The sequence below is a fragment of the Rutilus rutilus genome (genome assembly GCF_951802725.1).
Source record: "Rutilus rutilus genome assembly, chromosome: 19".
Lineage (NCBI taxonomy): Eukaryota > Metazoa > Chordata > Actinopteri > Cypriniformes > Leuciscidae > Rutilus > Rutilus rutilus.
The window spans coordinates 30,483,560-30,599,017 of NC_140232.1; the positions used below are offsets into that span (position 1 = coordinate 30,483,560).

At 37.0% G+C, this 115,458-nt stretch overlaps 4 protein-coding genes across 9 annotated transcripts in view; 2 read left to right on the forward strand and 2 right to left on the reverse strand.

Moving 5' to 3' along the window:
• Positions 1-378: 378 nt before the first annotated feature.
• grm6a (glutamate receptor, metabotropic 6a) lies at positions 379-57,349 on the reverse strand. Its single transcript, XM_084390487.1, has 12 exons — positions 57,008-57,349; positions 47,889-48,488; positions 28,257-28,473; positions 27,846-27,981; positions 17,866-18,020; positions 17,155-17,295; positions 16,772-16,972; positions 14,273-14,412; positions 12,840-13,463; positions 9,248-9,559; positions 5,673-5,918; positions 379-1,647 (listed from the first exon to the last, which is right to left on the reverse strand). The coding sequence occupies exons 2-11, from the start codon at positions 48,444-48,446 to the stop codon at positions 5,676-5,678; spliced, it is 2,727 nt and encodes a 908-aa protein (XP_084246613.1). The 5' UTR covers positions 48,447-48,488; positions 57,008-57,349; the 3' UTR covers positions 379-1,647; positions 5,673-5,675.
• Positions 57,350-70,430: 13,081 nt separating this feature from the next.
• On the forward strand, positions 70,431-74,465 carry abt1 (activator of basal transcription 1). 2 transcript variants are annotated; one of them, XM_084390494.1, is made up of 4 exons: positions 70,431-70,575; positions 70,735-71,090; positions 71,662-71,837; positions 73,740-74,465. In XM_084390494.1, exons 2-4 carry the CDS (start codon positions 70,760-70,762, stop codon positions 74,118-74,120), a joined length of 888 nt encoding a protein of 295 aa, XP_084246620.1. In that variant the 5' UTR covers positions 70,431-70,575; positions 70,735-70,759; the 3' UTR covers positions 74,121-74,465. The 2 variants fall into 2 exon arrangements, with proteins under 2 accessions (XP_084246620.1, XP_084246621.1); XM_084390495.1 differs by having other exon boundaries at positions 70,446-70,611.
• A 112-nt stretch (positions 74,466-74,577) lies between these two features.
• On the reverse strand, positions 74,578-83,166 carry comta (catechol-O-methyltransferase a). 4 transcript variants are annotated; one of them, XM_084390498.1, is made up of 7 exons: positions 83,030-83,148; positions 82,166-82,291; positions 79,820-79,991; positions 78,647-78,764; positions 77,103-77,296; positions 75,915-76,046; positions 74,578-75,210 (listed from the first exon to the last, which is right to left on the reverse strand). In XM_084390498.1, exons 3-7 carry the CDS (start codon positions 79,988-79,990, stop codon positions 75,031-75,033), a joined length of 795 nt encoding a protein of 264 aa, XP_084246624.1. In that variant the 5' UTR covers position 79,991; positions 82,166-82,291; positions 83,030-83,148; the 3' UTR covers positions 74,578-75,030. The 4 variants fall into 4 exon arrangements, with proteins under 4 accessions (XP_084246624.1, XP_084246623.1, XP_084246625.1 ...); XM_084390497.1 differs by lacking the exon at positions 83,030-83,148 and adding an exon at positions 82,659-83,015; XM_084390499.1 differs by lacking the exon at positions 82,166-82,291 and having other exon boundaries at positions 83,030-83,166.
• Positions 83,167-86,345: 3,179 nt separating this feature from the next.
• Positions 86,346-115,458, forward strand: part of cdk16 (cyclin dependent kinase 16) — a 30,323-nt gene continuing 1,210 nt past the window's right edge. Inside the window, exons 1-17 of one of the 2 annotated variants that reach the window (XM_084390491.1) lie at positions 86,346-86,811; positions 93,399-93,579; positions 96,778-96,942; positions 98,860-98,993; positions 99,347-99,472; positions 100,603-100,659; positions 101,750-101,864; positions 102,431-102,525; positions 103,669-103,731; positions 103,845-103,968; positions 104,270-104,390; positions 104,810-104,907; positions 105,030-105,135; positions 105,248-105,290; positions 106,172-106,262; positions 106,629-106,706; positions 112,524-115,458. The exon at positions 112,524-115,458 is cut by the window's right edge and continues 1,210 nt beyond it. In XM_084390491.1, coding sequence (XP_084246617.1) covers positions 93,459-93,579; positions 96,778-96,942; positions 98,860-98,993; positions 99,347-99,472; positions 100,603-100,659; positions 101,750-101,864; positions 102,431-102,525; positions 103,669-103,731; positions 103,845-103,968; positions 104,270-104,390; positions 104,810-104,907; positions 105,030-105,135; positions 105,248-105,290; positions 106,172-106,262; positions 106,629-106,706; positions 112,524-112,561 — 1,575 coding nt within the window. In that variant the 5' untranslated portion in view covers positions 86,346-86,811; positions 93,399-93,458 and the 3' untranslated portion in view covers positions 112,562-115,458. The remainder of the gene's footprint in view (positions 86,812-93,398; positions 93,580-96,777; positions 96,943-98,859; positions 98,994-99,346; positions 99,473-100,602; positions 100,660-101,749; positions 101,865-102,430; positions 102,526-103,668; positions 103,732-103,844; positions 103,969-104,269; positions 104,391-104,809; positions 104,908-105,029; positions 105,136-105,247; positions 105,291-106,171; positions 106,263-106,628; positions 106,707-112,523) is intronic. The other variant, XM_084390492.1, reaches the window with a different exon arrangement.

A 115,458-nucleotide genomic window follows, 5' to 3' on the forward strand; every position in this document is an offset into this window, starting at 1 on the left:
CATAAAGGAAGTTTATATGATTTGTGCACTAAGTCTTCTGAGCGGCATGGTTTGTGAACGGGATTGTTTTGTGTAAGGATTCTCCTGTTGTTTTCCATGAAAAAGTAACAGCATATTGGTTTGGAATAACGTGAGGGCGAGTAGATAATGACAGTGTTCATTTTGGATGAAATATCTCTAAGTCAAACAGCTTTTGCAAAATATAATTTATAGAAAGTGTACAAATGTGGATGCTGCATGCACTGAAATAAACAGAAAAACACACCTAGAGATCCTTAAAACAATGATATGAGCAAAGAAAACAATATTAAAACATTTCTTATGTTCTCAGTCATGCGTGGAAAGAACACACCGAACATATTTTCCATGTATCAAACATCTTGCTGTAGGGCTTTTATTGATGGATTTTTGAGAACAGAAACACTGAACTAAGATTCTCAGCAGCGAACCACTGTTGTTATTTCATAAAGGAATTCTTGTGGCTTTCTGACACCAGCATTCATTTTAATTACAATTGATTGTTTTGCTCTTTCTGTTATGGATTGTTCCATTCAACATCTATACTGCTTCAAATATGACATATTCATATAGACACTGTCACTGTTGTAGTGTTGCATGTCCTCAAGCAATGCAGAGCATAATGAACCCAGCCGAATATATGTACATCCCCATGTAAAAAAACTGAAAGACGTTAACTGACATTTAATTAATGTGACGTGGGCAAAACACACAGCAGTCATGTTTACTCATGTAACACAATAAGACTGTTCAGATACAGTTTCCCATGCATGTTGTCAGTCAAACACAAAACAACCGCTTCAGAACACACAAAATAATATTTACATCCATTAAAACTCCAGAGTCCTCTATTTACAAGGTTTAACAAGTTGAACTGTACATTATTCTTTAATATGGTGCATTCTGGATTGATATTCAGTTCTGAAATCTTCTTGTTCTTTTTTTTTTTTTACATCTCTTTATAAAAGCACCAACATGTCTTTGGCCGAGGAGATCAATCGTTAAATAAATATATGAAAATAAATAAAATTAATAACATCTACTTAGAATCGTTTAAATAAATATGAGATATATAAGATGCACAAAGCTATCAAATGCACAACTGCCTCAAATAGTGTCTAATTCATTCTTTGAGCTTACAACCTAAAATTAAAATTGTGTATTATGACACAGTCGGAGATGATAAAACAGTGACTTTGCTGTACGGTTAAAGGTGAGGAGAGTTTTTCTTCGGTTTCTTCTGAGAGGTTTTTACTCGGACACCGTGTGCACGTCCAAAGTCGCACCGCTGTAAACATCTCATGCTAAAACCTTAACGCAATGACCACACGATAAGCACGTTCTGAGGTAAAAATGGGATTTTTCCAAATCGCCTTGTGCTATCCGCAAAAATCTTCTAGACGAGAAAGGCTTTTGGACACATTCTATCTATGAAGCATTTCAAGTGTTGGACAAAGATGCTCAATAAAGTATTTTCTGTTCGCAGTGTTAGCAGTTTGCTCTTCACAGTCAGTAACATCGGCTTTATTAACTTCCTCACCTGGCATCACAAAATACAACACAGCAAAACTCTCCCTTTGACCCTGTTCCTCGGTGATTTGAGATCCACACAGCTGTTCCAAGGGTCATCTGTAAGTACAAAGACAGATCTGTGAATATATGAGAAACTCAGCAACACTCAGCAGAAAAGTAGGTTGGCACTTTATGTGCGTTTGTGCTTTTTAAAGGGTTGCTACAGAGACTGCACATCAAAGCAGAGACAAACTGTCTGCAAAAAATATAAAATAGCCTCAAACCAAGCAGCAAGGATTTCCTGGTTAGCATGACATTGGCAAAAAAAAAGGGAAAAAAAGCATCTTTCTTTATTGATGGCCATATATTGATATATGTATGCTAATACTGATCAATTTATTGTGTTTTTTTTAAATAATATGTCTCTCGTGCTCTCCAAGGCTGCATTTATTTGATAAAAAAACACAGTAAAAACAGTAATATTGTGAAATATTATTATTATCATTTAAAATGTTTACTATTTGAATATTTTTAAAAGGTAATTCCTGTGATGGTAAAGCTAAATTTTCATCAGTTAAATTAACGTCTTCAGTGTCAAATTATCCTTTTATTATTTATTTTACACACTTAAAGCAATATCGTATCGAATATTGCATTATTTAACGTTATCGCATATTTCTTCAATATCGTGCAGCCCTAATATATATACATACTGTGTGTATATATATATATATATATATATATATATACATACTGTATATCTATACTGTATATCTATATCTATCTACATACATACTGTGTATATAGGCTATATATACTGTAGTATGTGTGGACAGACAGACAGACAGACAGATAGATAGATAGATAGATAGATAGATAGATAGATAGATAGATAGATAGATAGATAGATAGATAGATAGATAGATACACTCTAAAAAATGCTGGGTTGGTTTAACCCAATGATGGGTCAAATATGGACTAACCCAACGTTGGGTTAAAAAAACAATTTAAAAATTGACAAACCCAGCCGTTGGGTTACATTTTTAATGTAACCAATGCAATTTGTCCATTTTTTTATTGCATTTTTTAACCCAATGTTGGGTTAGTCCATATTTGACCCAACATTGGGTTAAAACAACCCAGCATTTTTTAGAGTGTAGATAGATAGATAGATAGATAGATAGATAGATAGATAGATAGATAGATAGATAGATAGATAGATAGAGGTAAAGCAACAACCATGGACATGAAAAGTGTGAATTGCTGACATGTTGTTTATCTCTCTTAACAACTTCCTCTCGTTGTAAGCAACACCCACGAATGACAGATCGGGAGAGAAAGCAAGATGTGCCATCACATCTAGTGTTTCTGCTCTGAATAGATCTGTGCTGGGTTTTTTAACATCATGCTGCTGAATGCTCCTTTGACAAAATACCACACACACACACACACACACACACGAACGCTTCTTGTGGTATATGTGGGTGTTTTTCCTTTATTACTCAGGTCCTGGAGGGTTTCGGTCACATTTCCCATGAATGCAGTATGGCAGTTATGATATGCCTTTTTGATAGCAGTGAGGGAATACACTCAAAATTGTGCCTCAGGCAGAAGAAATAGAGATGACGTCCGTTACGTGCGATTCATTTTTATACCATCATTTGCAATCGTAGTAGGATAACAATGGCAAATCTGAATATTACATTTTGCCCATGCATAACTCACCGACACTTTTTGGTGTGAAAGGGCCTTTAAATTAGCCAAAAACAGAATTAAAAACATTTATTAAGGTATTGAAAAACAAACAAGCAAGCCCAGGTGAGAAAAAAGTAACACAAAAGTAACATAACACGTCACTTTCCATAAAAAGTGACTACGTTTTTAAAAGACTTACTTTTAAAAGTAACTTTCCCCAACACTGACCTTCAGTATGAATAATAGTAACAGTTTATAAAAAATTATTTATCAAACAACAGAAGATGCAAGAGCCTGTAAATGTATATACAATGAGGGCAGTTACTTTAGCACTGACACGAGAAACTGTCTGTCTGTAGTAGCCGGGGGGGGGGGGGGGGGGGGATCTCTTGTTTGACGGCGCAGGAGCGATAGGGCAAGTGTGAGACAATGCTAACTCTCCTCTTCAGGGATCACTGCAGCTAACAGCACACACATCACTGTTTATGACTGTCAATCAACTGTCCAGCTGATGATTTGCACTAGCATTTGTTTCTGCAATGACTGAACCACAGTTCAGAGCTAGAACTGGTGTCTCCTTTTAACCAGCTTTAAAAATGCAAATACTGATACTAGCACTTTTATTCAGCAAGGACACATTCAATTGATCAAAAGTGACAGTAAAGACATTTATAATGTAACAAAAGATTTCTGATTTCTGATTTCTTTCGAACTTTCCATCGAAATATTAGCACTTTTCAACATTGATAATAAAGAAATGTTTTCTGAGCAGCAAATCAGCATATCAGAATGATTTCTGAAGGATCATGTGACACTGAAGACTGGAGTAATGATGCTGAAAATTCAGCTTTTCATCATAGGAATAAATTACATTTTAAAATATATTCAATAATATTTCATAATATTTCCCTGTATTTTTGATCAAATAATTGCAGCCTTGGTGAGCAGAAGATTTTTTTTACATCTAACCGACCCCAAACAATTAAACTATTGTCCACATAATTAAACAAAGGCAAAAAAGGAAAAGAGAAAGGAAAAGTGACACTGGGACTAATTGTCACATGGCAAAATTATATAAGGTCAGTAAGGGGAGAGAGGAGAAAAAGAGCACTCATAATATATAATTCAGCATTTGTTTTATTAATAAATGCAATCATTAAGTCCATAAATGAATCATATTCAATAGTTCTATCCACATGCTTTTTATAATTCATTTTCTACTTCCAGTTTTTTCGCTTGCGCACCCAAATATTGTTGCAATGCCGAGAAATATCCATTTCAACAAGCATCATTTCAAGAATTTCGTGCAGGCTTAGTGAATTTTTTGCTTCCGAAAGCTCAGTAATATGAAAGTAATGAGATGTGCTGCTTCAAACTGCATGTGTTGAGGAAGCAAATGTGTGCTTGCAGAGATAGAGAACAAGTGGAAAATAAACCCAAAAGCTTTTCACCGCAATTTAAAAGAGGGAGAGAGAGAGAGAGGGAGATTTTATGGATATAAAAATGTGAGGGGGCACTCATTTAAACTCACGTAAAAAGATTCAGGGTACCTTAAAATATTGGATTTAAAGCATCGAGTTCCCTAACAATCCAATCCTGGAAGCTTAGAGGATAGTTTATTACAATGAAATATATTACGGAGCAGTATTTCTCAGCAGATCTCCTGGTATAAGTCATTCAAAGGCCATAACAAATCCATTTTCACTTTTCAGCAAATATGAATTCACAGCAGAACCTAAACACAGTATAAAAACACGACGCTAAAGGGTTGTCGGCAGGGCTTTATGATTACAGTGTTCTGAATGTTTTTAGTGCATTGCTATGCAGTTGATTGGTGGTTATGGAGTTGCTAGACGGTTCCTAGAATGATCAGACTATAATATTCTAGTCTCTAGAAATGACTCGGTTCTCTCCGTCAATAAACGCCAGGTTAGAATTAACCTGGAACTTCAGAAGTTTACAGCAGGGCTCAGACTACAAGAGTTTCAGGCCGACAGCCAACCTCGCCCACATCCAAGTGGCCATTTACTAATCTTAGTATTGTTAATCTCAACATTTACTAATACGTTATTAAAATCAAATGTTGCATTTGTTAGCATTAGTTAATGCACTGTGAACTAACACGAACAATCAATGAACAGCTGGATTTTTATTAACTAACATCATCAAAGATTTACTGTAACAAATGTATTGCTCATTGTTAGTTCATGTAAGTTAATACATTAACTAATGTTGACAAATGAGACCTTATTGTAAAGCGTTACCATAAAAGCCCAGCTCTGAAGGCATCTTTTGGCTCTAATTGGAGCCTTTATTTTTAAAAGAGTGATTTTATGTCATTTAGACAGGGTGATTTATTTGTGTTATTCTTCCAGGCTTTAATGGCATCCCGTGAGATTCAGAACAGACTCCATGCACTTTTCCAAGGGTCTGAGAGAGGCTGTTACCTGCTACTGTGACCTGTCTGGCTCGATCTTGGTCTCTCCGTTCTGCTTGTCATTGATGGATTTCTGCGAGAGGCGCGAGGACATGGTGGCGGCTTGCACCACGGCCTTGAAGCTGCGCTTGCGCTTCTGCACGTTCTGCTCCGGGTGGAAGATGATGACGTAGACTTTCGGTATGTAGAGCATCCCCAGAGACACGGAGGCGCTCAGACTCATGGACACGGTCAGCGTCGTCGTCTGGATGAACATCTGGATCAAACACGGGAAATGAAACGCCAAGAGTTATAGATCACAGGATACATCACTTTTGATAGACCCTATTATAAAAGAAAGACAAGATCTCAACTGAGATTACTTTAAATGAATAGTTCGCTGAAAAAATTCAAATTCTCTCATTTACTCATCCTCATATGACTTTCTTTCTTCAGATAAACACAAACGACTCATTCACACAGACATTAATTCATCCACTGGGGTCGTATGGATTACTGTCAGGATCGGTGTGTTCAAGCGTCAACCGAGTGGCAGCCATTATATGGACTCACAGAGATGGATTATTTTCATAAAACAGATATTGTTTCTGAAGAAAAATATACATATTGGGGATGGCATGAGGGTGAGTAAATGATGAGAGAACTAAATGGAGAAGACTAAATGGAGAAGAAATGGAGAGTTTTGTCTGATGTTTTTCTGACAAACAGATTCTAGTAATCTCAGAGCTACAGAAGAGATCTCAACAATGCTAAGACTAAGCTAATTTGCAAAACTCAAAAGTCATTTCAATATTGTCACGCTTGGTTGCACAAATCGCACAACGCAGGAGAATTACTAGAATAAGCCTTTAATCGCTATTCAAGGAACGCAGGAGAACACAGGAAAGCTATAAACAACAACCAAGTAAAACTAAGACGAAACGGAACAATGAACAGAGGAAAGGGTGTAAATACAAAGAGGAAACTAAATGAACAACAGGTGAACGTAATCCAATAAGAAACCATAAAAAACGAACTAGCAAACAGAACTCAGGAAAAGCAGCACCGGTAACCAAAAACCAAACCAAAACAGACCGAGACCATGACAAATATGAACTCAAACCTTTCTCATCAGCTTCTTCCAAGATAATATATAAATATATATATTGTAATTTAAAAAAACATTTTTTTTTTACACATTTTAAAGACAAAGAAATAATTATTAATTCAAATTAACATAATTATAAAAATAAAACCAGAAACAAATGACTTAATTAATATAATTATTAATTAAAACATTTATTATACACTACCATTCAAAAGTTTGTTTTTTAAAGAAGTCTGCACTTATTTGATCAAAAATACAGTAAAAACATTAATACCGTAAAATATTATTACATCTGTTTTCTATTTTAATATATGTAATTTATTACTTAAACAAAGTTGAATTTGGTGCTCGAGAAACATTTCTTATTATCAATGTTAAAAACAGTTGAGCTACTACTTTTTCCCCCAGAATTCTTTGATGAATAGAAAGTTCAAAAGAACAGAATTTATTTGAAATATAATACATTACACTGTCACTTTTGATCAATTTCACCATCCTAGCTGAATAAAAGTATTAACATTTTTTTAAAATCTTGTAGACCCCAAACTTGTGTATTAATGGTATACACATTAATTGCATCGCTCTATATACTCTGTCATTTGTTTTTCTAAAATGAACAGAAGAAACATCAAATGTGATGCTTAAATAAAACATCTAACGCCTCCTGAGCTATGAAAACGCTACCTTTGAGTAATAAAATCCTCCCTTGGACAGGCCATGGCAATGCATCAATATAAACATTCACAATGTTCATCACATGTGGCTGCCAAAGGCAAATAAAAGAGCACCTGCCCACCCAAGAGTGCTCACCAGGAAATGACACGTATGGTATTAGCGCGGCGCATTAAACGACATGTCAGTGGAAAGCTACCTGGGTCGTTTAATCTATGCAGCAATAACTAATGCTCTAATTCCTAATTCCCGCTGACGAGGCTTCTGGCTTTATTAGGATGGGTAGACATTGTCTTTCAGGCTCCCGTTATCAACCTCCTCCCACAGTCAAACCCCCGGAACCTCATTGGTGGGCGGAAGAGTCTTTGTCTCTGTGTCATGGTGTGTCTTTGGCAGATAAAGGGGAGAAATGAAATGTTGTTTTTTCTCATCTCATCCCTTTCCGTGTCTGCCATATCAAAGGCCTCTTCAAAAGAGAAACTGTGAGCAATTCAACTTGGACTTGTTATCGTGAGCCTGGCAGGTTGTTGCTTACTTCAATGCCTTCATACTGAAATGACTTCATTTCACATAATTTTCTACTTAAGGACTTAAATGGTAACTAAGCTCAGCTCTTTTGTTGCTGGATTGGAGCAGAACTGTGCTGTAAATACTGGAAGTTGTTTCAAAGAGAGATGGTGTTGCATTTCTATATATTGTGTTTTCAAGATGGAAATGGCGACATCCGAATATTTCACGTGTAGCATTCGCTCTCCGTCCCATTGCATATGTATAAGAAAAGCCTTACGGTTTACGATGGAACGGTCACAAAAAAGCAACTAGCAACACCACCAGGTAATGACGAAAAACACTTCCATATAAAACAGCATTTGCAAAAGAATTTGATTTCATGATATGACAAATTCATGCATAAAATGGTATATTCAACAAGAAAAAAAGAGTGGGAAACACTCCTCAAACACCACTGGAATCCACTTCTGAGGAGGCTTTTTCATCAGGACATGGAGAATGAGGTCAAAGTCGACCTCAAACCACCCCAAAGGTCTCATTTCCACTTCTCCACGTTCAAACTTGCCGTATCGTGTTCGGTTACACGTCAGTGACATTTGAATATGTGCATATGCTAATGAGATTTGAGCATCGTGGTGAAGAAGCACCATTTAAACAACAAACTATTTCAGTTTTTGTTCCTCAAAAAAAGATTTCATATGATTTCAGAAGATGTGGAATATAAAGTACAAGTCAGTCGAACCACTTTTATAGTGCATTTTGTCACTTTATACACTACCATTCAAAAGTTTGGGATCGGTACGATTTTTTAAAGCTTCTAATGCTTTAATGCTTATGCAAAAATACAGTAAAATCAGTAATTTTGTGAAACATTACTACAATTTAAAATGTTTTCTATTTGAATATACTATCCAGTGATGCAAAGCTGAATTCTCAGCATTATTACTCCAGTCTTCAGTGTCACATGAAACATGTTGAGTTTCTTGCTCAAGAAACATTTCGTATTATTAACGTTGAAATGTTGATTCATATTTTTGAGGAAACAGTGATATATATATTTTAAAAATGTTTTTACTGTTACTTTTAATCAATTTAATGCATCCTTGCTGAATAAAAGTATTAATTTCTTTCAACAACAACAACAACAAAAAAACGGACCCCAAACTTTTGAACAGTAGCGTACTTGGGATGAACAGTCATCATACAAAATCATACAGGATTGGTGCGACATGATGTTGAGTAAATGATTCGCATTTTTGGGTGAACCATTTGTTTAACAACATTAATAATCAATCACATTATAACGCACGTCTCACCTTCTCAGTGGACTGTGCTGTGCCAAAGAAAATAGGCACAAACGCCAGCCAGACGATGCAGGTGGTATACATGGTGAAGCCGATGGGTTTGGCTTCGTTGAAAGTCTCAGGCACGCCTCTGCTCTTGACCGCATAGACAGTGCATGTGACCATCAGCACGATGCTGTAGCTCAGGCAGCAGATGAGCGACAAATCAGACATGTCACACTTCAGGACGCCACGTGCCAACTCTGGATTGGGCGGCCGCTGCTCCTCGTAGTCCACGGTGGTGTGTGGCGGCATCACGCCAAACCAGACGAAAACACCCACAACCTGCAAGAGACGGCAGGAAGTAAAAGCTTATCATTAACGGCGAGACGGAGTCAGTCAGAAGGTCAGACTCATTTGTCAAGAGCTGCAGTTAGATTGATGCATGTAGAATATAGTGTAAAAAGGGATGCGTTTTAGCCAGTCTTCAGCAGACACGACTTCGCACAAGATTACTGGTTAAAATAGGCCACCTATCAGCCTGATTGCTCTTAATGATGGGTTTTAAAGTGCTTTTTTACAGACACAAAAGAAACTATAAGATCCTCTCCTCGCTTAATAATAACGTGCCTAGATTTCTGAAACGAAAAAAAGGGGCTATGTCTAGTTCAGCTGAAATGTAGCATTTAAAATGTAATGTTTTTAATTCTGAATTAAAAAGGGGAACAATTCAAGTTTTTGTGTATTTTGACAAAACTGTGTAGAAACAACTACACATTGCACTACTGTTCAAAAGTTTGGGGTCAGACATTAATCATTTAATTTAGCAAAGATTTATATATATATATAAATCAGTTTCTAATAAATGCATTTTTTTTTTTTTTTACTTTCTATTGATCATAGAATCCTGAAAAATTGTCATGGTTTTATTAAGAATATTAAGCAGCACAGCTGTTTTCAGCATTGATAATAATAATAAATATTTCTTGAGCCTCAAATCATCATATTAGAATGATTTCTGAAGGATCGTGTGACACTGAAGACTGGACTAATGATGCTGAAAATTACATTTTTAAAAATATTCAAAAAGAAAACAGTCACTTTAAATTGTAATAATATTTCACTGCTCATTTTACTGTAGTTTTGATCAAACAAATGCAGAGACTTCTTTCAAAAACGTTTAAAAAATCGTAAACTTTTGAATGCTAGTGTACATTTTTTATTTATGTACTAGCACCCAATGTGAGTAAATTACTTCAGTAAATTATGAAAAATAATTAACTTTATTTCCATGTCGTATTGAGTGCAATGTAGTATAAATATAAATATATATTAGCAAACATGTTCATGGGTCAACAACATCCCTATTATTTCAGGTTAGGACTGCCCATAGAAAAGAAAAAAAAATCACAATAAAACTTTTCTTGACTCAAGTGAGATTAAATAGACAGCAAATGGAGACTTGAACACTCATGTGTCTTTAAGTCTCTAAAACTCCACCAATTTGCCGTCTGGCAAGTCTGCAATCAAAAGTGAGATCTCACTAAGAACTTGAATATTTCTCATCATATTCAGACAGACAGCTTCAATGAACTTGAGACATGGAACTACGGTCTTGATTGTCTTAAATGTCTTCTCTCCTGTGAGTTTCTTATTCCTTTAGATAGAACATCCTGTTTTAGCATTCTTCAGACATAGTAGGAATGTTCCTTTTGAATGTTCTAAAGTCATAACATTTCTAAACTAAAAATTTCTGCAACAAAAAAACGAAAAGTACCATGAACAATGTTTGAGAACATTATTAAAGACCAGATAATTTTCTATATACGTTACTGGAAGAACGTTGGTGCATAACTTTGAGAACCTTTCCACAACATCAGCTAAAGTGTTGAGAAGGTTCCCTTTCAGCTGGGAAGTTGCTCTTTTACATTTTGCAAATATAAAAAAAGGACTTTTCTAAGGATGGCTAAAGGGGACATATGATTACCATAAATCATAATGTAGCAAAGTCATTCACCATGTAAGTGCGGAGGGTCACCGGATGAGAGCAGCTGTTAGAGGCGTGATTTAGAGAGCGTCCTCTGCACCTGTTCTCAACTAGAACATTCCGACTAGGAAGTGACTGATCCTGAGTGAGGGTGCTCATCAGGTAAGTCTCAAACTTTTCCCAGAAACTTCTACGGCTGGGAGGAGAACAGAACAGCAGCCGGGCAGCCGGCGTGTTGTCGCGGAGACAGATGTTGCTGTCAGAATCGCTCGGCGGAGTTCCGTTCTCAAACTCAGCATCGGTGACACATCTGCCAACATGTGCTGGAGGAGGTGCTGAGAAACGTCCTGCTGTCAATCATTCTCCCGCTAACGTCCTGTTAATCTCGTCTCCCCCACACAGTTGCCAGTGAGTCATGCGCATAATTCTGGGGCTAAGCTTGAACTACAAAAGCGTTTAAAATATTCTTTTGTAAAAGTTCCAATCAGCAGTTTTTAATCGGAGGAGAGGTGTTTATCAGCAGACACAATGTGTATCGACAGCGGAGGAGCTTTCTTGTCACCTGTAAATCACTCAAGCATTTTTTTTTTCCACCTTTACTGATGTTGAATCTGTTGCTTTCGCACATTAGCGTGGCTGGCACGTTTGCTAGCACAAGCAGAATGAAGCCAGAGCACTCAACATGATGAGGTCTGCAGGCAGCTTATCAGCTTCGGCAGAGTGTCCAAACACAGGAGAATCTGCTTGGCTGGGAAACTGCTATTGACTAAACCTCAAACAGGGACATACTGAGAGTGGGACAACAGTATAGGGGCTTTAGTTACCATAACCAGTGGCTCTGTCGCTCATGAACCCATGTTTGGCTAGTGTGACACAGAGAGGTTCATGTATGTTTCAGTAAGATCTCTCGACAGAATTCTGGATAAAGTGAAGAAGAAGAATTTTCTTTACTAATTAAATGAATCATTTGTCCTCACCGAAGCTACAGATTTGAATAAATGCATGCAGTTAAAAGTTAAAGGTGATGTGTGTTATTTTGTGTTAAATACTTCTTCTGTGCAAACTTAATATGCAAGGTCTATTAAAAGGTTCACAGGACAGAAAATATGTACGCCAACATTCAAAAGTTTGGGGTCATTTTTTGTGAAGAAATGAATACTTTCTGCAAGGATGCATTAAATTAATCAAAAGTTACAGAGAAGACATTTATAATGTAAAAAAAAAAAAAAAAAATTCAAAGGATCAATAAGAAAAAAAAGTCCAGAGCAACCAATTAGAATGATTTCTGAAGGATCATGTGACACTGAAGACTGGAGTAATGATGCTGAAAATTCAGCTTTGCATCACAAGAATAAATCACATTTTAAAATATATTCAAATAAAAAACAGATGAATAATATTTCAGGATAAAACTGTTTTCCTGTATTTTTGATTAAATAAAAACTTTTTTTTTAAATCTTACTGACCCCAAACTTTTGAACAGTAGTGTAAATACTGTAGCGATTTAAAAACAGCCCAACACAGTAACCAATTCCATGAGATTTGGGACTTAAAGAACATGGGTTGCACCCCTGCAGGAAGCAAAACAATAAAACAGTTATCACCAAATTGCTTCAAGCTCTGATTTACCACGTTTACCTGTACTGAGATCAGAATGAAGGTTATTATAACTTGTGAAGTGGGGCTGATGAACTTTGGAGGCGTGACGGACTTCTTGCCCTGCTCGAAGATCCGGTAGATCCGGTTGGTCTTTGTGAGCATGGCAGAGTATGTAATGCTCATGCCCAGACCCAGCAGAAGCCTGCGGAAAGCACACACCACCGTTCCCGGCTCAGCGATCATGAGGAAGGTGATGAAGTAGATGAGGAAGATCCCGGTCAGGAGCACGTAGCTGAGCTCGCGGCCCGCGGCCCTCACGATGGGGGTGTCGTTGAAGCGGATGAAGGTGATGATGACGGACAGGGTGGCCAGGATGCCAAGAATGGCCAGGAACAGAGGGATAACGGCCCAGGGGGAATGCCACTCCAGCTTGATGATGGGAGTTGGCCGGCAGGCCGTGCGGTTGAGGGTCGGCCGCATGTCGAAAGGACACATCTCGCAGTTGAACTCGTCAGCTTGGAAGTGATACCCGTCGCAGAGCTCACAGTGCCAACAGCACGGGACACCCTTCACCATCTTCTTCCTCTCACCTGGCTGGCACGGAAAACTGCAAACAGAGTCCGGAATTTGACGGTCTCCACCAGTCCACTGCATCTCTTCTACCTGATGAAATACAGAGAACATTTACTGAGAATTAAACTAGAAAGAAAATGTTAAAGGGTTAGTTCACCCAAAAATGTAAATTCTGTCATCATTTACTCATCCTCGTGTCGTTCCAAACCTATAAGACTTTCATTCATCTTCGGAACACAAATGAAGATATTTTTAATGAAATCTGAGAGCTTTCTGTCCCTCCATTGACGGCTATGCAACTACCACTTTGACGCTTCAAAAAAGTTCATAAAGAGATCGTAAAACTAATCCATATTAATTGAGCAGTTTAGTCCAAATTTGCTAAAGGGACACGTTCACTTTATATGATGAACAGTATTATTTAAGCTTTTATTTACATATAAACATTCAGCAACTCAAACATCAGTTGTGGTAATCGGAAGCTCAAGCACGTTCACTCGATGTGTAAGAATCAATGAGGTTTATTCTAGTGTTACGCAGCACGTTTGAGCTTCTGCAAGAACCAATGAGGTTCATTCTTGTGCGTCAAACATGTACGGTTGAGCTTCTGTTTATGTTCACTGATCAATGTTTATATGTGAATAAACGGCTAAATTCAATCTCTTCATCATATAAAGCGATCAAGTCTCTTCAGAAAAAACGCTCAATTCATGTGGATTAGTTTTATGATGTTTTTCATTAAAAATATATATTGATTTGTGTTACAAAGATGAATGAAAGTCTTACAGGTTTGGAACATCGTGAGGATGAGTAAATGACAGAATTTTCATTTTTGGGTGAACTGACTATTTGTCAATATGATTAATCTGTATGCTAATGAGCAATTGGAGTCAATTTACGTTGAGTCGCAGGTTATTGGTCCACTGGCCGATGACTCTGTATCCTGGACTAGAAGTGTTGGTCATCTGGTACTGAAAGATGTCGTAGCGTCCAGGAGCATCACCGTTTTCATTAAACAGAACGGCAGTGCCGGCGCTACCTGATAATCAAAAAAGAAACATTCATATAATGTTATCATACAACAAGAAACATCATAAACGTCATTATTTTCCAAAAATAAATTCAACTTATTTAATTTGATTGTTTTGCTTTCATTTTGTCTTTCACATCTTCATTAAATTTAGCAAGATGGGGAATGACAATGTCAATTTTATTATGCAAGCTGATAATCTTGATCTGTTTCCTAAAAGAGAAATATTGCCCATTTTAAACACATATTGTTACTTCTGTCAGCCTTGAAGAAGATGATCTCAAAGCTATAAACATTGACTAAAAGCCGAAAAAACTATTCTGATTTCATTGGGTCTTTAAAGAAATACATTACAGAGGTGATAGTAAATTATAGCTGAGAGGATGAGCGTGATCACAGCTAAATATATAATAAAGAGACGTTCTAGCTATAGCTCCTCTTCCTGTCACTCCTTATCCACTGAGACTCTAAACATCTTCACTTCGCTCTACAACCATCTGTCATATACTGTAGATGCTCCATTCATGCATCCTTTATCCTCCTGCATAATACATGCAGCAATATCTGTTTTAAGTCCACGATTATATTTGAAATGGTAAACTCTGAATGCACTATGGACAAACATTCAGCTCTGATTGTGAGTGCTTTGAGTCCATCTTTGTCAACCTGAATATGTGTATTTAGTTCAGTCATTAGATCCCTTCCTCCAGCTATGCAAGAACACATCATTAAACCACTCATAACCTGCTTCAGTTAGCCCTGGATGGATAAGGATTTGTCTTTTGCTTGTTTGTCCTTTCCTGTATAGGCGGAAGACAGCTTCATTTTGAAATTCTGGCGTAGAGTGATTTTCTCCTTCACAATAATGCATATTGCTTGTTCAGCCAATACCCTCCAGGCGAGCTCCCAACCAAATGTTTGCAAGATGACAGTCACTCTTGAGAAAGTGATTTAATGGGAATTCTTTCATGGACAGCTTCACAACACCAGAACGAAGTTAGATTTACTTGGCAGAACTTTGCCATTTTTAAAGAGACTGTCCTTCTGTTTTTGAACTATAATGAGCTACGAGACCACACTGGTGAAGCATAAGCACATTCTGTATTTCATCGCAACACATTTAACTTCAATATTGTGACATATTGCAAAATTAAACTGAATATTCTGCATGTAATAATGTAGGGGGCGGGGTTTGATCTCATCTTTCAGGATTTGATTGGATCGTGAAAAGTATATTAGTAAATATTATTTGCCTTATTGACTGCACTGCCTTGGTTACATCAATAGAAAATAAATGTCATTTTAGAAGTGGAAATATCAATTAAGAAAAAAATATTTCTTTGGAATAACATGCACCCATTAATTGTAGACAATATGCTTTCTTTTTATTATGAAATAATTAAAAGAGTTGATATTTGTATGTTATATGTATGGATATACACTATACCATTCAAAGGTTTGGGGTCAGTAAGATTTTTTTTTTTTAAGAAATGAATACTTTTATTCAGCATAAAATTAGACAATAAATGTATCAAAAGTGACAGTAAATGCATAATGTTGCAAAATATTTCTATTTCAAATAAACTTTGTTCTTTTGGGCTCTCTAAAAATAATGAATAATGTACCACGGGTACCTTTTTTTTAGCATTGATGATAAAAAATGTTTCATTAGAAGTAATTCGGCATATTAGAATGATTTCTGAAGACACTGAAGACTCCAGTAATGATGCTGAAAATTCAGCTTAGCCATCACTGGAATGAATTACATTTCAAAATATATTAAAATAGAAGACTTTTTAGAGTTAAATTATTATAGAAATATTATAGAATTGTAATAATATTTCCCAATATTACTGTTTTTACTGTATTTTTGATCAAATATCTGAATGTTTGCGACCACAACCTCTCTGTGATTTTTTGCAAATAGCAGTTTAAACTTCTTATACAGCACAATACATTTTTGAGCTTGAAAGTGCTCTTACACTGTGATTATATAGAAAATAAAACTTTTGCATTAACATTTATTAATTTAGCAGACATTTTTAAACAAAATGACTTACAAATGAGGCATACAACAAAGAAATGTTCTCCACAATAACTAAAGTCACTGTATACAGGTTTGATACAGCATAGCAATGAGAACATAACAGAATTTTAATTTGTGGGTAAAGTTTTTAAATATCCCAGGGCAGACCCATGTCAACATGCATGACACTTGTGCTCAATCCAGATGAGCCTGCGAGGCAAAACTAAAGCTCTCTATGGGGTTTAGTTTGGACCTTTGAACATCTTTTGGCATTGTCTAATGGCATTTCTGATGCCAGTCAGGTCTCGTCTTCAGTGATTCTGATCAAGTGTGTCAACTCACCATTGAAGTTGACGGCGCGGATGTAGCTAAGCAGCAAACGTCCCTCCACTGGGTCCATTTTATCACAAACACCTGTGGCTCCCAGACACAGATCCTGGTGCATGTTGTGCAAAGCGTGAGCCATGGCATACACCGCATCAATTACAAACTGAACCTTGCCTTCTTGCTCGTAATGAGAATCACGATTGATCCGTTCTTCTCCTGAAAGTCAGAGAGAGAGAGAGAAAAGTTGAAATGAACACAGTGAGACAGCAAAGTGTTGAATGAAAAGAGCAGGTGAACGATAAGCAAGACAGAAGACCTTTAAATAAGTAAGACCAAGACATTTTAAGGTAACCTGTCATTGCTCCAAACATCAGTTAACGGCTATCAGGAGCTCTCACCTGTGCATTTCTTCTTTTCTGGGTCGATCTTGATACCTGGACGTGTCAGTTTGCACCTAAAGTCGTCCTCCCAGAATTCAGCGAACCAGATATTCCTGCGATTGTTCTCCAGGGATCGAGTGATGAAGTACTGGTCAAACCCTGATCGAAAAGCAGAAAAATGACCAATTTTATGTTTATAGTAGAATTAAAATTAAGTACAATTGTAAGATACACTACTGTTCAAAAGTTTGGGGATGATTTTTTTTTATATTTTGAAAGAAGTCTCTCTTATTAACAGAATTGATCTGAAATAGAAAACTTTGGTAACATTATAAATGTCTGTACTGTCACCTTTGATCAAGTTAATGCATCCTTACTGAATAAAAGTATTCATTTCTTTAAAAAAAGCCCATACTTTTGAACGGTATAGTGTACATGGCAGAAATAGAAGTTGCAACCAACTTTACTACCATATGGTGACAATTCTGAGTGAAATAGCTATTAAACTAGAAATAATTGTATACTTTATCAGTATCTAATTCGATTGTGAAAAGTGAGCAATGCATATTGCATTGAATACATCGCAGACATCAAGTGAGCATATCACAGGAAGAGCAATTTTCTTTAAAAAAAAGTAATAATAGAAGCACAAATTATCGTTTTAAGTAACATGCGACTTTTTTTATGACATTTTACGGCGACTTAAAATATGCATATAATATTTCAAACCATCAATGGATGCTCTCTTGGGCAGAATGGTGACGGCACCCTCAGCCACTTCCTCCTGGTCCAGGATCGGAGAGCTCTTGGCACCCCAGCTGTCTGATCCCACAAATTTAAAATGACCAGTCAAATTGGACTTCCTCGCAGCCTCCAGGACCTGCCTGGACAAGCAACAGCACAATTTCACTGTTTATACTGAAAATTATTTACAAATTATAGTGAAAATGTGGAGACCCATTGCACTTCTGTTATGTACATGAGTGTTCTTTTGTGTTTTGTCTTTTCAATATGTGTTGTCAAATTAGACTTTTTAAACCTGTCTATGTCTAACATTACTCAGATTTACCTGTGTATTTTCAAAAAAAGTTTGAACATGCACTAATGAATTTGTTGCCATTGCTTGCTTAGTTGGGGATATTCAATTTAACATTTAATTTAATATTCAACATTAATATTAAATGATCTGTCTGCATTGACACTATTATACAAGAACTGAGCTGGACAATGACTTCACGGTTTACTCCAGAGAAGCTATATATATATATATATATATATATATATATATATAAATTAACTAAATTAATAACTTTTTTTTAAACAAAAATGAAACATCACTGAACTTTCTTAAGCTTTTCTACTGGAAACAAACTTTTTTGCATTATTTTCGTGTTATCACTGTAAAGCTGCTATGAAACATCTGAAAAATCTGTATTGTAAAAAGTGCTATATAAATAAATGTGATGATGTGACTTGAATATTCTGAATTATGTGTTTATATAACACAAAATTAAAATGTAACAAATTAAAAAAATATGAAAATTAATTAATTAATTGCATAATCTATATATTTTTTTATTAATATTTTGTAATTTATTCAGATTTATTTATTTATGTTTATGTATGTGTGTTTTCTTTTTCAATTCAAATCAAGTTTATTTGTATAGCACATTTAACAATACACATGGCTTCAAAGCAGCTTCACAGAAGATTTTTGTATTAGTAATACATGATATGTGGTTAGTTAATGCCAACTATTCAGTTAAGCAGTTCATATTTAGCAGTTTATGTTGATCCAAAGTTGCCATCATTTGGAGCCTTTGCAAGTGTTGGTGCCATATTAAATCTTTACAACTGGAGCTGACACCTTTTGTTTTTTTTAGGCGACACTTACATAACCGGAACATGCATACCTGACAACACTCCCGTTTTTCCTGGGTTTCTCCCGTTTTTTAGCCCTATCTCCCAGACCCCTCCCGGTTTGTTATTTCTCCTGGTAAACTCCCGTAATTTGCATGGCCCAAACTCCTTTATGAATAATAGGACCAATATGTTTGTCTAATATTGACCAGTTGTCAGATCTTTTATTAAATGGATTATATTCATCACACAATCCACACACCATATACAATTTCAACCCGTTTGTCACCCTTAACCTGGCAACCTATAACCCAGTTGTGCAGTCGCAGAAAGTTTAACCCGAAAGCGAGCCGATAGACATGGCAGGTGAAGGCAGTGTCCCCACAAAGAAGCCTACCTCTTGCTATTCTCAAACACACACCCCCCAACCACCCCCAACCCTCCCGGATTTTGAAAACCAAATGTTGACAGGTATGAACATGACCAAATTCAGATCAACTCAAATCTGAATATTTTTTGTCAGTGAGATTGACAGCATCCCTTAAACATCTCAACTGCCATTGGCCAATTCTTAAATTATTACATTTGCACACAAATTTGTAATTTGTCCGTAAATGTGGAATAAATTTAGGGAGAAAATAGACTGTGGACGTTCTCCTGTATTGTATTAAAGTACACCTACATGCATAAGCAAATATTAATATAACATATAAATATGTAAAAGTCTCTCTAAATCAAAAGACCTTCATGAAATTCAAATATCTCAAATTGTTAGTTAGAGTGGAATCAAGTTATTATGAATTAAGCTATTCAGTTATGCATTTGAAGACGTGGTTGACAATTCACGCAGTGCGAGCGACAGCTCGTGTTCACAGGAGTGCTTTAATGAGGGGGAACTTCATCTGCATAGATGTTCTCTACCTCATAACCCTGTCAAAAAGCATCAGCAACAAGCCATATAGATTAGAGACTGAGAAACCCAAACACAGGTTGGCAAACCGTCACTTGAGAGTGCTGACGATAATAGCAAAGTATCGTCTCTTCTGGGTGAGTTTGTTTGCCACTTCTGAATTTGCAAGTTCAAACATATGGAAAAAGCTAAATGACATTATGCCAGGAGGAGTGAAATGTATCCACTCTTATCATATATGAAAAGGTCATCTAAGCTCCGAGATAAAATGATACAGACGGCTTATTTTGGATTTGACACTGTAGCACCTTCTAAGATGACATTTCCCCCTGCAGCTTTAGCACTTCATGGGTGGAGGGTGACACTCCTGAGATGCCCAAAGAGCTACATAAAATCACAGCGGATACACGTCACACTTCAGATTTCCAATCATCATTTAAAATGAAGACATATTCTGTCTTCCCTTGTTATTTGAGAACCAGTATAAAAACAGAATATATGTAGGCTACTAATGGTGAGTCGTTCATGAATAATCCGTTCACTGCGTCTGTCATGTGACAAATGAACGAAAGACTCGGAAGGTAAAGTAATTATTTATGTTGACTGATTATAATGATTTCTTAATTCAGAATATGATCAAGATTGCGTAGGTGGATGTGTTCGGGGAATTTGCCTGTTAAAAGTATAACATCTAAAGCCTCTTAAATGAACAAAATGACTCGATTAACAAGTGATTAACAAGATCTTTGATTAAAAGATGTCAGTAAATTGATCCAAACTTCCCATCACTAATAAGTACATTAACACAGTAGAGATGTTGAATGTAAAAAAATAAAAAGTTCTTCAATGATGTTGTCACGTTTTGAGTTCTCTTCATTTGAATCTTTTCTAATCTGTTAATTACTTCAGTTCTCCTTCGTTCTCTCTCTGTTTGTTTCTATGGTTACTGACTGTGTTCAGGTGTGTCTTATTAATCAGTCTCGTTAGTTCCTCTTGTTTGCCTGTGTATTTAAGCCTGAGTTTAATCCTGTCTAGTTGTCTGTCGACGTCACTGTAAGCGTGGTTGTCCTGTTCTGTGTTACATAATTCTAAGTGTCCTGAGTATTTCTGTTAGTTTGATTTTGCTAGAAATAAAGACTGCTGCTCATAAATCCTGTTTCATCTCTGCTGCAACCAGGACCCGTGACAGATGTTCTGAAGCATTAATCAAGAACCTTTTTTGTCTAGAAGTCCGAAAGGGATAGTCGACCCAAAAATGAGAGTTCTCTCATCGTTTACTTCCAGACCTTTATGACTTTCTTTCTGAACATAAAAGAAAATGCTTTGAAGAATGTCGATAACCAAACTGTTTTGGTTCCTATTGGCTTCCATTGTATTTATTTGACCACACAACAGAAGTCAATGGGAACCGAAACAGTTTGGTTACCAACATTCTTCAAAATATATTTTACGTTCCACAGAAAAAAAGAAAGTCATACAGGTTTAAGGTGATAATATGGTTCTTTGTAAATTAACAAGATGTTAATTGATGTTTCATTATTGGTATTGGTGTCTGGGTTCTTTAAAGAACCAATAAATAGATTATTTCTCAAAGGAACTAAAGAATAACAAGAAGAATAAGAGGTTAAAAGAATAGGAATAGAATAAACATTCTTTGAGGAAATTAAAAAGGTTCTATAATGACATCATTCTATAGAACCTTTACTGGTTTTAATTAGATTCTTTATTTTTAAGAACTTCAATATATTTGTATAGACCTTACACACCAGATAAACAAGCTCACAGACAATTTTTTTGTTTGAACTTCTGTTTTTGCGGTAGCTCTGTATATTTCTATGGTATCGCCGTCGAAGATTAATTACATGGTGAAGTGGATTTACTTATTGTAGAGTTAACGAAAGTTATACTGATCATTGTAATGTTTGAAGCGGATGTCAAGACAAATGTCATGACAAACAAGCGGTTCATTCATAAATCTGTGCGATTTTAACTTAACGCTATGGAAATACAAACCGGAAGACAGAACACAACGAGTGCAGCGAGCTACATAATGTCGTTATGAATGCAATTTTGGTTTCACATTAGCATGCATTTCAGAAAAGTGTCAGAACGCAATTCATAACACAATGCAAATACACATTGCATTTGCAGTGTTAAAGCGGGCAATACAAGGCTGTCTTCTACAGTATTTTTTCAGGTGAACTGTTGCCATTACAGTCTCAACAATTTAAAGATAATCACGCTGAGCAGCTATGTTTAGTTAAACTGTTGACATGTAGCAAGCTATATGAATAAAAACACATTTAATGGCACAGACATTTGAAGGGAACTCTATCACCCCCTATTGAGATTTGTTACTGTACAGTAACATGTATCAGGACCATGCACTTGCAATGCGTTGGCTAATCATGCATGTTTCTGGGCTAAAACTGTGGCTATTGTTCCCTTTTCTGGTTCGTTGGTCAGCAGCCAACTCCATTTACATGCATACAGGAGCATGTGTGATGCATTGCATATCAAAAGCAAAGTCTCATATTGTCTTATCAGTACATCAAAGGGCGTTTTCTCTCATTGCAAACACGTTGCATTTAGTATTTGGTTTATTTGACAAATCTCCCCTAAATGTCACAAATACTAAAAGTTAGTTCAATCATATCAAATAATCCACATATGCCCTTGTTACCAGTCAACCATTAACAATTCTGTGACAACGTTAGTCTGCTGCACAGCGACAGATGGAACGAACAGTTTGTTCCAGACAGAATCATTAAATGGGTGATATAATTCTATTTTCACAAGATGTAAAATAAGTCTTTGATGTCCCCAGAGTGTATATTTTTGCTCAAAATACCTCACAGATATTTTATATAGCATGTTAAAATGGTCACTTTTTGAGGGTAAGCAAAAACGCACAGTTTTTGTGTCTGTCCCTTTAAAATGCAAATTAGCTGCTGCTCCTGGCACAGGGGGCGGAGCTTCAAGAGCTCCTTAGCAGCTTCGATTACCTCACACAGACATGCACTGAATTCATTTTTTTTTTTGCCTTTTATGTTCAGACCAGAGTCAGAAAGATGGAGAGACTCAAGAAGAAGTGCCAACATGTAGACAACATTTCTGAATGGTTAGTTGATGAATTTATGTAACTTGTGTGTAGTTATCTTCTAGTCATTGGTTAGCATATTCTGTCATGATACTCTATAAATCACATTCCCGGGGGCGGGTTTATGTAAATTCTAGGGTTAGTGATGTCACTAACCCTAGAATTTACATAAACCCGCCCCCAGGAATGTGATGTCACTAACCCAGGAGGAGTGTCGTGTAATTCCTACCAGCCGTTTGTTGTAGTCATTAAAAAGCTATTTCTTTAAAAGAAAATTTCTCCCTTTGCTTTGAACTTTGAGCGTTGTAACTTTGCAGATGTTGTTTATGCTCAAACAGCAACATTACACACTAACTAAAGTTAGAAAAGTGAAATCATAATCAACCACCCCTTTAAAAAAAAATTATGGAAAAAGCCCCTGTTAGACTTATACATTATGCACCTGTTAAAGACAAAATATCCAGATTCTAAAGATAAATGTGTGACAATGCTTGTAAACAATAATAAAATATTCATTCAGTCCACATAAAATTCAAAATTAGCCCTTTTTACTTTCTTATCACTCCTTCCTGGTCATCAGTGCACGACACGGTATTGTGGTGAAATCAAAATGTGCCTCTCAAACAACTTTTTATTTTCCAGCTGACATCAACAAGTTCTCTTATTTGTTCACGCCTTCCCACCAACATCCTGTCAAACAGTGAAAACATACATTAAAGAACTGCAATGGGTTGTTAACGTTGCTTCACGCTGATGTTCCTATACGTTGACGTTTATAAAAACAATATCTAGCACGCAAACTCTCTTAATGGTAAGTTTAAAAGTAGAAACTTAAAGCACTTGAAATCTTCCTTTTGAGATGGATGTATGTTTGTTTGTAAAATGCTTTGGCAAATTTCATAATACTTATTTTATTGTTTACATAAGTTTAAATTGTTGATTTACTTTAAAACATTTTTTTTTTTTTTTTTTTTTATCACGGTGTCCACTAAACTTCCATTGTAAGTGCATTAGATGTTTTCCTTTCCTATATTTTTATATAATGTTTTGTTACAGGTAGGTAGCTGAAGCTTTTCTCATGGCAAGAGCTCTGTTGAGCTCTGAGCTCTGTTGTTTTTCCACCTTTATTGCCACTGTCTTGGTTTGCGTAGTTGGGGACATTAAATTTAACATTTAATTTAATATTCAACAATAATATTGATCTGCCTGCATTGACACTATACAAGAACTGAACTGAGCTGGGCTGCGTTTCCCAAAAGCATCGTAAGCCTATAAGTAGATCGTAAAAACGATCGTACGACTGATCTTAATATTACGGTCTGTTTCCCAAAAACATTGTAACTTAAGTAGCACTTGAAAATCATCGTAGATCTACGAGTGCTCTGGAGTAATCGTAAATCCCTAAGTGCGTCGTAAGAAGACAGAGTTATGAGGTCACCTGCAGGACAACCGGCAGATTACACCTTTAACTTTATTCAAATGCAATGTGATTATAATACAAGGTTTTGATTGTACTTTGTTGTACACTTTATTATTTTTTTTTATTTTATTTTTTTTAAATTAATGTAAAATAATTAAAAAGGTCAGAAAACAAAACAAAAAATTGAAATAATTTTATCTAATAATCTTAATAAAAATTAAACGAAATGAAAAAAAAAGAAAAAAAAATGTGATATGCTTCAAAGACTGGGAAAAATAGGAAAAAATCTGACAATGACTTGCTGATATGCACGAAAACCAGCCATGTATTGGGCATTTCTTGGTTGGCCATCATGTGGTCCCATGCCATCTTTGTCCTCCTAGTCCTCCACCACCTCTTCATCTTATTCCTCCCTGTTAAGTAAGGACACTCTCATATGCCCTGACAACAACTACAAACGTTCTCAAACTGCTGAGGTGTTGTGGCTGCAGTCTGGACAACAGAAGATGGAGGCTGAGGCCTGGGAGGGTTGTTTGGAGGACTAGGAGATGGCAGATGAAACTGATGAAGGACCTGACTCAGGCTCAAGCTCTGTTACCCCTACTCCTCCATGGATGTCAATACCACCACAAATGCCATCTGAAGCACTTGTGCCAAGCATTGACAAGGCCTTTTCTTCCTCTGCTGTGAGAAGGGAGGACTCATTGGTCCCACCACCTGTTTTATTAAATGTTGTCCTCTGCAGTGCCCTTTTCCTTTTAGCAAGGCTGGCAAAGTCCTGCCACTTCTTCCTGACCTCCTTCCCTGATCTTCTAATGCCACAAGTTGCAGTCAGTTTTTTAGCAAAATCCCAGATTTTCAGTTTTTGTTTATTTGTATGACTTCCCTTAAACCTGCTGAAAATAATGTTTGTATAGCTCTAAAATGACAATAATCTCCTCTTAAAAAAAAAAAATGTTCTTTGATTTTTTTGGTTCAGCCATTTTACTGGTGTTTGCTGGTAAACACTTGTAGGTTTGTGCTTTTGTAGATTACTGGCCTCGTAGAAAATGCACATCAGTTGAAAACAATTAGTTTAAACATTTCAAAATACAAGCGTGTGCTACAATTACGAGCCATTCTACAAGGTGACATTTCAGCACTTGACAAATGGACAGCGACTCTTAAGTAGCACGTAGAATGTGTTCTCGCGCGTTCATGTTAAGTGCATTTTTGGGAAACGCGCGTGGAATTGCGGCGAGCGTTCGTAACCTTGCACGTAGAGAGCGCTCTTAAGAGCTAAGATACATCGTTATCGGGAAACTCAGCCCTGGACGATGACATCACGGTTTACTCCAGAGCGGCTATATATATATATATATATATATATATATATATATATATATATATATAAATGAACTAAATTAATAACCTTTTTAAAACAAAAATCAAACATCACTGAACTTACTTAAGCTGGACTGTGACCACTGATCTATATAATGATTCTATAGTTATTCTATATAGATCAGTGACTGTGATGCTATTTTCTTCTGGAAACAAACTTTTTTGCATTATTTTCCTGCTAGCTCTGTAAAGCTGCTTTGAAACAATCTGTATTGTAAAAATGACTTGACTTGACAGAGTTAAAAGGTAGGTCACCCGAAAATGAACGTCTCTGTCATAATTTACTGACCCTCATGTCGTTCCAAACCCATAAAACTTTCGTTCATCTTCGGAACACAAATTATGATATTTTTAATGAAATCTGAGAGCCTTCTGTCCCTCCATTGACAGCTGCACAACTACCACTTTGACACTTCAAAAGTTCAAAAAGTTCAAGAGATTGTGAAACTAATCCACATGAATTGAGCGGTTTAGTCCAAATTTGCTGAACAGAAACGTTTGCTTTATATGATGAACAGATTTAATTTAGTCTTTCTAAATTCACATATAAACATTGATCAGTGAACATAAACAGAAGCCCAACCGAACCTCAATGAACCTCATTGGTTCTCACACACTGAGCGAACATGCTTGAGCCGTTTACCACAAGTGATGTGTGCATTGATGAATGTTTATATAAAAGCCTACTGAATAAAAGCCGAAAAACAATCTGTTCATCATATAAAGCGATCGTGTCTCTTCAGAAAATTTTGACAAAACCTCTCAATTCATATGGAATAGTTTTACGATCTCATTATGAACTTTTTGAAGTGTCAGAGTGGTAGTTGCATAGCTGTCAATGGAGAGACAGAAACCACTCGGATATTATTAAAAATTATCTTCATTTGTCTTCCGAAAAAATGAGTGAAAGTCTTACAGGTTTGGAACGACATGAGGGTGAGTAAATGATGACAGGATATTACATTTTGGGTGACCTTACCCTTTAATTTTCATTACATTACATTACACTGGTGGTGGTTGAGGAGAGATTCCCTGATACTCTGAGGTTCTATCTCCACTTATGGCCAAAACTGAGTTTTTGACATAATCTGATCCATTAGGTGTTTATTAATGCCTGTGTGGTGTTATTTTTGTAAAAAAAAAAATATTTTGTTAGTAGTTATTAATAATTAATAAAATAAAAAGGTTCCATCTCACAAAAACATAAACCGAGTTGGGATTATAAGGTTCTATCTCCAGTAGATTCAATATCCAATCAAAACCCTGAATGCTTCCTAAATGTTTTTACAGTACAGAGGAGTGGGGTGTAGTATGTGAAGAAAACATTTTTTGTTTAGCTGTAATTTTTCCATGTCCATGTTCTTTGAAAATAAAAATAACATTTTTTCTTACAAACTTGCTTGGCTTTGATTGTATACTATACTATTATATATTATATTATATACTACAAGCTGTGTGCTTGTATTATAAATATATAAATTGATTAAAATCGATGGTTATATACATTTATTCTTTGAAATGTGGGGTTTTATTTGTAAAAGTGGAGATAGAACCTTATAATTCCAAACAGAATCAGAGCTCTCAGAATTATAAGGTTCTCTCTCCATTTGGGCCATCTTAAAAAATCCCATTTCCAAATGTGCCAGGATTTTGATATTCTATCCTCAAAGTACCTGTAGGGTGATGGTCTTGTTGAGCTATAATAGTAGATTATACTACATAACAGTTTTGCCAGGTGGGATGTAAAAACTTTGATGCTCAATATCTCAGAACTACCCTAAACGGAGATAGAACCTTATAATTCTAAGCTCACGAATCGTAAAGCGCTTTGGGTGTACAGTAGTACATATGAAAGCGCTATATAAATGCCTCATTCATTCATTCACTCATTCATTACATAAAATAAAATGTAAAAATTAGGTGTATTTTTGATGAAGCATACCACAGATGCAGCTAATGGAATTCAAGCTGTTAACCCAGAATATTCCCATAAGGTCTTGCTGATCAAACATACATTAAGCATATCAATCACTTACTTGATGTCGTCCTCATGGGCAAAGATGATGACTCCTCGAGCATTGGGGGTCTCCATTAGTCTCTTAATGATCTTGTCAAACTCTCCTGGTTTGGGCTCTCGTGGGATCTTCATGGACTGAGCGATGCAGAGACCTCCTTTGTCAGAGAGAGAGAGAGAGATGGACACCGATGCTGAAATTTTTCTCGACTAAAATGTGACTCACTTTCTATTTATATTAATGACCGGCATAAATATCTGGCAGCAGATGGGTACAAATGCATGCAGCTGTCCTAGACTTTGGAACTTTTTGAAAGATAGCATATTAATGGAAAGTCCAATCTGGATCATATATGCTGCAGTGTGTTTTACATCGACAGACTCTCAAGCACACCAGAAGCTTCAAAGCTTGATGACTGTACAGATACTGTACCTGCCTCTCGAGAGATCTGAATGAAGGCATCTACTCCACTTTCACCATAATTCCCCTCTGATGCTAAAGTGGACACATAGTTCCAGCCCAGTGCCTTCACGATGTCCACCATAGCTTGGGCCTGGTAGGAGTCTGGTGGTACCACACGAGAGAAGAAGTCATAGCGGTTATTGTCGCTCAGCTCTGGTGCTGTGGAGGCGTAACTGATCTGGGGGATCTGGAAGACAAAAAGAGAGGAGATTTAAATTCCTTTTTAAAAGCAAGTATCTTGCTAACTCCCCTAGGTGGGAGGAAAAAGTAAAAAAAAGTCTGTAGTCTGTGTGTTTGTCCTGGTTTCCAGTAGAAATATCTAAATATCCTTAAAACAAGATAAATAGCTATGACATGATTATAAGACTTACTTTCAAAGAGCATTTCTTTAAGTCAGTTTTTTTTTTTAACCCTTCTGGCAAATATTTCTTGTTTTAAAGCTGCAGTCCGTAGTTTTTCCTCTTTGCATTAAAGAGGTTATTGTGTGATTGTAAAAAAACATCTCTGTTCGAAATCTGCAATTGCAGTTATTCGCGGAATTATCAACTTTACGTGGATTGTACCTCGGCACAGCACAGCGCGGATGAATCCAATCTTTTGAGGAGAATGTGCGGCTGTCAGTCACAGGTGTGGATACTGTCATTCGCAATCACAGATTCTACTTTTTGGAAGTATGACCAACATAAAAATTTTCACCGGAAAATGTAATCTGAACAAGTAAGTAACATCCACTTTTGTTCTGACCAACTAAGGGTAAAAAAAGCATTGCAGTAAATCGCGCTGATTAAATCTAACGATTGCTTATCATATCACGTCAAGCCGTGCAAATTATACTTTGTTCTCAAAATGTTAATGTTAACAACATCAGCAATGCGTGACTACATTTAATACCCTTCCGATATTGTCCTTGTTTTTGCATGGGCCAATTGCAGTCTCTTTTTTTCGGTAGCCACTCCGAAGTCTGAAGTCTTTGGCATTTTACACCGGGTGAATCTCCAGTTGTCACTGGTGATTGTTGTTTGAACCTTTCTGGATCCGCCATCAAATTTATAAGTTTAATTATATCAAGTGCTGTGAGAAAAAGGCTATAAATCTCCACCTCCAACATCCTCACACGCAATATAGCCTATACTAGCCGGGATTCCTTCTTTATGTGGACAGATGTGACGTAATGATGCAAAGACATGCTCGAATTTCCCACGGAAATCCACCAGTGCCACTGGAATTAAAAACATTATTACAAGCTTACCGTTTTGAGTCGAGCTAAGGCAAGCAGATAGTTTGAACACTGGCTGGTTATGTACTTGCTCCAAAAAATTTTTTTTATAATTTTTAACCCAAAAAAGTTACATACTGCAGCTTTAAGCATAAACCTCACTAAATATTGTATGCTTAAAACAAGAAAATGGTTAAAAAAAATTTGAATAAGAAAAATAAAAAAATTTACTGTTCAAAAGTTGGTGAGACTTCTTGCACAAACATTAACACTTATGAAGGCTGCATTTATTTGATCGAAAATACAGTAAAAACAGTGATATTGTAAAATATTATTATGATTAAAAATAACTGTTTTTTATTTGAATATATTTGAAAATGTAATTTATTCCTGTGATCAAAGCTGAATTTTCAGCATCATTACTCCAGACATCAGTGTCACATGATCCTTCAGAAATCATTCTAATATGCTGGTTTGCTGCTCAAGAAACATTTCTTATCATCAGTGTTGAAAAGCGTTGTGTTGCTTAATATATTTGTGGAAACCATGATACATTTATATTCAGAATTCTTTGATAAATAGAAATATCAATATAACAGTATTTATTTAAAATAGAACATTATAAATGTCTTTAATGATCAATTTAATGCATCGTTGCTGAAAACAAATGAAATCCCCAATAAAATGTGACAAAAAAGTTGTTGCTTTGGCCCAAATGAGTGTTAGCATGGTACTTCATACTTTCATAGGCCACTCAAGCTTTGACAACAAAATGTTGTAGTGAATTATCAGCACTATTACATCATTTGTCTGGAGCAAACGCAGATGCCCGCTGTTGGTGTCATCGTGATTGGTCGCTCGGTTCACCCAGTGACTGATAAACCTAGATCGACTCCCTCTTTTTATAGCAGTGAAAGTGGAGCAACGATTGTGTCTCGTCAGCTAATGCACTGAAGGTAAGCGAGGTCTCGGCATGTGGGTGAGCCGTATGGGGCAGACTTACAACAGGTAGATGGATGAATCAACGATCCATTTGACAGATTATCTGTGAGGATAAGAGGGGTTTTAGTTAAATTAAGTTAAGCACAGGAGGAGAGATACAGAGATCAGGAGGGGGGGAAGGAGAAGAATTCATTTAACACTGATTAAGTCCGGCGGCCCCCGCGAATGAGACTTTAACCTAGCGTTTCACAATCCTGCACATTACAAGTGTCTAAAAAATCTGACACACCCAATTCAGGTCATGGAGCACTCCACTAATGAACTGATGAAATGAATCAGATAACAGGCCTTTACAAAAAAAGTACCGTGGTGGTACCATGTTACGCGGACTGGGCGATTACGCAGATTTCACAATCTAATTCACAAGCCCTTTTTTTAGATTCCCATCTCGATTCGATTCATTTGAAAATATTTTAGGTGCATGTCAATGACGTCTAGTGATTAATGCTGTAAACATGAGACCCTCTCGCTTCGTACATTTACTATAATATTACAGGTTAAAATTGAGAACAGAGCCCAAACAATTATTAAATTTAATCGCTATGTATTTTTAAATATAATAATTTACATTAAATTTAAAACAGAGCTGTTTACAAACATTTAAATTTCACATTACCCAGTTTTTATTTCAACTTTCTGATATTACTGTTTCTATCCAATTTGTTGTTGAAATGTAATAATTTAAACGGTGTCTGTCATAAAAACTTGTTTCATGACAGATTTGCTCAAATGTACATAAAAAATTACTGTAAGACAGTGAAAATATAAATAATATAGCAGATATTGATTGATTGATTGATCAGACAGAATCGCTGCATGGTGTTTCTGACGTCACAAACTACCTTGTAACCAATCACGTCAACGTGTGATCGTCAACGATCTCTGAGCTGATGCGAGTGAGTGGAGGCGGGGCTAATTTGTATATTCATAGAACCACGTATACTAAATGATGCAAAGGTGTAGAGTTGTATTCAAGCTATTTTAAGGCATGAATAATTTTTTTAAAGGAAAATACACTTAAATATGTCATTTTGGTGATCAGAGATGAGTTTTAAGGGATAAAATGATTGACTACAGGGGGAGTTTAACTAATGGACGGTAGCTGTAGCTGCTCGCATCTCAGCTCACCTGACAGACATTTCTGGCTGGATGAAGGACCATCACCTTCAACTAAACCTTGCGAATACAGAGTTGCTTGTGGTCCCGGCCAACCCAACACTACACCACAACTTCTCCATTCAGCTAGGCTCGTCATCCATAACTCCATCAAGGTCAGCCAGGAAACCTTGGAGTTGTAATTGATGATCAATTGAACTTTACAGACCACATTGCTAGAACTGCCCAGTCCTGCAGATTTGCCTTACACAACATCAGGAGGATCAGGCCCTTTCTATCAGAGCATGCTACGCAACTCCTCGCACACAAAATTGCACTGGTTGCCAGTTGCTGCTCGCGTCAAAACTCAATAGGCTAAATTTTCCTGCACCCCATTTTGGGGGTATGATTCCCCACTAGTCTGATTCCCCAGCTGGACAGGTCTCTGGCTCAGACAGAAGTATTTAATATTTTGCACTAGTGACTCCATAACAGCAACGTTCACTACCTCTCATCAGAGCCGTCACGATCCAAATCCAACCTTTTAATCACAGTAATGGCTGCTGTCTGCCCCTGATCTGTGTCCACGCACCCAACAAAAGCCCTAATTTCAATGATGTATGTAGTATTTTTGTACGTTTGTATTTATGTGTCAATGCTTGTCAATCTGTTCGCCATTAGCAAGAAAATTCACAAAAGAAATCAAAATGAAAGCTCCTCGATATGTCCTGTACAGTACCTAATTTCGGTTTCAATAGGAAATATATCAGCACAGGACAGAAAGCCAGACTCCTAAAGTAATTCCATGTGGTCTTTAACAACCCAGTTCCCAGCGAGCAGTTCTGTGTTTAAAAGACGTCTAATAGCCGTCCAAACACAGCCTTGACGTCTAGGCTAAAACAATATTGGGTTATCAGTGAAAATGTAATAGACATCTAACCATAGCATAGCCCAAGAATAGATGCACAGGCTACGCATATAAAACATGTCAAAGAAATGAAACAAAACACCTTGTAATCACTGTTGACTTTGCAAGTTATTTTGGCAAAAACGACATGTAACCAAATTAAAGGTTATTTTGTCTAGAAGTGGGTTACTCATAGCCGGACTACATCGGGTCTATAGCTAACCGAGACAATGAAATGACGGCTATTGCTTGCTGGGTTGTTCATCAAATTAAATGGAATTCAAATGGAGACTTCTGATTAAGTGATCTACTTTTCTACGATTCTATTGAGGAAAAAGATCTCACGTGATCCCATGTATCTCCTCTAAAAGATATCGCAAACCTTGCTCAGGTTTGACAAGACAACAAGTCAGACATATCACTAATTTCGTATCAAATTCTTCCAACACCACATGATCTGAATTCCTATCCACATTTATTTTATAGCTCTTGCTGTAGGTCAACGATTGTCTGCTAACAAAGGACTTTTAGGAGAAACATCTGAGACATTACATTTATTCATTTAGCAGATGGTTTTATCCAAAATGACAAGCAATTGAGGAACATCACAAGCTATTTGTCATAAAATTCAACCAATATTCGTTCATAGTCGAGAGTGCCATAACTGAAGTAGAAAGGAAGGAAGAAAAAGGAAGAGACAAAGAAACAAAGTGGATTCTTCAATGGAAGAATGCTAATAAGTTTCCAGATCTATGAAAGAGCAGCAGTACAACCATCCTCAAGGAGTTGATCTGTTGTCTGTCTTTTTCTACAACAACAAATCAATCCATCATGATGTCGCCACTGGTCTTCCTCAAATGACCCGAACACAGTTCGGATGAAGTTTGAGACGACTCTTAAATACCCTTTGCTGAAAGCGCATTCATGAATCATTGGCAGTAGCCTAGAGCAATTTTCTTGATTAATTAGACACGGCAGTTAATTAGAAGCTTTGATCCAAGACTTCTGCTCTCCAAACAAACATATGATAAAGAAAATGCTCAGCATGTTATTCAAAAACGTCACTTTTCAAGCTTTTCAACTTTACCAGCACTACATAAGATATTTAAAATGTAGAAGTTTCATGACTACATTCATTGCTATAAATAATCTTTAAACAAATTATCGTCACAAATAACTGTAAACATCCAAACAGTGTTTATTATGATATTTACCCCCTGGATATGCCTTATTAGAGGTTTTTGCAAACTAATGCTCATCCTCAAGGTTAGAGATCTAAACAATAAATACAGACATGAATGATTCCTCAAATTTCCAAGTGATTAGATGAATTTTAGCTTAGCAGATGTTAAAACAAGTCGAAAAAAATCATTAGTCCTACACTAAAAGAGGGATTCATACTATTTCAACCTTAAGTTTTCAATACGCAAGTAAGCTATTTACTGTGAATGTGTAAGACTTCTGATTTCATGAGCCACTTTAGGTAGATAACTAGAAGATTGCATGGTCATGTTATGTTTTATTGTATTTTTGTTCATGTTCCTGTGTTTCCTTTCAGTTTAGTTCCCGTTTCCATGATTACTGAAGGTGCATTCAAGCCATGTTGTAATTACCGTAACGATTCAGAACTGTAAAAAGCCTTCATGGGCTTGTAGAACTTGTGTGTTCGATTTGAAGCGGCGCAGTGCAGACCGATCGGTGCATGACATCAAAGTACCGCGAGAGCAATTCGAAAGCATACAGAGCATTATTTACGGTAATTACGACATGGCGTGAACGCAGAATATGTTCTCCCTGTTTGTTACCTATGAATCCCACATGTTAAATTCTCCTGTTTTGTTCAATCCTCTGTCGGTTCACGTCATGATTAAGGGTATGTTTACACGACAACGGTGTACTAAAAAGGTTTTTTTTGCATAAACGACAACATTGTCAAAACAATCCTCTTTCACAAGGATCCGCAAAAACGACTAAAAACACTGTATTATTCATGCCAGGCCAGTAGTTGGCAATGTCACTTTGTAAAGAAACATTACGCGCCTATAAACTGAACACATAATACGCATGCGCATGACGTCACTGTTTTCACAAATTTGCGTTTTTGTTGTTTATACGGAGATGATAACGCTATAGTTTACAGTAACTTGCACTTTGAAACCTGATTTCAAAAGCTTGCTTTTCAGGCTGCCAAAACGTTGTTGTCATGTAAATGTACGGCAAAAACACATAAAAAGTTTTCTGTGTTTAGTTGATAACAGTGTCGTGTAAACGTACCCTTAGTGTGGTTAGTGTGATTATTATTCATGTATTTTCCTGTTTATTAAAGTATCTTTGTTAGATATCTGCGTTATGCATCTCGTCAACCACCACACTTGACAGAAGAGTAACAAAATGCAGTAAATGGTAAAACTTGCACTACAACCCAGTGTGTTTATGATAATAAATTGAAAAAAAATATGAAAACAAATACCAGGTTTTTAATTCCAAATACCAAATTGCCATTTCAAATGGCTAACACCAGAAAACGTGCACATTTAAGTTAAAAATGGCAGCGCATGTTTTTACCTAAAAAAGAGTGATACAAAAAAAAACAATATCGTAGAGACTTGTGAGCAGACCAACAAGCAACCACACAAAAAACACACATTAACACACTGCACACAATAACAGACCCATAGACCAACACAGTGACCATTGTAGTACAATTCATAAACAAATTCAAATTCAAATCTTTTGAAGCTTTTTAGTGAATCAAAAACAAATCATACAACCAGTGTAGTCTGATTCATGACCAAATCAATCTTTTGAGTCACTCCTTTTAATTACTTACTAACTTTCTCTGATAATGTTTGATGATTTAGTCTGATGAATCCTTTATTGAATTAACTGAATTCATCATAGGCCTATATAAGGTGATACATCGCTCGTTTCATAAAAACACAACTGCTGTTGTCTTGCGACTCTTGTATTAAAGATAACCTGAGAGGAGAAGTAATTTCTTGAACTAATCAGTTGTTATAAATAAAACCCAAAAAGTATTGTTACAAAGCACATTTAAATCTTGTATATTCAAAGTCATCTCAATATTTGAACAATGTTTACCATGATATCGTACAGCGATGTCTTTCTGTCCCCTGGATAAGACCATGTTTTGAAGGTCTTGCTCTAGGGTGACTCAATACTGATGGATATAAATCTCTCGCTTGACGGAGGGAGAGACATATTTACCATAGGTTCACCAAATCCGACACACTATTCTTGAACATCTGAGCAAATGCTTTCCGCTGGCATGAAATGAAGTGAGCTTTTAGCCTATTTCCTTAAAGGAATGTTCCAGGTTCAGTACAAGTTCAGCTCTTTCAACAGCATCTGTGCAGTGCCGTCCTTTTCCACAGAAATAGTTCAACTCATCCCTCGGTTTGTAAAAACAAGCAAAACAAAAAAAAAACATTTATTATAAATGAACATTCAATGGAAGTTTTAAAAAGCACAAACGTGCAGCTTTTTGTTGAAGCACAGCACTTATATTAATTCTTCCATACAAAATATGTTTTTTGAGCTGCAAAGTTGTAATAATCCTTTAAGCGGTGGGACTGTTCAGCGGATGAACTTCTGGCATAATGCCTTTGTTTGGATTTTCCTCTATGTAAACAGAGAAGGTTTACATGTTTACTGGCTTCACATGCTCATAACAGGCATGGATATAACTTTACATGAACTTCTATGGTAAATGCATTATATTTATTTATTTGTATTTGAACAGATCGATACAAGTTAAAACTAACAGCATTTCACCGAATCCAGAATCTTCCTTAAGTGTATTGTGCATGCTGTGCAACTATAAGCAACTAATAGGCCTATAAGGGTGATTTCACACAAATACATCGTTCAATAATGAGAGACCGAAGGACTTCACACTGGCAAGTGAAAATTGTATTGCTGACAGCCTGATAATTCAGTGTCTCGATGCATAATAATAGCAAATGACACGAAAAAGTTCACATAAAAGCATTCCCTAAAGTTCACCAAAAAATAGCCACAATTTTCTCACTTGAATTAACTACCAGAGACGACAGTGCAATTACTGACCATTTAACTCACAATAACGGCAATTAGAGGAAACTCTGACAGCTAAGGTGCCTGTAGACACTTAGATTCTTTAGATCAACTAATGCAATGATTATTTATTCACAAAGAAACATGTAGCAATCTTAGATCAAAATATAATCTCTCCATTGACCCATTGCATGCAATTTCTAAATGACTAATGCTCACACATGCACCTCGCAAAGTGATTTCAGTCCTCAAAAAAACTCTTACTGTCAAACATTTGCCCTGGTGATTTGCTTTCACTTTCTCTTACAAACTCAATTTGAGTTTTATGAACGGAAGCCAGCAGCTTATTGTACCAAAAGGTCCTCTAATTTTGCAGCTACTGTAAGAGCCTGATGTGTTTCTAGACCCCCAGACTCGGTTTAACGGCTTCTAATTAAGGCCAGAAACACGCTTACGCAAGTACGTGAACACAAACACTTCTAAATACACAAGCTCAGTTTAATGCGTCAGAAGACAACTCATGGCACGATGCAAGAACGAATTGCCACAAGGGGTGCAAAAACATGCATCAACTGGTGGGTTGCAGGTCTGTTCTGACAGCAGAAGGGGAAAAAACATATGCTAAATTGTGCATATTAGGTGTCATGTTTGGTTTTTAGTTCATGTTTATGTTTTCATGTCTTTTATTTTGTAGTTTTCATAGTCATGTGATTCCAATATCCCGTCATGTGACCCTGTCATGTGCTTCTGTTAGCACTAGGATAGCGCATTAGGATAGCAAAATAAACAAGCTTTTTTAAATGGAGGATAAAATGCTTACAGTAAATGTTGTTCTTCAACCTCTGCTGTATTTGTCACAGATTCATTCGTCACTTCTATATGTTAGTAATAATGTCAACATGGACAGGTTGTGATGCAAGGTAAAAGAAAAGCTTTACATTAAATCTGGGATACTGAAGCAAAGCCAACTGAGAACCACAAATTGTCGGTAACACTTTAGAATACTGTTCCTTCATCAATGAATAATTACACAGGAACAAACGAGTAACGCATTATTAACATTCTAGTAACTACTATTAACTAACAAGAAACTCTGATTAACAAATTAGTAAGTAATAGCGCTCAGATGAATGTAGTAGTTCATTATTAGCTAATCAATAACTACTATTTTTGTCATACCTCCCAGAGAACTACTATCTACAGGTTCATAATTAACATGAATAATGCATAATTTATAATAAAAGGTAATGGTAACCCACTACTAATGACTCAAGTATTACTACATCATTCTAAAGGAACTACTAATTATTTGGATCAGTATTCTAACGTGAAAAACATGATAATTACCTAATATTGACTGAAGTCATTGTAAGCTTTTGAGATTTTTGTAAGATTTTGAATAGTAATTCCTTCCAATGGATTTGGTAACACTTTAGTCATTACTAGTGTGTTCCCATGATCTTCACTTTAGAATACTGATCCAAATTATTAGTAGTTCCTTTAGAAAGATGTAGTAACACTTGAGTCATTACTATCCAAAACCTTACAAAAGCCTTAAACTTCAGTCAATATTAGGTATTTATCATGTTTTTCACTTTAGAATACTGATCCAAATTATTAGTAGTTCCTTTAGAAGGATGTAGTAACACTTGATTAATTACTAATGAGTTACCATTACCTTATTATATATTATGCATTATTAATATTAATTATGAACCTGTAGTAGTTCTTATAGTCTTCAGTGAGGTATGAAAAATAGTAGTTACTGATTAGCTAATAGTGAACTACCACATTCGACTGAACGCTATGACTTACTCATTCGTTAATCAGAGTTTCTTGTTAGTTAATAGTAGTTACTACAATGTTAATAGTGCATTACTCATTTGTTCCTGTGTAGTTATTCATTAATGAAGGAACAGTATTCTAAAGTGTTCAGCAGAACTGTAATAGTTTGAAGAAAATCATGCTGAGCAAGTTTGTAAAGTTTTGTATTTGGTATTAAGTTTGTAAAGATAAACTTTTGACATGTTTCTAGCAGCTTCTGTACCCCAATAATAAAACACTATAAAATAAAAAGGTTTAATGTCACGTGCATTTAATTTGATAGGCACATGCAGGTTGAGTAGATTCTAGATTAAGTAGATTCAGTTCAAATCTTGACTTAAAAACACATCTCTTTGACCTAGCATACACATAACACATTATAGACTTCTATAATTCAATGTTAGGCTGCATAGATTAGGTCAGCCGGAACCCGGGAACACTTCCCATAAATCCTGATGTACTTGTTACGTATGGCGTTTACGCTAATATTAGTCTTTCTGTTTATCCCGAGGTTTACCGCAGTCCGCCGGATCCAGGCCGTATCCAGATCAGATGAAGGACCTGCGCCTGGACCCGATGACAACGCAGTGCTGAAGTGTCAACCAGTCCATCCCCTGTGAAGGCCTCCTTCCCTTCCCTTTACCTCTGTACAGATAATACGCGGAAGAGATAAAAAATTATTTATTATAAATGTTTAAGGCCAGACAAGTAGTTTGTTGAGGGATGGTTTGTAAAGAAGGACTACACGCCTGCGCACATATATATTCAAACACGCATTCCTATAGACTAAACACGTGATGTGCATGAGCACGCCGTCTGTGTTTTCGCGGGTTTGCGCCGAGATAACTTTTTTTTTTCTTTTTTTTTTTACATTTTATACCTAATGATCTTTGCAACAGAAGTGAATCAATCAATCAAAAATAACTTTAGCTGGACAATAACTTTATTCTATAGAGCTGCTGTAAAGCCAAACCAATCTCTGTTACTGTAATGTCCTATTATCACTGTAAAGCTGCTTTGAAACAATCTACATTGTTAAAAAGCGCTATATAAATGATGGTGACTATACAAAAAGTATGTGTCTGCGTAGGGGAGGTTTTTGGCCAAAGCTTATTCATGGAATAAGGCCTGAAATGCACTTTATGCAAGTATGCAAATGCAGACGCCCCTATTTTGCTATTTTAAAGGTGCCTAATTTTGTTTTTGAAGGTCTCCTAGAATATATTTCCATAACACTAAATAATTTGCAAAGAGTTTTATGCATCTCAATGGAGTTCACCAAAAAAACTAACAAAAACAAATCTGAAATATTAATTCTATTCGAATTTCCCACATTTTGTTTGCTTGGTTCACCTAATTAGGCGCGAGGTTTAAAGAAACGCATTTGTTGTCAAAAAACAACAACATACTCATACTGAGTTCAAAAAAGGTCCCCCGTCCCACATACCGTGAATTTCACCGTTCTATTGTTTTATAATCTCATCTGATGCGTTTGGCAAGAGGCAATCAAACTCCTCTGTTCTATAAACATCTGGGTCTCTGGCCCATAAAACTAAGAGTCAGCAAGGGATCTCTGCAGAGTTGTATGCCACATAAAGATGAGCCGTTAAAAATTGAGTACCTGGAGCTGTTTCATGAGCCAGAGCACTAAGTCTTATCATTAAAAAAACATGCGGTTTGCTGCCGTGTCCCATCCAGCTAGAACGGCCACAGAAACGCCATTCACAATTATGCAACTGCGGCACAGCCGAAGTGCTGATTTTTACTGCAGTTCGCGCGGTCTGTCGGGGCTTATGTGGCTCTTCCATTGGAAGGTCTGTGACCGCTTTGTAATCCAAATGAGAGTGTGTATGTGTGTGCGTCTGAGAAAAAGATGTCCGAGCCACTCGGAGAAAGACGTGAGAGTTGTGTATGTGTGTGCATGTATGACTCCCAGCATGCTTTCTGGAGCACTGCATTGCATTAAAGGTCTGTGCATGCTCATAAGATGTGTCATCTCTGTCTGTTAAGCGGGAAGGACGTGCCGTCTTTAAAGTGAGCGTCTGACAGGGAGAGTCATAACCGTGGGGTGAAGTAAAAGCTCATTTAACTCGGCTGTGATCGCGTTTGCCCTGACCGTGGAAAGCACGAGATATGGCCCCTCTTGCGTCAAGACACAGTGCTAAAAAACGAGAAATGATAACACACGCTGCATCCCAATTCACATACTATCTGTCCTAAACAGTATGTGAGATTAGAATTAGTGCATCCCAAATTATAGTTCGTAGAGCAGTGAGCCAAAGGTGCCAGGATGGATTTCGAAGTGTGCATTCGTGCATGCTTTGTTTGGATGACAAAAGCCACAGCCCCTTGAGGATGAGAAGAAGAGTTTGTGACTGTGCTATTTTTAATTTTTCCAGCTGTAGAAAAATGGTGTCGAATACACAGATGATACTGTCACTACAGTTTTTAACTGTACAGTAATTAATAATATATGTTAAGGTTTCAAGTTACTATGGAAGCTTGTTTCCGCCACAAAATAAAACATTTTAAAAGATAATTGCGACTTTTTATCTCACAATTGCGAGTTTACATCTCGCAATTCTGACTTTATTTCCCAGAATTGCGAGATATAAAGTCAGAATTGCATGAAATAAAGTCGCAATTGCGTGTTATAAAGTCAGAATTGCGAGATATAAAGTCAGAATTGCGTGAAATAAAGTCGCAATTACATGTTATAAAGTCAGAATTGCGAGATATAAACTCGCAATTGCGTGTTATAAAGTCAGAATTCTGACTTTTTTTCTCGCAATTGCGACTTTATATCACGCAATTCTGACTTTATAACACATAATTGCGAGTTTATATCTCGCAATTCTGACATCTTTTCTCAGAATTCTGAGAAATAAAGTCGCAATTGTGAGATATAAAGTCCAATTCTAAGGGAAAAAAAGACCAGACTTTTTTTTTTTTTTACCTCAGAATAGTTTGTATCTCACAATTCTGACTTTATAACACGCAATTGCGACTTTATATCATGCAATTCTGACTTTATATCTCGCAATTGCGACTTTATTTCTCAGAATTGCGACTTTATATCTCCCAATTGCGACTTTATTTCTCAGAATTGCGACTTTATATCTCGCAATTGCGACTTTATATCTCAGAATTGCTACTTTATATCTCGCAATTGCGACTTTATATCTCAGAATTGCTACTTTATATCTCGCAATTGCGACTTTATTTCTCAGAATTGCTACTTTATATCTCGCAATTGCGACTTTATATCTCAGAATTGCTACTTTATATCTCGCAATTGCGACTTTATATCTCAGAATTGCTACTTTATATCTCGCAATTGCGACTTTATTTCTCAGAATTGCGACTTTATATCTCGCAATTGCGACTTTGTTTCTCAGAATTGCGACTTTATATCTCGCAATTGCGACTTTATATCTCACAATTGCTACTTTATTTCTCAGAATTGCGACTTTATTTCTCACAATTCTGACTTCATATCTCACAATTGTGAGAAAAAAAGTCACAATTCTGACTTGACATATCGCAATTGTGAGAAAAAAAGTCCGAATTGTGAGATAAAAAGTCGCAATTATTTTTATTTATTTATTATTCAGTGGCGGAAACAAGCTTCCATAAGTTACTGACTTTAAAGTGATGATGAAAAATTCTGTCTCAATTTTTGTTGAGTCTACTCAATGAGAGTCAATGGGGTCCAACATTGTTCGCTTCAAAATATCTTCTTTTGCAGAAGAGAGAAAGTCATGCAGTTTTGGAACGACCTAAGGTTTGATTTAAGAAAATCTAACCCTTAAAGGTAATGAAAAATACCATACTAAAAATACTGTGCAACATACATTGTGTTTTTAAAGTCACTGTGAAATCAAAATGGACCATTCTTGTTTTTTCATAATGGTATATTGCCATATTTATTTTAAATGTTTTATCCATGCACATCATTATTTTCTTTAAAATTCATGCCCTCTCGTAATCTTTAATCAAAATTCCCCACCCTCTTGCAGCAACATCTCTTCTCTTCTCTGATGATGTGTTTATAGGTGTGAGGGGCGGGACAACCTGTCACTCACATGAAATCGACCAATAGCAAACCATAACCATCCAATCAATTCCTGGTTGACAAAATCAAGTCCCTCCCTACATTCTTATTCAAGAAGCTGTTTCACTCAAATATACCACACTTTAAATGGTTAGGGTTAGTGAAACACATTGTTGTCAAATGATCTCAAATGAAAACAATATTGCATAATACAAGTTTGTGTAAAAAATATCTTGAAATTTGTCAAAAAATTCATTTGTTTGAGCACATTTTGATAAATAGACAGGTTATTTACGCATGCAAAAATAGATATTCTATAGTATGAATGCAGTACATTCTAAAAATGTTTTGTAATGTAAATGTAATTTACAATCATAAGCAAAGTACATACTTTCAGTGCGTAGCAGAAGTATGCGAATTGAGACACATTCATTCCTGACATGAAGACGTGAATAAACAAAGACTTTCCACAAACGACAGGTGTTTGGCGTCACAGACATCAAAGAAATGTCCAGAACTCAAGCATTGTGCTCGCAATCTGTCTCATGATATTTTCATGATGTTCTGACACATCAAACACATTTTAATGATCGACCGTGTAAAAATATCAGTGAGACAACAGGCTTTTCGTATGCAAAACATGGGCTAAATGGCTGTTTGAAACTGTCCCAAGCATATTTAAACAACAAAAACATGATAAATGGAAAGAGGTGGCTGTCGAGCCTTTGTCCACGCTTCAGCGAGCAATCCGTAGACTGGAATAATCACTCGCCGTGGTGCTGTGCCCCTCATCATACAGACGCAAAAAGGTCCGTTTAATGAAGATCCACTGTACCTCTGCTTTTGTTCCACATTCGTTTCAGACTTTATTCCACATGTGTTTAATTAGAGGGTTGGCTACAGACAGCTGTCCCCACAGACTCAGCCTATTGTCTAACACCTTTCTGTCATTCACAACAGCACAATGGGATAACTTCCTGTGAAATTAAAATGCACTCGATGGTTTTTGTATATTTTAACTGAAATTTGAATTTCAGTCTGTTTGGAAAATATTCAATAGAGAAACATTTTGAATATAGACACCGTGACCTGATTTTTCAATGTTTAATTAAGATTAATTAAGATTCTATTTCGGTCTTTCTACTTCAAAATGTCATGCTTAATTCAATTCATTACTTGTAGGTTTTTTTTGTAATCATTTGAGAAATTTCAGAGAGTGAAAATAGTTTAGTAAATCTTACACCATTTTTAGTGTATGCTTACCATAATGTACTAAGCTGGAATCAGATTGTGAAACCATAATACTTTAATATACTGTAGTACTAGATTCATGTACCCTTAGGTATTAGAAAGAATATCATGGTATTATCATCAGGTTATGTCAATATCATAACTACACTATTATTATAGCAAAAAGCCTGTTTTACCATGCAGTGCCTGATTTATTTTATGTTTAAGGCATTTCTGACTTTCATGTTCATGTTTCGTATACCATACACAGTTAAATATGAGAATATACAAATATGACTTTGACATCTTATCATAACCAGCTTATGGGATCCCCTAAAAAAATTAAATATGCATTTGACAAGGGCAGAAATCAACTTAGGGGCTTAGCAATGGCGCTGTTAATGAGATTACAGAATTTCCATGACAACTGTGAACTGGAAATGCTGGATTTAGGAACAATAAAGCTGTATTTTTTCTTTGATCAATTACAAATAAACACGTAAGGCCTTGGTATTCATGCGATCACTTTAATCTGACATCCAAACGCAAACTCAACTTCATCTCAGATGCTTCCCCTAAAATTCATTTGGAGAAATAAAATCTTTTTAGATATGGGGCCATTCTACAGAATTGGTGCAAACTGCTGTCTCAGAACCAAAAAACACATTTAAAAAGCATTTAACTAATCAAATCTTAGATGTTTACTAAGATCCTTCTATTATCTATTGAATCCCACAATAATATTGAAAATATCAGTAAGCTTAATATACAATAAAACCATAATTTATTAGGTACTTTCAATTGGGAGGTGGCTGCCCCGAACCCCAACCCCTAAATTTAAACTTGTGAGAATTATATTGAAATAATTTTTGCAATATTTAGTTAACACTTTCTTAGTAAATCATGAAACTTTATATTTAAAAAATGTGTCCCGCATTTTCACGTGACTACCGAAACAGTGTTTTAGTCCACTGGCTGAGACTGATTTTAACCACACCCCTACATTTTTGATCAGGAAATATTCCTGTGTCCCTCTCTCTCATAGCTTCTCTTTCATAGTAGATAGGTACCATCATTTTGAGGTGAATGTGTTTAAAAGTCTGAAAATCGATGTGTAACTTTAAGAAACGTCACTACCAAACACCTTTTTTCTACAATTAAGCAAACTTTTTTTGGATGTAATTCGATAAAAAAAAAAAATTGTGTGTTTTATTATGTGAGTTTTTCTCTTAAGGTGTGTGTTTCCTTCTGTAAAATTCTGTAATGTGATGTGGTCGCTACCAAACATTACTGTCACTACCGAAAATGTGCTTAATTACTAAAAATGTGTACCTTGGATATTCACTTCTCTGTGGTTATGTAATTATTGTGTTATATGTTGGGACCCCTCGAAAACGAGATGATACATCTCAAGGGGTTTATCCTAATAATAAACTAATTTGCATACATAAAAAAAATGGTAAAAATTTTTTTAAAAAATAATTCAAGATGTTTCCAACTCTGACTTTGAACCAGTTCTGTAGAATGGCCCATATACAAAGATGGTGCAGTCATATTACTATGAATGATAGAAAGTGCAACGCACAATATGGCGCAATAAGTTCAGACTTCTAAATAAAAGAGGTCCATACAGTCCGGCCTAAAAAAATCAGCTTTTGGTAATGATTTGAGCATTTAGAAACCAAATGAAGGAGATTTCATTGGTGATTTCAAATATGAAATTTAATCGTAAGCTTGGTGAACAGCTTAGGATAATTGTACTTGCATGACTGAAATAGCTGCCTGAGAGGCGTTTTAAAGATCGCCACCAACTGAAATGACTTGGCTTAAAGGGACTTTGATAAAAATAGACACAAAGGAGTCCATTTTTAAGTATAGCAAGTGTATAGAGTCGTAAACTGAATGTAGAGAGCAGCTCAGATCATGTGGAGAAAGGGTTCAGTTCATATCTATGATTAGAAGCAAAGCAGAAATGTTCTTACTGCCTACAAGAATCAGATGAGATTAAAGAGATCTCATTTGTGGTTTTATTTCCCAATGGTCTCTCTTGAAGGTTTTTTGTTTTACCAAAGCAGGTCGATTAAGATCAATCGCCGATCATTACGAGCTTTGTTCACAAATGAAGTGCGGGCTCTTTATAGCTCAATAATGCACCACAGATGGGCTAAGGGAGCACAAATTGTAATATGACATTCAAAACAGCTTCTCTTGGGGTCTCAACCAGAGTACACTGAACCGTAGAAGGCATATAGAATCCCTCTGACTATGTTGTCTTGTTCCATTAGGGACGAGCTAAAAAAAAAATGCTTTATTAGTCTGTCACTCGGTCGACTCTCATAAAATCAATTTCCCATTTCACCTTACAAAAGAGAAAAAAAGCCTCTACATGCACTGAGAACAATATGTCCGATTTTCATTTCGCTTCAAACATAAGAACCATGTAGGAAGGGATTTGAGTCTTGTGGAACCCGAGGATATAGGGAGCAAGATAGCCCTCTCAAAAAAGCTTACACCAGGGGAGCAAATCACACCATTCGTCACAGAGATTCTCTCATTCTCGGGCAGGGTGTTCAATGCCAGGAAGCCATGTGTACTCAGACGAGGCTAATATTGCACTATGAGGGAGCCACCAAGAATGACCCTCTTGGGAGGAAGTTGGAGCCGTTTCAGGACGAAAAAAGAATAGTTGTTCGCACTTGTTTCAACCTCCTCCAGCATTTGTTTGCTAAAGGAAAAACGCGCACGGGTTTTGTGCTTTGTTGTGGGAACAATTCTGATCATAAATGCTTGTGGTTGCCAATTATGCCCAATCACAACCTTGTCCCTGCCAAGCTATTCAGTTCTCGCTGTAGTTGTTTCTCCATGCTTTTGTTGTAGCAAACACACTAAAAAAAACTCTGATTACACAAATGTGCTCTCTAATCTTCGTCCAAATTGAGCTTGATCCAACAACAATGCACTCACCAGTTTTTCAGACAAGCAAATTGGTCACTCTGAGTCACAAGTTCACTCATGCGATTGCAAGATTTATTTCCAGGAAATGTTATTGGGCTGAGATGATAAGAGGTCATATGATGCACGAACAATGTGGGGTTTAAATCGAACTGTAAAATTTTAAACATAATAAGCAGCTGCCACAATAATGACAGAGTAAAGTTAGTTCAACGATGCAAAGTAAAGTATCACAGGGTTTTAAAGCTCTGCGTGTTTGGATGAGGATCACTAAATATGATTGCTTATCAAAGTGAATATGATATGCAATGATAGTTTCCCCCACCATGGCAAGCATCACGGGAGGTTGGCATTTCGAGATGCGGATGAAACATTTGTCGCCACAACACATGGAGCTTTGTAATGTCAGCCCAGTGTTATTGCGGTCCAGACGCGAATTCTCCAAACCTTCCCATTAAAATTCAACAAGCGCAGAACGCAGAATTAATGACTGCTGCACCAAACAGCACAAACTACCACTGCAACATCTTTTGAGAATTTAAAGTTTGGTACGGCATAGAATCAGAATCTAGAGCTGTTGAGAATAAAAATTAGCCTAAATGCTTGCTGGATTGAAGACAAAGCCGAACTTATTCAAAAGCCTGCGGGACACCAAAGAGATAGAGGCTGAATCCATGATCAGTTGGTCTATCTAATCCTCCTCATCAATTAACGTGTTGATGCCTGTAGGCATCGAGATCCAGTCAACCATCCATTTTGAAGCAGATTGACAGGTATAATGGGTATGGGAGTACAAAGTGATAAAAATAATAGGGTCTATGTGAAAATCAGACAATCAGACTATCAAACTAAAACTACCCCTAAAAGCAAAGGGAAATTAAAGGTTGATGTAAACCTAAAATTATTTGTAAAAATCTGAATTTCTGATTTGCTGTCGTTCTAGGAATTCCAGATTGTAGCTCCAGGACCAACAAAGAAATTGATCCAGGAACATGTCGGAATCACTGCAAGCTGAAGAAAATACACATATATACCAAAGTTGTGTTTCATTCAGAACATTCCTGAATTTTAATTGGTTATGACTTGAGGTAGCAAACATTATGCAAAATTGCAAATCAAATTCAATGTTAACTTAAATTTATATTCAAGAAATTCATATAAATAATTATGATCATACAATTATATTTTTTAGTTTAATTTGTTTCATCGCTCTCATGGACGGAGAGAATGATAGATATGGATGGATGGATGCAGATGGGTTCTCACCTCAAACAAACGCAGGACATTGGCCACCATGATGGACACCGAGCTGCCTGACGCCCCTATCACGCCCACCACACGCTCAGGCTTGCGTATGATTGGTTGTTCGCCATTGGAGCAGCGGATGTCAGACGTGTCTTTCTGAATGAGAGCCTGGACAAATGTCAGAGACTGCTCTAGAGCGTAAGTGTCCCTGGAACATGTATCAAGAATCCGGGCCCCTAGTGTGATGTTGGGCAGTAGTTCTGGGTCACTGTTGATCTGGTCCAGTGCGTACAGCATGGCCTCCATCCGGTGGATTCCTTTCTCTTTCTTTATTTCTCCACACGGGACCCCTGCGGGACCCCTGGAATGGACTGGGAAAAGGCCTCCTAAGGTGATGTCTCCGGGGATTTTGATGGAATGTGGGTGCGAGTGGTGGTGAACCGATGAACACGGGCTTAGCCACACCCACAGAATCCACAAGAGGAGTGGCCATGTGGTAGATTGACAGCTGCTCCAGCTTAAAACCCGGAACATCCCGACCTGATGGTTCAGTAAGAATGGAGGAGGGTGTGACGTCATAATGAATCAAACACGTTAGTGTTCATCCACTATCTGAGGAACCTGTAGGAGATAAACAAAAATATGATGAAGAATAGGGGAGCACGTATTAGTGATGCTTTCTTTGACTAAACTAGGGCTAAACGATTGGGGGGGGGTTACATTAAAACAATTAGAACTACAAAAAAAACTATATAATTAATAAAATTAATAATATTTCTGGCAGTCTTCATTTCTTTATTGCAATTTCCATATAAAAATGTCGGTTTTATTTTTGATTAATCATGCAGCCATAACTCTAACATATTAAACTCATGCAAGTGAGTAACCACTTAGCAACCCAGACCACAAATTCATCCAAATTGTAACACACAAAAAAAAAAAAAAACATAATGAATCAAATTGGCAACCACCTCACATCAGTGAGCTAGAGCTAAACTTGAGACTTTTAACTCTACATTCTTACAATGTGTCCCATTGAAATCAATGGATTCACAACATGCTCTTATGACAATGATTCTACAATAGTGTTTTATGGCAAAAAATAAGAGTAATTTGAATTTCTAGTACTCTCTAACTATTCATGCACAATGTATAACACATCATAAACAAGACCAGATGCAATATGCTTTAAAGAACGTAGGTTTCATTCTGAAAGCATCCACTGGGAAAGGCACTGCATTGAAACCCTGTGAATGGAGAGTGATATAGGCTGGCGTGTGGTGAAGCTCCAGGGAATGGATCCCAACTGCTCTGATGTGTACTGATTGTTAGACCAGCTGTGGTAAGAGTGCCTCTCCAAAGGGTTCAAAGTTCAATGGAAGATTGAATTTGCTCAGAAAGCAGCAAGAGAAAAGACAGAATTCAGCTAAGAATGAGAGAGACATAGCCATTAGCTAAATCTTCAATACAAGAAAAGTTAACTTTGAGGTTGAGAGTGTGTAGAATATTGCTCTTCTCTATAGGATGATCATGCCGTTACTCAGAGATGCAAGAAAGAGAAATCCATCGGGAAAAGATGAACATACCTGTATATTAATGAAAAGACAAGATGAATCACCATGAGAATCAATATGGTGCTTCTTCAATGATTTTGACTATAAACTAACAAGTTTATTTATAGATGCAACACAGGAGAATTCTGTCACATTTGTCATTTTCCTGAATCAACAAATGTCATCCTCAGCATGTGTCTAATGATTTTGTTTCACATTTCCGGCAGTCTTCATTTCTTTATTGCAATTTCCATATAAAAATGTCGGTTTTATTTTGATTAATCACGCAGCCATAACTCTAACATATTAGACATCTACATTTTTTCCATCACTGGAAAAATTTGTCTTTGCTGAGACTAATTTCATACCAAGCATTTTATGCATCCTAAATAGAAACGATAAAAACAATTTATAAATAATATTTTCTTATTAAATAATAATATTTGACTTTAAAACAGTATCTATTACAGCTTGACTTGAATGGAAATGAAAATAAAATATTAAATTCACAAGTGATATTTACTTTCTTTTTTCTTTACACATATACATATGGCATTGTTTGATTATTCTTTTGTTGTATCATTGGTAAAGTCAAATCACTTTTATTTTTATAGCGCTTCATACAATAAAAGGTGTCTGAAAGCAGCTTCAGAGTAATAAACAGGTAACAAAGTAACAGAATTAATTATGCAAACTTCATCAAATATGCATAGACAAATTCAAGTTCTGCTGTAAAGCAGCTGTAGTCGTGTCGTTATTCAGCTCATGTCAGTTCAGTGTTGATTCAGTTCAGTTCAATAACTGTGAAAAGTTGATTCATTATGAAACAAGCTCAATTTGACAGCTCTACAGAAGACAATAGTGTAATTATTCAGCTTCTACTGATAGTGTCAGTGCAGTCAAATCAATAATATTACTGAATATTAAGTTGGCAATTTCATCATTTCTTTTTTTTTTTTTTTTTTTTTTTTTTTTTTTAGGGAAAACTAAAAATATAAAAGACATTAAAATTTTATAATAAACTTATAATAATAATAAATATACCATTGGTGCTCGGGCCCTAAAAAGGCATTTGAGAAGTAGCAAGAAAATTATGAAGGTAAAACGCTTTTTTAAAGGTACAATATGCAGGGCACTACATTCCAAACAACAACAACGGCGTAGCTTGATGACGATGTGAAGGAGCGTGGAATGATGGGAACTGTCGGTTTAAACTCCACCGTGGATGTAAATCAGTCAGACGGGAATCAAAAAATCATGTTCATGGATGAGGTTAAGTTTTATTTTTATAATGACATGCTTTTTGTGGCGAGGGGGGCGTGGTTCAGCGCGGTCTGTAATGGGAGAGAGAAGAGACTAACGGGAGGCAAGTAGGTCAAGTGCAAATGACGAACACCTGTGTCTTACTGCAGTGATCGGCGTGGAGAGACCGCTTATAAGCCGCACGCTGGAACGAGAGAGAGACTGGAGAGAAAATTGGACGAGGAGAAAGAAAACCGGTGAATCCGAGCTCTCATTTTTGAACTGTGTGCCGTCGCGGTTGCCACGGTGAATGCGCGTTGTGTACGACTTTTGTTTGTTTTGTTTTTTTTAATAAAGTACGAGTCCCAGTCACGCCGACCCCTGTCTTCTTCCTTCCTGACTCTTGAACCTCATCACACTTTTATTTCATTAAAATGAATTAACCGCAAGAAAAGTAAGGTTTAATACTAAATTGGTTATCATAGATGTTACTGTATGTCGAATTCATTGTTGTGATAACGCGACGCAGTTTTACGTGTTCTAAACAATTGTTGTAAAAGTACATTCGAACCATAAACACCAGACGTGATAAACAATGTCAATAAACTAAAAACTAAACACAAATCTAAAGCAATAATACTTCCCTTACATAAACATAACTATTACCGAATGCTACATTTGGAAAATATAAAATTAAGCATGCTTTGTCGACAGAACCAGCTGCAATCGGTAAAGAATAATTGTGTTCCATAATGACTGCAAGAAACAAGCTAACGTTTGTTGCTTGATAGACGCTACAACTACAACTTCCGCATTTGTCCAGGACGCGATATTTTATTCCCCAGGATGGTAGGGGAAGACTCATGAATATTCATTAGGGAAGTCATCCCTGATTGGTCTGATGACCTACCCCTAACCCCACCCCTAAACCTACCCACCTCTGATGACCTACCCCTAACCCCGCCCTAAACCTACCCGTCACTGGGGTTAAGACCAATCAGGGATGTCTTCCCTAATGAATATTCATGAGTCTTCCCCTACCATCCTGGGAAAAAAAATATCGCGTCCACAGGACTCCACGCAGTACGAGCGGAAACCGAGGGTAACGCGGATGTGACGCCATTGACTGGCGACTCCCAGCTCCCCCCTGCTATAACGCCCCATTTCCTTGGTTAAAATCGCAATTTTATAGTTTTATAGTTTATAGTTGGAAACATTTGGGATATTGTAAGTAATCAACTTAACAAAATATATAACACTGGCCTTGAGATTATGGGATATTTTAATGCAAAATTCTTACATATTGTACCTTTAACATCACCTTCCATACTAATTATTGAATCAGACAGCCAAAGTCAAACTCGTTTTTTTTTGTTGTTTTTTTTTGTTTTTTTAGCACGCAGTCAACAGTACACAATAATTCCATTCCGAACATAAGCCATGGTTTATGTACGAGAGTGGAAGGATAAATCATTGGGGCTGCATCTGACAGCTTTCAGAACCTCTTAGTAGAGGAACCTCATTACACTTTGATGAAAATTTTACATTACACTACTCCAGAGCACATCGCTGTAGCGAATGCATCTGCCTTTTGCTGCAGTTGCTTTGCGTTAGCTCAAAACTGCAACATCTACTCAGTGACAGGTGTTCAGCAGGAAACTTCAGATATCGAACGCTGGTGTTTCAGGTCTTTATGAGCCTTGATTGCATTTACAGTAGGAACTGGATATTGCATTTGCTTGGAGTAGCCTAATCAAATCCTAAACCCTTGTGCTCTAAACGCCAGCTTCTCGTCCTGCCTGCCAAAGGCTTTTTCTCTTGCCTTCTCTTTAAATTCATTCAGCTAACACAAATCAGATTGAATATCTAGAGCAAAGAAATAATTTGATACTGTACTGTTATCAAACATTTTTTCCCCCTTTCATGGGCTGAAAATGTGTGTGTAAAGTGCCAGAGCACCACATTGCTACTTCTGAAATTAAAAGACATATTTAATATTGCAAACTAATTGTTTTGAAAGTGGGTTCATTTCCTTTTGATTCCAGGCTGACACTAAAGTGGCAGAGGCACAACGTCAGGCGGTAATCGAAGGAGACAAGCTTTTCCCTGCGCTCTCTCTGGTAAATATCATTTTCACGGTGATAAAACATCATTTGAAGCTGTTAAACATAATGGGCTGTTTTAATAATCCATGGTGGCATCATCTAATCACAGTAATCACTGTTTGTGAAGGACCTCGCATGGTTGGCGCACACAGCACAGGGGCCGCATGCTGTAATGTGGCATCAAAATAAACTCAAGAACGCTTTGTGCATTGAGACAGGGCGAACGGTTTTCACAGGACGCCTCCCAATGCTGATCCCATCCAAAGAAAGAGACAAACCTGTAAACAAGCAATAAGAGCCACCAATGAAAAAGCAGCATGTTTATGAGGCATTTGAAAAGGGAGAGGAAAACGCTTTCTAAATCATTTGCACATCAGAGGCAGCTAATATGACTAGCTGTAGCACTCAATAATAGAAGACTATTATAATAGATTTCTGAGTTTCTTTGCTTTTCCTTCAATATATGCAATTAACTTAAGTATTATATCACTATACTTGAATTAAAGTAGAAACCTAATTATTAGGAATGGCCTCTGCAAAGGAAAATCATTAATTTCTTAACACAATTTCTTTAATCCCTCAGCCAAAAAAAAAAAAAAAAAAAAACATTTCTGGTATTTTCATGTTCAACCAAAATCCCAATTTCATTTCGTAGTCTGTGAACAGAGGGCCCAGTTAATGCTTTTTAAAATTCATCAGCTGAAACTATTAATGCCCATTCGGGTGTCTGGGCTGGTGACAAATGGTGAGGTCATTCCCAGCGTGACATACTTACTCAAGATAATGTGATCACTCTTCAGAAATGAAGGGCTGGAATAATGGATAATACAACAAATCATCGGGGGCTTTTTTCCATCGTATTAGACCTAAATCGTGCAGCTGATATCCATTAGGAGCCGTTGGAGAGAAGTTTGAGAGAACTCGTTCTGAAATGATAGACTAGACGAAGTCAAAGTGACCTGCCACAAAAGAGGGTGTCGCATACAGGAACCGTACCTGGATTAAGATGGACCATTCTGCAATAATGAGGTCAGCAGTTCGGATATAAGCTGAGGGTCTTTGCAATAGACTGTCCATGATAGTTGTAACCGACACTGGGGGTATTTTGAAAACCCATTCATCTTCTTGTTACCTGGATATGAGGGTTCATTCAGGATATAATGGACAAAAGAAACTTTGGCAAATCCTACACTGCGCAGAAAACAAGCTAGAGCCACAGCAAAATGTGGTCCAGTCTCAAATGCCGCCCAACATGAGCATACTTTGGTGATGTAATGATGCATAAAGGACAGGTAATAGTCCGCATCAGCCAAAAGGGCGAATCGAGGGTGCAAAAAGATCCCTTCAGAATCATAAAATGACAAATGAGACGTGCTACGGTCTTGTTGGATTCACTGACACGTACAACATTTGACCATCACAAGAAATGCACGTCAAGTGTCTGATTTGGGACAAGGCCAATGTCATGCAACCAATGCTACACATACACAGCTTTTTGGTTACGGAAAAATTTCAGAATTTGTGAACAACTAAAACCATGATAAACTTGTAATGTCATATCTGGGCATTTCTGATTGCTACCAGGAAAACTTAAATATTACAACCAAGGTTAGGTTGGTTAGCCCCTGCTGGTAGACGCTAATACTACAGCGTTGGACACAAAAACATCTTCCTTCACTGACGAATTCAAAAGTAGCTGTATCAAGGAGTTTTATTTCTGTATTAAGTAGTTTTTCTGTTTGTCTGCCTTGCTTTATTACAGAAGACTGCCAGTCATGTGTGTAATGATTGCAGTCAGCTTAAATGGCATTTGTTTTATAATATTGGGTTGACTAAAATGGGAAGAAAAAACTAAATAAATGTCAAGGTTTACATTTAATTCAGTAAGATTTTAAACTGTCTACTGCAGTCAAGTAGGAAAAGTAACGCAAAACAGTAACCTAGAATCAAATCTACGCATATATCGAATGTGATTCAAAATCGAGAATTGATTTTTAATCGAATTGTGACCTCAAAAATCGATTTGAATCGAATTGCGAGGTACCAAAAGAGTCCCACCCCTATTTGTTTGTACTCCATGCTTTGAATATGTTAAAAACTTGAAATAAAATATATACAAAACATCATCCTGACATCATGGCAGACGTCAAAAGCCACTACTGAAGATTTTCAGTCCATCAGTCCTGTGCTGCCATCAGCCAATCAGAGTTATCATTACATAATTTTCTTGCTTCTCAACAATAATTAGTCTCACTATTTATGGCTTTTATGGCTCAGGTGGTTGGCAAAAAAAAAAATCTCCTGCATATGGAACTAAGTGCCCATGAGTAAAAAAAAAAAAATCACTTCTGTCGTGAGGGATTTCACATGAACTCTTGCTGATTTTTCTTGGGCCATCTCACAGATCACACGCGTTAACAAACATAGATCACACACTGTGAATTCTTGACATTATGCGAGAGGGCACAGGGAGCAGCTACAACACTTTTTGCAAACATCCCTGACGACACATGACATTGTGTTCACACAAACGGAAGACTTTTAAATGCTGACCTCTCATGCACATACGCATGACACAGCCAACAGGGGGTTCACTGTTGCAATGATAATTCAAAGAGACTCAACAGACCTCATAGCATGGATTAAGAAACTAGCAATTCATCCTACAGGACATGGAAAGCAAAAGGAGCTTCAGACAACTGCACAAAAGAGCACAAAAGTCATCTATATTGCTATGGTTGTCAAAGCCTTACAAGAGCTACTTAACTCCTCTTTTGTGTAATCATGATGGACACGTCAAGGCCTATATGAATATCTACATTATGAAATAATGCATCCAATACTGTTAATGCAGACCTATGTCCTTTCCAATGCTTATACACATCATGTGCTCACTACACTAAATTTGCATAATAGAGGCACATCAAGTAAACAAAATCCATACAGGATTAAAGATGGCATTGATAAAATGATCAGAATGGCTTTTCCCAACAGAGAAAAAAAAATTTAATCCCAGCCCATTTCTTTCCATTATGTTTGCCCAAAATCTTGAGATTGCTCTGTTTACTAAATGCAAACATTGTGGAATATCTGCAATTTCAGCAGCATTTGAATGCCAGTATCGTTTACAGTCACTATTGAGTTTGAGAAAGGCGTATCACATTCTAACATAAAATGCCTATAAAACATGATGGGAATGCCAGAAGTTAGAACAGTTGAATAAAGGGTAACACTTTATAATAATGTCCATCAATCACATTAGCAAACATTATTTCATTATATAATGCTCAATATCTTTAATGTCGAATTAAAAATGTAATACATTTTTTTATTCATATACTAATCTGTCCAGTAAGGCTTATTTACCTTTACAAAAAAGTACCATGACACAGTGAAGTTATTAGATAATGGTAAATAATACAAATGATACTGAATGCATGATTACTTACCATATGCATTTACCATATACAAGGCACAGTATGTACATTGTATTCCAAGGTACTTCAAGGAATACCATAATATAACCATAATAATAGTTTCCTAAAAGATGTTCTTATGGTTCTTTGTCCCAAAAACCTATTTCCATGGTGCAATGCATAAAATCCTAAGCATATTCAGTTACACTTTATTTTCAGGTGTCATTGTTACATTGTAATTATATATTTATGTACTGAGTAATATTAACATGAAGGCTACTTACTATAGGTTAGGGTTTGGTTTTGGGTTAGTTGCATATAGCCTAATTATGCATAATTTACTGTTATTACTATGGTAAGTACATGTAGCCTAACATATGTAACAAGAACATGTAAAATAAAGTGTTACCGCATATTCAAATAGGATGGAATTTACATTGTACTTCAAAGCACTTCAAGGAATGCTATAATATCATCATAGCAGTGTCCAAAAGCATAATACCATGGTCCCTTGACGTGGTACTGTATGATTGATATTTAATTCATTTGCTTGGCTACTCCATTTAGCCTACATAGTTTCTTGGAGTAGCTACCGTGTTGCATGAATAAAAAAAAGGAAAGGAAAAAGGTAATAAAAACATGATAATACCATGGTACTTTCTGTCCATCAATTATTGTATCATGTTTTCATGACTTAAAAAAAAAACCGGACTGAAAACCGAATAAACTTTGTGGGCGCGCGCGACAAACGACATGTGTTAAAGATTTACAACACGACAAAAACTTAGATTTACAACATAAACATCAATGTCCGATTATTTTACCTGTTCATCCTGATGTTGAACTTTCTCCAAGTCTGTCGAGACATCCACGACTTCTCCTCAAACCCTCGAATACATTACGACTCACTCAAACCACCTGCAGATTTGGGCATTTGTTTAGTTCTCCTATGACCTATTGAGATCACCTATGACCTGTTTAAAGAAAGCCGGAGCTCTTCTCCATTGTTTCATTCATTCAGTGTTGCGTTCCTCAGTTCTGTCCGCGTTCTCGCCTCGCTCTGCGTTTTCACCATGAAATGATATTCATATCGAACATGCAGTATTTCTCAACACTGTGCCGCTTCTAATCTCTATCAAATCTCCTAAAAGCTCGATTCCCCTCCCCTCCTCTCGCTCTGTCGCTCTCGAAATGTGTGTGTCTCTCCCTCTCTCTTCACTCCACGTATGCTGTCATGCTGGTCTCTCTCCCCTCATGTTCAGTTTGGGGAGTGTTGCTGTTTATTTTCATCTCTTTTATTGTCATTTTCTGCAATATATTTAGCTAGGGACCTCAAGCACAACTCGTTATTAGAATGGAGTTACATATCTGCAAAATGCATGAGTAGGCTATAGTGGTGGGAAAAAAAGCTTCAATACTAATATTTGTTTACTGGGTTTTGATTAGCTCAGACAGATCTATTGAAATCAGATGATTTAGATGGTAAAAAGTCTAGATTAAAACATGTGCTAAGGTATTAGAAATGTACTTTTACATTTCTGCATATAACTTTCTTAAATAATAATGTAACCCAGCAAAACGTACTTAAAAAATACACATGTACATACAGCTTAATTATTTATAAAAAAAAAATTATAAAAAAAACCGTTTTTAAGTCATGAATATTATTACGTTTTTTTGAGGGTTACTCCATTTGACCCAAACAAAATATGCCTTTTCAGAAAAAGGTGACCAAATAATTTTCGCTCCTTTGTGTCCTCTCTCTGTTTTATGGTTTTCTTGTCAATTTACAACAAAATGGCTTACAGCATCTTGGTTATGCCATACATTTTAATGCATTTTAATAGATTTATAGATGCAGACAAAAAAAATTATAATGTCATTGATCCATACATCACTGTGACTGCAAGCATAAAAACATTAAATGGTAAAAGTCAATCTCCACAGAACTTAACAGAGCATGTTATGTGCAGTACATTTGTAATATTTATTCATTGCAAGAAACAGATTTTTTAAAAATCCACATTTAGGGTTCAAATCTTTGTGAAAAAACTCACATTTATAAATCAAGAATCATTAATAAATCAGATAAGATCCTGCTGTATATAACATTATTATTATTCATTAATTTATTCAATAAGCATCTGCTAGTATATCTGCTATTGCACATTATGCAAGTAGATAATATTTGGCACATGTGCATTTACATATGTGCCAGTCAGTAGAGAATGAGTCTTATTGAGATTTTTCTTTGCCACTTTCACCTTTGACTTGTTCACTGGGGGCATTAGAGGCTCTGTAAGGCTGCTTTAAAAAAAAAACAAAGTATTGTGAAAAGGATTATAATAAACCTGAATGTCAAATTATGCTAAAAAATAAATACAAAATCAATTAGTATTCCCTTGGGATTTTCTTTTTGTGATTCAGTACCTTTAACAACACCGTCTGTTCACTTCAGCCTAACCGGTGTGACATCCTGTCAAAAGCAGAAAAAATCTCTCACCTATAGTGGCTCCAGGTTGAGCAAATACACAAAACTGAATAAAAAGCATCTGTTTTCTGTGTAAACGCTGAATTGATGACTTTAAACCAACTGCACTGCATCATCAGCCAGAAAGCCTGACTTTGTCATCCAAAAGCTAAAATGAGGTCTAAATGCTGATTAGCAGGAATTATTGAATTAAATCTGCATATAGAGATACAAACCAGAAGCCAGGCTTAACTCTAGACCGTATTTCGCTTCATGGAATATTTGCAGGTCAAAACTGACATGGGATATAATTTGATGCATATTGTCTGTAAAAAAGTTTGTCAGTAAAATATATAGGCCTATTTAAGATCATTTAGAGATTTTGGATGTACTTAGTTTGGTAAATTCTATAAGGGACATTTAGAGACGCCCTTATTTGGAAAAAACATGATTAATAATTAAAGAATACTCTTTTAGACTTTAAAAATGCACAAGGTTCTCTTTTCGAATATAATTGAGGTTTGGTTAAGTCAATGACATGCCTTTATTTAGTTTTTGTAACCTAGGGCTGTTCCAGGGAGGTTGTCACTAATAAGTTCACTGTAAATCCATTTAGAAAAAAAACATCTGCTAAATGGCATCTAGCCATTTTTTTCCTACCAAATTACATTTGAACATGGGCATTGTAGTTTACATTGTCTGTCATGACATTTAGAGACAACAGATGGGGAATTAACTTAAAAACATATTTTTTTTATTACAGAGTATTGAGAAAAAAAGGGTATTACAGTTTTTCTGAATAAAACACTAAACCCCATTCTTTGAACCAAATTCTCAATAGCCTAAACAAATTTGTCGAAATAAATCTCTTTTTGACCTCTTCTAAACACATTCTCACTCACTAAAACACATATCGCACTGTGACGTACTTGTGTTGCAAAAGGCTAAAACAGGTAGGCAAACATTAAACACAACTATAGCACAGTTGTCATTGTTTACACACAACGACACAAAATTGTTCACTCTTATCATGCACATCATGCACAGGTGGCACAGGTGCACTGAATGTTGAGACCAACAAAAGATGAAAACAATCTGAAAAGAGAGTACGTGTAAGAGGTGGTGGACGAGACGAGGAGGAAGAGGATGAGGACGAGAGAGAGCAAGATGTGGACAGTGTGGTCAAGGCTGGATCCGGCACACAAGGGTTTTTCCCTTTGCCTGGCAAGAGACGACATTGCCTGTGATGTGGACAAAGTCCTCAGGCTGGACCCAGAACAAAGACGTGATGCTGAGGCAGAAAGAATCTCTCACTGACTTTGATTTTGCAGTCGCACAACTCTTTTGAGTGTACTGTAACACTTTCATGTTTTAACCTTTTGGGATTTTGCAGTTGGACTACTGTATTTTTACAGTATGCAATGCTGAATGCACAGACATTCCGTAGTATTCAGTACAATACTATATTTGCAGTGCACTGAGTATACAATAAATTCTCCTTTTACTTTTCACCAAGTTACTTTTTTTATGTAATTGCAAAATTTGTTTACTGACACAATATTTTTTTTCTGTAACTGCATGCTTTGGATGCCGTGTTCTCCATTTTTTGATGTAGTGTCTAATGAAAGATCTGTAGTGTTTATATTTTGACTGGCTGTGTACGGAAGCGTATTGCATTCACTTGAGGAAAAATAATCTACTCTGTTTTTCTGAATTAACGAGTTAATTATCTCAGAATTACGAGATAATTTTTCATGAAAAAAAGTTTTTGCTCTGTTTTTCTGAATTAATGACTTAATTATCTAAAAATTATGAGATAATTTTTCTTGAAATAAAATGTATTTTATAATTATCTCAGAATTATGAGATCATTTTTCATAAAAAAAATATTTTGTTCTGTTTTTCTGAATTAACGAGTTAATTATCTCAGAATTACGAGATAATTTTTAATGAATAAAAGTTTTTGCTGTTTTTCTGAATTATTGAGTAAATTATCTCAGAATTCTGAGATAATTAAGTCATTAATTCAGAAAAACAGAGCAAATATTTTTTATGAAAAATCATCTCAGAATTCTGAGATAATTAACTCAATAATTCAGAAAAACAGAGCAAATACATTTTATTTCAAGAAAAATGTATCTCATAATTTTTAGATAATTAAGTCATTAATTAAAAAAAACTGAGCAAAAACTTTTTATTCATGAAAAATGATCTCGTAATTCTGAGATAATTAACTCGTTAATTCAGAAAAACAGAGTAGATTATTTTTCCTCAAGTGAATGCAATACGCTTCCGTAGCTGTGTGTATATGATCTGAAAGCATTCTTTGATTTTGAGCACAGATAAAATGCCCAAAGAGTCAGATGTTCTCTGAATGTAGTTTGAAGATTTGGTTTTGTGTTTAAGGTTTCGAGAAATGTGTTTTAGCAATTCAGAAAAACTGTAATACCAATGTCTGGGGTGACGCTGTTACGAATACTGCTCGGAGATGTGACTGTGAGATGCAAACACAAGCTTTATCAAGTGTAATCCATAAAACAGGCATAATGTAAACACCACAGAGCAAACCATCCAGATAATAACAAAAGTCCAAGGTACAGGCAAACAGGGAAATCCAGGGAGACAGAAGAACAAGTCCATGGCACGCTCAGAAATGCAGTCTAACACCAACAAGATTTCGCAAAGTGTGAGTGGAAACACAGAGCTTATAAAGGCCAACATTTACCAGCCAATGACACACAGGTAGAAGTGATCAAACAATAAATGAGTCCAGGAAATGGGTTATGGGAATTGTTCATGATGGGAAAGCAAAGGAGATCATGGGCACTTCAGCTGGTGGATGTAACAAACGCATTACAAGAAACATGAGTAATCAGATTACTTTTTTTCAAGTATCTAAAGTAATGCATTCATTTGAAATTTACACTAACATATCTGAGATACTTTTTCAAATAAGTAATGCAAGTTACTTTTTCACATTTATTGACTGACTTTGCATTTTCTTCAGCCTGAAGCTTATTCATTTTACTTTAGGAGCCTTTACATTTGCTAGAAAATTTAACTTTTGTTTTTTGGTTATTAAAAACAAGCAAGCAAGCCCAGCCAAGGTGAGAAAAAGTTACGGAAAAGTAACGTAATGCATTACTTTCTATACAAAAATATCGAAATAATGGTATATTGTGACGCATTACTTTTAAAAGTAACTTTCCCAAACACTGGTTAATCCAAATTTTCCCTTTTAATATAAAATAGCAAACCAAATTTTAAAACAATTATTTAATATGACCAAAGACACCTTAATGGTGGAAATAACACTTACTTCATGCAAGAATATAGCAAAAAAGGCAGATACATTTTAAGGTTAAAGTAGAGATCAGCATTCTTCTGTGAGTCCATGCATAAGTAATTCAAGTGTTGTATTTTTAGTGCAATAAGGAAAATGTGCAGGGTCTGAAGACATTAAAGTTGCATAAACTCAAGGGGGATGTTCCAAGACCTGGAACCACCCGCTTAACACGGAAGCAGCGGATCATGGTTTTCCATGGATAAAAATCTGTTGGAGAAATATAGCACAAAAACGCGTTTCAAACTAAACATTTCACCAAATAATAATTAATTGGATAATGAAACAACTGATATAAGATTTAAAATAAAGTGTTTGATAAAGTGATGAACAATGTGGTTGCTCTGCTTGAAAAAGTGTGTGAACTTGAGGAGAACTGACTTCATACATCCACCAAGTTAATACAAAAGAAGAAGAAAGTCAGTTCTTCTGAGAAAAGCTCTAGCAGCATTTATTTGCAGATGCCACTTCAATTTTTACACTTTACACAAGTACTTTTTGGGGCTGCTGTACATCTGATCTACTGAATGAGCACATTAATGCGTTTTAAGACACATGTCCTGACTCTGAAATGTGGCTCTTCCAGAAAATAGCCAGTGAGTAACTGATGGTGGGCTCAAGACCTATACCTTTATCTCTCCAAACATGCCAGCAAAGAGTGTCTGAATTATTCAGTGGCAATTAGAGCACCAAACCAGCAACAGAAAGGATCCAGATCAGTTCACACTCTTTATTTTCATTGATAACCAGTGCTTGAAATGGAAAAAATAGCTTCTGGTGCTCCCCTTATTTGTATAGCCTATTCTATCAAATGCCATTCTACCAAAATCTTTGAGGCCAGCAAGCAAAATATTATACCCTAATCATAGCTTCACATGCTATGACGTTTCTGGCCTATATAATTATAATAAACACTAATGATGTTAAAAAAAATGTTTGAGTCTCTGCCCACTAGCGTTTCCCAGAGATACCAAGGCTACTTTTCTTTTTTACACACATTACTAAAATTAGCATAATAAGGGCCAGATTTACTAAACAGGGCAAATTAGCGTGTGAACGCAATCCCATAAAAGCACCGGTGGGAGAGAAAAGTTCTGCGCGTAATCTACTGACGACGAGCAAATTAAAGAACAGATGCAGCCGGATCATTTCCATAATGACCAACACAATCTACCAAGAGCAGCGCAAATTAGCATCTGGTTTAAGACAAAATAATAGCGCAAATACCAGTAAATTGACTAGCGCAAACCTTAGTAAATCACCTTGATGATTCATTTAAATACTCTCCTCCCATTAATTTTGCGTCTGAAAGGGAAATAAGGTCAGCCGCAAAATTAACCCTGTCCATACCTTTTCAGCGCAAATTTTTCACTGCGTGTCTTTAGTAAATCCTGACAGTAGTTTTTAAAGGCAAAAGAGGGTTTGCGCTGGCGCAAGCTGTTAGTAAATCTGGCCCTAAGTGCACAAACTTTTCGCTGCGACTGGCTTGACCGGGATTCGGCACTCAGTGTCCAGTTTTAATACGTCATGTCAAGTTAAAAATAGCAAAATTCACTTTTACATGGTATTTGAACATAAATGTGTGTCGGCAGTGTGTGTAGCCTACACAACAACCCAATAATGGTAAAAATCCACCCACTCCTTTTTTAATCCCCATAAATCATAAGCAGTGTTTCAGAATAAGTCGTTTCCCCTCTTTTTTAATATATATAATATATATATATATATATATAATAATTTTTTGCAGGGTTTTTTTTTTTTTTTTTTTTTTTTTTTTGCATTTAAATAAGAACAAAACAAAATTTACATACAGGAGTACATATAACCATACATATAAGGGGTAAACAAAAGGGGGGGGGGGGGGGGAGAGAAACAAAAACTTGTACCTATTAAAACAGCTGTGTAGTTTTTCTTGCTTTCAAAGTTTTTACATTTGGATATTGTTTCTAAATATATTTTAATATAAATTTTAAATTGTTCAACTTTGACCCCTGACCCCGCCCTGAGTGAGCTGTACACAGTCCGCCATGTTTATCTCCTCGCCAGAGCATTTAACAGCAGCATTCAAGTAAGAAACTTATTCTTATTAAAGCTACTTTAGTTATTCAAACCCCGAAATCAAGAGCGATTTTCTATTTTTCTTTTGTTGTTTGATTCATATTAACAGCATATACAGCAGTAGGTACAGTATATTACGCTACTTTCACTTTAATACACAGATCTAATATACACATTTCTTTATTGCTGTTTACATTCACAGACCGAACTGACTGTGTTTATGTGAACTTTGTGTGTTTTTGACATAACCTTGTCTCAATAAGATGTGAAAGAGAACTTAGTTGAATACTCACGCGACGCGCCATCTGACAGTCAGCTTTTTGTGCGCGTGATTCGGTTGTGTAGAAAACCATATATCAGAAGTTTAGACTGATATGGCTTTAAAAGGCATGCTTATAATAAACTTTCATGATGATGAAGCACTGTAATGTCACGTGAGAGTGTTAGTAATCAAAACTACTCTAAAACTAGAGATGATAATCAAAACCAAACAGATTTTTTAGTTTTTGGCAGAGTATCTGAGGCAGGAGTTGTAAAGGCTCCGCCCTCCTCTGGAAAAGGGGGATGGGGAGCAGCAGCTCATTTGCATTTAAAGATATATGCACGAAAACAGCATGTCGTTAGCCTCATAGCATAATTGCCTAAGTCATATTTCAATGTTTTTGGAAAACAAGACAAGTTTTGCAGCAGTGGTAGGACAGTAAAGTTAGGCAGATATCACAATTTGGCCAAAAAAATTACTTAGGCAATTATGCTATGAGGCTAACGATGTTTTTCCTTCCACTCAAAAATGGGCATTTACAACATGGTATAATAAATGATCTTTGGGTTTTTTGAGCTGAAACTTCACAGACACATTCTGGAGAGTGGGGACACCTGAGACTTGTATTGCATCTTGTGAAAATGGGCATAATAGGTCCTCTTTTTGAGGCTTTCTCAAGGTGTTCCATTCATTTGTGCTCAAGTAAATGCGTCACTCGCGAGTAGGCCCTATTATTCCTAAATCCATATTTGACTCATTTTTGTATAGATTTACTGAATTTTGACATGAGTAAAAAGTCCTGTCACACGTAATCATGATGAATATTGTTTTCATTATCGACCATTTGTGCCACTGACTTGCACTCTAGTACTCAGCGTGTCCAGGGAAAGAATGAGTCAAGCTGTGTGAGAGACATGGGAAGCATAATCCCTTTTAAAAGTTCATAATGTTTTTCTAACTACACAAGTTTATTTCCCCCTTCTATAGTGATCGACCCTACAGGGAAGGTTCTCAGAACTTCCCTCGCATTCTGGCAAGGTTCTCTCAAAGTAATGAACAAATGATCTTCCAGGAACGACAACAGAACATCCGGTCAAAGTTATCTGGTCTTTAATAACCTTATCAAAACATTATAGCACAAAAATGTTATTTATACATCATCATGGAATGTTTTTCTGCAACCTTTTAGGCAGACGTTAGACCAATGTTTTTTTAAATGTTACTTTCTACTTTTTTTCAGATGGTTCAGATAACATTCAAAAGCATACGTTCCCATAATACTTGCAAAACGAGAAAATAGGGAAAACATTTCCTTAATGTTCTCTAACGTTCACATAACCCCCAAAAAATGGAAGCTTTGAACATTTGGAGAACATTTAGAAATGAGCAAAACATATTTTTGTTTGCTGGGGACCCATCAGTCACTGTAAAGAACTAACTAAATAAAACAAGACCAATGTTGAGAAATAGATGAATGCCCAGCTGACCACTGTATGTGATCATGCTGCATTTGTTTGATTTTCTTTCCACTGCGTTCAATAAAGCAACAACTAATGTACATTATGTGTGTCTATTACAAATGCAAAGCATGTTTGGCCTGCGATCAGCAGTCTTTTACTGTAAAGCGTGCGAGGTCGACTCACACTGAGATAAAACCTCATGTCGTGGCACATTTCCCATTTATCTCAGAGTGAACAGAACCTCCTGCAGTTCAATTGCACATTTCCTTTCCCCCCACCTGATCAATATTTAAAACGTGTAAATAAATCATTAACGTATGAAGCCCCTCAGGTAGTGGAGAGTTCATTTAGAGATGTTGTTAGTGTCCACATTTGTGTTTGTGTTGCTTTGCGACTTCACCTTTGCGTGATCGAGTAAGAGCGTGTTTAGAAGGTCAATGCACCTTGAGTTATGTGAAATCCACTAGGTGCTTTGATTAGTGTGTGTGTGTGTGTGTGTGACTCTAACTAGTGTTGTCATATAGGGGCCTAGACAGATGGCTCTGTGTTTTATTCTCTCTGGTTCTGGCAGCAGTTATGGATGCCGTTTGAAGTTTGCGGTAACAAAGTCGTAGCTTGCAAACCCATTCCATTACCCTCTTCTAGTCTTCCCATTAATTATGTGGTCTGCTTTGGTTTCTTCGGGGTTTCGGCCCATTAACAAGACATTGTATCAAAAGAGGATAATTTACTAAATGAAATGGATTTGACAAATTGGACTAGAGTTGTTGTTATATTTTTCATGATGCCTAGATATGCAACAGAAACTAACTCTTCTTGCTTATATATGATGTATCAAACAAATGCAGCGTGGGGATTGAGCTGAAAATAACATCAGCTGGAGTTTTCTTTGTTCTGCTGCATTGCTCTATGCACCCTTGTTGCCTGTCGCAATCTATCCACACCATCATGACCCGTGAGCCGTTTGGTGTGCGTATAAATTTGGTGGACAGTGTACTGTCAGAAACGTGTCTTTAGTTGTCAGTCACACTCTGCATTGAACAAACACACGCTAATATGTTCCTCAAATGATTTCACATCTGTCAAGCGGTTCTTGGTGTTTCAACTGGCCAGGACCCAAATGGACCATGAAGATGATTCATATCAAATCAAACTTGTTTTAAAAATGTCAATTTAGGTTTAGTCCATCTTTGTATCACATCACATTTCCTCTAGTCTAGACTGTCATGATGTCAGTGATAATTTCCATGAGCAATGGCTCGGTAAAATAATGCGCCTGTAAATCTCTACCCAGACACTGCATGTCCAAAGCAATTTGCCTTTGTGCACATTTAAAAAAAAAAAAATCCACAGAATATTACTTTGCATTTTTATCAACGTATGCACTGAAAAAAACTGTAATATTCATCGGCTGTTTTTCATGAGCAAAGAATTAAAGTCTAGCAGTTATAATTAGATCTAAAAAATGACAGACTGAAAGGAATAATGTCATCAAAGTCTAAACAAATCTTTGTGTTAAAGATCTACTCCAGTAAAAAGATTTTTAATACTTTTATTCATCAAGGATGCACTAAATTGATCAAAAGTGACAGTTAAGAGACATTTATAATGCTACTAATAAACCCTGTTCTTTTGAACGTTCTATTCAAAGAATTCTGGAAAACAGTGTATCACAGTCTCCAGAAAACCATTAAGAAGCAAAAACTGTTTTCAACATTGATAATAATAAGAATCAATATTAATAATTGAGCACCAATAATAATTGAGCAGAAAATCTGAATATTAGAATGATTTCTGAAGGATCATGTGACACTGAAGACTGGAGTAATGATGATGAAAATTCAGCTTTGAATCACAGGAATAAATTACATTTCAATATACACTCACCTAAAGGATTATTAGGAACACCATACTAATACTGTGTTTGACCCCCTTTCGCCTTCAGAACTGCCTTAATTCTACGTGGCATTGATTCAACAAGGTGCTGAAAGCATTCTTTAGAAATGTTGGCCCATATTGATAGGATAGCATCTTGCAGTTGATGGAGATTTGTGGGATGCACATCCAGGGCACGAAGCTCCCGTTCCACCACATCCCAAAGATGCTCTATTGGGTTGAGATCTGGTGACTGTGGGGGCCATTTTAGTACAGTGAACTCATTGTCATGTTCAAGAAACCAATTTGAAATGATTCGAGCTTTGTGACATGGTGCATTATCCTGCTGGAAGTAGCCATCAGAGGATGGGTACATGGTGGTCATAAAGGGATGGACATGGTCAGAAACAATGCTCAGGTAGGCCGTGGCATTTAAACGATGCCCAATTGGCACTAAGGGGCCTAAAGTGTGCCAAGAAAACATCCCCCACACCATTACACCACCACCACCAGTCTGCACAGTGGTAACAAGGCATGATGGATCCATGTTCTCATTCTGTTTACGCCAAATTCTGACTCTACCATCTGAATGTCTCAACAGAAATCGAGACTCATCAGACCAGGCAACATTTTTCCAGTCTTCAACTGTCCAATTTTGGTGAGCTCGTGCAAATTGTAGCCTCTTTTTCCTATTTGTAGTGGAGATGAGTGGTACCCGGTGGGGTCTTCTGCTGTTGTAGCCCATCCGCCTCAAGGTTGTGCGTGTTGTGGCTTCACAAATGCTTTGCTGCATACCTTGGTTGTAACGAATGGTTATTTCAGTCAAAGTTGCTCTTCTATCAGCTTGAATCAGTCGGCCTATTCTCCTCTGACCTCTAGCATCAACAAGGCATTTTCGCCCACAGGACTGCCGCATACTGGATGTTTTTCCCTTTTCACACCATTCTTTGTAAACCCTAGAAATGGTTGTGCGTGAAAATCCCAGTAACTGAGCAGATTGCGAAATACTCAGACCGGCCCGTCTGGCACCAACAACCATGCCACGCTCAGAATTGCTTAAATCACCTTTCTTTCCCATTCTGACATTCAGTTTGGAGTTCAGGAGATTGTCTTGACCAGGACCACACCCCTAAATGCATTGAAGCAACTGCCATGTGATTGGTTGATTAGATAATTGCATTAATGAGAAATTGAACAGGTGTTCCTAATAATCCTTTAGGTGAGTGTATATTCATATAGAAATTAATTTACCTTTATTTTTTGTTTTTACTGTATTTTTGATCATATAAATGCAGCCTTATTGAGTATAAGAGACATTAAAACTCACACACTGTTACTGGAATGAAACCTGCCATTTTTGCCAAAAAGATAAACAATTATCAGTTGTCAAGGCTAATGTGGAATCTTCCTTGTGTGACAACAAGCCCCGGTCTCCTGTATTACATTAGCTCAAATAAACACTGCTCTCTCCGTGGGCACAGAAGCAAAGTTTAAGTAGGAAGTGTCTGGTTTAAGGAGGAGATTGCGTCTTCCTCCGCCATTTCTGATGAATCCCTTGAGCCTGTGGCCCCGGTGTTCGGGGTTAAATGTGAATAGACAGATGTGCCAGAGCCAGAACTGCTGCAGAGCTCTCTGTAAACCCAAGCCATCCTCTTCAATAATGCAGGAACCCACATGTGACGGGCACATGGCCATGCATAGAGCCGAGCATCCCTGCAGGGAGGAACACACTCCTGGGGATAACGGTAGACGAGTATGTCTTTACTTCTTTTGAACGCTTCTAAATATCCCTCCCTTTTCATCGTGCCATTATTTTACAGTTCTTTATTTATACCAGCTATGCAGTAATGAATTTTTGATGATTGGTTTGAAGTTTCCTGTGGCTGAAAGATAAATTAGTAGAAAAGACCTGGGGAATTTGTGACATTTTTGTAGGTTTTTCTTCATAAACTGAGGCTTCTATAAAAATAACCACTATTTTTTATTATTTTTGGTATAGAAAACGTATATATGTTCCAGCACTAACAATCCCATTAAATGCTTTATATTTCATAATGTTTCAATTGATCCCATACAGTTACATTTGCTACCAGCAACAGTGTAAGCTTTTATGTTCGACATTCAATCAACAACCTAGTTTAAATTCAAAATTATCATAACTTTGGACAGCAGAATACAGTAAATATCTTTTTTTTTTTTTTACCATATACTGTAAAAAAAAAAAAAAACACACAAAAAGATCTTTACTGAGAATGCTGAATAATTGTCATCACATGTATTTATCATTAAAGAAATGTAATGTGTTGCAATTGCATCCATACCACATCCATCTTCTCGTCTTGAGAGTAGATTTTTCTTAAGTCTTCATTTTTCTGCAATACATTTCGGATCAGGATGTGCAAAAGTGTGGGCTACGTTTTAACATTAAAATTTGCACATTATAACTTTAGTTCTTTCTTTGGTGCATTTTATATAACGCTGTAAAATGTATTGGCTCCGATATTTCCTTTTTCCAATATTTACTTCCTGTATTTTGTCGCTCTCTACTGTTTAATATGAAGACTACAATAAAAGAGTGCCTTAAATCATTTTCCATTCCCGTAGTAATGCCTGAGATATATTAAATGCAGATAGGTTAAGAACATTATTTAATGTTATCTTAAGAATATATTTAACATAAAACATATAATAAAATGGATTCTAATGGATATTATTGGACGCATTATATATTTAAAAAAGAGTTCTGTCTCTTTAAGAGAGTCCATTCTGCCTTCTTGACGCTTGATTTAGACGTCAGAGCTACTTTCTGCGCCGCATGTGTTGAACGAGTCGATTTATCTCTGTAGGTTTCCTCAAAAACATCTTGGAATGGACTCAAATATTTATGGATAAAGACAATATTTTATAAGAAACACTCTTTCAAAGTAAGAATTACTTCAAATAAAGGTGTTTTTGAAAAGGTACTGACTTGTAGAGAACGTGAACTGATATTACTACAGCGTTACATTAAATATATCAGAGCTGGAACTAACTTTATCTGTTTTAGTGTGATTTTACAAGATATTCTGCATTCTTTATTTCAGTCTGTGATAGTTGTGACATGCAGTAATGGCTCTCCTGGAGAAGAATGACCTAGAAATACAAGCTATGGCCAGTGAAGAAGAGTTAAATGACCCTAAACCAGAGGAGGATGAGAAAGCAAACTGTGTCCAACATGCTGACCAGGAGATGAACTGTGAAGATGGTAATGATGATGATGATGGTGGAGCTCTTGAAGCGGGGACTAATGAAGAGGATGAGCTTGAGAAACCAAAGGGCAAGAAACTTATTCCAGGTATCGTGTATATAGGACACATCCCTCCGAGGATGAGACCAAAACACATGCGGAATATGCTGAGTGTGTACGGAGAGATCGGCAGGATCTTCCTACAGCCTGAAGGTAAAAAAAACTACATGACTGAAATAAAGCTGTTGACTTGTCTTTTTTTACCTTTTACTTCTTTCTAAAACATCCCCAAACTTTTGAACAGCAAGGTATGTGTCTATATAGGCAGGCAGATGCTTAAGAATAAATGATTAGGTCTTTATAACAGTGATTATTATGTTTCTGGCATGTTATATGTTTGGCAACAGTTATTCTACCTAAACCCTATGGAGTGTGTAGCTTTTCATTTCTTAAACAATCATGTAGGAAGACATGAAAATGTCAAGATTAGGCTCAAATTGTGAAAGAATGGTTGTGAGGGAGCATGACGAATAATTTTCACACGTGAATTGGCACCTCTGAGTCTAGACCTTTAATTCATTGAAAGTCTTTGGGATGTGCTGGAGGAGACTTTACAGAGTGCTGGACTCTTGCATTGAAATGTATGCACCTCTTGATCATGGTAATAAATGTTACGATATTATTTCCATCAAGAGGTGCATCGATTTTTCACACTTACTGTGTAGAAAGTGCATGTTTTCATGTTTGACCAACATTCCCACTGAAAATCTGACTCTCTTTTTAGATCGTTGTGTAAAAAATAAGAAAAAGAAGGCAGGAACCAGATCATCCAGTTTCACTGAGGGATGGGTGGAGTTCAGAGACAAGCGCATCGCTAAGAGAGTCTCAACCACTCTGCACAACACACCCATGGCCAACAGGAAGAGGAGCCATTTCAGCAGTGACCTGTGGTCCATCAAGGTACACAATACAGATACACTACCATAGAGGTGTGAAGAGCACCTGAAAACAGTGAGGTGCTGTAATAATGTAAAATATGGGGGAAATTATGTTGTTGTTTTTTTACAATCAAGCATGAAAGCATATTCTAGTATACCCCAAAACAAAATCAAGACTTTGTAAAAGGGCAAGATAGGACCCCTTTAAGTATTTTCCTCATACTGAATGTAGGCTCAGAGATGCACTAGTCCTCAACACCTAAGAGACATGCCAGTGAAAAACAAGAAACGGTTGATTTGTGAGGAGAGCAATCACGTTTATTTTCTAAAATCAAGATGAAACTGAACACCTCAAAACTGCAATCGACACTTAAATGTCTGCAGACACTCAAGTCTCAGTTAAGCTCAAGTTCTCAAAAAGGGCGTAAGTAAACCAATATCCCTCAAAAAGTTATTTTCAACATAACAGATCAAGCAAATAATGTTGCACTTATACTGGTTTGGGCCTCATCACAGGCTGCATGTCCTCATCTCATATTTGAAACTCCTGTGATTAACAACTACATGCTAATGCACCTGCATTTGTGCAAGGTAGCCTTATTGACAGAGCCGGACAGTAACGGAGTACATTTACTTGAGTACAGTACTTAAGTACAATTTTGAGGGATCTGTACTTTACTCGAGTATCATTTTTGGGGAGTACTCATGACTTTACTCAAGTACATTTGAGAGGCAAATATTGTACTCTTTACTCCACTACATTTCTATCCATAACCGTGAGTACCCGTTACTACTTCTAAAAAAAAAAAAAGGAAAATCTCGGACACCCTCAATTTGTTGTTTCCCTCTCAAACATGATTGGATTGTGCAGGCGCCACTGATTGGGACAGCCTATCAGCAATCACCTTCAGCTTTCCGTCAAAGTCAACTCCTTGGTCAGATTTAGATAAGAGACAAAACCATGGACGAAACAATGGATGAAGACGCAGCAGGTCCATCCTGGGAATGTGCCAACCCATGGCCCCATGGGTTAATGATAGTTAATGATAGTTTTCGCTTCAAGTGTTTGCTGTGTTTACCAATGTAAGCACTGTGGCAGTAGTAATGCAATATTTAGAAAATGTACTCTTGTACTCTTGATACTCAATTACTTTTAAAAACAAGTACTTCAGTACTTTTACTTAAGTAGACATCTGACTGTTGTACTTTTACTTGTACTTGAGTAAAATTTAGCAAGGGGTATCTGTACTTTTACTCAAGTATGAAGCTGTGTACTCTGTCCGCCTTCTGCTTATTGACAAGTTTAAGTGAGTAACGGTAAGAAGCTATAGTACCTTCAATGAGCTGTAGATGGCGATATCACTTATTTTGTTCAACTTAAAAAGTTCAGTCTGGTGCAGAATGTAATGTGTAATTGCATTACTCATCAGTCATCACGAATCTATCGGAGTGTACATATACTATACTTATTACATTTACTCAAATACTTTACACTGCTGCACTACCGTTCAAAAGTTTGGGGTCAGAACTTAGTACGTGTTTTTTTTTATTAATTAATACTTTTATTCAGCAAGAATGCTTTAAATTGATCCAAAGTTACAATAAAGACATTTGTAATGCTACTAAAGATTTCTATTTCAAACAAATGCAGTACTTTTGAATTTTCTATTTTTCAAATGATCCTGAAATTTGTTTTATCATGGCCTCCAGAAAAATATTAAGCAGCACAAATGTTTGGAACATTGATAATAAAAAGAATATTAGAATCTGAAGGATCATGTGACACTGAAGACTGGAGTAATTTTGATCAAATAATTGCAGCATAAGAGACATCCCACACTTTTCAATGGTAGTGTACCTCCCTTGTATACAATATAAAATTCATAATATTTGACTTTTTTTTTCTTTTCTCTCTTTCATCAAGTATCTGCACCGGTTCCATTGGTGCCATCTCAGCGAGCGATTGGCTTATGAGCAGACGGTCTATCACCAGCGTATGAGGACGGAAATCTCCCAGGCGAAGAAGGAGACCAACTTCTACCTGGCTAGTGTGGAAAAGAGCCAGAATCTGGAGAAACTAAAGAAGAAGAAGGAGAAGAAGGGAGAGGTTGTAGAGGAGAAGACATGGGACTACAAACAGCGTTCTACAGAAGAAGAGATCCACCTGAAACGGTTCAAGAACAAAGGCATATCCAAGAAGAACCTCCAGAAGGCACAAGAGAAGAGCAAAACCATCCAGGACAAAGCTCAATCAAACGTTTCCCTCCTGGCCAAGATCTTCAGTAGTGGAAGGGCCCAGGAATGATGTGCTGAGAACATTAAGGTTGCTGTCAGGTTTTGGTGATACTACAGAGTGGTATTGGCGCTTACTTAAGATGCATTTCTTTTCCCGTAATTGTTTGCATACTTCTCAACATTCAGTCTTTGAACAGATGTTCTACTTGTTTTTTTCTGTCAAAGAACAGATGTAAACCTCTTGTAGATTGTTCTGATTGACAGTTTCATACTTTCAGAGTAAAACACTGTATAACTCACACAAGAACGCTCCACCGTTGTGCAAACGGTGTTACATTTTCCCATGAAAAGAGGCTTAATGTCCTCTGAAAGCATAATAAATTGTTTATTCATGAAATTTTACTCTAATTCTACCTCCTGCCTGTTTCCAAAAATTTGCTCAAGTCATTTTTTTTATATTGTTTTTAACGTATAAATTCTCATTGGGTGAGTTTTTGGGGGTCATATCAATTATTCATATTATTTTAATATGAATAATATTGTCTTTAGATACAAATCGTCCTAAGTAATGAGCCAAAAGTAATGATTTTATTTATTGTATTAATACAATGTCAATATGAAGGACTTCTGTGCTTAGAAAAAAAACAAAACAAGATTTTTAATTACCTTCCTGAAAAAATTGTACAAGATATCACAAGGTTGTATTGTAAAATATCTTAAGATATCTTAATATCTTTTTTTTTTACCATAGGTCAGTAGAAATGGTGTACAATGACATTTCACAGCATTACATTGTTGCAGGTTTTTTAGTTTTTTTTTGGTAAGGACAAAAAGATCAGTTTGTCTGATCCTAGAAGACATGGCATCACAAGACAGAAACATTGGGTATTTTAGAGGAAATGGCTTGTTCTTTTCCCCCTTGTTTCGCCCCTGTTTTACACAACCATTTATGCACATCTGCTTGTAAAATGAGATCTTCCTCATCCTAAGAAGACAGATTTCTCCAGGCCATCTTCTGCTTTGGTGTACTCCAGGAAGGACTGGTAGTATCGGGTCTCATAGCGTGGGTTGTTCCTCACATATTTCAAATATTCTGGGGCTCCAGGACAAATGACGTTGTCAGCCAACAGGACAGTGCCTTTTTTGAGTAGACCACAGTCCTGCAATGTCATAAAATAAATACATTTGTAATTTTCCTTATGTTAGGATGATTACTTAAGGGGTTAAAGTACACTCTTAAACTGCAAAATTCAATTTTATATGGCGTTTGCATATAAATGTGTCTTTGCAGTGTGTGGAGACAACCACCATACCATGAAATAAAAACCATTCACTACTTTTTTTATATTTATCCTCAAAAAGTCACTCAATAATCAAGCAGTTTGGATTTTCTGAGCACAATGATGTCTTAATGCTCATGCTCCACCCATGACCACTGACGGACTGTCCCATATTAGCATATTTCTGCCCTCAGCCATTGGACACTCCCATGGAAGAGAGGGGTGGGGTGAGCAGTTGCTCATTATCATTTAAAGAGACATGCACCGAAACAGGTCACTGTGAACAAAGCTGTTTTTGAGGAGGTAAAAAGGGTGTTGTTTTACACAACCATTGAGGAATTTTAACCAAAGCATATTACAAACTTTACATGAACACCCTAAAGAATCATACCAACTTGTGGAAAATGGGCATCCAATGACCCCTTTAAAAAGGGGGGTTTTCCACTGGAAAAAAAGGTACCGTAAAGAACCTTTTGTGCAGTGGAAAACTTCTATGGATGTCAAAAGTTCATTGGAGCCATAGATGACAATAAAGAACCTTTATTTTTTTAAGTGTGAAATGGTGTAATTTTGGGGCTTCTTACCTCAAGAAGTTTAGTATCTGGAACGTAACGATCTTTCCAGTGGTCCAGAAACACAAAATCAAAAGATTTTAATCCAAATTGCTCCTTCATTTTGGGAATCAAATCACCAGAGGCTCCTTCCACTATAGTAACCTTTAAAAAAACAACGAAGGCATTTTCAGTCCTTTGAGATGTCACTGCTGGTATCAATAAAATAATCACTTAGTTTGGCATTACAAAATGTTCTGTTTCCTGCCTTCAATTCAAACAAAACTGTCATTTGAATAATAAAAATGTGCAATAGAGAAGCAATAGCGAAGATTAAAAAGCATTTGGTTAACAGAAAAGATTTTATTTTCCAACATCCCACATTTTTTGATGTTCTTTGGACTGTATTGAACTGTCCACAGGATTTTGTTTGAATAAGAAGTGAATGTATGAAATCCAAATGATCATATATATATATTTATTCTTCTTTTTTTCTTTTCTTTGTTTTTCGGCTAGTAGAAGTTCTGAATGGCCGGTAACTTAAAAATGTAGAAGCCAAATTGGCCGGTGAGTAAAAAAGTTAATTTCAAACCCTGAAAGTAATAAATATGGATATTTTTCTTAACTCTCTTCTAGATGAAGATATGCACGAGCCCCCTGGTGAGGCGAAACAAAGAATACTCAGAAATGCCTTGCTTCAGGAAGCAAAAACCATAGAAATAAAATCGAATGCATAAATAATCAGAACGTCGAGGTACAACAGATAACCAAACAGCGTTTGATTACTACACTTTGCTACAGAAAGCCTTTATTAACCCCCTGGAGCCGTATGGATTACTTTCATGATGGATGGATGTGCTTTTTTGGGGATTCAAAATTACAAGCCAGAATATTTTTTAATTAAACTTAAATTGCGTTTGGCTGAAAGAAGAAAGTTATATACACCAAGGATGGCTCTAGGGTGAGTAAATTATTGGATCATTTTCACTTTTGGGTGAACAATCACTTTAATTTTCACTAATGTAAACAAATGTAACCTTATTGTAAGTTGTTGCCGATAATTTGATGCCATTTGCTGAATTAAACATCAAAAATGTAGCATATTATAATTTCACACTCTGTTGTATTTTGTAGTTTATTTACATACACATATTGGTTAGAAACTAGTAAGCAGTAGCCTATACTGTTTGCAAAAGGCAGCAGTAGCTCTTTTGTTCTTACTTTGTCCTGAAGGCCGGCGTAGGCGATGATCTGACGAGCAATGGCGGCAAAGGCTGGGTTGAATTCGACGGTAATGAGTTTGGAGTTGGGGGACAGCAGTCGAGCGATACGAACGCTGGAGTAACCACAGTATGTGCCAAGCTCCAGAGCCATGCTGGGGTTCACCTCCGTCAACACTGAATCCAGTATGAGACCTTCAGAGAGACACAGAACTCTACACTAAATTCAGAAAACAAATCAATAGGTGGCTAATGGCGTAGTCGAAATATCATTAGGACCTTTCTGCCCCATTAGCAGCATTTATTCATCAGTGCCTGCTGTCGCACATGAGCTGCTAAGCAGCATCAGTAGTAAAAGTAAACTAAAAAATAGTACAAAAAGAAACTAAAAACTCAGATCTAAGGTAGACTATTCAGTGCAAAAAAACAAACAAATTTCTTACATTGTATTTCCTTGTTTTCCAGTTCAAACGTCTAAAAAACATACTTAAATTAAAATACATTCAGTCTACTTGAGACCCAAAATGACTTACAAGATATACAAAATGACAAGATATTAAGTCCGAAATAAGTTTCAAAATTCAAATATGAAATAGTATCTGTCAATCGGATGAGGAAAAAAAATCTTGTTTTCCTTTGAATTAAGTTTATTTTTTACCCAATTGGCAGATATTTTCCTTGATTTAATCATACACCATGGATGGAGGGTTATTACAGTTAAATAAAACTAAAACCATTAAAAAAAAGAAAAAAAACATTGAAAAAACAAAACAAGCTTGAACTGAAATAAGATAAAATAGGGAAAAAAAGTACATACATGCCAAGGCAACACTTCTCATTTCCATTTGGTATAGCTTGATGTACTAAAATAACTAAAACTAAAATATCATCTTTATAAAATACTTTTTGTAAACTAATAAAAATGACAAAATAACAAAATTGCACAAATAAAATTTCAAATATTGACAAAAACTACAATATCTCGATTATTTTGCTTCTCATGTAAATGTATCTTGATATATTTATAACTGTAAAACAAGACAAAAATCTTTTTTTGCAGTGTTTTTGCTCATTGCCTCCAATCGTCCCTTCTTTTTTTTTCTTCTTTTTTTGGTGATCTTTCAAGGATTAATGAAGTCAGTTCCCCTCAAATTCACATTATGGTGCTCCACTACAGTCTGACAACTATCGAAATATACTAACTTTGTATATCACATAAAATAGATTCACAGCCCATTCGGGATCAGTCCCATAATGCATTAGTGCATTGTGTTGGACGCAAATGGCTGCACATTGTTCACAGGCGTACATGCAACTAGTGTGCGTGTGTGCAGTCACGCAGAGAGCATATTGACCCAGTAGACAGGAGACTGCCATCACTTCTCATTCAGAACAGCCGGCTGTGAGCAGCCTCAAGGCCATTTACTCAAGAGCAGAGGAGAGAGAGAGCGATAATACTAAAAAAAATACAAAAAATAAAACAATTGGTAAGAAAATTAGAAAGGGCACAGAGAAGAAGGCAGGGAATGGAAACCATGTTGCTACCTTTTTCATCGCCCACGTTCATGGCCCATTCTTTGTGCCGGCAGTAGTAGTCGATGGCTGAGATTACGCTCTGAGGGTCGCCTTTTGTGGCATTCTTTTGAACAGCTTTCAGAATGCGCTGTGTTCATATAAATCAGAAATCAGCAAAGCCAGAGAACAATACTTACAAGATAAAGACATAACATGAGGCCAGGAATTAACGGTTATTTGAATCTATTTTATAGGGTTTTATAATCCTGTTTAATCATCATTCCTTTTAAAAAATTACTGTCACAGTAAGGTGGTACAGGTACTTCAAAGAAATCTATAGCATTTATATGATGCATTAGATTCTTATTAATACAATACAATAATGAAAATCATTTGAAAAAAAAATCTTATTGAAATTAAGTGCATTATGTAACCATAATGTACAAATGTTTTACAATTTAAATAATTTATCATTATTACAGTAAAGAGAATTTCTCTTTGTATTATGATTAAAGTTTTTTAATATATATATATATATACATGACTGTAATGAAAGATGTTCTTAATTGTGATGAAAATGATCCTACAGTGCCTAAAAATGGCAAGAATGGTAACACTTTGTTAACTAACAATGAACAATACTTGTACAGCATTTATTAATCTTAGTTTATGTTAATCTCAACATTTACTACTACATTTTTAAGATCGAAAGTTGTATCTGTCTAACATGAACATGAACATGAACATTTTTATTAACTATAACATTAACCAAGGTTAATAAATGCTGTATTAATATATTGCTCATTGTTAGTTTATGTTAGTTAATGCGTTAACTAATGTTAACAAATGAAACCTTATAAAGTTTTTAATAATAAATAATTTTAAATAATAAATACATTAAAAAAATTATTTTGAATGCAAAAAATGTTCTTAAATGTGATGAAACGACACAGTGCAAAAAAAAAAAAAAAAATAGACCCCAATATAGGGTCCAACATAAATAAATAATATATTTTTTAATAATAAATACATTTATATGATACATGCCCAAAAACATGGTATCCAAAACAGAGTAATGCCATGGTACCTTTTGTTACTTTTTTATCAGCCTCTTTGAACATCTTAAAAAAAACTTGCATCGGAGCCAGCAGGATGATCTCTGCACACGTGAGTGACATATGTATGAATGACAACGAGGGTCACCTGAGGGCGTGATGATCCCGTCGTGATGTTAAGGACCCGCTCAAGGATGTCATCGTGCCAGATGAGCGCCAGCCAGCCGTTGTTCTGCACAGCTGCAGGGATGAGCCAGTGATAGAGGACGTACAGGACAGCTGCTGAAACCACCGCCACTGCCAACAAACTCAACAGCATCCTGAGAGAGAGAGAGAGAGAGAGAGAGAGAGCGGCAGAGGATCACTAAGAGAATATATGATTACGGTCAGCAAAAAAAGATGACATTAACAGCACCACCATTCACAAAGGATGAGACTTCAAAGCATTGTCAGGAAGAATTACACAAAAACAGACATCAGTGTAAATCAGGGAAATGTGTTACAAGTAAAGATGAAGGCCAAATAATAAATAATATTTTACTGAAAGATAATAAAGCCTGTAGTGTAATTATTTTTAATGTCTAGTTCGATCATGAAAGAGGGTGTAGACTGATCTGCAAGCAATCACGTCATTATCACACGGCTCAAGCTGATTGGCCTCTGCTGATCCTGCAGCCAATGAGATTGCTTGCTCAACATTTAAATGTTCCTCTGAAACCCTCCACCTCCCCCAGCTCCACCTGCCTTGATCTGCTACAGGATATATGTATGCAGCATATCTTGCATGCTCACAGTGTTATGTATGTGTCTGTGTATCTATTAGCATTAGCAAATCTATACTTGCTCAGCAGCAGCAGAATCTAGTTCGCCAACACCAAATACATTAACATTGCCATATTCAATAACATGCTAAAGCTATTCAGAGAATTGTCATGATGAAATGTATTTATTATTAAGCAAATATATAATATATATCGGTTACATTTTCTAAGTTCTTATTGCTGTGATGTGCATGTACGCTTTGCATTCGAGTTCTCATTATTCACATTAATTATTCTCAATAGATTTGCATTAACTTAATACAGTAATGAGATTCAACCATGTCTGAACACAGTGATTCTTTATTTAAATCACAAAATAAAGGCAGAACAACAAATTCTACCATACAAATATTTTACAGTCTAAACAATGTATTATTTTTATTGTCTGTTACAGTATGTGAATTTCTTTCTTTCTTTTTTTTGCATTATGATGAGAATGCTTTTTTTTTTTTTTTTTTACAGTCATGAAAAATGTCCTAAGTGTGATGAAAATAATTGAAAATAATGTCACAATGCAAAAAAATGTTTGGTTTATTAATGCAAAATTATTATTTTTATAAAATGATTTAATGTTTGTATTTATTAATGTTTATTTTTACTGATTTTGGAGGGAAATACAACAGGCTTTGTGAAACTAATCTCAAAACTCAATGTCATTTCAACATTGACCTTCCTGAAACCTAAAGCGACATAACCTTTGGACCTAATTTAATGATTAACTCATGGGTATACATATAAATACCAGCAGTTCTAGCAGCAATATTATGATGCAAGATCACATGATGTGCATGCCTACAACATTAACATTAATAGCCAACATTTAAGATATTACAAATAATCAGTAGTATTCTGACTGGTCACATAAAAAAAATGACACGCTGCATGAAATAAAAAGAGGGTTAAAAACAAAAACATTTGACTGTCAGTGATGTGGAGTGCCAAACTCTCCAATCCCCTCTCCTGTTTCAATCCAGTGCTCCTGGAAAACAGTGAAAGCTCCTTTGTCTTTGCTGCGGATTTGGCCACAAGCATAGGGAAGGAAATGAATTAACACAGCTTCATCCCACAGCTGATTTACCACTAACATGAACAGAGTGTGCTTTGTAACGGCTTGCGAAAATGATGATTCAAAAGTTTGCATGCCAACTTTCTAAAGCCAAAAAATGGATCTTAAAGGAATAGTCCACCCAAAATAAATATTCTGTCATCATTTACTTACCCTTATCTCATTCCAAAACCAGTATGAATGTGTTTATTTTGTCTATACAACATTGGACCCCACCGACTTTCATTGTACGGACTCTTTTGACATGTATCTTCTTTGCGTGCCACAGAAGGAAAGAAAGTTTCGGATGACATGAAGGTGAATAAACGCTGACAGAAATTTCATTTTTTGGATGAACTAAAGAACCTCAAGAGTACAGAGAAGTACAGTATGTGTGCAATATACCGCCACGTGGGCGAGATATTACAGTGCTGGCACTGATCCTAATACATCCCTATTAATAAAGCTCAGAATAAGGACTTCAGCTCCGGCTTGACACAATGGGTCGCTCATATAAAGGACTTCAAACACGATCCACTGGAGGCATAAAGTGACAGTAGACGAGCCTGTGTGGTTTAATTAAAGATGGTATCGCTACATGTGCAGACCTGCAGCTGAAAATACAAACCTTAAAATAAGCAGACAGACTGAAAGACAGAAGTGTCTTTCTTAAGCGACCATGTTTTACAGCTTCTGGGTCGTCCACACGTGCTGATGGTAGGTGTTATCAGCCTGCCATGCAGAGACCTGAGGACTTTAAGCAGGGCTGAATTCTGATTACAAGGCCACATGAATATTTAAATCTTCTGCTTAATTATAGATTGCAGCTAGACATGAAGCTGAAGTGTGCTGTTAACACGAAGGCACCATATTAACACCTTTGCATGCTGTGTGCGAGATGTGTCAAGATTTCAATCACCATCTTGCTTGTGAATAAATATTGAAGTGTGAACAACATTGGTTGAGCTGCTGGATCATGCATAAAGTTAAACAAACACGACGTGTCACTGCAAGAAAGGATTCTCACATAATACATAACTCACATATTTACAGCATGCATTTACAGCAACAAAGAACAATCTGTTGCAATATTGTGCCAAACAACATTTCCATAATCTTACTTCCTTTTGCAGCTGTCTTCACATAGGCAACACACACAGAGAGAGAGAGAGAGATGAGCTTCCCTTTCCCTTTTCCTCCGATGCTTTTATGGCTTTCTCTGACAAGTCTTTCTCGCTGGCCCCCTCTCTCTCTCTCTCTCTCTCTCTCTCTCTCTCTCTCTCTCTCTCTTCTCTACCTCTCTCTCTCTCTCTACCTCTCTCCCCTCCCACTTCTGTTTGCTCTTTCTAACCTGTTCTGCTGGTCTGCTCGATATGTGTTGAAAGCGATAAACAGCCATTGGTCACACTACAGAGAGGGAGAGAGAGAGAGAGAGAGAGATGCAAGCACACACATGCATGCAACACTCATAAATACTCAGACACGCACTTACACACGGTTGGAGAAGGAGCTGAACCTCGGCCAACTGGGCTGAGTTTTTAATCCTCCTTTAGCCAATCATTCTCTAATCTTCTCGCGCGTTCCTCCTTCTCCTTCTCCTTCGTTTTCCCCATCTCTCTTCCTCCTGCCCTCCCCTTTCCCACTCTGACACATGGATAATGATGACAAAAGAGAGGCCTTGGCATCACCATTTTCCATATGGGATTAAGAAGGGGAGTGTACATGATTATAAAGCGTGACACGTCTTCTGCAAAAACACATGAACAGTTCATTCAGTGCAATACTGAATAAGCATATATTATGATATTATGATTATTATATATATATATATACTTTTTCATTTACTGATACACTCTCAGAAAAAAAGGAACAAAAGCTGTCACTGTGGCGGTACCTTTTCAAAAGGTACACATTTGTACCTAAAGAGTGCATTTAAGTCCCTCAAAGGTACATATTGGTACCAAACGTGTACATATTAGTACCTAAATGGTACATATTAGAACCCTTTTGAAGGGTACTGTCCCAGTGACAGCTTTTGTACCTTTTTTTTTGAGAGTGTATTGACTAATACTGGATATTTAATTGTGCATGCTCATTTCCACTAATAGACCTAAACCATCATCTTACACTCACTTAAATTGAATACCACTGTTAAATGCAATAAATCTCAAATCTCAAATCTCAAATCTATCTATCTATCTATCTATCTATCTATCTATCTATCTATCTATCTATCTATCTATCTATCTATCTATCTGTCTGTCTGTCTGTCTGTATATATCTATCTATATGCACGCACACACACACACACAAACACACACACACATGTCTGGTTTACTATCTTTGTGGGGACTCTCCATAGACGTAATGGTTTTTATACTGTACAAACGGTATATTCTATCTCCTTACACTAACCCTACCCCTAAACCTACCCATCACAGAAAACTTTCTGCATTTTTACATTTCCAAATAAATTCATTCTGTATGATTTATAAGCTTGTTTACCCAATGGGACCTCTATTTAGGTCCCCACTGTGGCACGAGTCCCCATGAGTCTGTGTGCATTCAGGTTGAAGTCCCCACCGGGATAGAAAAACATACACACACACACACACACACACACACACACACACACACACACACATTCTATATGTGTTCATTCTATATTTTGATGCCATTACAATTATCAGCCGAAATTGTCCACTTTTTTAATTGATATTATTGTCCGATATTGAGTATTTGTGCATGGATCTACCAGATGATTAGATTAAAATAGCTTGAAATTTGCTTGTAAAACCATTTTGTCAAATGTGAAACATTAGGAGCACAATGCTTTAAACATAAAAATCACATGTAAATATACACGTTTATTTTTTATTTGGGTGGTAAAACCAGAGATTCATAAAAACACACTAACATGAGCTCATGCATGAGAAAACAGAGAGAAAGAGAAGAAAGAAGGAGAGAGAGAGGTTACAGATCCTAAATGTTGTATGTCATTCCCAATCTAAATCATCCACACACACAAGCAGTTTGTGCATCACATACACAGGTACATCAGAGCTCCGGTGTTCTGTGGTTCTGTGAACATCTATGTAATGGTGCCGCAGTGTCGCTCGTAACACGTTAGGCACTTGAAATGTGACTGTGCTAATGAATGCAGCACATTAAAGCATGCGTCAATGGGTTTGCCTTTTAGGTTTACCATCAGCCACTTAACTCCTCTTATCTGCATTATTATTCACCAGCATAAATAAGACCTTAATAACATCCTTATATCTAATGAGAGCCCAATCATATGTGGTGGTCATCTTCAAGAAATAATAAGCATGGCATAGTGCTGAAGTCACCTGAGCTGGCTGAACAGTGGCTACTGGTGGGCGAAAGAGGCATTTTCAAAAGTGCTCTCTTAATCAAGACAAGGTCAAACATACATGTGTGTCCTTGCCTGTGGCTAAAGTGTTACACATAATTAAGGGCTTCTGAGCATGGATGTTGAAAAACAACACGATTTGTAATGCTTTTTTCCCAAATGCATGGTTATTTATGACAAAAAGTATAACCTTACAGCATATAAATATCTACTGCTCATTTATGTTGTATTTTGTGAATTTATACTTGATATATATATATATATATATATATATATATATTTTTTTTTTTATTATTATTATTATATATTCATGTAATAGTGATATTTGCTGGCCTGGTGACATGGTTCAGAGCTCACAAACAGGGCTTTAAGTTTTTGCATTCAGTATCTTCCCTGGTGAAGCAAAAATGTTGGAAGCTATCAAAAGAACAAAAGAAATGTTCATTTGCACCCAAGGCACATTGACGCAACCCCCATACAGTGGGTTTCCAGGACTAAAGGAACTGCTGGGGGCTCTGAGGCATGCCAGAGTGGTGACTCACTGTGGGGCTCCACTGCTCTGCATCACACACACACACACACACACACACACACTCAGAGAGAGAGAGAGAGAGAGAGAGAGAGAGAGAGAGAGAGAGAGAGAGAGAGAGAGAGAGAGAGAGAGAGAGAGAGAGAGAGAGAGAGAGAGAGATTAGGTTTCCCCCAGTCCTTTTAACCCCTCTCGCTTAATTATCATATAAATCAATGCTGTCAGTGCATCAGGCTAGATATTCAAAACAAAATGCTCTAATAAGGTTACACGTGATTAGTTATGCCATTTTTGACATTGCAGGATACACCGCAAATGCACTGCACTATTTAAAATAATTTTAAGTAAATAAATAAACGGTTTATGTCACATATATAATTATAGGGGGACCAATGTAGGTTTTTTCCCCGAGTGAATTTTGGGATATTTATTTTATTTTAAATGAATATATAAATATTTAAAATGTCTGAATTCCATGCCTGATTACAAATAATTCTAATAGAATGATGATTTATTACTTCAAACAGTAATAAGACAGCCAAACAGACAGAATACCACTAACATTCAGACTGTCTGAATTCCTGCATACAAACCATAATACACTCATGAGCTTAAGCTAGGGTGGAACAATGTAAATCTACATTTAGAAACCTTTTAACTGATAAAACTGATCATATTACAAACAACTGCAGTTTAACGTAATTTCGTAAACAAATAATATGGCAAAAATGTAACAGCTCAGCATGACATACAGTGGCTCACAACATTCTGCATTACTGCACTCCCACTGCCTCTCCCCTGCGCATTCCGCCTGAATGGTACAGTCTGACTTGCTTGAATTAAATTTGGATCAGCCCATTATAAGCCAGTTTAATTTATTAGGGGTAGACGCTTGCACTTCATATTTAAATTTCATGACTGCAGGGACGCATAATTTACTGAACCAATCTAATCAAGAATACATTATAATAAAATTGAGATATAACATAAAACTCATATGAATTAGCCCAACGACATAATTAAATGTTCTCCAGCCTATCCAAAGAGTCCTGGTGGTGGTGGTGGAGTGAGTGACTCCTGAATCTATTCGCAGCTGCTTTGTCGCTTCCATGATCCACTCCAGTCCGGATTTGGCAAGGAAAGGAACAGCTGCTGTAACGTTTTAGCAAAAAGGAGCAGTAGTGAGACATGCGGGGTCTGGAGGACTCGCTCCAGCAGCATTGGAGACCGGACGAGCAGCAGCAGCACTAGATGATCATGGCCGAGGACTATTGGGAGCGCGAGGCGGCTTTGGGATATTATTACTGCTGTTAAGATTACACGAGCAACACGCACTCACTTACAAAAGCGCACACAGATCTCAACTCCACGGGTAAGAAAACCACCCCTGTCCACCCTGATATTTCATATTAAAGTGGGAAAAGCATCATAATGTGACAGAAAAAGTACATTTAGGCCGTTTTTGTGTGAGTTTATTTGAGCCGGACTATGTGTGTGAGATCCTGTTTGGGTCGGTTGGGCTGTCTGAATGAAAACTGAGAGATTGTTTTATGATATATGCGAATGGACAACAGTAAAACTAGAATGAATGAATAAAAATATAAAGGAATCATTCCCGCATTCCTGTACAATGGCCGTTTCATGCTGGTCTTTAAAGCCAGCTAACTAGCTAACCTGGCTAGCTTGTTTATGTGTGTTTTACTGTGGATTAGTCAGCAGTCTGGCTGCAATCAATGTTTAATTTCCTTATTTTTGACTTATTTATGGCTTGCCTGAATATTTATCTTATCCTGAGGGAGTCGTGTGGTTTATTCAGTCATGTTGTGCTCTCTAATAATGTCATTGAATTACCTCAAATGCTTATACAGTATGCATTTATTAAAGATGTATGATCATTTTAGGCAGTTTTGTTTAACATTCATATTATAAAAGATAATATTTCATGAAATTGTTTTAAAAGAGAGGAAAGATAATCGATGACGTACTTTACTGTGGCAATGTAGCTTGTGATGACAGCGTAACGTCACTCATTCAGAACATGATGTGGTATTATATAAGTCTACGTCATGGTTGTGAATATGTAGTGTTGTTTTAATGTTATCCTGGGGTAAAGCTGCGTTTTTAGCATAAAAAGGCCATAATGATCCTTCCAGCTCACAATGATTTGCCAGCTAGTGAAACCACTTTTGGTGCAAGTTAAACTGATGGAATGGGGAAGGAGATATAGGGTCAGGGTGATCCTGTCCGACTTGATCAAAACATTGTGTAAGATACAGCAAGGAGAAGTCACAGTTAAAGACTTGAGTCTGGTTAGATGGATGCACATGTTTGACATTTGCCGGTCTGATTCAGAATGGCTTGTTGGAGGCGTAAATGCATGTTGAGTGGGTTTGTTTCTGGAGTATTGTGACAGATGGTTTAAGAGTCTTTAAGTTTGCTTTCCTCCTCTTACACAGTTGTAGCAGTAGCACGCAGAATTGTGATGGCGTTCATCAACTCACATTTAAGTATTAGTTTCCATTGATTGCTTATTTAAAAGAATTAGGGAAAGCACTTGACCTTTGACTTCCGTGTCGGGAGTAATTGGCTTTGAAGCAAGACTAGAATAAGTCCAAAGGAACGTGCATTGATGCTCGCGGAAATGGTCTATAGTCAGTTTTATGGGTATTATTTTTTTGTGATAGAAGGATATATTGACTGAGATCTGGTCATGATCGACTGATAAACAGAAGTTGTACTACATCTTTGTTTTAGTGCCACAAATCTACCAACAGCTTTTTCAATGCATATAGTTGTTGTTGTTGTGTGTGTGTGTGTGTGTGTGTGTGAATTTGAAGAACATATTTAGTAGAATAAGTGTTTGTTTCTTTGTAGCACTTCTGTGAATTTTTTTGTCATTATGTAATCAGCCTTATATTGACCTGCTCTCTAGGTCTCTGTATCCGCATCAGTCTTTGGAAAAAACATATTGGTCAAGCATTGGCTTATTTTGGCTACATGACCTTGTTTTTAGTATTGCAGGCTTAAAGATATATTCCCAAAATACCATTTACCATACCATTTTTTCACAGTATTTCTGGCTTCGTCCCTGGCTTTGTAATTGCACGTGGCACGTTGTTGACAACAAACTATTCCTTAGAGTAAGTGAATAATAAAAATGACCATTATTTGTGTAGAATCTTTCATACAAGGATTTTTTTTAAATGTTAAATCACTTTGCAAGCTGCATTACAATAAGCAAAAAGTACGAGTAAAAATTCCATAAATAATTAAAAGCTAAAATAAGAAGATCTGATTTTAGCAATCCGGCTTCCTTAATATCTGTTGGTAGTGTGTTCAATAGCTTTGGGCATGATTGACAAATGCTTCATCCTGTTGCAACTGTTGCAAGAGGACTTCATTATTGCGGCGGTATTTGAGAATGTGCGATCCCATAATTCCTCAATGAATAGCATTGTCCAGTTAGAAACTAACCTACTTGAGCAGCCTGATTTTTCCAGTCCTGGCATGTCACCACAGCATAATAATATTAATGAAGTGCTGCACTGTACGGACACCTTCTTCAACTTTTCTACCACCATGGGGAAATGACAGCAACACAAACACATTTGCGCTTAGAGGCTGGTTGATGTGGTGCTGTCTGGACCTGGTGTTCCAGAATCAGTCTCTATGAAGGTCACCCCCGTTGGGGTGTCACCTTGTGTTTGGATGCGTGTCAGTCTAGTTGGAGAGGGATGTTTGTGGCTATGTGGCCAGTATGAACTGGTGCTTTATTTAACTCTTGCATACGATCAAATGCGAATTAAATGTGTTTTGCAGGAAACAAGGCCGCTTTTTGCCGCTTGGTTGATCAGGTTTGTAAACTCATCCACGTGGGCGAAGACCAAGCTGTCACTGTCAGTTGTCTGAACCCCATGAAGCTTTTATTGACTTATGGAGTGGATAAATGAGCCTCAGCCTGTGCCGTATTGATGCAGGTGAGTTAAAGAAACATCGTGGCTCTGAAACCAAACCCTGCCAGTCTGTTTGCAGGACAGTTGAGATGCGGTTAGTCTTGTGTTAGCTAGCAGGGGGGCCACAGAATGCTGTCCTGAATGCGGTTTTGATGGTCGACTGCTGAAGGCAGTAATGAAAATTGATAGAAAGAGTCTTAAAGAGTCATCAACCTTGATTAAGCAGCACTAAGACGTTGCTGAGAGCTGAAAACGGCCCTTAACCCAGTGTTGACCGCTGATGCTCTCCTCTGGGGCCGCAATCACTCACTAGGTCATGAATGAAGCTAGTGTGTAGTGAAAAATGGGTGGAGGGCAAACAAGTTAAGCTTGCGTTGCGTATATATAACTGTGTCTTGTTTGTCTTAGATTATTGAAATGATTGGACAATGATTAGATTTATCTTTGCATCAGAGCAGCTGATATAACACACTCTTTTGTCAGCCATTCAGCCACCTTTTCTTTTCCAGCTGAATGCGACTGATTGTTGTTCAAAATGCAAAGCGTGATGATAAATATTTTCCATAGTGTCTAGAGTCAAAGTCCCTCTTCAGGGCTGTTGACATTGTTTTACCCTAAACAAGATCGAAGGTTTGTGGATCGCCTTGTATTTCCTGTTAATTGTATGATTCAGAAGATCTGATTTTAGGCTGGTTGGTTTATCTTAGTTTATCGGTAGGATGAACCAGAGAGGCTTCAAATGCCTTGAAGTGCCTTTATTGCCATTGGCTCTGTCCCCATTTATTTGGTCTTCTTTTTTATATCTCTCTTGAACATCTGTATTTTTTATTTTTTGCCGTCTTGGATTTCAGGCGCGTTTCCGTGATTTCCCCCTCAGGGAAGAAAGGAAACACCACTCTCACTATTTCAAGTATTTCAGCTATTTATAATATTTTTGGTGTTAACCTTCCAACTGTTTGCCTTGGAGTGGCTTAAAATCCTTTGGACTGTTTACTATCTGCCACCACATGCTTTAGATTGAGATGACGTGACGGTTAAAAACATTGGTAAATGTTTTCCTTGTGTCATCACTTGCGTGAATGATTCCAAACTTGCTTTTAAACCCATCAGCTTGGATTTGACATGTTTGTATCACCTTGAAAAACTGCTGGAAAGTGTATTTTCTTGTCATAAATGCCTCTTTGGCAAATTAAGGGTGTGTTCATGCAGATCAGGTCTCTTGGTTCTTTTGATCCGTAGTCCGGACCAGTCCGGATTTCATTTTTAACACTGAACCTAAAGAAAAACGAACAAAAAAAAAACCTTTTATATTTTGTAGGGGTGTAATGAAACATATGTACTCACTCTTATGTCTTTTCAAACCCATAAAAATTTTTTATCTTCCAAACACAAATTAAGATATTGTTTATGAAACCTGAGAGATTTCTGTCCCTCCATTTTAAGTCAATTCCCCTTAAACTTAAAAGATCCAAAAAAAAGGTCATAAAGGCATCGTAAAAATAATCAATCGAGTGGTCTACTCCAATCAAGTCTTCTGAAGAGACACGATGGCTTTATATGGTGAGCAGATTTACAACGCGCGTACGGTAGTAAACATGGGCGTTTAAATGTACGTGTGTGTGTGTGTGTGTGTGTGTGTGGTACGCGAAAACAAAATGAGGGTGAGTAAATCAAGAATTAAAAATTTTGGATGAACTATAAAGTTTGGGAATAGTCATTTTGACACGCTTTTAGTGAGCTAAAAAATGATTTGGGGACCAGAACCAAGTCCAAGCCTATTCAAGTCCACCTTCCAAGTCCATACTAAATTTAACATTATAATGTTTGTTTACTTGCTTAGTACCATATTTCTTAGAAGTAATAATAATAAAACCCTCTTTGGCGTAAAGTATCGTGATAGTATCGTATCGTGAGTTCAGTATCGTGAATTGTATCGAATCTTGGCACGATTGTGTCGTTACACCCCTAATATTTTACGATGGGATGGAGTTTGCTGAACATCCAAAACAATGGTGTGTGCTGGGCTAAATTCGCTCGCTTGGAAATATGTACATGTCGTATTTTTACCAGCTGAGAAAGTGTGTAAAGGAGTCAAAACAGCACCAGTACCATTACATGACGAGAAGAACCAGGTATGCTTAAGCATTCGGTCCTTTTTAGGGTCGTATCGGGTGACATCACGTTCTGTTTTTGGTTCGTTTAGATGTCTTTGGTCCATGTTACATTCATATCAGTTGAACTGCACCAGAGTTCGTTTGGAAGCGGACCGAGACCCATCTTTTCAGCAGTCTCGGTCCGCTTGTTTGGTGCGCACCAGGCAGCGTTCACACTTATTCAAATGAACCGCACTAACAGAGCAATCGCACCAGAGTTTGTTTTAATCGTACCAAACATGCCATGCCACGTGTGAACACACCCTGAGCTTCAATGCACTTTTACTTTTGAGTGGTTTGTTAGCGTTATCATATCTCACAGATGTTCAGACAACTCTGACAATAAATCTTAAGGAAATATTTCTAAAGAACATGTGGCCTGTGTTTAACATGCTAAATCTCTTAGTGTGTACTATGATATCTATCTGCACAGGAAACAAGTGTTTGAAACCCTGTGCCTGGGAAGAATCCCATCCTCAGGCAACTTGTTAGTGGGGCCACATTAAGTCTAAGGACCCAAAGCTTGGATTTGCAGTTGAGATTGTTGCCCGTCTTTGTGCCAAAGCATGTGATTAGTCTAAAAGAAAGGCAAAACCTTCTGGCATTTTGGCTGTTCCTAAAGAGAAGCCCCTGTGTTCCCCACAAGCACTGAGGATACTTGAGCTTTCTCTTTAAGGCCTAATGTGTTGAATGGAAAACTACCTCCGTATATATATATATATATACTGTATGCTGCATGCTGCATGCTGTTGTTTAAAATAATCGGTGTACATTTAGGGACAGCCAAAACTGAAATACCACAGATTTAATGTACTGGCAGCTTATTAGCCTGTTAGCATACTACCATGCTAGCTTGGCATGCCCTAACTGATTAGCCTGCTATCTTAAAATACCTTTAAGCCTAGCATATACAGACGTTACCAGTATTTATTTCTGCTATTTATTATTTGTAGCTACCATTACTGCAAAAGCATAACCGGAAAGGCTCTTTTAATTATACAGTAGGAGCCAAGAAGGAGATTATAATGGTTATCACGTTCAATTCTATTGTCATACTGCAAATGGAAGGTCAAGTCGAGACTGTGGAGTGCATTGCATTGTGGTATCCCACTCGTTGTGCTCTGCTTATGTGTAGTGCACATTGTTGCGGGTCATCTGGGTCTACATACTGCAAAATAGTAATATGCCATTCTCAACATTCCCATAGTCTCGCACCTGAACTTCACTGAACTGAGATGAATGTTCATGCTCAAGTCTGTTCTGTGATCATTAACATGTGTTTAGTGCTTTCTCCCTGCTCAAGACTCTCTTAGAGAGTTTTAATGGGTCTCTGTTTGCACCTCTCTGTGAGTCTCCCAGTTGGATTACTTGCATTTCCGGCCTAAACACACTTGACTCCGCAACGTCTGCAATCCATGAAGCTCTTGATTTATAAATGAAAACAATCTCACTTAACATGACGAGTGTGAAAACACTGTTGCTAATTATTACTTATGTGTGCAACTACAGTTGACTGTGTGATTTTGTTTATTTTAGGTGTGATCTCTTCCAGTTACTGTCTCTCGCTTTGATGTGTCCACACCATAGAGTGCCATCTGCTCAAATAAAGTTATGAAATAAACAAATTTGTCCTCTGAATCACCTCTCTGCTCCACATTTGTCTTATCATTGTTAACCCATAATCTTAAGATAATATTTATCCCATAATGTATTCAATCATTCCGTTACAGTCTTAAGAGACCGGCGTCCTTGAAAATGCATGACTTTGCTCTGTCCGCTAATCACGGAAGATATCAAATGTCCCAGGAAGCAGCTTGTAACGTCCTGCTTGTGTGTTTGTGTGTCTCTGACAGGGCGTTTGAACAGTGGCAGCCCCTCCACCCCCCTCATCTCGGCCCCCCTTACCCCCACTGATGGACCGCATGAGGAAGATCAAGCGGCAGCTGTCCCTGACGCTGCGAGGGGGTAACAGCGGGGACAAGACCATGAGTGAGACCATCAGCTCTCAGGACACAGGGGCGCACAGCGATTCCGGTACAGTAACGTTCACTTTCTTGAAATGCGGCACGGAAGCCACACGTACTCGGCTTACAGTGGTTTACTGAATGGATGCAGTTACACTTAACCAGTAAAGCATAGAAAAGTGGCCATTAGGGATTAGCACGATTTGTGCAAAAAAAAAAAATCTAATTGTGATTTTTCTGGTAAAAATTGCGATTTTTAAACTGTGATTAAAAGAATTCCAAAAATGTTGTCATTAAAATGCTTATCAAGGCTATAAAATAATAATTATGAATATTTTATTATTACTATCATTATTGTTATTAAATAAAAAGAAAGTGATACTAGTATTGTATGATTCATTGTAAAATAAAGAAATTTAGTATTTTAAGAAAAATAGTAAATTATTATTTTATTTGACCTTACAACTGTAAAATGACAATACTTATAGTTATGGCTGTCTTCAGGGTTCACTCTGAGAAATACAGTGCCTATATTTATTCATTTATTTAATTGAATCACTGGCTTAGCAATTTGATAATTGCACTAAGCCATGTCGTGATTTCGGTTTTATTTCGATTATTGTATTATTAGCTCATCAGTAAACCTGCATAGAATCCGCATCTGCAGAATTCCACAGAACGTTCCACAGTGTTCCAAAAAACTCTTTCCAAAGAACTAAAATTCGTCCCTTGCGTTTATTAAAAATTTCGACTATTGTGCTACTTTTAACTAATTAACTAATTTTACCATGTTTAAAGGCCCATTCACACCAAGAACGGTTACTTTAAAGATATCTATAACAATAACTTTATTGGCGTCCACACCAATGCACAATATCGTTCTGTTTATTCTAAGCATGTGCTTAAGGTTTGTTGTCTGCTGCTTTAAATTGCTTTGGATTCTGATTGGCTGTCAATGTTTTTATCGTTCATCAGTGGGGGAAAAAATCGTTCTGAAAGTGATTCCAATGATATCTTTTCTCAGTGACGTTATCGTTATAGTTGTGTTGTGTGAACTCTGCTGTTCTATTTATATTTAGAAAGATTTTTTTTTTAGAACTATATTATCGTTACGGTTATCGTCCTGGGTGTGAACGGGCCATAACTCCATTCTGCCGTATTCCACAGATGCTATTGATGCAGAAAATGTGCAAACTTGTACTTGCCTGTTTTATGACCACTAATCAAAGTTAGTGTGGTAAAGCATTATCTAACCCAAACATTTGCAACATACTTACCTTTCATCTCTAGGTCGTGCTAGTCATTCTTTCCCAATATTGGGATGTGCATGAACTCTGTGGCATGTAATATTTCACACACTCATAACCAGTGTGTATGTGTTTGTGTGTACGTGAGAGAGAGCGTTCTTACCGGAGGGGATGAAAACGGCTCAAATTCAGCGCCATCTGTACAATCTGTTCCAGGGTTTTTATATAATGGCAGCCAGAAAGTGGCCAGAATTGTTGCTAATGGCCAGACTTCAAAAAGAACATTCATTCTGTCAACAGACTTCTTTAAGCTCTGTAAATCTCAGTGTAAAAGATGTAGTTTTAGTTGAATTGCTAATTTCCTCTCTATGCTTATGGTTTAATGAGAGATTTGTGGATTGTACTTCAGCTATGATGTAATTCTGGAACAGAGTAGCTATGAATTTTAATACAGTGCATTTACTTTACAGCTGTGTTTCCTGTGCCACTGTTCAGTGGAGGTGCTGCACCTCTGCTGATTCTACAGCGCCATGGCAAAAGAAATTACATTTTACCCAAGTTGTGAGCTTGCATCTGAAATGTAATATGAAAAAGACAAAAAATAGACTGTCTTTGCTGACAGCATGCAGTAGAAAACAAAGCAGAATATTCAGCAGGAACAGGATTTTATCCATCATGATTTGATTCTATTAGGCTATTATTAAATGCAGAGAAAATTACTGTATTAAGTATTTTAATGAAAGATGAAAACAAATTTGTATAGCATGCACTAATGAACATATAAGACAAGTAAATAAGAGTCGACTTTGATTTCATGATGAATTTAAAAGTCCCGATCCACTCTAGAATCAACTAGAACGCTTCAGTCCATGTGGTTTTAAAGCTCAACCAGATCTTTTTTAATCAAACACAGGAAGTGTCTTTCAGCCATTCGTCATTGAACGCATACATTCACCTCCGCCTCCCTACGTGTTGCCTGCAAGTGTGATCCGGTTATTGCATTAAAACATTGAAATGAGTTTTAAAGCCAATCTGTCAGGGCTGGCTATGGCTCTGTGTGCGTTGAGCTAAGCTACTGTCTCCTGCCTGCTGTTACCCCCCTCTGACCAATCAGCATGCGTCTTCCAGCATGGCTTCCCATCTCAAGCTAACTGCACTGACAGTTCCTGCTCATCTCGACGGTTTCAACGAAACAGCTTCAGTTTGACATCTTATCTCCATAACCGTCTCACCCAAGCTGATAATATATGTGTACATGCTATATGTTGTAATTACCATATGCCCAACATATCATCATATTGACTATGCAAATCCATCTCTTTCTTTTGTAGTGCGTTTTGGCATTTCTCCAAACCCTGCACAAATTTGAAATGCATTTGGCTTTCATATGCTGATGAATCGATGCCCTTGTGTGCCGTTTTAATCGCCGCCACAGTGCAGAGCATCATTAGAAACAATTACCGGCAGCGAGAAAATGAATTTATCAGTGTCGTTGCTTAATTGTGGCCCTTGAACCTCATTTACTAACACTGAAGATGTTCCTTGTAAATTGATCCTTAAATAACTTCTTTTTTTTATTTTAAATAACAGTTTTGGAAAAATGAATGCATGCTCTAAAATTTGACTTTTTCTGTTTTTAATTTGATATTTCCTCTTTTTTTTTTCTTTTTTTCCTTCTCATCCTGTAACCTTTCCCCCTCCAACCTTATTTTTCTTCCATTTCCTCCTTCCCTATTAATCGCAAACACTTGCAACCCAACATTACCATTTCATCCGAACCATATCACTCACTCCCAACCACTTCTTTTCTTCTTATCTCCATAATACGATAATCTTCTTTATGCACCCCTTTTCCATTCACTTCTGCTCCTTTTTCTTTCCCCAACCCATAATGCTCAATTCCATTATGTGTCCCGCCACATTTACATTCTCCTTCCCGGCTCCTTCTCTGCCCTTCCCCCCCTTCCCCTTCGTCCTCATTTCCTCTGTGTGTCGTCCTCCTCCCCTCTCCTCCCTCCCAGAGGCCATGCCAGTTGGCGGCAGTGGTGGTCTGCGGGGTTCAGTGAGAGGTTCGGGGGGTTCCTTCAGCATGCACTCCCTCCTGCAGTCCTACAGCAGCGCCCTGCGCAGACCACGCAGCCTGGGCCGCAGTCTCAGCTCCTATCTCAACCACACCACACGCCTCGGTACATTCACACGCACGAACACGCATGCACACAGAGGACCAGAGTGTGATGTGTGTGAAGTTGCACAGTAGGGATGGGAATCGTCAGGAATTGTTGCTTCCGAATCCATGTTCCTTATCGCTTCTGTTAATGATTCTTTTAGAAACCATTCCTTTTGCGTTCGCTTCCCTTAAAGGCCTGTTTTCAAACAATTAGATAATTTCAGCAGAACAGTAATGACAAAGCAACTTCTCTGTTTTTATTTCTCTTTAACTCAAAATCCGCTAGATTCAAAGTAGGTTTAAGAGAGAGGGACTATATTTGTTAAGAATTGCATACTGTTTCTGATTGTTTAAGTGCTTCTGATCTGTTATTACTATTTTGCTAAAATGATCTCATACAATTGATTTCTACAAAAAGGCATATGTATCTTTTTATATGTATGACTTTTTAATTGCGAGAACGAAGCAATAAACCACTTGCTTTAATGTTGATTCACATGCACGTTGGATGAAAATAAGATGTGCAATATAATGCTTGTATTGCTGATTTTATTAGGAGTTCCATCCACATTGTTGGCAGATTGCAAGCGTTTCAGATGGTTAACGGAACTGATCGTCATAAAATCATTCGGTCGCCGTGGTTTCTTACAGCAAAATTAAACTGGTTCTTGATTCCCAACCCTACTGCACAGCTTGGACTCTCGTATAATGCAGCGTAGACACATACACTACTACAGTGGTTCTCAATTGGTGGGTTGCAACCCAGGGAAAAACAGGAAATAAAACCGTATAATTGTGCATAATTAGGATAGCAAAATAAATATGCTTATCAAGAGAGGAAGAAAGAAACATTTCCCATATCTTTTGTTGTTAAAGTCCGTACGTCCAGTCAGACACTACAATATTTTTGTATATTCACAAATGTCACTTGGTGGAAAATTAGACCGATTCCAGAATGGAAAAGTTTACATCAATCAAAAATTTATTCTATCGCCTTTCAATCAAATCTAATGCAATTTTTAAAGTGCTTTACAAGTGTAAACAAGCAATTGACACAAAAGATATGCAGTGACCGTAACGCAATGTGATGTTCATAAAGTAGTAATGATGTAAATAAAATAAACATGAATCATAGGATTATAAATCATAGAATTGTAAGACAATCGATTGTAAACTTAACATAAAAAAATAGACTCGAAATTTGGGTTTACATGCCATCATCCTCAAAGCATAAATAAAATTATATGGGATAAAAGAAAATAAACCTGATCTACATCTGTTATGGACTACTAAGAGTGTAAATCTATTGAAAATTCAAGAGAAATGTGACAGATTTTCCTAATCTGCGGTTGTCTTGTTAATAATTTTGCATTTCAGTGTTTAATTCTTTTTTTTAGGACATTTGTTTTTAATTTTTCTGATTTATTTCTTATTAATCTGCATCCTGAAGCAAAACCAGTTGAGAACCACTGCGCTGTTATACACGGATATAGACAGGCTGAGTGTGGAGCGAGAGGGGGTGGGAGGTTGGGTTATGATTTAATGGGGAGTGGGGGGGATGGGGCAGTGAGTGAATAAATGAGAGTGGAAGATAATGACTTCTATTTTTTTTTTCCTTTTGTGTGGGTACGAGACGGATCTCCTTTCAGGGCAGCTAAGTAGTTCCTCAGCTGTAGTGGTTTGAATCTCCGAGTCTTATAAATGCATCACATGCGAGAAGCAGACAGCTAAATGTGTAAGAGATGCATTTGGAGAATTGCAGGCTCACAGATCATACATCAGCATTACTTGCGTGTTTTAAAATGGAATAACGAAGAAGCGGAGAGACGTTTAGAAACATTACATTTGATTTATTCAATAAATTGCATCATTGTAATAGTGACGTCAGCATAGCATGCCAATGTTTTTGTGTGTGTGGTTGTGTCTGAAAATGCAGAAATCGTCCACGAGGATGTAAAAATGGGTTCGGATGGAGAGAGCGATCAGGCTTCGGCCACATCCTCAGATGAGGTGCACAGCCCTGTCCGAGTTCGTCTGAGAAACAATCCTAGTCGCAAAATTTCCTCAGAGGTACGTTCACGTTTCTGACCGTGCATGGCTTGTTTTTCTAGCCACTATTTTTAGAGCGTGACGCTCTGAATAATACATGACATGTTGGGTAATAAAAACATACAATTTTCCGTACTTCTGTTTTTGTTTTGTTTGCTTGAAATAAACTGTGTACGGTGTGCCACATAATAACCATTGGCTTGTTTGTTGCTGTTAAAGGTACATTAGTTGCGTGTGACTAATGGTGCATTGTGGGTACTGAAAATGCTCCACGGCATGAGCCTGCGGGCCAGATGGGTTAATACTGTTATGGAGTGTAACAGAACCTTTAGGCCTTAACTAATAATGGTTTTCCCCTCCTCCTTCCCTCTCAGGACATAAATAAACGTCTGTCTCTGCCTGCCGATATCAGGCTTCCTGATGGCTACCTGGAGAAATTCAGCCTCAACAGCCCCCTGTTTGACAAACCGCTCAGCCGAAGATTACGCAGAGTATCGCTGGTAATGCCTCTCCATTGGTTTTCCCTCTTATTTTCCCATCATTCTCTCTCTGCTTTCTGTAAACCTCTTTTCTTTTTTTCCTGTCTCTTTTTATGCCCAGTTATGATTTTCCGCTCAAATCTAATTTCTTCATGAGGTTGTTCACTTTTTAATGTGGCTCATATCATATACTAGTCTAATACATTTTGTAACATAGCTTTATATATATATATATCATATTTTATTAAATGAAATTATAAGTTCTTTGGACTTGCATTTTCATGCCTTTTAGCCTCTTCCCTCCTCCTTTTGTTCATTCTCTTCGAGTGTTTTTTCTCTTCTCCTTGACTAGTCTTGTTTTTTCATGGTCACATTATCATTGCTTTGAAATCATTGCGAACACACAGACAACACAGACTTTCATGGTATGTCTCGCTGCTGAAACCATTCTCAAAATATTAGTTCCAGAGTTTCATAGGAAAAAGAGTGAAGCTCATAAAGTAATGGCCCAAAAATCTAAAGAAGAAATTCTGCAGCTCTATTTTTCATTGAAGAAAATGAAGCCTAAGTTTTAGGATCATTATGGGACTTTTATTTTATTTAAATAAAATATATATATATGCATTCGGCAGATGCTTATATATGCTATATATAATACCTCCAAAACGTACGAGAAAGACTTACTAAATTAAATCATATATTGCCTATAGTATGTGTTTATTTTTCACATTGTGTTCATTTGAAAGGAAAATATTCTTAACAGAACGTCAAAATCATGTTTTCAGTTCATTATTATAAAATACTACAACTTCAGCTGCCCTTGATATGATATATAAACCCAGACCGTGATGTTTATTCAGTGCTGTTGACACACGCTTGGTCTGTGATGCGTTTAAACGCTTCATTTGTTACACTTCAGTTGTTCCCAATTTATTTTGGGAAAGGATATTTAAGCTCATGTTGTCTGTGTGCATTATATAAACCTCTGCGACCAGCACAGCGCAGCCGTCTGAAACGGGAGCAGTGTGATTTGGGTGCATTTTAATGAGTTCACATGAATGCCTTTGAAATTTTCTGCCCTGTATCCCTGTGCTAAATGTTGCTTTTTAGGACCATGTTGTGACATACTTTTTGTGTTTGTGTGTCTGCAGTCAGAGATCGGATTTGGGAAGTTGGAGACGTACGTGAAACTGGATAAACTTGGGGAGGTAACTTCACAGCAGTGTTATTTTAGTTTTTATTTAATTTATATTAGTTTCATTTGTTTTATTTCATTATAGTTTCAATAATATTTTGAATTAGATTTTATCTTTATATTTTTAGTTTTTTAGTTCGTTATTACGGTTATTATTTTTTAAATATTGCTATTTAGATTTATTTTTATATCCGTTTGAGTTTTTAGTTAGTTGGTTGGTAAGCTATTAAAATCTTTGTTTAGTTTAAGGTTTTCAACTTATATTTAAATTATATTTTACGCCATAGTCTGTCTGAATATTTGATTCTGATTGGCTGGAAGGTGTACAATAAAAACATTTAATGCACAGGTAGTTCCAAGTCAGTTTAATCGCCATTCTATATTTATGCGCTGGTTAATTGAAGCGCACTCACAGGTCACTCGCACACAGAGATCGGAGATCACGCTGTGCACACACACAAACATTTGGCAGCACAGAAACGTATCAACACTGCCCCACAACTTTTATTAATAAATTAGCTTTGCTACTGAATCGCTACATTATATTTCTCAGCAACGTGAGGGTAAACACCGCTGGTTTTGAAGTAATAAACTCACAGCTTCACAGACGTAGGTAATTCACACACACATCTCTCTCTCAAATAAATGCTATAATTCATCCATTCAAATACATTTAATCTTATGCTCTACTTTATCCATGTCTGATGTAAATCTAACAAGCCATAACGGACGAATATAACCATAATTTTTACCCTTCAGTTCAAATATTGCACTGCAAACTGCATAACAGCTTTAAGTGGTCAATGCTGGCAAGTTACCATGGTATAAGTGGGATAATCCACGACTAGCTGTGCATTAAACGCTTCACGTCGGGTGGTTCTTTGCCTCCACGTCGTGCATTAAAAACGTTTAATGCACAGCTAGCCGTGGATTATCCTTTACTTGTTTCAATTGTATTTAAATGATTAACAGATCTATTAGTAGTTTTCATTAATGATAATAACCCTAATTCACAGCCAGTTGTACATAGTAGCTCTGTTTCAAAACAGCATTTTAAAGCACCATAGTCACGTTCCTCTGCGTTTTGTCTCTTTCTCTCTCAGGGCACCTACGCTACAGTATATAAGGGTCGCAGTAAGTTGACGGATAACCTGGTGGCTCTGAAGGAGATCCGTTTGGAGCACGAGGAAGGAGCTCCATGCACTGCCATTAGAGAAGGTGAGTTACAAGCATGCCGTAGTGGATTGACACTAAAATTAGATCAGAAAACTACTGCCCCAAATTTCCAACATGCTTGCGCAGTGACAGACATTTGTATTCATATATGTGAGAGGGTCTAAATTAGCCAGTGAATCCATAAATTCACTATCAACAGCTTTTTGTTCAAGTCATTCAGCTGGTTAAAAGGGTTATAATATGGAAAGCAGGATTTTTGTGCTCTTTTGAATAAAGTTTGATGTACTGTTTATTCGATGTATAACGTTTATTCAAAGCGTCTTCTCAGCAGACCCAGACCATTAATGAAAGTTAAACTGCAAAAACAGGTTGTTTGAGGCTAGCAAACCATAACAGATATCATTTACATACTAAAGTTTTAAAGGTACAATAGCAAAAGTGCATAAATGTTTGATTTCGTTTGGGAAAAAAAAATATTTTGCAGCTTCAGTCTAACTTTGTGTAGCTTGTCATTTTGTCCTTGTCATTTTTCAGTGAATATTCATAAAGGCATGTGAAGTACTAGAGGTCACGTGTTTGAGGAATAACCTGTCTCTGTGTCTCCGTAGTGTCTCTGCTGAAGGACCTGAAACACGCAAATATTGTGACTCTTCATGACATCATCCACACTCAGAAGTCTCTTACACTTGTGTTTGAGTACTTGGTGAGTCACTCACATGTGCAGTATTTCACTGCACTCTGAACACTCTTTAAGGGTACTCATGATCTCACACATGCAGTCATCTACACACCAGTGTAGGAGAAGCTATTTGGAAACTGTAGCTTGCCAAGCTGCATGCTACTCATAATTAAAAGTTGTTCAACTACAGTCAAGTTACTCTTGTGCAAACAACGTGGCATACATGATGGCATATCTTTTCTTCAGCTTAAGTGGTGCAAAAAACAAGGATCTTAAATTGACAACATCAGAACTAAATGTAAAGCTAATAATTAAATAATAAAATGTTAAATTAAAATAATTTTAAAATAAAACCAATCAGAATAAAACGCTTAAACTTAAACGAATCAAAAAATCATTAAAATGTAATTAAACTCTGACCATGAACCAGGACCATGCAAAAATGTAACATTGTTATTTTTTAATTAAATAAATATTTTTGAGGGTTTGGCTGACAAAAAAAATTGGATTCCCTGCCCTAATTCCCGGTACACATTGTGCGATTTTGGGCTGTCCCAGACGAAAGATGACCAATCGTGGAGGTTTCTGTGGTCGTGGCTCCTAAATGGTGGTCCTACGTTGTGCATACAGTGAGAGAGGTTCAAAGACGGCCTTTGTCACTGTCTTGCGACCATAGATAGTCTGCGATAATTTTCTGACAATGTCAGATATTTAGCATGATCATCTCACAGTGTGTTTGCTGCTACGACCTACATCTACTGACTAGCCAATAAAAATGCAACATGAAATTGCATATTGATCAACCCGACATGGCTCTAAATCTTAAAACGACTTGCTTCAAGCTCCATTTGTAAAACCGGCATACCAAGTTAGCTCTTTTCCCTAGCCATGACCATATTCATATACTCCTCTTTTGCTTCCCCCTCTTTTTTTCAGTGCACATAAAAACCACGATTGCCAGAGTGTGATTCATCTTGCTCTATTTGTTTACCAGTAGCGCATGCCGATGACGTTTTATTCTTCTGTTCTAACTTGCCTTGTAGCTTACGATTCAATGGGTGTCATCATCGTACAGTCTACGTTTACCTTGCCTTTTTTAATAAAATGCTAAAACTGTTCAGAGAGTTGTCATGATTTATCTAATCTGTATCTTCCTTTGTCTCTTAGGATAAAGACCTGAAACAGTACCTAGATGATTGTGGAAACAGCATTCATATGCACAATGTCAAGGTAAAACTTCGACAAATATCTTTCATTTCTTTTTCTCATAATTGTTGTGCTGCACATGGCAATCAGAGATGGTGTACTTATCCATTCACCTGTGTGTGTTTTTCCCTTCTCAGCTCTTCCTGTTTCAGCTGTTGCGAGGTCTGAACTACTGTCACAGACGTAAAGTCCTTCACCGAGACCTCAAGCCCCAAAATCTCCTGATCAACGACCGTGGGGAGCTAAAGCTGGCTGACTTTGGTCTGTAACATGCATACCCGGTTTAACTAACTCATTCTTGCTCTCACTGTTTTTTCATGGTTTGTGTTCTGTGGGTGGTGTAGCCTAGTGGTTAATAAAAACCAGCTGCCCACTTACCAACTCCAAACACTTAACCTCAGGTTGCTCTAGTTGCATTGTCTCTGTAATCATTGTACTGTAAATGTGAAGTTCCTTTGGCTAAAAGCATGTAGTGTACTAAACGTCTGGTAGGACTTAAGTGGAGTTGACGTATAATATCTTGTAAAGCTCATTTTAAATTAGTTTTTTGTTTGGTCTTCAGGTCTGGCACGAGCAAAGTCGATTCCCACCAAGACCTACTCCAATGAGGTGGTGACCCTCTGGTACCGCCCCCCTGACATCCTATTGGGCAGCACAGATTATTCCACTCAGATTGACATGTGGTGAGCATCCAACTGATGGTTTATACTTTATTTGTGGTATCAGTTATTTTTGGTGGTATTTATATACTATTATAGTATTTATTAATATTTAGTTTTGTCATTTTTATTTATTTATGATTCTATATTTTATATTTTCTTTTCATTAATAAATACTATGATAGTATATCAATTATTTTTAAAAATAACACTAAAATATATAATATATAAGTTTTCCTTCTACCTCTAAGTCAGTTCAGGTTGCAAGTGCACACTTTGGTTAAAATGATTTCTTTTACCATGGTGCTGTAGATTGAAATAGCAGTGCAGGAAACACTGTTAATGAGGCTCTCTGTTTTACCGTGGTAAAATCAGCGCACACTCTTATGTCATAGCTTCTGTAAAGGTGAACTGAATTTGAGTTTTAATGTCTCTCTTTGAAGGGGTGTTGGCTGTATCTTCTACGAGATGTCTACAGGTCGACCCTTGTTCCCAGGCTCCACGGTGGAGGAGGAGCTGCACTTTATCTTCAAACTGCTCGGTACTGCTCTCTCTCCCACTCCGTCCTATTCTCTCACTCTGCTCTTTCTGGCTCTAGATCTGACAGTTTGTCTTTGTGCGTGTCACTGTTATATTTATAAATCCTCCTGCGTCTTTTCACAGGTACGCCCACAGAGGAGACCTGGCCCGGAATAACCTCTAATGAGGAATTCATCTCCTATAACTACCCTCGATACCGTCCTGACTGTCTCCACAACCACACTCCACGGTAACAACAGCTGTCCTCTGGGCCTGATGCCTGAAACGATCACCGCTCCTGTTGTAAAAACAAATGACACTGTCGGAGGTCATTTATTGAAGTTGCAATTACTCTCTTGCAGATTGGACAATGATGGAGTTGATCTTCTGTCGAAACTGCTGCAGGTGATTTGCATTTATTAAAATAGAAATGTATAGAAGGTGAAGATGGTCCCACCTCAAACTCGCCCCATTAGATGAGCCAATGTTGCTATGTTAGTTTGGTCAGGATGCTTGAGTTTGAACCACAGTGTTTGAATGTTTCTAGAAATCACACCTACGAATGCCTTGCTTTACAGTAGGATATCTTCATTATGCTGGTTACGTATAAGATAAAGTATTTTTAATAATGACACTTTTTTGCTGGTTAACATTAGTGTACTAAAGATTGCCTGAAATATGAATAGATTTGAAAAGTATTGGGATGTATTGAGATGTTCTTGAGGGTCAACTCCCTTTCCCAGTCAGAAAAGCCTCCTCAAAAATGATGATTTAGGTGCAGATCAATGCTGTGCAAACTCAAGATCGGGTCTATATGTGATATAGAACGCCCACTACTGGTAATTCAATCAATTCCTGAGGAATAAAATCAAATCAGTTTTTCTGTTTTCTTTTTTTATGGAAGAAAAATTCTTAGTTAAAAAAAAAAAATATATATATATATATATATATATATATATATATAAACACAAAAACAACTCTACAGTAACATACTAAATACTAATAAACAAAGCATACAAATATATACATTTATATAAATATACATTTTAACATACAATAATTGAACACACAATATACTTCCAAATAATTTTTAACACATTAAGTTAAAAGAAAATGTAACCACATTTAAAAGACGAAATAATGCCATTTTAGGTTGACTTCTAAAATAATTGTGTATTTTGGCAGCTTGCCTTATACTCACCAAGGCTGCATTTATTATCAAAAATTAAGTAAAAACTGTAATTTTGTGAAATGTTATTAGTTACTAACACTGGACTGTGTTTCAGTTTGAGGGCAAGAAACGGATCGCAGCAGAGGAAGCCATGAGACACCCGTACTTCCACTGCCTGGGAGAGAGAACTATCACACTGCCAGACAGTGAGTTCACGTGTACACACACACACACACACACACACACACACACACACACACACACACACACACACACACGCATATCTCCTACCACAGAGGAGATTTATGATGGTGCCAGATAACAGATGCATGCGCGATCACACGCCTCACACTGACAGATAGAAATATTAAAGTGTCAGACAGAAGTCTCACACATACACACACTTAAGTTCAAAAGACATTTAATTCCACCGAGCCGGTATGAGCTGTTCTGTATTTGCACTGAATCAAGTGAGTCTGTGGAAATAAGCTTACTCTGACCCTTAACGTTATATCTCAGCACTTGTTTCAGTTCAGCGTATTAAATTTAATTGTTGAATTTCTCCCTCTCAGCTACATCAATATTTGCACTTCAAGAAATTCAGCTGGAGAAGGAGCCAGGAATGAGGACGAACTCTCTGTCAGAATCAGGTAAAACCACAGAGCGCCGCTGGCCGATGAATGATGAATCATGATGATAGTTTTGAGCTTCATCCATCAGTGTACTGTGTGTGTTTGTGACCTCTTTGTGTACGGCAGCACGACAACTGGCATTACTCTCAAACTGTCAGTTACTCTCAAGCTGTCAGAATTGTTATAGTCTTGTGAAAATCTGGCCAACATTCAACTTACATCATCATACAGGAAGACAGGAAAGGGCTGTAAAGTGACCAACCATGTTTATGTGTGACATTTGAATATAATTCTGAAGTGAACACATCTGAAATCAGACAATTGGGTTGGGAATCAAAAAACAATATTTAATGAATGATTTTGGTGATGGTTCTTGAACATCTTGAAGTAATATTCTGACTGTTTCCTGCACCGCTAATCTAAATATAAGAATCGATAATGGAAATCGTTAAAGGGATAATTCACCCAAAAATGTAAATTCTGTCTCTTTCTTACCCTCATGTCGTTCCAAACCTGTATGACTTTTTCATCTGCTGAACACAAAAGAAGATATTTTGAAGAATGTCGGTAACTAAACAGTTTCAGTTCACATTGACTTTCATTGTATGAACAAAAATACATTGAAGTCAATGAGAACTGAAACTCTTTGGTTATCAACATTCTTCAAAATCGTGTTCAGCAGAAGATCTGCTTTCAAGCATTTAAGCAGAAGCCTTTAGATTCACACTTATTTTTATGGTCACAAGGAATATAAATTCAGTTTTAAAGACCCCCTGTGGTGAAAATCAAGTTTTTAATGTCATTTTTATGTGTCTATGTGGTGTTTTGAATATGCTTTAAAGCAAACCATGGGCAAATTCATCTGTCAACACCTTTGCTGAGTATTTTCTCCTTAAAACTGCAGTGTACTAAAAACGGTCTCAAAAACGAGGTTTGAAACTGCATGTTTTCTACCGTTTTCTACCGTTTTCTAGTCTCAAATATGTAACTAATCCTGTCAATGTGCGGGGCGGGGCGGGGCGGGGCGGGGCGGGGCGGGGCTTTGCCTCTCATGATTTCTAAGGATGCTGATTTTTAGAAGGCAGCTTTCTGACTCTTTAAGATTCAGAACGGGAACATGTAACATTAGCAACACATTATTAGCTGTTTGATAACGTAGTCAAGCCAAAGGCTATTCATATCACTTACTGTTATGTCGACTTTTTTTTTGTTTCAAATTCTGAATGGATTATTTGTAGCCTTAGAAAGTATGCCAAGACCTCTCCCTTTTATAATCACTAAAAAGCTATCACTCATCTCAGTATGCGAACTCACAAGGTTCCATTATAATCAATAAAGTTGTCTACACTGCTAAATGAATCTCATATTTACATCGTGTCTACATTTTGTTAATGAGAGGATTCGCGAATGCACAAAAAAAGAAAAAAGCCATTTTGAGCGGTGAGTGGATTCTGACTAAATTAAACACCCTGATTGGCCACTGCGTACAAGAGACCAACAAACATGTCTGTGATTGGCTACATTGCTCTACTGCAAAAGCAAGTTGTTATTGTGATGATCAAAGATGAGTTTTAAGAAATAATAATCCAATAATTAACTTTTAATGTGTAAAGATGTTTGGCTAGTAGTGTAAACCTGTGTACCTTGATTCCCGAAATTGCATAAAGCCAGCCAATCTGGGGTGCGTTTCCCGTTATCCGCATAGTTCAACGAGTCAGTGTTTCCCGAAACCATCGTTCTAACGAACATTCGCAAACAGCATCGCAAAGTTGTGTAGTTGGAACGACAGCTCTCAACCTGTGGTTAGAAGCATAGTTTCTTGTTTAGCCTACATAACACGTGGACTAAATAAATCCTTATATTGAGCAAAATAAGCAAGCTGACATTCAGTACAACCTGTGTCTTTTATTTATAATACATACAAATGTCATTTACGTCTTTTAGTTTGTCAAGAGATTTAAAGGTATAATGGAGGATTTTTTACTTCCGGGTGGATCACCTATACTATTGGTCCTCCTAATTGTCAATCATTCTGGTGAATCAATCAGACTTATTCAAAAAGTGGAGAGGGCGGGTCTTATCTAAAATTCGGAAAGATCCTCCACTATACCTTTAAAGCACCGTTTTTGAAGAGTGCGCATGTGCGAACGTGCTCTACTATGTAAGAACGAGCCTATGACTGAATCTGGAAATAAAGCAAAATAACACAGAAAAATGAGAAATAGTCCTCAGATGCCGTGTCTGTCATTTATAGCAAAACATCTAGCGTTAATTCGATCTCAAACAGATTCATTAAAAGAAGTTATTACTCCACCACGTGCGTGACGTCATAAACCAACGTGGTTGAACGACCACTTTGCGACAATACAGTTTCGGGAAACAGTCGTGACTAGCTAGTTGATTTCTTCAACGCTGCATCGTACTATGGTAGTTAAGCAGCGAGTTACGTCGTTGTTCGGGAAACGCGCCCCAGATAAGAACAACCAGTTCTTGCTATATTTTAGTGCGTAATATACATCACACGGTTCTTCTGAGGCAGAACCTATCATTTATATGACTTGGGTGACCGCACTAATCCCATACCATTATCCCAGTCATAATCCTCCTGAATTTATTCATATTCATCATATGAGAGATGAACTCTGATGCTCATCATTTTCTGTGCTCTCTAATACTCCTCGCATTGCTCATCTTCTCTATCCTAATAGTTTTCTCCTCATCCTGCTCTAGTGAGATATGCTGGTTTACTCTCCCTCTCTTTCTATCTCTCTCTCTCTTTATACCCCCCGATCTTTCTCCTTTTAGTACTGTATCCTTCATCTCTGACTGCCTCATTTTGGGCTGTTTATACCTAGAATTAAGATTCATGTCAGGTGATCCAATCACATATACCGTTATACTTGTGATGGCCCAAAATGGATCTTGATATGTCTTTCTGTTCTCGACATCCATCCTTTTTTCTTTATTCTTCATCAACATTTCAAAGTTTATTTCTCATGTAGACTCATTAAGGCACATTTATGTTGACAGCGATGCGTTATACATTCTCAGGAGTAAGTTCTTGTTAAGCTCCGTGTATTATGCAGCTCATTCAGCGCTAACTCTGTTTTCTGCTCTGTTTTTCCCACGGTCTTTCTGTCTTTTCTCTCCCCCTGCCTATTTGTATGTGCTTTGATGTGTGTGTTTTTTTTTTTTTTTTTTTTTTCTTGCTTCACTGCACTCCAGAGCTTTTGCAAAGATGTCTAAGGTTCCGGCATACCTTAGGTACATATTTGTCGCCCTCCTCTCAAGGCAGGAGGACACAAACACCAAAACCGCATTTTTTCCCCTTGAGTTTCCTGTTCATCTGTACTGTCCACTTGTTCCCCACAGGAATTACATTATAACATCTTCATCACTCTTCGTATTTTAAAAATACATTTTCTCTCTGAACAGAGTACATAGACATAGGTAGGCTTGAAGATGTCATGGACTCATGCACAGCTTGTAATTAAAAATAAATCCGTTTACAAAACATGCATCACAAAATTAAATGAGGACATTCAGGCAATATGTTGCGCCAGCAGATCACATCAATACATTGACACTTAGGCCCTGTTTAAGATGCGTTTTGGTCGATCGGATCACAAGTGGACGACGCTAAATACAGGTGTAAACGGGGTCTGAAATATTTTGAGCTTGTCCACTTTCGACCACTTCCAGAGGTTGTCGAAAACACATTAGATCGGATTGCTTTCTTAGTGTAGACGCTCATGTGGTCGAATCAAATGTGTTTGAACAGCCGCAAAAAAACTCCTACTCTCAACTTACCGACTGACCTAAGGCGTCATAAGCATTGTAAGAAGCGCACTAGCCAGACGAGATTTAAACTTTTATCGGCTGGAGACACAAGTTTGGTTTGAAGATGAAAAATGTACCAGGCAAAATGTTCTCTCACTATTCCTGCTTTCTAACACACACTCACAGCGTTCGGCTGGTCTTGCGGCTGTCAGAGCAGAAACAAAAGCTGATGCTCTCCGTATGTTTTTCCATTGTTTCGGGGCACGTTCATATGTAAATTGTTCAAGCGGATTTTTTTTTTTCCATTAGATCAAAAGATCTGATAAAGCCCATACATTTACCCATATCTACTTGTGATCCGATCGACCAAAACACATCTTAATACCAGCTGTAAACAGGGCCTTACATTAACACTGGTGTACTAACTACATCCTCACAGTAGTTGATATGTTAAATTGGCTGAAACCAACCCCTCTCATCTGTCTTTTTCCCTTTTCTGCGTATGCTATGATAAGTCCATCACATGTCAAATGTGCACTGACTTTTTTGGCAATCCACATGATGTGCATGTCAAAACCAAGGTTGCCATGTTGGTTTTCCAGCAAATGGTTAAAACATTTGAAAAATTTGCGATTTTTCCCATTGATTGTTGAATGAAAAATAACCTGACACAATATCTAACAATATTGGCAGTTTATGTACTGAGGTTTTGCCTGATTCAGTTTAGAAACATTTAACGAGTCATTCATCCTCATTAAGCATCTGTGTTCATAGACCCGTTCTCCTGTGATATTTAGTTTGAAAAAACTGAACTCATCCTCCACTCATAACTCATATATATTCAGTTCACAAATTGATGAAGCTGTCAGACTAGAGCTTATAATTATTCAACGTTTATGCAGAGTTTATACATAGTCTGTTCTAAATATAAATATTAATCCATGAGCCGAGAGTTCCAGTACAGTGTTAAAGTCACTGATGAAATGCCAAAGGCTGGTGTTGGGACAGTAAAGCCATTTATAATGTTACAAAAGATTTCTGTTTCATATAAATTCTGTGCTTTTGAACTTTCTATTCATCTAAGAATCCTGAAAAAAAAGAAAGTCCATAAAAATAAAAGCAGCACAACATTTTTTCAACATTGATAATAATAAGAACTGTTTTTTGGTTGTACGTTATCCTGCTTATTAAATGGCTGCTTACCAAATAAATTAATAGACGCATTGATTTGAGTTTGTAAAAGAGGAGTACGTGAAAGGCTTGAAACTAGATCAACCAATCAGAATTGATTATTCAACAGTTCTTTTAAATGCTCAATAATTTAAGCAGAAGTCATAAGCCTTACATTTAATAAAATATATTTTTTTATTATTACCCAACTTGCAGTAAACTACTACTCTACCCAGTACCCACTCTCCTTAAACAAGATCCACCATTCAGAGTCGGCAAGCAGGGTTGTGGTGAGTCTTTGAGGCTAGTGAGGTAATGTTAGCTATCCAGCAAGGAAATACATGATTCATGAAATTCTTTCATAAGATAGACTTAAAACAATCTCTCTTGTCTGTCTACAACATTCACGAACAGTAAATCAGAGCCAGTGAGGGAAACACAGTGATATGAGAAATTTCTTAAACTGCTGGTCTTAAACTGATCGTACTTTAAGACTAATCCGTTGGACATGAGTTTGAATGTACATCACTTTCACAGAGAAGGCATAATGTAAAACCAGAGGTGAGGAGCTTGCTGTGTGAATACCCATCTTTCCTCGCCAATCAAGAAAACAGCCCAGGCTTCTCTAGAGCTTTAGACTGAGCATGTGTGGGTGGCTGTGTGTTTGGGTGCACGTTGACATGCGTTTGGGTTTGGTAAGCTCGCCTACTCTCATGCCCAGTTCTCTAAATGAAGTGAGCGCTGCTTTTCTCTCTCTGTCCCTCTTGTGATCCTTTATACCCTCTGACGGTCCTTACGAGTGCGTTTGGTTTTATCCTGCTCAATGTTGCATGCACCATTTAGCCACTATGAAGCCTAAAACGTCCTCCTCTTCTTTTTCTCCAGTCAACAGCATATCTCAACGGCAGAGTCTGCTCTTCTGAGGGCACGTGGGGCGACTCGGGATGGGGACGACGGACGATACACAGAGAGGACGCGTTGAGACGTTTCCTGTCGTGAAGATGAAGGGATATCTGTTTTTCATTTCTCAGTCCGAGTCATTCGCTAGTCCTGTGGCATTATGTGTTTAGAAGGGGTCACTGTAGTTGTTTACATGGAAAGGCTGAGGATGTTGGTTTGTGTACTTGTTTTCTTTGTCTCAAATGATGATGCACTCCCCCCCTCCCCCCTTCCCTGTACACATTACAAACACGTTCTTCCTGTTTGCTGTACCTTCTCGACGTGGTTGCGTCAATCCAGCCGCTGTAATCTACCAATCAGACGCAGAATGTTATTGGATGACCTGCTTGAGTGCATAGACTTCATCCTTTGACTGAAACAAATCAACCTGTTTTATTTGCAATACTTCTCAATTGTAATGTAAAAGGAAGGCCAGTTTATGAAGGACCGTGTCATGAATGCTGTTAATATCTGTCAAGAAGAAGCCAAGTTTCTCTAGTCTTCCAGAATAATAGTCCTCCTCATTAGTGTCATCAGCCCTCCCATCCAAAGAACATTTAGTACTATGCCAACACAGTGGTTCTCCAATCATCATCATCATCATCATCGTCAACCTTAATTGATGCATTCATTTTTGTATTCATCAGAACATTGATGGCATTGTCAACTTTTGCTTTTGTTTGCATAATCATTTCACTTTTAAGTTGTTGTTTACATGTTTTTTTTTTTTTTTTTTGCCATGCAATACAGTTTGATAATCTAGAATACGGTTTCACCAAAGACCCACATGCCGTCTTTCTTTCCCTCTCGGTTTGACATGCATTGAGCTTCCACTTCCATCATCATGTTCAAGTGAACCCTCGGATCAGCTGCACTGTGTCAAGGACAAATTGTTTGTGCAAAGCAACTTACGTTTGCGTTGCATTAAGGAAAGCCTCGGATAGTCCCGACGCATTTCCTCCGGATGCCTAGTTCAGGCCTTGTTGATAACTCTTCCATTACCGCGGCTCTTTGGGCTGTCACTCTAGTTGAAACCCAAGCTCAGTTCTCCGTCGGTTCAGTCAGGGTGATGAGAACTCTGGGGGATGCCCGGGCGCATGCGGAGAACCGGTCGACTTGTATCGGGCTCAGGTTTCTGTCACTCTGCAGAACAGCTGAGTGCGGTGGATAATGTTCCGCGTCTCGCCCCGGTTGTTCATACTCCGCAGGTTTCAGAGCGCATTGGTGTCGCGTGACACACCGCAAATTTAACACGCTACCGTCCCCCGGCATGTACGAATCAGGGCCTCTCTGCACAATGTCTGCGATTTATGCAGTCCCACAAATGTGATTATTGGGGGGGGGGGGAAAGTCCAGGTCATATTTTACACCAAAAGAGAGAGAAATAATACATTTTATTTTGCTTGAAGAAAACGCAGCCTATTTTTAGGACCATTCATATTTTTTTTTTTTTTTTTTTGCATTGTGACATTATTTTCATGACCAATGAATCCCCAAATTCGTATTCCTTTACAGTGAGAATATCATTTAAATTACAACCTTTTTATACAGTGTATTTAATATATTGTATTTTTTTAAAAGCATATATCTATATATATATGGTAGTGTTTGTTATACCGTCTTTGCTGATGCACATCATTTCACAGCTACTTTTTACTGTAATACAGCATTCTTTACTGTATTAAGAGAATGACTAAAACTTCCAGGCGCATTACAGTAATTAGAGTAGAAATAATAATAATAATAAATGTCTAAAAAAAAATAATAATGTCACCATGGAAAAGACAAAAAAAGTTCCTAAATAAGAAGCTTCATTGTTTTAATGCAAAATATAATGTCTTATTTTATTTTTTTCTATTTTAGTGTGAAATGAGACTGGATTTTTTTGTTGTTGCAAGATTCACCCCGTTAGAGCTCAATGCAGAGGTGTTTTAGACTTGATATTAAGTTATGATATTTTAGTAAATATATAATTTTTTTTAAAAATGAATTCAAGCAATCCCAAAAAGTTTTGGTCTGGTGATAGATTGTGACTTCCCTTCCTCCTGCTGGAGATGACCTGTGAATACCTGTGCTGCAGACAGTGTGTGTGTGTGAGAGAGAGAGAGGGGAATGCAGACTTGCATGGCAGTGTTGTAAAGTTGAAGACTGTGGTACTTTGTAAATAGCCTTAGAATGTTTTTGAAGATCCGAGGTGTGGAGAGTGCAATGAGAAGATCCTCCTAATAATGTATAATTTTTAAAGCAAAGAAAAATATCATTTTTGTTATACTTATCATTGATGACGTTGGTCATTATGCTCTCTTTTTTTTTTTTTTTTTTTTTAATAATATGTAGTAACCAGACGTTACTACCATAGGAGACTCATGTGGTTGTAGATATTTGGTTTCGATGTTTGTTAGTTCATAAGGATGACAACGGCTCATAAAGCTTTCATCTGGAATGCGGATGGATTGCGGTGAAAGGGCTTCGGTGGTTGAGAGGAAGCCAACTGTTCATCATTACTGCGCAATAATTGCTCATTTTACGCAATAACTTTCTTTTTTTTTTTAAATACCAAAACCCTCTTGATTTGAAAAGAATTTGATACTGATTTTCGGTAAGCATTTGCATGTTGTTAAATATACAAAAAGCAAACAATGGCAGAAATTATCATGCAAAAACTTGTGTGAGGAACCGAATAAGGGAGGTTTTGATATGATTGCAGGTGAAATGCTTTTATACATGGAGACACTTTGAGCCAATATGGACTTCATACGGTTTTCAGTATGTTTCTTTTGTACAACTCAACCTTTTTGAACGGGCATTTTATGCTAAACAAAACTTGATAATTGATCAGTACAGTATTATTTGCTTTAGCTTTTTTTTTTTTTTTTGCAAT

Bases quoted from the DNA above. Each gene is read 5' to 3' on its own strand.
- comta (XM_084390499.1), bottom strand. From the start codon at position 79,990: ATGCTGTTGAGTTTGTTGGCAGTGGCGGTGGTTTCAGCAGCTGTCCTG. The intron at 76,047-77,102 runs GTAAGAACAAAA...GTTTTTTTAAAG, and splicing joins ACGCCGGCCTTCAGGACAAA to GTTACTATAGTGGAAGGAGC. The intron at 75,211-75,914 runs GTAAGAAGCCCC...ATGACATTGCAG, and splicing joins CAGATACTAAACTTCTTGAG to GACTGTGGTCTACTCAAAAA.
- abt1 (XM_084390494.1), top strand. From the start codon at position 70,760: ATGGCTCTCCTGGAGAAGAATGACCTAGAAATACAAGCTATGGCCAGT. The intron at 71,091-71,661 runs GTAAAAAAAACT...CTCTCTTTTTAG, and splicing joins GATCTTCCTACAGCCTGAAG to ATCGTTGTGTAAAAAATAAG. The intron at 71,838-73,739 runs GTACACAATACA...TCTTTCATCAAG, and splicing joins GTGACCTGTGGTCCATCAAG to TATCTGCACCGGTTCCATTG.
- grm6a (XM_084390487.1), bottom strand. From the start codon at position 48,446: ATGACGTCACACCCTCCTCCATTCTTACTGAACCATCAGGTCGGGATG. The intron at 27,982-28,256 runs GTACAGTATCTG...TCTCTGACAAAG, and splicing joins TCAGATCTCTCGAGAGGCAG to GAGGTCTCTGCATCGCTCAG. The intron at 14,413-16,771 runs GTGAGTTGACAC...TTTGATTATCAG, and splicing joins CCGCGCCGTCAACTTCAATG to GTAGCGCCGGCACTGCCGTT.